The sequence below is a fragment of the Pagrus major genome, chromosome 11 (genome assembly GCF_040436345.1).
Source record: "Pagrus major chromosome 11, Pma_NU_1.0".
Lineage (NCBI taxonomy): Eukaryota > Metazoa > Chordata > Actinopteri > Spariformes > Sparidae > Pagrus > Pagrus major.
In genome coordinates this window covers 17,518,446-17,660,133 of record NC_133225.1, presented here as the reverse complement: position 1 = coordinate 17,660,133, position 141,688 = coordinate 17,518,446, and the positions used below count along the sequence as shown (strand labels likewise).

General features: G+C 39.5%; 11 protein-coding genes across 14 annotated transcripts in view; 4 read left to right on the top strand and 7 right to left on the bottom strand.

The window, feature by feature from the left end:
* Nucleotides 1–4,715, bottom strand: part of mcoln2 (mucolipin TRP cation channel 2) — an 18,559-nt gene extending 13,844 nt beyond the window's left edge. Inside the window, exons 1-5 of the mRNA XM_073476380.1 lie at nt 4,581–4,715; nt 3,809–3,962; nt 1,412–1,585; nt 456–612; nt 52–130 (exon numbers count right to left, since the gene is read on the bottom strand). Coding sequence (XP_073332481.1) covers nt 52–130; nt 456–612; nt 1,412–1,585; nt 3,809–3,962; nt 4,581–4,624 — 608 coding nt within the window. The 5' untranslated portion in view covers nt 4,625–4,715. The remainder of the gene's footprint in view (nt 1–51; nt 131–455; nt 613–1,411; nt 1,586–3,808; nt 3,963–4,580) is intronic.
* Nucleotides 4,716–6,090: 1,375 nt separating this feature from the next.
* Nucleotides 6,091–12,122, bottom strand: clcc1 (chloride channel CLIC-like 1). Its single transcript, XM_073476382.1, has 10 exons — nt 11,663–12,122; nt 11,435–11,536; nt 10,798–10,908; nt 10,400–10,621; nt 9,964–10,104; nt 9,773–9,872; nt 9,384–9,481; nt 9,021–9,167; nt 8,388–8,930; nt 6,091–7,612 (listed from the first exon to the last, which is right to left on the bottom strand). The coding sequence occupies exons 1-10, from the start codon at nt 11,792–11,794 to the stop codon at nt 7,526–7,528; spliced, it is 1,683 nt and encodes a 560-aa protein (XP_073332483.1). The 5' UTR covers nt 11,795–12,122; the 3' UTR covers nt 6,091–7,525.
* Nucleotides 12,123–15,126: 3,004 nt separating this feature from the next.
* Nucleotides 15,127–22,126, bottom strand: ftsj3 (FtsJ RNA 2'-O-methyltransferase 3). Its single transcript, XM_073476379.1, has 21 exons — nt 21,969–22,126; nt 21,705–21,810; nt 21,100–21,146; nt 20,786–20,865; nt 20,532–20,631; nt 20,208–20,402; nt 19,993–20,108; nt 19,782–19,886; nt 19,476–19,576; nt 19,260–19,346; nt 19,018–19,161; nt 18,523–18,658; nt 18,201–18,394; nt 17,981–18,098; nt 17,755–17,836; nt 17,462–17,603; nt 17,239–17,336; nt 16,645–16,747; nt 16,134–16,317; nt 15,913–16,007; nt 15,127–15,790 (listed from the first exon to the last, which is right to left on the bottom strand). Exons 1-21 carry the CDS (start codon nt 22,033–22,035, stop codon nt 15,535–15,537), a joined length of 2,556 nt encoding a protein of 851 aa, XP_073332480.1. The 5' UTR covers nt 22,036–22,126; the 3' UTR covers nt 15,127–15,534.
* Nucleotides 22,127–23,118: 992 nt separating this feature from the next.
* Nucleotides 23,119–26,720, bottom strand: plaat1 (phospholipase A and acyltransferase 1). The gene is made up of 4 exons (XM_073477224.1): nt 26,694–26,720; nt 26,076–26,214; nt 23,796–24,064; nt 23,119–23,220 (listed from the first exon to the last, which is right to left on the bottom strand). Exons 1-4 carry the CDS (start codon nt 26,718–26,720, stop codon nt 23,119–23,121), a joined length of 537 nt encoding a protein of 178 aa, XP_073333325.1.
* Nucleotides 26,721–29,824: 3,104 nt separating this feature from the next.
* On the top strand, nt 29,825–43,293 carry mfn1b (mitofusin 1b). Of its 2 annotated transcripts, none has more exons than XM_073476186.1 (18): nt 29,825–29,975; nt 30,449–30,606; nt 30,735–30,870; nt 31,420–31,582; nt 33,018–33,142; nt 33,320–33,428; nt 34,353–34,460; nt 34,627–34,780; nt 35,056–35,123; nt 37,107–37,228; nt 37,531–37,657; nt 38,009–38,113; nt 38,318–38,420; nt 39,413–39,639; nt 39,745–39,924; nt 40,157–40,353; nt 41,645–41,779; nt 42,144–43,293. In XM_073476186.1, the coding sequence occupies exons 2-18, from the start codon at nt 30,459–30,461 to the stop codon at nt 42,211–42,213; spliced, it is 2,277 nt and encodes a 758-aa protein (XP_073332287.1). In that variant the 5' UTR covers nt 29,825–29,975; nt 30,449–30,458; the 3' UTR covers nt 42,214–43,293. The 2 variants fall into 2 exon arrangements, with proteins under 2 accessions (XP_073332287.1, XP_073332288.1); XM_073476187.1 differs by having other exon boundaries at nt 29,841–29,868; nt 42,144–42,295.
* Nucleotides 43,294–47,561: 4,268 nt separating this feature from the next.
* On the bottom strand, nt 47,562–67,783 carry LOC141004526 (guanine nucleotide-binding protein subunit beta-4). Its single transcript, XM_073476061.1, has 10 exons — nt 67,560–67,783; nt 58,462–58,657; nt 57,982–58,020; nt 56,673–56,779; nt 54,243–54,306; nt 51,908–52,070; nt 51,292–51,358; nt 50,578–50,779; nt 50,069–50,285; nt 47,562–49,615 (listed from the first exon to the last, which is right to left on the bottom strand). Exons 2-10 carry the CDS (start codon nt 58,516–58,518, stop codon nt 49,509–49,511), a joined length of 1,023 nt encoding a protein of 340 aa, XP_073332162.1. The 5' UTR covers nt 58,519–58,657; nt 67,560–67,783; the 3' UTR covers nt 47,562–49,508.
* A 7,054-nt stretch (nt 67,784–74,837) lies between these two features.
* Nucleotides 74,838–78,309, bottom strand: aldh7a1 (aldehyde dehydrogenase 7 family, member A1). 2 transcript variants are annotated; one of them, XM_073475920.1, is made up of 2 exons: nt 78,222–78,309; nt 74,838–77,082 (listed from the first exon to the last, which is right to left on the bottom strand). In XM_073475920.1, exon 2 carries the CDS (start codon nt 77,075–77,077, stop codon nt 75,449–75,451), a length of 1,629 nt encoding a protein of 542 aa, XP_073332021.1. In that variant the 5' UTR covers nt 77,078–77,082; nt 78,222–78,309; the 3' UTR covers nt 74,838–75,448. The 2 variants fall into 2 exon arrangements, with proteins under 2 accessions (XP_073332021.1, XP_073332022.1); XM_073475921.1 differs by lacking the exon at nt 78,222–78,309 and adding an exon at nt 77,786–77,868.
* Nucleotides 78,310–78,327: 18 nt separating this feature from the next.
* Nucleotides 78,328–90,657, top strand: actl6a (actin-like 6A). Of its 2 annotated transcripts, none has more exons than XM_073475922.1 (14): nt 78,328–78,521; nt 80,700–80,776; nt 82,821–82,995; nt 85,659–85,759; nt 86,116–86,213; nt 86,504–86,598; nt 87,178–87,293; nt 87,771–87,860; nt 87,951–88,012; nt 88,270–88,384; nt 88,573–88,653; nt 89,193–89,288; nt 89,392–89,478; nt 89,967–90,657. In XM_073475922.1, exons 1-14 carry the CDS (start codon nt 78,497–78,499, stop codon nt 90,045–90,047), a joined length of 1,299 nt encoding a protein of 432 aa, XP_073332023.1. In that variant the 5' UTR covers nt 78,328–78,496; the 3' UTR covers nt 90,048–90,657. The 2 variants fall into 2 exon arrangements, with proteins under 2 accessions (XP_073332023.1, XP_073332024.1); XM_073475923.1 differs by having other exon boundaries at nt 78,335–78,521; nt 87,178–87,284.
* Nucleotides 90,658–91,008: 351 nt separating this feature from the next.
* Nucleotides 91,009–94,553, bottom strand: mrpl47 (mitochondrial ribosomal protein L47). Its single transcript, XM_073475924.1, has 7 exons — nt 94,420–94,553; nt 93,524–93,672; nt 93,356–93,416; nt 93,177–93,273; nt 92,854–92,984; nt 91,413–91,508; nt 91,009–91,310 (listed from the first exon to the last, which is right to left on the bottom strand). The coding sequence occupies exons 1-7, from the start codon at nt 94,551–94,553 to the stop codon at nt 91,199–91,201; spliced, it is 780 nt and encodes a 259-aa protein (XP_073332025.1). The 3' UTR covers nt 91,009–91,198.
* A 232-nt stretch (nt 94,554–94,785) lies between these two features.
* On the top strand, nt 94,786–98,537 carry ndufb5 (NADH:ubiquinone oxidoreductase subunit B5). Its single transcript, XM_073477203.1, has 6 exons — nt 94,786–94,922; nt 95,773–95,855; nt 96,380–96,446; nt 96,585–96,646; nt 96,975–97,081; nt 98,328–98,537. The coding sequence occupies exons 1-6, from the start codon at nt 94,805–94,807 to the stop codon at nt 98,446–98,448; spliced, it is 558 nt and encodes a 185-aa protein (XP_073333304.1). The 5' UTR covers nt 94,786–94,804; the 3' UTR covers nt 98,449–98,537.
* A 2,063-nt stretch (nt 98,538–100,600) lies between these two features.
* On the top strand, nt 100,601–131,648 carry usp13 (ubiquitin specific peptidase 13). Its single transcript, XM_073476889.1, has 21 exons — nt 100,601–100,711; nt 103,034–103,159; nt 105,682–105,742; nt 108,988–109,109; nt 109,944–110,086; nt 110,671–110,855; nt 111,289–111,386; nt 111,483–111,673; nt 112,212–112,283; nt 114,166–114,271; nt 115,846–115,971; nt 118,312–118,465; nt 118,847–119,021; nt 119,138–119,226; nt 119,932–120,054; nt 124,033–124,056; nt 124,431–124,574; nt 127,917–128,086; nt 129,841–130,030; nt 131,101–131,185; nt 131,552–131,648. Exons 1-21 carry the CDS (start codon nt 100,601–100,603, stop codon nt 131,646–131,648), a joined length of 2,592 nt encoding a protein of 863 aa, XP_073332990.1.
* Nucleotides 131,649–141,688: the final 10,040 nt, after the last annotated feature.

The following is a 141,688-nucleotide window of genomic DNA, read 5'->3' as shown; positions in this document are numbered from 1 at the left end:
ATATATAAATAATGTGTGTTAGCTGCAGTCGTATTGATGGATGATCTATACCTGTAAAAGTCCAGATCAAAAAAGGATGAATTCTGTGTTTTCCACAGGTTTGCAGTCGTTGGATCATGTGACATACAAACTGAGAGAGGGGAGATGAACAGAGGAAACCTTTCAATGTGTGATGTGTCATCGGAATAATGATCTGCACTTCTGCTTTACAGCAAAATACAGGCGCAAGCATTTCCACAGCGATGCATTGAGAAACAGAATAGCTGGTTGCTGCTGTTACATACAAGTGTTTGTTTAAAACACAGGAAATTAAGTTTGTGGCAGAATCTGAAACTACTGAAGTGTTTTAAAGCAGAGAGACATTTTAAGAACAGAACAACAGTAAGGTGAGATTGAGATGCTGATGGCCTAAATAAGCAGCAAAAATAACACAAAATATAATCGTTTCCCCTCACCTTCCTCCAGCTGAGCGTCTATGTCATAAGCCTCATCTGACGGCTCCACACTGCCCTTCTTGTAGTACTCTTTACAGATGGCGAGAGGCAGCAGCTGGCCATCTTCATCCTCAGCGTAGCTGATGGGACCGACAGTGAGCCGGCCTAACTGGCTGTACTGTAAACATCAGAAGCCTCCAGTAAAACAAACTGACCCAGGGCGATTTACAGAACGTTGAAGAGAAGCTGCAATTTCCGTATTACACACACACGAAGAGAGTCAGGTAAACTGGTAACTGAAGAAAATGTATCATGTTGTTTTACATAATAACCACATAAAGACTAGCATCCCAGTTTTGATCACATTTAGGGTATGTGGTATTTCATATCCCTGTTTACTTGAACAAAATGACCATTGTGTTCATGTTTCTGAGCAGGTCTGTGCAGCCATGTCTTGATTAGGGCTGTAACTCACGATTATTTTCATTGTCCTTTATTCTGGAGATTATTTTCTCAATCAATCAATGAGTTGTTCGGTCTATAAAATGATAGAAAATGGTGAAAAATGTCAATCAATGTTTCCCAAAGCCCAACATGAGGTCCTCAAACGTCTTGAATTTGTCCACAATCCAAAGATATTCAATTTGCTGTCACATGAGCACAGAAACCAGAAAATATTCATATCTAAGAAGCTGGAATCAAAAAATGTTGACATTAATGAATCTGAAATCTGCCCATAACCAGGATACTAGTGTGCATGTAGAGGCACTCCATGAATTAAAAGTAAATAATATATATTATATATTATTATAGCAAGAGTTTGTTGTTATAAGTAATCACATCCAAATTTTAATGCAAATACTTCCCATCATCATAAACGCTACATCACTGCCATCACTCTTCATTTTCTGACAGTCTCGTTTAAAGCAGGAGCAGGTGGTGTTCAGTGTCTGTAAGCTGAGGGAGTTTGAACTTGCCTGATCCAGGACATAAAACAGACTCTCCTTGACGCCCTGCTGCGTGTAGACAGCAACACTGTAGTCGTCCTCGTCCACGCCACTGTAGTCCTTCAGGAAGAGGTTTTTAAGGGCTATCGTGTTCTCCTCCTTATAGGACACCACCAGCTGGTTGTTGAGGCCAAAGAGGATGAGCTACAGAAGAAACAAAAGGGAAAATTGAAATTTTATAATTTGTTTAGATCCTTGCAGTTTTTAAAAAGTCATTTTTTTTCCAGTGCAGTTACTCAAGTTTCCATTTTATACAACTGTCTACTTCTTCTGTTTACATTTGTTTTTAACATCTGTTCTGAGTGATCCAATCACATGTGGACAGCTCAAAGTACAGAAAACCCCAAACAAGCATTGAGGACACATTTGAGGTCCAAAATGCAAAACATTAAGTTGTTTCTTTCCTTGTAAAAGTGTCAGTTTGTCTGATTCTGTGTTTAAGTGCATCTTACCTGCCAACATTTAGCGGCTGTCTGAACACACTATTTCAACTGATTCCATCATTTACACTAAATTTACAAAAGAAGACAACATTTCATTGATGGTAAACTGTCAATTTTTACAAATACAGTAGAGGGTAACCAATACAGGCAACTTCTTTGTCGCCCGAGGAGAAAGTCCACAGACTCCCTTCAAAAAAACACATAATTTTGAGACTTCTTGCATTTAGAGATGCTTTATAAACTTTGTGAAAAGCTGTCTACCACACATTCTTAACTATTTGGGCCTTCTTGTTAATTCTGCAGACCTTACACCTAAGGATACGTATCCGTTATGTGTTAATGTGCATATAGAGCGGGTACAAGAGATCCAATCACATGTGCTCACTGAAGACACATGTTAATGCCAGCTGTGAACTGACAGGCGTAAAGCTGTCGCCTTGTGATCGGATCAAACATGTCAAATTTTTACAAATACGGCAAACAGTAACCAATATGGGTAACTTCTTTGACGCCTGTGGAGAAGTCCCCAGACTCCCTTTAAAAAACACTCAATTTTGAGGGTGGTTGCGTTAGGAGAAACTTTATAAACTTTGTGATAAGCCATCTACCACACGCTCTTAACTACTTAGGCCTTCTTGTTAATTCGGCAAACATTATACATGAAGATATTTCTTTCTCTGTGTAAAAACATCTGTTTGTTCCAGTGACGTGTGTGTCAATTTGCATAGGATGAGGAAGTGAGATCCAATCACAAGTGGCCACTCAAAACGCAAGTTAATGCCAGCTGTGAACTGCCAGGTGTAAAGCTGTCCACTTGTGATCGGATCAAACATGTCAAATTTTACAAATACAGTACACAGTAACCAATAGGTAACTTCTTTGACGACTGTGGATAAAGTCCCCAGACTCCCTTACAAAAACGCTCAATTTTGAGTGTTGTTGCGTTATGAGAAACTTTATAAATTTTGTGAAACACCGTCTACAGCAAATCTTTAACTATTTCAGCCTTCCTGTTAATTCAGCAAACGTTATACATGAAGAAATTTCTTTCTTTGTTTAAAAACACATCTGTTTGTTCCAGTGATGCGTGTGTTTATTTGCATATAGAGCAGGGAAGTGAGATCCAATCAGAAGTGGTCACTCGAGATGCATGTTAAAACTGATGCGCATGAAGCCTCAGAACATTCAGGACGAATGTTGATGCCAAATGTGAAGAAAGACTGTGCTTTCTTTTCACTACATTTGACAGATTTAGTGACCTCTTACTGTCAGATTATAATTTTTCTCCCGTTCCTGTCAAGTGAAAAACAAACATCTCCAGATGTGTTGATTTTGATTATTTTCTGATCTAAACTGAAGGATTACATGTTACATTTGACTACACAATGACTACTTTTACTTGAGATACTTGAAGTACATTTTGCTGATAATAACTTTGTTTGAGTGTGGTTCTTTTATTTGTGGTGGAGAATTTTCACAGTGCTTGTACGGAAGTAAAAGGATCATAATACTTTGTACACCACTGGTTTCAACTTATGTAATGAGAGAGCTGAAATCATGATGGACTGCAATATCTGTCATTTCGATTTACAACACTGATATGAACTTTGTCCTCTCAGCATTTTAAAGAGCACATACAACGACAGACTTCATGCCCTAGGTGACTTTAATGTTTAATGTCTTTTTCTGTTTGATTTTTGCAATCTAGAGAAACAACTACATACTTCTTTTCTTCAGAATAACAAGCAGCCAGAGGAGCAATGTTCAGATACATGGGTGGAGTTCACTGATTTCATCATCTCCCATTTGACAAAAACAGACCGTCTCAGATGTTATGTAGGACCCCTCCCCATGTGAAACTCCACACAAACATCACCACCAACTCGTTCACTGATTCCTGGAAAACATGTTTCAGGGGACATACTTGTGTAGTGATCATGACAATTTTGAGAATCTGCACCCCAAGTTTCCAGGGAAGGTGTCGCCTGGCCCGGTACTTCTCACACGGGCTCATGAAGTAAAACTTGAGGTCATCTCTCAGGTTCTCCTCTTTGATGACATCTTGAGTTGTGACAGAGCTGAAACAACACAAACAGTGAAATGAGAAACTGTTTCACTGTTATTTTCCACTCATTTTTGACAAGAGAAAAAGGCCTGAGTATAGCACCTCAAAAACAGAAGTGAAAGCAGTTATTTCATTAATTCTTTTTCTTCTGCTTGAGCAATAGTTGTGTCTGCAGCAGCATGGCCGTTTTTTTTTTTTTAACTTACAGGAAGGACTCCATGTACTCAATACACTGCCTGCATTCATGGTGCTACCTGGGTTCAAGTCCAAGGTTAGCTCAGTGAATGCACTTTCAATATTTTCCCAGCAGCCTGCCCACAGCCTCTACTTTCCAAATCCACCCCTTCTTTTTTTTTTTTTACGTTGGGACTTAATCTGTAGTTAAATGACACATTTCACAGTTACTTGCAGCTGTAGGCTATGTGTTGAGGTAAATACCTGCCTGCTGCTGTCAGATGTGTTGAATAGCTGGTGCTGATGTTTCGATGAAAGACAACATCTATGTTGTGTAGCTGTTTCAGTTCAGCCCACACATTAGATTTTATATTCTTTGTAACATTTAACACTTAAGCAGGTGTTAAAATGTCGAAAATAAGTTTTAAACGCCACCCATTAAAAAAATATAACTCACCTAATGGAGTTGCTCCTGTCCAGATATCGACCCAATAATTCCATGACTGACTGATTGATTAATTGATTGATTGGGCACGTGGACAGGCCAGTTAATCGCGTGTGTGGTTGTCAAGAGGCTGACAGAAAGTTACCAGCAGAGAGAAGTCCTTTCAGCTAGGCTTTTTGTGACAGCACGCAGCTTCCAGTCAGCCAATCAGGAAATGAGTCTCAGGCGGCGCAGAGGTTCCCAATCTACGGCTCGGGGGACACCCGGCGGTCGCCAAGAGGACAGAAATGGGTCCAAGGTACAAAAAAAAAAAACTAATATTAAAAAAAAAGGAAAATAATTATGCTACTTTATCTCTGCTGTACTGCGTATGGAGGGTTTCAGGGGCCAAAGCTAATATATAAATAAATATAAACATACAGATAGTGACTCTTTGAGATTATTACTTTAAATAAATAAATGAATGAATAATTACACAACTAAATGCTTAAAGAAGAATTTAATTTAATGCTTAACCGTCGCCATAAATCACAAATTAATGACACATCAAATATATTAATGTTAAATTTATTGGAGTAATTATTTATTTATTGAGGGGTTTAAGTGCCAACCCTTTTTTAATAACTGCAAAAGATTAAGGAAGGAGGAGGGTTGAGAAGGGCAGCAAAACCTTTTTTTCCACTATCGCATTAGTCATAAAAGCAGAGGAGGCAATTTAAATAAGACTTAGAAAATGGATCAGCAGATTGTTTTTCTCACTTGCCTCTCATGGCCTCCGTAATTTAGGATGTACACTTTCATAACCTTGGCAAAAAAAGTAGTAATGTTTTAATAGTCTCAGAAATACTGGAATCAGCCTGTGATATGTCCACCAAGAGTTTGTTTTTAATTGTGGAATGTAAACTCCCCCGTGTTAGCGAAAACTCCCACATACACAAAATACCAAAGGAAATGACCTCAGTGTCTTCAGTGGTAGCTACAGCCCTGTCTGCAATATGAAGTGCTCTGTTTGTAACACCACTGACACAGTCCAGTTGCATATTTAACAAACAAAAACCCTGATGATTCAACAAAAAACAAGAGATCGTTTTAGAGCGAGCAACCTCAAACCTACAAATCATTCACTTCTGTCATTAATAATACAGGTTATGGCTTTCATTCAATCTCCTTATCCTTTTCTCAAACAGTTTTCATCCTGGTCACGGACAACACTTCCTGAAGACTCTGTTGGTTATATAAATACGTTTTGCCTTAGTGTGCATGCACGTGGCTGTGAAATGTAATGCCAAAACATTGAACGTTGTCACTGAGAGTCTTGGTGGTACACTTCATACAGTTATAATTCTGGATTACGATACATGGATATTCTTCAGGTTGTGCCTGTTAAAACATGCAGTCTCATTAGACATCAATGCTTCTTTTAAATCATGGTGTCTGTCTTCCTCCTGGTGTTCAGAGAAAGCAGGGCATTCAGAGCAAAGTTGCTGAGAAGCTTCATGCTGGTCAGGGAACAACAAATTCATTATGACAAAATTTTATTTCCCATTAAGAATTACACAGAATTACTTTGACAAAATATAATTCGCTCCCAGAGGTCACTTAATGTTTAGTTCCCAGCAAACCTGTCAGAACGTTTGCATTAAAACTGTAATAAACACATATTTTGCCATTTGGAGGCAGTGAAAATAAGATTTACACAAAAATACACAACACGGATACACTGTAAAGCCGTGTTTCCAATGCTGGAACTTTGCTGAGACCAGGGTCTAGATTACATTCAGGGGACATTATTTTACCCCAGCCCCCTTTCGATTTGGTTCAGTACTCACAAAATTTCATTTTAGCCATTTTTAAGAATCTGCAGCTGCAAACCAGTTTTTTTTTTTTTTCTTCACTGTGCTTCAACACATCATCATTGTGTTACAGGAGAAAGTACACAGTAGGTGGACTAACATCAAAAGTCAATGTTGTTGTACGGATGTGTGCAAAAAAATAAAGTAAAATGGACTGAAGGAGCCCTGAAAAGTAGTCCCTGGGACTAAGAGGTACTTTGGTTGAAGAGGTTGCTTATGACCACCATATAAAGTTGATATAGCAAACACTTTTAGCAAACCGTGTCCTATTTACACATCCAGCAGGCATGAAGCAACATTATATTAATTTGAAGTCATGTTTCTGGCCACCGGATGAAGAAAAACTCCAATGAAAGTCCATTATCTTCATATGTGTCTGCACTTCTGTGATAGAATATTCTTACTTCACTTTTTTATTGATTCAGGACTTCAAATCAATGATTTTGTAATGTAAAGATTGGTTTGTGAATTTTATGAAATTCACTTATTACTCTCTCTTTCCACTGTGCCAAAACAATACTGTCAGCAATCCTGTCAAGCTTTGTACAAGAGGTTTTCTCCTTCCAAAAAACAAAGAAAAGAAGTGACACTGCCATTCAAGAATACTGACTTTAGCGTCAATACATCCAGGCCTCTACATACCAACCACTAATAGCTACAAAAATATTTTATTGTGAAAAAACAGAATAAAGAAAATGTTTTTTATCCCTTGTAAATTACAAAATCCAAATGTATATTTCATTTAAAATTGAAACAAGTCATTATTAGCCCATTATGATAAAACATTCACATAGTGTTATTAGATTAAAACTAGGCAAACCTAGTTTATAAGCCCATGATTAGGACACACCAGATCAGGTAAACAATGCCGTTTTTAACATATACGTTTCAAGTTTCACTGACACCTGTTTCAGTATGGCCGCTGTGCAGCTGACTGAGCTGAAATCAGCATGAAAACAAAACAGTACCGGCTGACCGTGCAGCAGCAAGATAGTTGGAAACACTTTTAACTACTTTAGCATCATTGTCTCCATAGTCCAACAAAAAGCCTAACCCTAACAAAGATGAGGCTTTTCTTCCTGCTTTGACAGATGTAGAAGTCATCTACTCCACCGACACTGCAGATGATTCCTGAACGGGAACTCCGATAGTTTCCACTTCTGTCTCGTCTTCTGCTGAGGCTGGCAGGTCCTGCAGTGAGGAGGTGTACATCAGAAGCAATAAAACATTACCAACTACATGTCATCTGAATAACTGACATAATAAAAATGGATTTAGGAATTAAGATAATGTCTGTGTTATATCCCAAAACTGTGACATTAAATCCCTGACGCATTACATTATAAAAAGAGAGAGCTGCTACAAACCTTCAAATGGCAATAAAATACATGACCTAAATCCACTCATATGCTGTGGAATTAAACTTCCTTATTGTTGTGACACAACTTGATTTTGAGGGAAATCTAAGTATCAGTTGTTCACAAATGTCACATTAATAACCATGACCAGACACCACTGGAAAAAAGACAATTATTTGTGGTTAGAGACAGGATAAATATGGTAGCTAAAATGTATTTCAAATCAAAGATCAATTTCATCATTAAACTTGAAATTCACTGCACTTTAGTTAATTAGTGTGATTCATATATAGGGCTAAAACTAACACTTTTTCTCATCATTGAGATATATACGCATGCATACATGAAATACATACAGTTTCAAAATGTATCCACAGGTAAGTGGCTTTACACACTCACAAGCAAGTAAAAACACTGGACAAATCAAACTAATTATTTAATACTTATTTACCAATTTATGTGAATATCCATCATCCCATTATTGCTTGTGGCAAGCTGAAGCATTAAAACATAAACAGGATACTTTAAAGGGTTAATCACAGTTAAGAAGCACTATTTTAAGTATTTTTAAGTAGTTTTAGTGTTCATGTTTTTTAAAAAGAACTCACCTGAACGTCTGTTTGTGAAGGCTGCCTTTCTGCTGGCTGAGATTTGGATTCTGCACAGTCTCTGCTGAGTTCATCTTTAGAAAGGTTTTCCTTTTCTTTTGGAGGTTTAGTCTCTGATGGAGATGAATCTGATGCAGGGGGTTTAGTTTGTGACTGGGCTGAGTTAGCATCAACACTGCTAGCACTTGCTTCTGCTGACTCGGCAGAGAGATTCTGCTCTGCCTCACGCTGCCGAGCATCCGTCTCATCCCCACTGTAAGGAGCCTCCGCAGTGTGCAGTGTCTCTACAACCACCTTGGCTTGCTGCTCCCTGGGTTTCTTGGGCCGCCTCTGACGAACCTGGTTCCTGTATAATCGGTCTGCAATGACTCTGGGCCTTGGCGACTGCTGCGGTGCGTCCCCTGCTGCCAGGTGGTTAAAGTCCTCGATCGCCTGAAGGTTCGGAGGCTGCAGCTGTGGAGGAGGTGGATCCCTTTGAGGGCGGCGGAAAGGAGCCATGATGCCATGTTGGAAGACCGCCTGCACACCTCCGTACATGGTTACCTGTAGAGGAGTCAAATAAATATATTAGTATAGAGAAACTGTCTGATTTTATTTATTTGCATGTGTGGAATTTTTATCAAGGCTCCTTACCACAAGCATGAGCATTATTGTGAGGAAAACTGGGATCTGCCAGGTAACTGGTAGATCTTTGAGGAGGGCTCGAAGAAAATCACTGATTCCCTCACCGATGTGCTTCAGCGGCTCTGTGAGGAAGGTTACGATGGTAACCGAGAGAGCCTAAACAGAGAAGGTCGATTAAAATGTAACTTTGTTTGTGCAAAGTCCAATCCCACAGACATTCAAGACTAATACCACTTTCAACACAGGAAGAGTGTTGACGGTGAACAGGAAAAAATTAACATGATAGAGTGAAATGCTTCATTCTATATGCTCAACACAAAAAAACAAAGCAGTACAGTCATAGTCATAGTCGCAGTCCTAGTAATAACCTACCTTGGTTGGAGGTACCAACAGGACCGGGTTGACAAAGATGGCTTCATAGTATTTCTTACAAGGATCATCTTGAAGACTAACGGTGCTTCTAAAAAACTCTGCGAGAAAAGAACCAAACACTGTAGATGTAGCCAAGAAAGCAACTGAATCAAAAAATTAAGCCAATGCCAAAGTACCAAAAATGTTAGTTTCTCGAATGGCCACTTGAGGCTGGCTCCAAAAGCAGGTCAATCCTCACAGACCCCTATATCAAAATGCTAAACACTACAACAGAAATAACCATGTTTACAGCTTGGTACAAAAACTGTTTTGGTCTCTAGAGCCAATTTTCCTGTTCATGCCAAGTGTACGAATTTGATGATATGTTTTATACATTCAAACTGTCTCACCCTTCAAGCTATCAGTCCAATCATATTGTTTCAGTCCACTGCATTTTTCACCAATGCCATCCATCTTCGCCATTTTGTTTTGGTGATCGGCAAAGGCAGTCTGAAAAAAAAAAAAGTAATAGTATTACAAACTTATCTAAGACAAAAAAACTGAACAGCAAAACATGAGCAACAGATCTACTTTTCTTTACCTTGTACAGGTAGACCCAGTTCCAGATAATACTGACAAAGAAGCATGCACCAAACAGTCTACCAAACTGCAAGAACCAGGACGCCTTTGACCACAGCTCAGTGCATATGATGGCCACGATGATCAGAACACACATCCCAACCTGGAACACAAACAGAGAGAACAGAGTACAACTTGACCGGTTGCTTGAGATGGAAAACAGACTGTAACACAAAATAAACACCAAATGCATTTTTTTTTAAAAACTTGGTTAGAAGTGGATAGCCAGTTAGATTGTAAATGTATTGTTTAAAACCTAAACAGTCACACATAAAACAGGTTTCTTTTGTAGACATTTTTGTTTCTGTTGATGCACCGACAAGCTAGTTTTCAGCTGAATCTTTAAGTAATTTTAGGCACATGACTGAAGTATCTTTAAGTATGCGTTTTCAGCTTACTTTCAACACGACGTCAAGCTCCACGCCAAAGGTGTCTTCAAAACGCCACTTCCATGCCTCATAATCATGTGGTCTGAGATCCACCAGTATCTGACTGATGGCATTGTCCACAGCTCCTGTTCTACAGCTCTCTTCACCCTCCAGAATCATCTCAATCTCAGTCATGGATTGTCTGGACACCTTGATTTTGGCATCATAGAGGACGTCTGTGGAGTCAGTGGGCTGGGGAGAAAAGGGGACGTGTTTAAATGGTAATACCTTCTTTTCTACTGTATTGTGCTAAGTGCACCTGAGAACTGGCTTGATACTGAACCAGAATTATGTTTGAATAAGTTTAAATAGAGCTTGAAAACTTGACATATTCAAAGCCACATAACACATGTGAAATGACAACATACCACACCAACTCTCTGTATTTCCTTCAGGAGTCTGCTCAGGAATCGCCTGAACACTGGAGTGCATGTAGGCTGCTGTGAAGCGAGCTTGATTTTCTTCTCTAGTTCTTCAATCTGAATGAAAGAAAAGCACAATACTTTAATATTGTTTCATGGAAGCAGGTTTTCTCATTGCATTTACTTATTTTGAGGTGTCTTACAGTTTCTGATCAAGTTAGGCTCCAGACCAAACGAGATTGGGACGGAGATGTGAGCATGTAGTGACCGGTAGCATTTTGTTTGTGTCGTCATAGATGTTGAATTTTTAAAACAGTTCTAATGGATTTTATGTTTACTAAAGGTTGTGCATTTCGTTCCCTTAGTCTTTTCGAGTGTGGCCCACTGTTCTTATTTGATGCTATGCTTCTCTGATGTTTGAACAGAAAAATGTCCTAAATAGAGTGTTAAATGTCTGCAGCAAAATGACTAACACAGAAAAAACTGTCAATATAACAACAGTTGTTAAAGACAGGACAGTCAATTCAGTGTGACATCTCTCCCAAAAAATACTGTGGTATAGCTCCACATACACTGCATTCCTGTGATTGCTCTCCACAGAAAGACTTAAAATAAAGGGTTCATAAACCCTTTGACTGCTGACCTGCTTCAGTAGAGACACCACTTTCTGGTCACACAGTGTCTGCTGGTTGGAGTCCTCAGCATACTCTCTTCTTTTGGTTGGCACATTTTTATAGTTTGTTGGCTGCAAGGAAACCACAAACACATATTAACTGTCACAACAGAAGCAGCAACATGGCTTCAGGGAAGTCAAGGCAATAGCAATGTTAGCAAAAGCAACAACAAAAAAAGACATTGAACATCACCCAACCTCTGCAGGTTTCCTCATCGTTTTGGTGCTTTGGTCGTAGTTGAGCATATCATAAGGGTCTATCCAGTCGTCTTCTACCTGCTGCCCCATGGCTGCCACTGACAGACTGCATACCAAGACAATGAGGAGCATCCTGACACAGAGAGGAGGGTACTTCACCGTCCAGTGTTCAAGCTAGCTGTAGCTAGCAGGAGTGGTAGATTCCCAACAGGAAAGCGAAAGCAGGTTCAGGTGGCTAACGATAGTTTTAGCGAAGTTGACCAAGTTAACTAAATAATGTTAAATAAACAGCTAATGGTAACTTCTATGATCATCTCAGGCACGCTGACTCAGAGCTGGTCCTGTAGATATCTCAATACGTTAATGCTACAACAAATACGACGAATAAAACAAACTCTATACTCAAAATACACGGAATAGCTCTGCAGTACATCAAGTTAGCACAAAAGCGAGCCACTTCCGATACTCTTTGACGCAACCATTTTACGTACGTCGCAAAGGCTCACGGGAAATGTCGTTATTTAGAGAAAGTACTCAACGCTGCAAATTCAGTTTAGATTGAACTTTTACCTATTTTAAGAATGATTTATTGTAGAAGAGCTACTATCTTATTATAAATTGATAAAATAAATAATAAATATAAAAGTAAAATTGTGACAAGCAAGTCTAAGCATTCAAAATGAGTTAAAGTACAGAGGTACAAAATTTAATTAAAAAGTATTTAAAGTGAATTTGTATGGAAGCCCTAAAGGGCCATGCATTCATACATTTTATTTCCTCCGTTTTCCCGTGATAACGAGTTAATTTCATTTGTTTTCTCGAGATCTCGAGTTATTATCTCAAAATAACAACTGCCGTTTTCCCGAGATAACGAGATAATTTTCTCGAGATCTCGAGATAACGAAACTTTGTTTTCCCAAGATAACGATATAATTAATTTGAGATCTTGTGAAAACAAAACAATAGTGTAGTATATTAAATCATTGCAGGAAACATCATTCAGTGTAGCAATGTCAGAGGAGCAGGAGCATATCGATCACCGCGTCACGTATCTTTTCAATCAAGGCCTGACACAGGCTGAAATAGCATTATGCCTTGCTATTACAGATAATATACACATTAGTGTGCGTAATCTAAAAAGACAGTTAGCAAGGCCTCAGCTATATCGGCGGCGCAATCTAAGTGAGCCTGATGTCGTCGTTAACTACGTAGCTGACCAGCTACGTAGTTAACGATGAGATCTCGAATTAATTATGTCGTTATCTCGGGAAAACAAAGTTTCGTTATCTCGAGATCTCGAGAAAATTATCCCGTTATCTCGGGAAAACGGAGGAAATAAAATGTATGAATGCATGGCCCTTTAGGGCTTCCGTAAAAATGAGTTAAAGTACAGAGGTACAAAATTCAATTAAAAAGTATTTAAAGTGAATTTGTTACCTACGGAAGCCCTAAAGGGCCATGCATTCAAACATTTTATTTCCTCCGTTTTCCCGTGATAACGAGTTAATTTCATTTGTTTTCTCGAGATCTCGAGTTATTATCTCGAAATAACAACTGCTGTTTTCCCGAGATAACGGGATAATTTTCTCGAGATCTTGAGAAAACAAAATGATAGTGTAGTACATTAAATCATTGCAGGAAACATCATTCAGTGTAGCAATGTCAGAGGAGCAGGAGCATATCAATCACTGCGTCACATATCTTTTCAATCAAGGCCTGACACAGGCTGAAATAGCATTAGGCCTTGCTATCACAGATAATATACACATTAGTGTGCGTAATCTAAAAAGACAGTTAGCAAGGCCTCAGCTATATCGGCGGCGCAATCTAAGTGAGCCTGATGTCGTCGTTAACTACATAGCTGACCAGCTACGAGGTCCCAGGCGTCTCCATAATCTCAGGCCTATCATATCCTAGTCATTATCTCGAGATCTCGAATTAATTATATCGTTATCTCGGGAAAACAAAGTTTCGTTATTTCGAGATCTCAAGAAAATTATCCCGTTATCTCAGGAAAACGGCAGCTGTTATTTCGAGATAATGACTCGAGATCTCGAGAAAACAAATGAAATTAACTCATTATCAAGGGAAAACGGAGGAAATAAAATGTATGAATGCATGGCCCTTTAGGGCTTCCGTAGTACCAACGTAATGAAGTAAGTATTTAGATGGCAAAGAAGAATCACTTCTGTCAGTGTTTTTATTATATTATTTCAGCTGATTTGTTACAGTGTAACTAACATTTTAATGTTGAATAAGGCCAATCTAATATTTACAATTATTATGTGTTTTGTGGGCTATGTTAAATTTTTAAAGGTGCATTAAGTAGTTTTGGAATGGAAATTCAATCTCAGAATAATTTTTTGCAATTATCTCTCAAACGTGGTTGTCAAACGTAGCACAGAGGCATGCTTTTTTACAGTTAAACTACAAACAATTGTTGTTTTTTGTTTTGTTTTCAAAAAAGAAGAATACCGGTGCATATCGGACCACAAACACAATATTAATAAGGTAAAAATACAAACTCAGTTATATTTATTTTAAATATTTCCTTGACTGAATAAACACGTCGTCCTCACAGGGGAATATGGTCCACAGAATGCTGTTTGAAACCAGAAAGGTGGCTGCTTAGAAGAGTCCTGCAAATATAAACCAAGTAAACACCATCAATAATGAAGATTTTTCTCTTCTGATGAATTCTTCTCTAAAACTACATTGTGGACATTTAATCTGTAAATAAGTACTAACTATAGCTGTCAAATAATTGTAGTAAAATAATGCAAGAGTAACAAATAGCACACAATGAAAATATACAAATAAAGTACAAAGTAGAATGCCACCACTGGTATTAAGTTTGCATACCACAGTAAAGTGAACTGATGGTACAAAATGACTGACTACAGTACTTATTAGACAAGGACATTGAAGTGACAGACAGTTAAACTATGAGGTTATGCTCATTGATTCATAAACTGTCACATAATTTAGACATAAGCCTATTGATGCACCTCAAATAACAAGATGAGAAAATCATGTAATATATCATGTGAAGGCTGCTTTACATTTACGGTGCATGGATCAGGGATGTCCCTTTCTCCTTCAGTTAGTTGGTTTTCTTTTCTTTACCTAAATTTAAATTCAACAAAGACACAATCCCATTTTTGTATTCCAAGATCATCATAAACAACCATGGCCCTCATACTGGTACGAGTTTACAAAATTGAAATAGTTTTTAGACCCGATGCAATTGAATTCATGATACAAATTATTCTGCAACCTGACAAGGTGAAAGGACAGTCTGCATCTGGACACTGAAGGCGGTTCATACGTAGTTCAGTGATGTCCTTTGACTCATACTGACCAGCTACTACCAGCACAGACCAAATTAAAAAGTCAAAGTCAAAATCATCTGTCAGGAAATTAAGCATCAGAAAAACTAAAAACAGAATTGATAATTCAACAACTCGTTTAAACAAAACATTTATTGCAAAGATGTGTATATAATATTTACAATATCAATACCAACAATTCCGAAGAATACATTTTTTGTTATTATGTTTAACTTGCTTTACTGCGATTCACAGTTCAGTGAGGTTGCTCCTTTCATCGATTCTCAAGGCAAATAATCTACATCTTCAGAAAGACGTGCACTGAACACCAGCATTTAAATACCCCTATATCTCAAGTGTCCAGGAGCTGAAGGAACCTCAGCAAAGGTTGCAAAAAAGAGGGCATCCATTTGAAAGTTCATTCCGGCCTCTGTACATGATTAAGGAGCCCAAATTGTGGCAGGAAACTGAGCTCACAAAGCTCCATAACTGGAAAAAGAGACCAGGCAATGTTAGAAAGGCGGGGCTGGTTCAAATTTGTCTTCATTTCCGTCCTTTACCACTCTTCATCCCTCCTTTGCCACCCCTTGACTTTCCTCCCTTTCCTTTGCCACCTTTTCCTTTAGTGCGTTGTTCTTTCCTCTGCATTCCCCGCATGTCTTTCTTCATGCGACCGTCCACCACTTTGAAGGTTCCCTTGACGCCGGCGGGACGTCTCACCTTCTTGCCGGCTCCCTTTTTGCTCACAACGTATGTTACTTCTCTCTTCTCCTTCCCAATGCCTGCTTTCTTGTAGATACTGACAAGACAGAGGAAAAAAGACAAGACGAAATGATTGAAATGAAAAAAACAAATGCCAGAATGATGCAATGGCTTTAGTTTTCATGGAGTCATAATCTGATGTGGGGTGTGATGTCATACTTCTTCAACTGGGCCATCTTCTCTCTCTCAGAGATGTCCACTGTATTGACAACAGCTTCTGCTTTCTTCTTAGCCTGCTCCATCTTTTTCAGCATCTGGAGAAGTCACAGAGAAACTAACAGATTAAGATCTACAGAAATCGAACAGATCTAATGATTTCAATCGCATCTCCAACTTTCTTCCATCAACAGTTGCACCAGTGCACTCTCCCCTGATCTTACCCTCCTCTTCTTCCTGGCCTTGGCCTCAGCGACTCGTTTAATGGGTCGGGCGTCGATCTCCTTCCATTTTTGTTTGTACTCCTCCACCATCTCCTTGGTGACCGGCACCGGCTTCTTCCTGTGTTTCCGTTCGTCGTCCAGGAACCACTCCGGTACCTCCCACGCCTCCTCTGAGCTAGCAAACCTGCAGAGGCGTAAATAATATAGTTACTAAATAATGTGGGGTTTACAAAACTAATTCTGTACCTGACAGAGATCACATTGACTAAATACTTTGTCACTGACCATCTGCTGTTTTGAAATTTAGAACACTGAGGGCGATCTAGTGCAACTTAAACTAATTCACATGAAACACTAAAAAAAAGAAAAAACACATGCATCACTCGATTTGTTGACAGTAAAAAAAAAAGAAAAAAAAAAAAGATTATCACCGACCTTATACTCCAATTACTTTAAGCTTTGTGAAACTTTTAAACAAGTTAGAAATTGGGACACACAGACAAACACACACCTGTGGAAGGAGCCGTCCATCAGGTCCCTGGCTCTCTTCTTAGACGTGGCGATCTCACAGCCCAGGGCCAGGCCTTCTGCATCCAGGATCCTGGCTTTCTTACCTGAGGAGCACAGAACCAACAAACATCCACAAAGTCACACAAAAACATAAAGCTGAAGCACTTTAACTGGCTGCAACAGTTTATTCTCATCTTGGTTACTTATGTAACCTAGTTTGCACTGATAAATTCGCCCAGATAAGTTTATTTTCCAATTACAAATGCATTTGAGATGCTTGGTTCCTCAGACACAAGTTATAAATACTGTACAAAGACTGATCACCTTTCAACCACAATACTTTTTTTTAAATTTATTTTTTTATCTTTACTCATCCCAAATACTATGCTTCCTTAAGTACAACTTTTATTTATCCATGTTTGTGTTTACTCTTCTCTGCTACAGTGAGAAGAAGCTATAAAACATCACTGCATAATCATAATACAATTCATTCATTCTCTTGTGTTTTATGTTTAGCAGCTTTCAACAGTTAGGATTTGTGCAGGTTGGAGATCACCAGCTTAACACCTGAAATATAACTGTTTCTCATACTCACTTGTGCTTTCTACAGGAACAACTTGGAGGTTTTCATCGTCATTGGTAGCTCCTGACATCCCACCAATCCCCTTGGCCTGCTTCATCCTGGTGATCTCCCTGAAACAAGCAGCAAAATATTGATTATTTATAGTTTAGCTGTCAATAGTATGAATACAACTGGATGCATTATATAATATTTTGATCAAAAACAGCAAAGAAAGCCACAGTAAATTAGGTTTTACTTCTCATCATCGCTGCTGTCGTCAGAGTCGCTGTCACCCTCCTCTATAGCTTCCTGGGAAGGTCTCGCCTTTTCTTCCTCTGGTGGAGCAGCCTCCTCCTCCTCCTGCGCCTCCTCTTCAGCTTTCCTCTTTTTACCTTTTCCTATAAAAACATCCACATTTGTCATTATTTTGTCAGATTCACAAGAGCTACTATGCCATTTTAAAAGTGATCTTTTACACTTGTTCATCATAGTGAATCAAGGAAATCTATTTTGTGTGAATAAATGGATGAGAAACAGAAGAATATTTACCTGTTTGTTTGGTCTGAAGCCACTCTGTCTGTTGGAGCTCGCACTCTGCGTCTCCTTCCAGGTCGATCTCAGAGAAGATGCCCTGCAGAGCCGAAGGACAGCGGGGTTAAAGGTCAGAGGTTGCACAGATATCAACTCATCTGCAGGTTCGACCCATGAGGGAGGATCAGTGATGACGTGAATGAAACGTGTAGATATTACATAAAGGGAGCACAAGTGGACAAACCTTGCTGAACCACAGGTTCGTCTCTCGTTCCTTCTTCACATCCTTTCCCTCTAGTTCCACCAGCAGGCCACTTCCCTGCCCTTCATCCTCCTCCTCCTCTTCTTCAGCAAACTTTACTCTGGAAAACAAATCATTAGACAAATTAAAACCTGAATAAGTGAACAGTAAATTATTGAGGGTATGAAATGCAGGGATGTATTTGGTCTTAACAGCCACTTACTTCTTCTTTGGTGCTTTCTTCTCCAGCTCTTTCTGCCTTTGCTCCACCTCCTCCATGTCATCGTCATCCAAATCAGAAGCAAGGGACATTTTATCCGCCTCATCATCCTCTTCCTCGGACAGGTGGAGGTCATCGTCTCCTTCAACCAGGTCGTCCGCTAATTGCATGTCACCCTTGGATATATCAGCCAGCGCCTGATGGAGAGAGGAACAGTAAATTGAGACTGGTAAAAGGTTCAGCTGACAATATCTGCACAAAAACAGAGATATGTCTATATATAAAGATTTTATCAAACCAGCCCAAGTGTTTCTACGATTTTCACCTTTTGCTTATTGATGGTGCTGAGGGAGAACATGGATGAGTCGTTGGTATCTGCAATGGAGACCCCAGGCAGGTCCATCTTCAGCTCCACCCTCTCTCTCTGCTTCCTCCGTTCCTTCAGCAGCTTCCTCTTCTTCCTGATGGAGCACAACAGTTAAACAAACTTTGGTTACTTAAGAAATGTCAAAAGGACAGTTCCAAGTTCATATTTTTCCACAAAAGCCACATCAAAGGCAACAAGTTGACAAGAGGCTCCTTCAATCAGCAACAATACTTAACCTCGTCTGTTGATAAGAAACTACACTGATATTCTTCAACATGCCCATGCAGAAGTGTTCAAGGAAATTCAGGATGAAGTAGGAAAAAAAATAGGCAAATCTGTAATCTTTGGAATTTAGTAGGCATTATAACGAAAGCAACAAATAGCGGCAGCACGTTACTTCAAAAAATTTTATAAAATCCTGAGTAGAAAGAAAACAGTAATCCTGTGTCGTACCGTTTGAGCTCAGCCACCTCCTCAGCTTTCAGCTCGGCCAGTTTCTTCTCCATCTCTGCCTCCTCGTCCTCCTCTTCCTCCTCCGCCTTTTTCTTCTTGTCCGGATCTTCCTCTACATCACCTGCTTCTTCATCAGAACTTAAACTAAAAAACAAAAACAACATCTATAATCCACTGCCTGGCAAAAAAACTAAAAAGAACATTTCAGTTGCTTTTTTTATATAAATGTATTTAGAGCTTACTTGATGTCATTGTCAAGCTGTTTGGCCTCCGTCTTTAATTTTTTGGCAAGATACTTCCTCAGCTTGGATCTCCAGCTCAGCAGCAGGCTGCAAATGTGATGGAGGAAAGAAGAACACACATTCCTGAGTCACTAATACTGTACACTATTTATTACCAGTGCTAACATTTATTTACTGATGTACAAACCTTGGCAGTGAGCAATAGAAAACACTTACCGGAGCTCTTTGCGGCCCAATACTTTGATGTCACGACAGCACTCCTTAATCTCATCACTGGTGGCCGGGTGAGACTCCAGATCATCGTTGTCAAAGGTGATCTAAATGAAGAAAAGAGAGTGAGAGCAATACAGGACAGCTTTTCCACAGCTTGATATTTGTACACTGTACAGTGGACTGTGACCCTGTAATTCCTCAGCATCCTTCTCCTGCAGCTGCAATTTCTATCTAACTTTATGAAATGGTAAAAAATGTGCAAACTTCCAGCATCCATCTTAGACAAGTTAAATATCACAGAGATCTCACCGCGCTGGCTTTGCCCAGGAAGTCAACAGCGTTGTCGGCTTTCAGAAAGGTCGTCACTGTGAAGCTGTGGTAAAGCGTCAGGTCACCATCCGTGTATCCCTCCGCCTGTGACAAGATAGCAGCAGCTCGGTCAATGACGCATAATATATCTGGAGTCAAATGTTAACTCCATACAGCTCAACTAATATTTAAAATCATACAGTGTACGTGCCTTTGCTTTCTTGACAGGCATCAGGTCCCTCACAGTTTTCGCCTGCACCTCCACCTCTTTGAACGCATGTTTAGGGTCAAAGAACTTATTGTCGATTTTGTCGGGGGCAAGGAAGCCTAATTAAAAAAACAAAAAAAAAACAAATCTGGTTCAGAGGTATGAAGATTTAACGTTTTTCTTCTCATCACACACAGCAGTCTGTCGCTACCACTGACCCTGACAGACGACGAAGATCTCGGCAGACTCATTCCTGGATGCCTGCGGCTTGGTGGCCTGCACCTTCTTGAAGAACTGCTGGAAGATCCAGAGCAGTGGCTGGTAGTCTTTGGAGCGGAAGACCTTGGTGACAAAAGTGCCACCTTTGTTCAGAAAGTCACAGGCCAACTTCAGGGCCATGAGGGTCAAATGAGCTGGAGGTGAAGCAGGAAACAAAGTGAGACGGTGGGACATCATGACAGGTGGTTGTTCCTCTAATAAACTACACAGGGACGTGTGTGCTTTAAATTTTGTTTAGAAACTTTTACTTCAGTGGCACCCACCTTGTGAGAAGGCATCATGTTGCCAGTTGGCTCCCACATTTGGGGCTCCGTCATTTAACACAACGTCGACCTTCCAAGTCTGCAGTTCCTTTCGCAAAGCCTGCATATGAGACAGAAAGTAAGTAACAAATCCTTGATAAGCTCCATCTTACTATCTGTCATTTTAGAGACCATCATATCAGTTATTCTGCAGCAAGGACACTGAGGTCTGTTTTCTTTCAGCGTGGCGCTGAACTCTCCAGCAGGTGCCTCACCGTTTTGCATTTGTCAGTGGTGATGTCTTCTTGCAGCGTCACCACGTTGGGGATGGGCTTGATGGGCACCAGGTCAACACCTGACAGGACAGTAGTAAGCACTCCTTTAAAAACTTTTCTCACAGTACTTCAGCCATCAAGAGTAGATGCATTTGAAAATTGTGCGACCAGTGAAAAAGTTTAGTCACACTTTGACAGACTTTGACAGATTTTTGGTTGAATGTGCAACCAAAATAGTTGCACCCTGGAAGCCCTGAAAAGCCTATTTAATTAAATTTATTATCAAATAATCATATTGATGACATTAAACTCACCAATAATGAGACTTGATACCGGCATAAACTTGGACGCCACCTGCAACCTGAAAGGAGATCTTGAATCATGAGTGTTTTCATTCCACAACACATATTTCAATCATCCATCTCTATAGGAAGAGCATACCAAGTCTGGTTTGTGACCTCCACACTCTGTACATTCCTAAGTTTTTGTATTTTTTAACCAGTTAATAGGCAGAAAGTTGCATCTTCAAAGGTAATTTCGTGATGTATGCTGTGTGTCCAAGATGATAAAAGGTTTGTCGTGCAAAACCAACATTTATTTATTTTTATCAGTCCAGGCAGAAAGAAGAAGACATCACAAAAAAGATCCAGCCTGCTGCTGAAGGTTTATATAGAAGCAGCTATGTAACCAAATTATTCATGAGGTGCAGAGTCACAAATACATACTCCAGTATCCCATGAGGTACAAGTGTATAAACAATTGTTTAGATTAAAAGAGGTGCTGAGGGCCATTTTGGTCTAATACCAGGTTTACAAATCAGGGTTACTGTGTGTCCCTCTATGGTTTACAGTTTGGGCACCCCTGCTTTCAACCCTTGACATGTAATCATCATCTGATGGGGTGTTGACAGGCAGCTCACCATCCACCAGGAGCAGCACACAGGTCGACCACAGCTCTGGCTTTCTGTAGAAACTGAAATTTACGATTGAGCTGGATGAGTTTGAAGGATGAACGAGACCGATAACCTGAAAAGACAAGATGTTATTAGACATCTGACATTATAAAATCCCCATCCAGTACGCTCCTTTTGGTGTTAGCGAGTTAGCTAGCAGTCCTGCTAATGCTAACATCTTCCTCAATGCAAACAGTCTCACAGTTGTCTTTTCTAAGGTTGGTACGCTACCTGTTTCTTTGGCCAGATGGTAGAATTTGTCTTTTCTGGTCTTTCCAACTTTGAGTTTCTTCCCCATGTTTGTCGCTGCGGGTTTACACTTTACTCTAACACAGAAATATCACACACTCTCTCAACTTAAAGCACTCAAACGTCCATGGAAACAACACGTGTGGCTGTACCGGCGCACATATTCAACGTCACTCAGCAAGTGTTTCTTCTTCTGCTGATTTATTTCCGGTGTTTGTGGAACACTTCCGCCACCTGCTGCAATCAATGGAAACACCACTTTAATTTGGCAACATTTTAAAAGTATGTAATATGAAATGTACTGCAAATGTAACATTTTCTGGAAATTAATGTACTTAAACTGACACTGTGTAGTTTTGGAGAAGAAATTCAAACTCAGAATTTTGATATTTACAGTATTAATGAGGTAATTTAAAAAAAACAACCTCAGAAATATTTATTTTTTCCATAACTGAATAAACAAGCTGTTCACAGAGGAAAAAAAGGGCCCCAGCACACTGTTTGAAGCTAGAAAGGTGCCAGGGTCCGCCACATATAAACAAAGTAAAACAGTATGAGATTGTGTTGTCCTTTAAGGTCAGTTTGTTTATTTTGATTATTTAGTCATGAAAATGAAGAAAGTTAGTTTATCTAGTTAGTTGTTTTTTTTGTTTTTCTGAAGATATTTATTTGATCCTATTACCATAACTGAATAAACACTTCTCGGAGAAATATTCCTTCCACCAAAACTTCATATAGTGCACCTTTGAATACAGTACTTGAGTAAACCACTTAGTTACATCACAGCTGACGGTACTAAATGATACATGATGGTGCAGTTAAGGGCTGCTTCATCCGAAATCACAAAAACACAAGCCGACTCTCTCTTACCCAGTTGTAGCCATGCAGATATTTTAATTTTTTACTCCTGCAGGTTTTAAGACATCTATCAATAAGTTCACACTTTAACAGGGACCAAACATCAAAATGATTATTATTACTTTATTTGTTTAGTATGTGATATTCTTGTGAGGCTAGTTAATAAACAAGGAACAGATTCATTTGCATTTTCATTAATAGTTTATTTAATTCTTTTGAAATCACAGCTGCATGAATGTCGGGAGACAACACCCTTCAGTGAAGAACACAGCTGTCAGAAAGGCCTGTTTCTGGATCGTGTGTTGATCAGTCCCAGGACAGAGAAGGCACTGGCTGCAGCCGTCACCAAACTGATGGCCCCAATGGCCCGTGTGGCCTGTGGAGACAAGGAGGATTCATTTTATTTCTTGAGGTAAAAATGATCTTAAAATAGGGTACCTAGTTATTAATTGTTTTTTCATAATCTGGGCACCAGAAGTCAGTCAAGGAAGGGAACTTGGTATCTTAGTGCCAGGTGGCAAATTCTTCCTCAACAGTACTTTACAATACAACAGGTGTTTGCCTTTGGCCCGGGGCCCACTTTTAAGCCTCAGTTTTGAACCTGCAAGGGAAAAGTTCTGGCGACACTCATTTAAAGGGTTAGTACACTATTTTTCCATCAAACCACTGCAGACCAACAGAGGTCAGTCATGTTGACCTGAGAACAACGCAGAGAGAGCTGAAATTTCCACAGAGAAGCAGTCCAGAAAGTAACACAGTGCATTACAAAGTAAATGTTAGATTTATTTTAAGGTAAGGTTTACTTTAATCTGCCGCTGTGTCAAACAAAGTCTCTTCTAAAGTAATATGACGGTAGTTTGGGACTCATCGTTCGCTGTGGTACGCTGAGTGAAAGGTTAGTATTTTGCCTTGGTGACACAAGAGACAGAAACAAAATAAACAGTGAGAGACCTGCTCGGACACCCCCTCCCCGTAGCGCAGGAGGGTAACAAAGTGCTCGCAGTTGTTCCCCAGCAGGTCATAGGACACCTCCTGGCCAATGAGGAGTTGCGATCGCTGGATGATTTCACAGATGGGCAGGGGCGTGTGGTTGTGGTCGTACTTGTTGTTGACACGGTACGAGTCGCTTCCCACCACCTCCTTCAGCAGCTGCATGCGCACCACTGCCTTCCGGCTGAAGACGGACTTCACGCTGGACATGGCGGCTGCCGCACTCTCATCTGGAGAAGAGGAGAGACTAAGTGTGATGAGAGTCACAAGATTATCTTGGATGAAGTGTTTCCCAAAAGAATCTTGCAGGTTAAGGAAAATATAGCCAAGATGAGATACTGTGTAAGGAATGTGATGAGGAGACAACTAACAGATCCCAAAGTCATTTTTGGATCCTTGCCACTTGGACAGTTGTTTTTGCAACTCAGATATTATATAATCCAAATTGACAGAAAGGACAAGAGTTGATTGATTATCCTTTGTCCTCTGCAGACAGCTTAATCATCATTTTATCAAAAATGGATCAGTGTTTTTACCTAAATCTGTAATACACTGAGGGCTTTAGGACAATTCAGAATTGGAAATATTCAGAAAATGAAGACAGTTGACAGAAGACATGTTGAGTTTTTTTTAGCGTAAAACTAAAAAAACTATAAACTATATATCTAAGAATGCTTAGCTTTGCTATTTTAGTCACAAATTGTTCATGTTATAGAATAATACCCAAGTTTTCAGGAGATTCAAACCAAACCACATTGGTGGAATAAGTGTTGAGGTCCTTTTCATCAGTAAATGTATATACAACAATCTAAAATTAAAGTTAAACTAAAGTAAAGGTCCTTCATTCAAGATACTGCATTTTTCCTCCAAAAATAATATTATTAACATGTTGCATTAGAGATAGTAGAGATACAGACAGGAAACACAAGGAGAAAGGGAGGTGATGACAAAGGTTCCCAACTGAAGCCTGAGTAAATGTACTTAGTTACTTTTCGCCACTGCCAAGCCATAATCCTGTTTAAAGGGGTGTTTTTCCTGCGATGGGGTTGTGACTTTAAATATCTTTAAACAGGCTGCAGGAGGAAAGTGCTTCAAATCAATCTACATCTGACTGCTGGTGTCTAAACTACCGTAGATCCCCTCCACACGTGTACAACAGCATTGGTCATGTTTTTTCTAGAAAAGAAAGAATAATAACTACATTGAAATCTTTAAAATGGCAGCTATTGCTTCTTCCTTATTAACTGCTGGACACAAATGTCTCGTACTTAGATATGGGACGATATGAAAATTTCATGCCACGATTATCCTGTTCAACATGAGCGCAATTCACGATAGTATCCGCTAGTCTTCAAAATATTCTTAAAAACTTTAAAATAAAAACTAAAATTGCACTCAAAACATACTGGAATCACTTTAACCTTACATTTTGTTCGGGAGCAAATATTTGTATGGCATTACAGAAAAACAAACAATCTTAAAAAATCTTAAGAATCTTAAAGTCATCATAAATCACAAGGTCTTCATGCACGAATAAAGATAAATAAATGGTGGTAACTTCACCTCCATGTCATTCTTTAGTTTGGAATCTGTAGTAATTAACTTGTTTTTGTGGGAGATGCAATGTGCAAAATAAAATAATTAATCAGGGGACCAATAAAGCACTGGACGTCAGCGAGATGGACAGCTTTTTCAAGCTATTTGGATTATCCCCATATTAAAAATCAGCATGATCAACTAATTGTATGTTTTGTTTGTCATGGTCCACCATAAAATGTTTCCCGTCCCTACTCCTACTTCACTGTAAAGTTCATTCTCAGTCTGTGTGGCATCAAGTTTCCACATCAACGCTTGTGTTTGCTGAATACTGGATCAGGATTGGCTTCCAAACTATTTGTGATGTCACAGATCATGCTCATAGGCCCGCCTCTTAAAATCAGGCTTTCAATGAACACAGAGAAAATGTGCACTTTAAGCAATGAATGTGAAAATCTGCACATAAGACACATTTTTTGGGTGGAGTGGGACTTTAAGCATGTGACCTGTCGGGGATAGGAAGGTAAAAACAGCTGGATGAGAGCAGCTAGTTTCTTGTTTACTGAGTTTTAATTTGCAGACTCATTAATTGCACCATTCGAGTCGAAGTGTGTCAGAATCAGCCCGTGTTGTCAGAGGTACGGCTTTGTTTTCGTTTAACTTAGCTCTGCCGGTTTAACTCGTCTCTTGGAGGCTCCTACTGACCGACAGGAGTCAAGTTGATGATGTAACCATCTCCCAGGTAGAGAGCCCAGTGCTGATAGGCCGGTCTGAAGATCTCAATGAGGTCACCAGGCTGGGGGTCAGCATAGGGGTCAGGAAGCTCAGGGTCATTAGAGGCCATCTGCACACAAACACACACAGATATGGTAGATAAAAGTACATTTCTCACACATGAATTGCTGTCATGAAAAACATGCACACCTTGAATGTGCCTGTTATAAAAAAAAAGACATTTGGTTCTAAGATGAGGATGTTTACACGATGGCATGATTGTAATTAAAAGTTACACCAAATTATTTCCTACTGTTGTCATGAAACATCTGATGCAATGTGATTACAAACTTGAATACATTTATAAAAAATGAAAATCTTACTTTTCTATAAAGCCTTTTAAAACCAGCTACAAATGCTGGATTACTTACTAAATTATGGAAACATAGCTTTAGTTAGACTCTTGAAACGACCGCTGTCTTACACACATTCCTCTTTTCAAAGGGGAGATCAACAGGGTCATTCATTTTCCATCATTAGATATCCACGTTAGCCCGTCATAAAAACACACACCGTTAAATCATACTAACAGCCGTTCTGCCAACTTACAGTAGAGTTTTGTTGTTGTTTATCCATCCCACATCATGCTTCCACAAATTCTAAAAAGAAAAGAAAACACAGACGGGAAAAACAAACAACAAAACTGCTTTGAACCCACTGACAGATCACTGAATGTCTATCTAAGAACTCTGAAATATATATATATATATTTTGTACATTTTTCCAACTTACTTTGTGGTAAGACAAGAGTCAAAACTAAATTCCCAGAGAGAGAGAGAATGCTAGATGGGATGGTTCAATGTAAAGGGTGCCCATACATACGCACACAGACAAAACACCAGCTCACACACAGACAATACACACACAAGCTCTTGTGTCACCTGTGCTGCCACAATGGCATCGACACAATGGGGAAGCTGACAGAAAAATAGTTTGTGCCCAGGTGATTTCACATAGAAACGATCAGCCCCCAAAACGTGAACTTGTATCGCTTCCACAACATCTTTGGATCGCCTCAGATAATGATTCAAAAGGTTAAAATGGCAAGATTTTGCGTTTATTCCACCGAGACAGGGGTTTAGTTTGGATCACACATGTATGGGATGAAATCTATATCTGCCCAGGAGAGCAATGAGTATATCCATCTCATCATTAATGTATGACACTGAAGCCACGCTGAGAAAAGAAAGCCACATATTATTTTACCAATCCAAAACTCCATCAGCACTATAACATAAAAACGTACTCTAATATATCTATATTATGTATTTTGTCTACATTGTGTAGACTTGTTACTGTGAATACAAAACATTCTCTAGGAATACCACATAAAACTTCAATATTAGGTGTCATAAACACCTTTAAAGTCTCTCGCTAGAGCATTATTAATGTGATTTTATTGAAGCGGTGAGAAGCCTTCATGTCAGAGGCTCAAACAGTCAACACAAATGCATACAAGTGTGATACTTACTCAAACACCAGCAGCTTTTTCTTCCTCACCATTTTAATTCTCCATCATAAATCCGCACATAACCATTAAAAAAAAAAATCCAGCAAGAATAGAGAAACAGAAAGAGATCGATTCTGAGTTTTCTGAGATGACAAAAGGTTGCCAAATATCCCAAACCAGACGCTGGAGGTCCCAGTGGAGGTATTTCAGTGTCCGCTGCTCTGACTGATGATGACAGTTTGCAAGAGTTGCTAAGGTCACACACGCACATACACACAGAGAGGCGTTTCCTCTCTGGTATTGTCCCATTCACAGGCTGCTATCCTGAATAAGAGTTATTGTGGGGTTTGTAAAGGCAGCACGTACATGACTGGTTTCATTTGAATGGTGTGTGGTCTCTTTGCTTGGAGAGGTGACTTTAGTGTAGCAGCCCATGTGCACGTTCATTTATTCATTAAAACAGCCTGTAATGTGTCTGTTATTTCTTCAAAATTGAATGTATGAAAGAAATGTTTTTTAAAAGAGAGCTAGAGAAAGTAAAGCTCTCCCATCAAGCCTGATGGAAAATGTCTAAAGTAACTGTCCATGTGATAGACTCCAGTCCCTTGCAAACCCTGAAAAAAAACACGTCTAGATAAATTGATGGATAGGTGGACAGTACTCTTGTATGGTAGGGACAGTTATGGAAGATTTTAATGGAGAGGAAACAGACTTTTCTTCTTTTTCTATTCTGCATAATAATTATATGTAATATTTAGTGATATGAAAAGTTCCCAAATGTCATACTTGAGTAAAAGTAAAAATACCATGTTATAATATCACTTTGGTAAAAAGGGAAAGTCAAGCATAAGAGTAGTACTTGGGTAAAAGCCTTAAAGCATATGATATTAAATGCACTTAAAGTCATTTTCTGGCAATAAATGTACTTAAGTATCATAAGTGTAAATAAAAGTAAATCATCCATATATTTTCATGTATGTACTGTATATACTGCATAACGTGGGTTGACTTATAATCGGCCTGGTCGATGATCAGAGCCAGTATTCTGCATTTTTCAGTGTTGCATCAGTGTTGTTTTGTTTTTAAATCTCATTGACTATAAAACAAATTAATCTAAAAATGCCCTATGTTGGCTCTGAAGAAGTTGGTAGCAGAAAATAGAAATACTCAAAAGTACCTCAAAATTGTACTGTACTATTTTGTATTGTACTTGTACAGTGCTGAGTAAATGTACTTAGTTGCATAATATGAGAGTATTATTATCTGTTATGCTTACCAGGCAGTAAATCTGTCCTGTATGTAATTAAATACGCCCTTGGTGTTATAAACTGGACTTGAGCGCCAGCTGCATTAAAGGAGATCTCAGGGGTTGGATGCATTCTTTGCACAATGATTGGCTGCTGCCAGCCACGCTGACGTCACTTGTCTCCGCCCCCACTTCGTAAAGGGCAGCTGGAAGCAGCAGCGTCAAGCTGACGTCAGGGAATCTGAACAGAGCAGGAAGTAAGATGCTTTTAGTTGCAAAATCAAATAGACCGGGAAAATAAAAACAATGATAGTACAGTGTGTCAGAGGGACAGGGATGAAAATGATCTTGTGTAGCAGGCTTTGTAAGTATAAAAACACTGTTTAATAATATTAAATGAACAACTATTGTGTGTATGTTGTGTATGTGTGTAAAATAATTCTTTGATTGTACTACTGACATTCAATAAACTGTGTATTTATATAAAAATCAGCAATAAGCTGTAACTTCAGCCTGACACTTTTTTGGTCTATGTATTATTTTCTATTGTACTGCCTTGTTGGTAGAAAATACCTTTTTTGATGTTTGTTGTTGTTTATGTTGTTTCCTTTCATTCCAAAGTGTTCGCATAATCATTTATAGACTAAATATAAAAGCCTGTTGTAACTCGAAATTGCAAAACACATTCAAAAAACAATCAATAGAAACAATGAAATATACCAATATCCCTCACAGATTTTGAGTAGTGGTACCTTACAAATTATAGATACAGGGACAAATCAAAACTACAAGCAAGGGTGAATCAGTTGAGTTTTACAGATAACCTCCACGGCTATTTAAAACATATGCAAGTCAGCAGAAACTACGATAGAATCTCATCCAGCCACATTCAAATCCTCGCCTTCGTGGCACAATGTCAAACGCAGCAACTCAGGGCAATCGGACCTTTATTTTGAAATGTATCCCGGAAGCCTTTTGGCTGCTATCGCTAACTTGACAGCGGTGCCATTACGGGATACAAACAGAAGGTTAGCCAGACTGACAGCAAGTAATCTATCAGCGAGGGAAGGGATTTGAGTGTAGCGATCAATATTGTTTATGTTATGAGAAGAGGACACTGTCTGTCGAAAGACTGGTGAGAAAAAACCCCGCTAGTTAGCTGTGCTAATGCTAATTTGCCGCCGCTAGTAACGTTAGCTAACATAGCTCAGTTAATCTGTTAGCTTGTTTGGCAGCCGCATGTGTCCGCTCGTTTAACATAAGATTTTCAAACGTTAATAATAAGTAGTCAGGGAACAGGTTAACACATGTATACACCGTTATCTGTATAGACAAAGTACGTCACTCTCATGTGTCATGTTGTTTAAGTTGACTTAATGAAGTTGCACGATGTCACTGCTAACTTGTGTCTTCACTTGCAGTTCCATAACTGAATGTTAGCTAACGTGTTTCAGCTGCTTGCATGCAGGTTATTACTTAACCTAACCTGCCTGAAAATAAGAACAGTGTATGGTTAAAATAAGTCATCTAGCTTGATCCAAACAGAATGATTTATGACCAACTGTCTTATTTATGTGTTTGCCCTTTTTGACCCCTCTGTGTGTTTAGATTGAACACCATGGCTGCTGCCCCTCCACTCACACGGACGGATTCAGCTCGGGGGGAGTTTTCCCCTCTCAAGCACTTTGTTGTTGCCAAGAAGACCATAAGCGATGTGTTTGAACAACTCCTCAACTATGTGAAAGAGACGTCAGACTTTGTAGAAGGTGAGGTGTTTTGGTTGGCTCTGTTCACCTCTGGTAAGGCAATGCTCCTTTTCACGTGAGCATCTTGTTTATTTACCATCTGTCAGTCATCTCTCTCTGGCTCATGGTGTCTGTGTTGTTTGGGACAGAAACCTGTGGGAATAAAGCTTTGGAGAACATCTCTAGCCAGGATCAGAAGCTGGAGATTCAGTCCTATGCTGATAAACTTGCTGTCATTAAGGAGGTGCTGGCACGCAGACACATGAAAGTGGCCTTTTTTGGCAGGTAAATTTATCATCATTTATAAAAGCACCAGACTTCTACGTAATCCTCTAAAGAACATCGTTATCAACACTTTACTGACATAATTGTAGTGATGTGTGAGTTACATGAGTCCTTCCCCTCATTATTCATGTGGCAGCTTTGCTTTCACTTTTGTTTTCTGTCATCAATTTGACCTGTGTCATTGAAGTGACGTTGTTCAGTCAACCCAGTCATCCTGTGTAATTGATTTCAAACTAGTTGAATCAGGTTGTCCTCTGTGCTGACGCTAATTATAGGTTTAAAATCCAAAACGCAATAGAAGGACGTGTCGGAGAAAACTGCCCGATTCAGCAGCAAGCTAGAGTTTCACATAAGTCTCTTGAACCTTTCACACTGATAACGTTTCCTGTCGCAGGCAACTAGGAAGTGACTCAGTTTGACCCACGTGCAAGCGATATTTGTGGATGCATCATCTTAGGTCTTGACATGTGTCCGTTTTGAGAGTAATTTGAATTATGAGCAAATGATTTGGTTCCACATTCAGCCAGTGTCTGTTTTGTCCGGTTCTAGGACCAGTAATGGTAAAAGCACAGTGGTCAACGCCATGCTGAGGGACCGTGTGCTGCCCAGCGGGATTGGTCACACAACTAACTGCTTCCTGAGTGTGGAGGGCACTGATGAGGACAAGGCCTACCTCAAGACGGAGGGCTCTGATGAGGAGAAGAGCATCAAGGTAAATTTTATTTGAATAACCACTTTACAAGAAGGGTTTGGTTCACACTGTTTGTTTTTGTATGAGCATTCGTCTGTCTTCCGTTCATATATTTACACATTTTGATGTCTGGGATCTGCTCTGGGCAGCTTGTTCTCAACTATTGAAGAATACTTTGTACTTCTGCTAGAGCAAAGGATGATAAGGTTGAACAAACACACACACACACCAGAATCTGCCATTGTTCACTAATCAGACCATCTGTTGCCTTTAATCAGTTGTCACTCAATACACTGATAATGACTGTTTTGAAATCTAGGAAGTCAAGTTGCATTTCTCACATTTCTCTGTTTGCTGGTGTTGGACTGAGTGCAGCCAGAATGATGAGATCTTTTGTTGTTGTTGTTGTGGAAGTGTTGTTTTACTCAAATGGGTCACGCTGTTGAGTGTACAAGCTGATAAGGTTAATTCCTCACCCTAATAACAGAGCCAAGCTTGTATCTTTATACTGACTTTTCTACAGGTTGTATTTATAGTTCTGTCAGAAGTAGTTTATTTATCTAAATCAATAATAAATACATCTTTTTCAAGTTTGTAATAGTGTTATGTCAACAGTAAAATAAAGGGATGCATGTCAGCTCTGTGTTTCCATTCGGCTGTTAGTTTGTGTTAATTTTCCAAACCTAAATCACGTAAATGCCACATGAGCCTGCGGCCGTGTTAACAGACACAGGTATGCAGGATATTAGCAGTGGTGTCAGGTGTCTGAACTGAAAGCCTGATGTGAGAGACTTCACTCTCTCTGAACTTTAACCAACTGAACTGAATGAAGCTGTTCCTGTGCCTTTCCATTGTCGTGTCTGGCAATTAACACGGAATTTCGAATTTGGAAATTCAAGTGTTTTATGTAATCTCCTTGTAAAGCACTTAATCAATGTTTGTTGTTTTTAAATGTGTTCTTGACTTGACTGTCTGGAGTGTCAGATGTGCATGTAGGTTTTCTTGTGGAAAGAACTCTAATAGCTGTTAATGTTTGGACGACAAGGTTAATTTTAGCTGATAGTATACAAATCCTGGTAGTGTAATACATTTCTAATAGAAAATACCTAATAACATTTCACCGTTAAACATTATTACCTTATTGGTTGATACTGTAAGCTATACTTTCCAGTACTGAAGTCTTCCTTTCAGCGTAGTAAAAATACTTCTCACTAAAAAGTAATAAAATATTTTCTCCTGGGCTCAATCACATACAACCTGAGGACTTAAGAAAAGTCATGATTATTACAATTAAAGGGAAAATCTTATCAAAATATATCGGTAGGTAATATTTACTTTATTGTAAATTCATAAAGTTAACAGGACGATAACTCTTATAGCTGCAAGGTGGTTTTACATTGAAGACAAGTTATTACGTGGACAACATAACGTCAGTCTGTTTATGTCTCTTCTGCAGACTGTAAACCAGCTGGCTCATGCTCTCCACATGGATGAGAGTCTGGACGCCGGCTGTCTCGTCCGTGTGTTTTGGCCAAAGACCAAGTGCGCTCTCCTTCGAGACGACCTGGTGCTTGTAGACAGGTAACAGGATCCTCTAAACACATGTAAACAATCTGGACAAGTTTGTAAATATCAATGTCGCAGTTTTTCTAGTGGGGTTAACACAGATAAAGCCAGTGATTTCCAAAGAATCAGCTCAAATGGACATTTTCTTATTATGTTTAATATGTTTTTCTTGACTCCTCTACTCCGCTGTAGCCCAGGAACAGACGTCACATCACAACTGGACAGCTGGATTGACAAGTTTTGTCTGGATGCCGACGTCTTTGTGCTGGTGGCCAACTCTGAATCCACACTGATGAACACGGTAATGCCTCTGATCCACATGAATCTCACGTCAGGCCAATATCCTGTGGAATTTATTATATGTTGGTAGTTAGGTTTGACAAATTTTGTATTTTACATCAGGGATTAATTGGCGATGCTGAAATTTCCCCTGCAGGGTGAGCCAGGAATCATAACTTGAAAAAAAGCTTTGCATCACTCATTGATATTGTCTAAACTAGTAATAACACACCACAATAACAAACAACGTAAGTTTTCTGTTGTGTCAGCCACTTAAGTGTACTCAAAGGGTCAGTGTTGATGTTTTCTCTGCAGAGCTGATTACAGAGTGGAGGATGTGGCTGCCTGTGTTTGTATCTAGCCACAGAGGCCCCACTTTTGTTTCTCTCAGCTCAGGCATTCATGCAATGTGAAGCTGGACACAGTCAATCACAGAGCTCCTTAACCCGGCAGCAGCTCTTAAAGGGAAAGCAAACACAAATTCCCCTCTCTGGGCTATTCAATGGAAATGAACCCAGGCTTTATGTAAATATTATAAGATTATCAAGTAGGAAAAATGTGTCCTGCCAAATCTGGTTGTGCAAACCCTGAACATTTGTATCCATGTTACAACACCGACTCTGCTGTCTTGCTGAAAATGAAGTGGACAAAAACAAAATTAAAGTCTGTGTTCATGGATAGAGCCAGCCACGGGATGTACAGTAAATACATTTGATATAGGCACTGAATATGAATCAACAAGAAGTTAAGAGTCCTTTCATTTGTATTGTGTCAAAACTAACATTACAAATAACATGGTGTTTTTTTGGCAGCTTTCTAGAAAATAAGAAGTCTTTTCAGTTATTTGAGAGAAAAAGAGAACATATTAAATGTATATTTTGTTTATTTCATAAGATTTGAGAGAACTTAAACATCACTCGATCACTCTCCACCCGTCATCATCTAGGAAAAGCACTTCTTCCACAAAGTGAACGAACGTCTGTCAAAGCCCAACATCTTCATCCTCAACAACCGCTGGGACGCCTCAGCAAACGAACCAGAATACATGGAGGATGTGAGTAAACTGTCTTTATTGCTTCTGATCTCATAACCTTTTAAGATGGTATTTTATGAACTGATTATAGCCAATTATCCATATTATATATATTTTTCACTATTATTTTGTTAATATAAAATCACAAAAAACAGCGCATCATATAATGCGACACGTCTTCCTCCAGGTGAGAAAGCAGCACACAGACCGCTGTGTGAACTTCCTGGTAGAGGAGCTGAAGGTTGTGGACCGCGATCAGGCACCCAACCGCATTTTCTTTGTGTCCGCCAAAGAGGTGCTAAACTCCCGCATGCAGCGTGCACAGGGCATGCCTGAAACAGGTGAGGCTTCACATTACCGCTGATAAGGCTGTATTTATGGAGGATGGAGAAACAGTGTTCACTTGTTTTTAATCATTCACAACCAGCGTATATGCTGTTTATCAAACCATATTGCAATCAACTTGAATCTTGAATGTTTACATTACATTTGGATACTGGGGATCAACACATTTTTAGGGTCATTGTCAGAACTTAAGTGTGTCTTAAGTCTGTGCTGATGCAAGTCGTTAAAGAATTTTTCATTTTACTCGCAATGTGATTATTTCATCCAACAGGTGGAGCTCTGGCTGAGGGCTTCCAGGAGAGACTGAAGGAGTTCCAGAGCTTTGAGAGGAGGTTTGAGGTCGGTTTGTGTGTGCTTGTGTCAGAGTACTCTCCATATCTTCAAATGTTTTTATTCCCACTTCTCAAGGCAAAATCTATCTTGTGTCTGAAACCAGAGGGACACATTTTCAAAAGAATCAAGCCGTTTTCATATATTTTGGCACACATGTGATTAGACTGATATATTTGCTGCCAAAAGACATCTCAACAGTCATATTGTAACTCTGAGGTGAAATCAGTGTCAAGGCAAAAACTACAGGAGGCTGATAAAGCTGATAAACACTGCTGCGGTTGGAAGAGCTAAGCAAATCTTGTTGACGTTGCCTGGCTGCCACTGGTTACAGCTGGAGAGAGAATCACTGTTGTGGGCAGGGTTCCTCCACAACATGGAAAAGATTTTGCGATTGAAAATGTGAAGGAACCCTGTATGAGAAGTGAGGAAATCGTTTTCAGTTATCGTTTTCAGAAATACAGACAGCGGCTGCTTTATCAGGCTGTGAACCAGAGCTAACTTGATTGTTCCAGCTTTTGAGAAATACTACTCTGAGAAATTAAATTGCCTGCGTGTGTGTGCATGTTTGTGAAAGAGTCTGTTTGAGATTATTGCATGGTAAAAGAAACTGAATAAAAGGAGAAGCAACCAAAGTCCCTCTGCTAACAGTAACGGTTAACATGAGCAGCCACCTTGTCAAGCCTGACTTAGTGAACAGGTTTCGCCACCAACCATGCACGTGAAGCTGGCGGCCCCTCAGGGCATTCTAGACCAATCACTGTGCCTTTCCCATCAACCTGCGTCTTCATTGCTGAAGTCTAGATTCACTTAGGCGAGGGCATCCATTTGTTTTCATTCTGCGTTGGTTTTGTTTTGTCCTAACAATTTTGATTGTTGAGTTTTCTATGTGTTTGTGTGTTTTGTTGCATCCTGTTAACTAGCAGGAAGTGAATTGTGTTCATCCTGGGAGGAAATTATTATTTTAATCCTCAAGATTTCAATCCTGGTTGATTTTGCAACACCTGTGATTACCGTGGTAACAGAAAGTTTGGTCTAATACTACACGTCCCATAATTCTTAGAGCAGCGAGCAGTTGTTGAGCAGCTACTTTATCAGACTTACAACAGAAGAGCAACAGGTGTATCTGTTTACAGTGCAAGTAAAACAAACTCTTATTTTTAAAAGGAGAATTTACCTTTTCCATCATGTCATTAGCAACCTGATTTCAGGCTGCATACAGCTCAAGTACTTTTCCTCATTACAGCAGCACACAGTAAAGTAGGTTAACTTGCTGATAAGTTGAAGGTGTGAAGTCGGTCACAGCTTGTTCCTTAAGTGCCTTTGAAACATCCAAACTTTTTTGCTGACAAAAAACGCTTAAAGTGACCACTGTCATGTTTTGTAGATGCATTTTTGATTTAAATATTGTGGATAGTGATATCATGTTTCCTGCTGCTGCTGCTGCTGCTGCTGCTTTAATGTGAAGCAGCAGCAGCAGTAGGGAACGTTCAGTTTGCGTTAGCAGTAACTTAAAACACCTCTGATACGCTGTCATGAGAGGGTAGTCATGAGTTTGTCTCTGAAATCATGACGCCACTGTTTAAATTCAAAGAACAGCATCTATCAGATAAAAACGTTAAGTCATCGAACACGCGATAATATAATTTATCCCAAAATGACACACAATTCCTTCTTTTACATGTTACAGCATTGTTTTGTTTCTTTCACTGCATTCTTGATTGTACAAACTTGATATGTTTTTTATAATTTTGCTGAGGCTTCATCAACACATTGCTGTGACTTTCAAATATGAAGGCTGTGGGACACAAGATACACACTCTGCTGCTGTCATTCTCACACCTGTGTTTCCATTTCTTTCCTTCTCCTAAGTTAAAGTAGCAGGTGTGTATCTTGTCCTCTGTTCGTCCCTGGTAGCGTGCGAATTCACGCACCCTATCCAGCAGCAGCCCCTGTAGCTGTCACAGTAACTTGTGTGTTATGGCCTCGCAGGAGTGTATCTCGCAGTCAGCAGTGAAAACAAAGTTTGAGCAGCACACTATCAGGGCCAAGCAGATCACAGAAAAAGTCAAGAGCATCATGGACGCCATCAACATCGAGGCGGCGGAGAAGAGGTGAGTATCTTGCTCCGTACTTTTTGTTCCCCAGACTACTCCGTTAGCGGAAGTGTATTGATAGAGATTAAAGTTTGATATTGTCAGAGTGATGTCATCTCCTTTTGTCAGCACCATGAAGGGCTTATCGAGGTAATATATGAAACCTCTGAGAAAGTAATATCAATGGCACTTTGTGTAATAATGGAGAGATAAATGAAGTAGTAAATGCTGTAAATATTAGTGGATTTCTCAGAAGTTCTCCTTTCCATAGTGCGTCTATACTTTGCATTAGTGACTTTATTTCCTGTTGGCTGCTTCAGAGTGGCGGCCCTAGAGGACAGAGAGTATCAGATGGACCGGCTGGAGTTTGTCAAGAATCAGCTCAACTTGCTGATTGATGATATCAAGAAAAAGATCAAGTCCATCAGTGAAGATGTAGCGACAAAGGTAATGTAGTCGACAACCGGTGGAAGGACTATTTCATGTCCTGTTTAAGATCTCCTTTGGATAGAATGCAACCAGCTCATTTTAGGCATTTTGCTTTTTTTAAACTATTAATCAATTTTCTTAGTTTTTTTATTAATGGACAAATCAGTTAATCAGCTTTTCGTCTGAGCTCGATTCTGAAAGAGCTTCACCTTAATGTCTACCATATAACTACCTCTGATACTACAGCTGGGTGCAGTGGTTTTCCATCAGAAAAAAACAAAAGACGCTCTTCTAATGACACAGCAATCCTGCCTACTCCTGTTCTGCTGTACTATAGCTGACTGAAAACTCTGGTTGTGTTTTGTCCAGGTATCCAGCGCCATGGAAGAGGAGATCTGCCGCCTCCACGTCATCGTCGACGAGTTCCACACTGACTTCCACCCCTCGCCACACGTCCTCAAGATCTACAAAGCTGTAAGTCGAGGCGCAGAATATTTCCTCATCATCAAAACTTTCCAGGGCAAAACCTTCCAGGGCAGCAATCTGAGGTGCTTTGGTGATTACCAAACAGTCTTACCAGCTTAATGCTCTTAAACTAGAAGCCAGAGTGACACATCTGGTCCCTCTTTTTTTATAACTGCATTCTGTATGACCTCTTACTCCTGTTGTTGTTGGCAGGAGCTGCTGACTCACGTGGAGGAGGGGATGGGCAAGAACCTGGCCTACCGCTGCTCTGACGCTGTCTTCGCTTCTGTCCAGTCTTCTCAGAAATACATGATAGGTACCTAAACTGCAGACATAATGTGTACAACATAAGTAGATCACCTTAGCACTGAATTGAATCGTTGCTTCAAGAGTTGGCAAGAACAAATCTGTTCAGTGAATGCTTTGATCTGGCTCGAAAATGGTGCATTTAAAATAATGAATTTGAAGGCTGTCGCACCTTGTCACATGGGAACATCGGGAGCATCACCAAAGGTGACCCACGAGTGGGTCGTGCTGGGGCCGGATAAATAAACGCTTGGAACTCCGGTAACCGACCTCCAGGGTCAATTTTTTGCTAGAATTGACATTAAAATGTCTCAAATTGCATTTATAAGGCTCTTAAAAAGGTCTTAAAAGCTAAATATGAGTGGTTGGTTGTCAAAAATTATAACTTCCTTACAACCTTTACATGCTCTAAAGGCCAAGAAAGAAATCCTGTTTTCATAAAAAATGACCTCAGCTCACATTTTCAGTCCTCAAAATTGTTTTGCTCATTTAGAGAGCGTTGCTAAACTTAGTCAAGTCCTATTGTGTACACTGGCAACAGTCTGCACCACCCAGCGCTATATTTAGCCTCCCCACTGAATGCCATCATCCCGTGCCCCATTATGCTACAAAATACGTCACTGTGTCTTGCAAGCTGAGCTCAGTGACTGATGTTGGAAAGGTGTTAATGTGCCCTTAAGTGCTGTTATGAAATTTTGGTGTTTCATAAAGCAGGAATATTCAAATTAAATTACCTTTTTTTTCTTCACAAACCACAATGATAATGTGTTGATTTTGTTTCTGTATTCTTGTGTTATTTTCTGCCCTCTAGTGCCCAAAAAAGATTAACAGCTGTTAAATACACATAAGTAATAGGTGCTTATTTTGACAAATGGTCCCTTAAAGTGTTCAACAACATTGTTTACAAGACAAACTTGGCTACAGATGATCCCATGACTTATGTTGACTGCTGTCCATCCCTCTTGTAATTCTCTCACTCCATGTTTTTTTCTCGCTCTCCAGAGAGTATGCTCCCTCTGCTTCCCTCCACGCTCCAGAGCCAAGTCCACATGCTGGTGCCCAGCAGGAAGTTTGACCTGAGTTACGACCTGAACTGCGCCACACTTTGCAACGACTTCCAGGAGAACATCGAGTTTCAGTTTACTTTGGGCTGGACATCGTTAGTCCATCGCTTCCTGGGATCTGTCAACGCACAGAGAGCGCTCAAACTGGTGGACCAGAACTTCCAGGTGCAATATCGTCCTTAATGTCCATAATTATGATAATCATTTTCATATAAACAAACAATATAGTCAAGTAGGTCAGTTTTTTAATACTCTGCTGTTTTCACTCAGACCTCTCGACCAGCGTTGCCCGTCGCCCGTACACCATCCTCTGGACCCCCCTCTACGATAGCCCCGCCCAACAACGAGACAGCTCTCATGACCCAGGAGGACCTGATGGTAGCCATGGCAACCAACGTGGCATCCCTCACCTCCCGCACTTCAATGAGCGTTGTCATCGTTGGAGGAGTGGTATGTTGTTTTCCGAAATTGAGTGTCTCTTCAAAATATTGTTTTTTTCAGGGATGATTTTCCTTAACAATATGAGTTTTCCCTCATTTCCGTGTCACGTTCTGCTTCAAATTCCAAACCCAAAAGAAACTGTTCATGTCACTGCAGACTGTCCCTGTTACTGAAAGTATTTCTCTCTCAGGCTCTGGTCAGGGTGCTTACTCAGCTTCTGTTTATATATTTATTTTTTAAGGTGTACCGAGCAGTCGGCTGGAGGTTGATCGCCCTGTCAGCCTCACTGTACGGCCTGCTGTACCTGTACGAGAGACTCACCTGGACCACGAAGGCAAAGGAGCGGAGTCTGAAGCGGCAGTTTGTGGACTACGCCACAGAGAAGCTGCAGCTTATCATCAGCTTTACGAGTGCAAACTGTAGCCACCAGGTCCAACAGTGAGTTTGCTCCTGAAACAGTAGAATTTCTCTCATTTGATAGTAGAACAAACTAGACAGTAGAGCTACAACGATTAATTGAGTAGTCGATCGATAGAAAAATAATTGCAGAATATTTCGAAAATTGATTGTTGTAATTTTGAAGGCAAAAATGTCAAACATGCTGGTTCTAGCTTCTTAAATGTAAATCTGCTTTTATTTGTCTTTTTTTATAGTAAACAAAGAGTCTTTGGACTGTTGGGTGGAAAAAAGGAGGCAATTAGATGACATCACTTTGGGCTCTGGGATGAATGATCAATCAGTTAATCATGAAAACGATCAAAAGATTAATCAACAATAAAAATAATATTTAGTTGCAGCCCAACTAAAAAGAGCAGTCATGAAATGTGCTCATGGTAACCTTGGTCCAATTTAACATGGCTTTCTGGTAGTTTGTTCAGTCTGTGTTGAAGTGAACAGGACTTATAGTCATTTTCATCAATACAGCTAGTCCAGGAAAGTGATTTAATTATTGCTCTATATGTCATTTGATGCTATAAAGTATTAAACTATTGAAAAGTTTGTTTTCTGCCAAATTTGTCTTTGATGTGTTAAAGGTGAAATTCACCCTGAAATACTCCACTTTAAGCCAGTTGTGATATATTTTGTTATATATAAGGGCCGCAACTAATGATTATTTCATTATCAGTTAATGTCATAATTACTTTTAAGAGTAATATGTCAGAAAATAGTGAAAAAGTCCATCCCAGTTTCTCAGAGTCCGAGTTGATGTCTTGTTTTGACAGTCCAAAAACCAAATTTATACACATTACATATACATCACAATTTAATATGATGTATAACAGAGAAAAGCAGGAAATCTCCATATTTGAGAGGCTGAAAAAACAGCATTTTCTGCCATTATTGAATAAAAAATTACTGTAACAATTTTTTAGAATAGTTAATTTTCTGCCATTCGACTGCAGTTCTACTTTGTATTCCTTGTTCAGTTTTGTTGTTGTTTACCATGAAATACAGATAAAAAGTATAAAATGTGACATTACTAGATTCATCATTAAAATATTACTAATGGATTGAATATCAGAAATTGATAACTTCCAGTGTATTACAGGGTAGCATATTCAGTCTGACATCAAAGTGTTCATCACCATTTCCTCAATTTCTGTCAGAGGTATTTAACCTACTGACAAAGACTCCTCGTAATGTTTCTCATTCACACACACCCTGCCTTCCCCTCTGTAACGGGGCTAAATAAATAAGCACTGAGACGCTGTGCCCTCTGTGTTGCCAGGGAGATGGCGACGACCTTTGCTCGGCTCTGTCAGCAGGTGGACCAGACGCAGAAAGAGCTGGAGGCTGAAATCTGCCAACTGACAGCCAAGATAGATCAGCTGGAGACTGTCCAGAGCCAATCCAAGACCCTGCGGTCAGTTCGGCGTCTTCTCTCTTTGGGGGCAGCATGAAGGGTAGAGATGTGGAGTAGATGAATGTTTTGGAATTTAGGGAAAATGATCCTAGATGATTTGAATGATGCGACAGGAACAGCAGAAATGTCAATCCTAGCTGTTTTGTTTTTTTTCTTGTTCCTGAAAGATTTGTAACCTTACATGTTTGCCAAAAAATGACTCATCTGTTCTGGTCATTATATCCATTTGACTGCCCTTTCTACAGAATTTAAATGTTACAGAAAATCTCTGAAAATGTGATATAACAAATAAATTACATTCCAAGAAGTGTTTTTAGATGAAGTTGGTCCAAATCTGACTCAAATCTGTTTGTTACCTCCGCAGACATAAAGCGACAGCGCTGGAGAAACAGTTGGAGGCTTTCACAAACCAGTACCTGCAGCTTCAGCAGTGAGCCCACAGTTTGGTTCTTGTGGAGCCAGTCATTCCTCAGCCAGGAGCCGCCTCAGAGCGCCCGATCCCCTTCACCTAAACTACTGCTCAGTTTCTCTGTGGACAGTCGAGCTGCAAAGATACGTGGATTTGGTCTATAAGCCGAAAAGAAATCTATAGATATTTTGATAATCAATGAAATGTTTGTCATTTATCGGGCAAGAATACCAAACTTCTGCAGCCTCTCAAATAGGAAGATTTGGTCCTTTTGTGTCATTTGTAAAAAAAAAAAAAAAACTTTTTTCCTTTTGTCACACCAAATAGTCTATTTGACAGTTTTCGGTAAGCCTTAATTTTTTGACATTCTGCATTAATCGGTTTCTTAAAGAAAAAGATAATCAGTAATTAATTATGACAAAAAAAAAATCTGTAGTTTCGCTCTTAGTGGACAGAGGAGTGTGAAGGCCCAGACAGTATTTCCCCCTCTTCTCCTCCTCAGCCCTCAGGTGCTTCAGGTGCCTGAGACACTGCAGTAAAACTGTAAAACAAAACTGCCTGTACAACAAACAAATGGACTCACGATGTGCAGAGATGCTCCGTAGGGTGGCGATCTGATCTCGGTCGGGTGCTATGTTCTGACACTAACTTGACACTAACTGTGAATATGCCTTTTTTGACTAACTTTTGTGGAGCAAATGAAGTTTTATGTGTATGTATCTGTCCAGGCACTTGATCTGCTGTATGTTAGCACCAAACCATGGATATATTTAAGAATAAAAGAGATCTGTTTTTCTGAATTATAAGGACCTAATTAGCGTTAATTCACTGGGAGGAATTACTGAGTAGAAAGGGAAAGCATGTCTTTAAATCAATGTAGGTTCATGTTCTATTTTCTACAAATCCTGTAACTGTATAGAGTAAAGGCTTTGGAAATCCTCATATATTTTATAATATCCTGTTTTATTTATACCCGTTAGACTTGTAATGACAATTACACCAGTCTACACTTGTAAAAAAAAACAAAAAAAAAACGCTTTTTTTTTCTTGAATGTGAAATACCTCCAGATTTGCCCAATTGTATTAAATCTGCCACAATTTAAAACTGACTCTTTGTGTTACTTGAAAGTCACTGAGTGTCAACATGAGTTCAGACTGTTGTTTACAGATAACCTCCACAGGGCCACTTTTTAGTGTTTACTGATGAAAATTCAGTCATTATCTACTCATCATCAGGTTGCTGTTGCAGCACTCCCCTAAACAACTGAAGAAGATGGGAGACTTGTTGTAAAATGAAAAAAATGTTACCATGTCCGCTGAGTTATTTATTTTTTACCCGATCTCTTTACTGATGAGCTAAAAGCGTATGAAGTGGGTGCTTCGAGGGTGTAAATAACATCTTTGGCTTCAGTTTGTCTCCATCTACTTCAGTTGAGGAGAACGCTGCAACACTGTTTTGCTGTGAAGCTCCAGAAATGTGTTTTGTGGACTTCTGCATGGGGGTGAGAAGATAATGAATTTTCATTTTTGGGTGAACTTATCTTTTGACTTTTGAACCATCTTAAATGCTGCATCAGAAAACTGGAAAACAATGTCAAGTGTACAGATCATTTCATTAATAAAAAAAAAAAAGTGTGCGTCAGTCTCACAATGTAAATGTTTCTTGAATAGATGAATGGCACCTCATCTGCTTGCTGAACAACTCAAGCTCATAATTTAAATGACTGCAGATTGTCTACAAGGACGTGTTTTTTCCAGTTCTTGTATCTTTCAGGCTGGCCTGCCTATGGGAAAGTAGCTCAATAGTACAGCCATGATGTACAAGCAAAGTAAATGCTGCTGCAATCCTAACATTTAACATCTACTTGTTTTCCTTTTCTCTATTTCCATTTCCACATGATTTGTTCTACCAGTTAAAATCATACATAAAATGGAACATCAGTAGATATTAAATACTCAAATATAAATTCAGTTCAGCTTTTGATTTAAAGACAAACACCAGATGTTCATGTTTTATTGTTTGTTTTTAATTTTGTCCCTTTACGAACATGTATGACAAAGACACTTTGCTGTCAAAGTGTGTGTCAATTAACTGTAAAAATAGTTTCTGTCCAGAGCTGACTACTCTGCCAAGAAGCAACAAATAGGTACATCTGTTTGCCAGGTTTACAGTTAAAGTTTAAAGAGCTAACTAAACCGTTTCAGTGCTTTCCATTAATGAAAAGTGGGTCCGTTTTCTTCTCAAATGCTCGTTTTTGAATGACTCATTTAACAGTGAAATGCAAGACCAAAAAAAAAAAACACAAAACTTGGACTTCTGTCCAGTCTGATGTTTTCCAAAGGAAGTGAGCCAGGATGTGTATTCTTGGTTAGAAGCTTTTTATTGGTTACAATAACTCATGGCAACATATCAGTATCACCAAGCCACTGTACAAATACAAAAAAAAGGTCTGGTGTGAAAAAGACTATAAAAATTATTCAATAACAAGTGATTATAATTTCACACAATAGCACTGTAAGAGAATTATCATGGCACCAAGTCCCTGGTCTTTACTGGCTTAAAACATAAAACAATAAATAAAATCAAAACAAAAACAAATTGTCAGAACAGTAGGTTGTAGAGTCACAGGGCAGTGCATTTATTCTGTGATGGTGCTGTGGTGGTGATCATGTGACCAATTCAAGTGGTGGGGTGTCATTGATTTTTTTTTTTAATCCTCCTCTGTTGAAACTTAAAACTCGTCATATTCACATATACTAAACTGGACAGTCGTGCAAATACAGTCCTCAAATACTGCCTGAACTTGTGCATCAGACATTTTCACATCTGCTCTTTGAAGTTAAGACGTTGGCACAGTATGTGAGAATGGCAACTTTCACTGCCAAAAAAACAAACCACTCCAACTATTCAAAGATTCAGTTTCTGCGAGTTTGGTACCTCAGACAACACTGTAAATGCATCATGTTGACATTTCTGTAACGTGAAATCAGCTGATTCAACAGCTCCATATCAGTTGTGTAGTTAAGAGAATACACTGGAGGAGACTTCAGGTAAATACAACAATAATGTGAAAGTAAATGTAGTCAAGCACCTTTTTGATTAATGAGTCTACTGCACTACATAGATGAATGAACTGCACAGGCACGTAGAAGTGTTACTAGTCCAGGTTCCAGCTGCTAATACTGCTGATTTACACACAGAGTGAGGAAATGGATACCTGTCGCCGTTAGTAATACACACAACCCTCTATTCACCTGTTAAGGGCTATGGTGTTTGTTTTTTTCAGATTTCACACAGCTCGTTGCTGAATGAAAGAACAGGGAGAGTTTAAGGGAAGAGTTTGGCATTTTGGGAAACACTTATTCGCTTTCTGCAGGAGGGTTAGAGAAGATACCACTCATGTTTGTCCGATACATAGACCTGTCACAATGATTACATTATCGACTTCTTATTGACTTATCTATCCATGTACATGACCTCAATAGTTGTTGTTGACCTTGATATGGTTTACATGAGAATGTCACCAACATGATGCCAAAATAACCGGCAGGGTTTTTCTGACAGTTCCGAAAGGTTTTCACAGTTTTTCACATTTTATATATTGTTTTGGTTGTGTGGTTTTATTTAATTTATGCTTCTTTTAGGCTTGTCATTTTTTCCACATTCCAATTCCAGTGTCTAAATATGATATCATTACATCAGTGGCAAAAATGGTTCCTAAAAGACAAAAATATTTTTAATTACATTTATTTCTGGGGTAATAAATTGGTTAACAAAACATAGCTATCGTGACAGGCCTATATGCAAATACCTTAGAGGGCTACCGCTAGCTGCCAGCTAGCTTAGCTAAGTACAGAGACAGGACATGGCAAGCCATGAAGTGTAAATATGATGAGAGACTATGTCGCTCAAGGAAGTTACTGCTACTAGCCAAGAAATAGTCCGACGAATGTTGATTTTATACATTCATTTTTGCTAAACAAATAAGATATGTGTTAATGAGCAGATTTTTAAAACCTTTCAACGGAACCTGGCTATCTGTCTCCTTGTTTTCAGCTGTGTGCTAAGCTAAGCCAAGCTAACAGGCTGCTAGTTTTAAAATAAATGGTTAAGAAAAAGTAGCTGTTGTGACAGGCCTGTTAACAAGTACAGCCACCTGCCAGCTAGCTAAGCTTAGCACAATGTCAGGAAACGGCAAGCCTGGCTCTGTCAAACGGTAAAAATGATGGCCCATCATCATCTGTAGAGCTTCCAATTAACATATATCTTATTTAATGTGCAAATACTGAAGTGTACTCAGCTAACCGCCAGGAAACGAACCTTTCCCAAAATATCAAACTTTTTCTAAAAATAAATTTTGTCATCTTTATCTGGGGACATGAATGTCTGAAACAGAAAATTTAGCCTGATAAGTGCCGTCAACTTGATAACACTTTGGGATACAAAAGCCCATCATCAGATACAAGTCCACCTGTCTGATCAGACAACAGATTGGGTATAAAAATCAGATACTGACATGACTAACTGATGGATATGGAGAAGGCTGGCACTTGAGTAAAGTGAGCAAACATGTTTTTTTTTTGTCACATTGAGTAGTTTTCAGTTCACAGCTCAGGGTCTGTGGATAACATTGGCACAAATGAGGAAGTAACACTTAGATCTATATGTTATCCACATACATCAGCAAGCCACCCACCCTCCCTTCCCGTTCCTTCCCATCCCAGCCCTCCCCTCCCATACACACCTCAACACTGATATGCAATACATATCACATCCTACACACCTCAAAGTTATTCTCAGGCTAAAAACTATAACTGTTATTTTTAACATTCTCTCAAAATGGACTCATTAATGCAAAGCCAGGTAGAAGCAGCTAAAACGTGAAGAAAAAAAGGTCACTAGAATCACGATATGCCAAAGAGGGGTCTCATTGATAGCTGACTGAACCTAAATAAATACTACAAACTGTACGGTAGTAGTAGTAGTAGAAGTAGAAGAAAGCAGAGTTGTATAAAAAGTGGTGTAAAACACTCGCTTTAAGAAGCAGTATGGAGCTGCATGTGGTGGGTTTTTCTGTAAGCATGCTTTTTAGTGTTCACTAGTATCAGAATGTGCTTCTAATCAGGAAAAGAAAAATAATCAGCAATCTTTCTTATTGATCAGAGTGTAAAAAGAGGAAAACATTACTGTAGTCGATGCTAGCATTACCGTCTATCATGAATGGCATCGTAAGGCAGAATGGAGAGACAGAAGTGCCACATCTCACAGGAGCACAAACCCTCCTTTATCCAGCCCGTGCGGGTCAAATGTTTATATTCAGAGATAGGCACCTGAGACAGCTGATGGATAGGTCCAACTCACATACATAATGTGTATTAATTCTTTTTTTTTATTAAGTCTTTAGAGGAACCAAAATCATGTAAGATGGGTGATGAGAAAATACTCAAAATCAGAGATACCACTTCTTCTATGGGTAAATAAGTCACATGTGCTCGATGGTTTACATTTGTACTATAGCTTGTGAGTGCGTTTCTAGCTCTCTACTAAGTGTACATTTCTGTCTACCAAGTGTACTTTCTTCACTAGCAATATTTAACAGTTCATAACATGTTTTTTGGTGAGGAAAAGAAAAATCGTTGAAAGTGTTAAACCCTTAAAAAAAAAAAATCTTTTTTTCCTCTCTCTTTTTTTTTTTTTTTTTTTTTTTTTACAGGCTTGTGGTGGCACCGGTGTGATTTTGGAGTGGCTAACATGATTTCAGTTCCATGCAGTCGCTCAGTTTGCACCTTGCCGACGACAAAAAGGACTCATTGATCCTTCATTTCGAAAAAAAAAAAAAAAGGGATAAAAATGACATGGCGAGCTCTGACAGACATATTTCTCTCTTTCTCTTCATGTCTAGTCCTCAGAGGTCGCTGACAGAGTCACTGCTCTCCTTTATGGTCCTTTTATATCCTCACATAACGACTGGCCGCTCTACCATTTGTCCATGCAGGCATCACAAGGTAGAGAACGGCTTCTGCTCAGGGATGTGATGCCCTTCTCTCCATCATTTTACGAGCAACTGGAGATGCTCGTTTTGACTTTAAGGAAAAGAGTAGATTCTATAGGCCACAGGAGACAGGGATATGATGGGGCAAACCTCTGTTTAGGACCATTATTAGGCCATTGATCGTATCACACAGCTGTTAATTTGCATGAAATGGATGTGACATTCAGATATTCAGCATCCGATGATTTGAAACCACAATCCATGCGGGTAGAGGCAAAGGCACAGCCTCAAGTAAAATAAGGTTGCTTTTTTGAAAGTAGCCTAAAATTCACTGGTTCACTTTGGAGCTGAAGCTGAATCCAGACTAAAAACTTAAAACACTGCGTGAGGAATGCCAGGGGTCGTGTTCTTAAAAGAAAAAATACCATCACAGCTATCATTCACCTGAACGTTTGCAGATATAGGATGTATGAGTTATGCCCACTGCCTGTAACCATAATACACACACACACAAATGGGGAATGTGAGTTTCGTTGGGTCAAATTGTAATTCTGCAAACTGTCTTGTTTACTTGCTCCTCTTTTGGCTCGACTAAACCAGCAAGTACCAGAAATTTTAGACATTAAAATTTGAATTTTGATCTAAAATTATGATGCACTGCTGTATCTAAATTGTCTGACGTTCAATCTGGTACTCACACAAGACAAAATAAGTGTTTCTGGCATTATGTCGTGTAGTAATGTGAATATGTACATTTGAAATAAAACATAAAAAACCCCAAAAATCATAAAAAACAAAAACAACGCAAGGGTGGGAAATTAACTACAAAAATATATACATACACATTATATATGCATATATGATGCATATATACACACATAATGCTATACATATATACTGTCTTTATATATACATTTACATATTACACACTGACGCTCATCTTGCTTGTTGTTAGTCATGGTGACAGACGCTCTTTATCGCCTTCTAGAGAATTGGTTTAAGGGCGAAATCTTCTATTTTTTCCTTCAGTTTTTCATAGCTCATCTCTGTTTAAATTTTTGATTAGACAACTACACTGAAAGGTTCTTATTTTTGTGTAATAGCTGGGTGAAAAAACGTCAAAAGGTAGAAAGAGTGGGTACGTTCTCACAGGTGGGCAGGTCACCAGCAGAGAGGAGAACCGGGGATGACTTAAAGAAGGTTTTGGCTGACACAGTGTGCACCCCGCAGGTTCCAGCCCAGCAGATGAGTTGGGATATGTAAGGTGGGGTTTCAGGGAGGTGGAAGTTGGTGGGCAGTGATTGAGTACAGCAGGGACAAGGTTTGTTTAGTTCCAGATCCGGAGGAAACTGTCCCAGGAGCCAGTGGCCACAGCCATGCCGTCTTCCGTCACCCCTAAGCAGCTCACTCTGTTGTCGTGGCCCGCTAGCACACCTGGAGGTCAAATAAGTTAAACCAGAGTCAAAGATGACTAAAATCCAAACATTAAAGCCTTAATTAGTCAGAAATCACTGAAAAGTCTTACTTTCTTATTTACTATACTGTAGGCCTTTGTGTTAAATTTCAGCTTGCTGCTTACTTCTAATTTCTTATGATGATCGTTCATATCTATCCTAGGGTGTAATTTATGTTTTGATATTATAGCTGAATCAATTAGTTGACTGATCGAGTCAATCAACAGAAAAATAACTGGCAACTATTTTGATAATTGGTTAATCGTAAAAAAATTTTTAAAAAACTGTCCAAAACGCAAAAATATTCAATTTACTTTAATGCAATACATAGAAAAGTAAATAAAAACATTTTTTTAGGACGGTCTTCTCAACTGACACAGAAAGAACAAACACACAAAAAAATGAAAATGACTTGACTTCATAAGTCTCTTACCTGCACGCTCGCCTTTCAGAGTGTCCCAGACGTTGCAGTTGAAGTCATCGTAGCCGGCCAGGAGCAGTCGGCCACTCTTGGAGAAAGCCACGGAGGTGATGCCGCAGATGATGTTGTCGTGGCTGTACACCATCAGCTCCTGGTCAGCACGCAGGTCAAACAACCTGCAGGTGGCGTCATCTGAGCCTGTGCCAAAGGCATTCCCGTTGGGGAAAAACTGCAGGAGTAAAAAAACAAGCAGAAGTAAGTAAAGTGTTTTTAAATTATCACATCATGTTTTTTCAAGTACAGGGTTGAGAGGACATCTTGTTTTACTCAGAACCTCACAGACCATCCAGGACAATAAACTTACATGGTGACCTGCTTTTAAAAAGGTGCTCTATGACACATGTGATACTATGTAAAAACTACAGGGTATGATCTTTTTAAAAATACAAAAATCCATATTGTGCATCCCTACTTTACACTCTTCCTTCCTGCAGTGTCTGTGTGTGTTTGTGTAAACTCACGGTGACAGCGTTGATGTCGGACACATGGCCGGTGAAGGATTGCCTGCACATGCCATCGCGGATGTCCCACAGCTTGGAGGTGGCGTCACAAGCTCCTGACACGAAGGTCTTGTAGTCTGGGCTTAGAGACAAACTCATCACATCCCCTGTGTGGCCAGAGAAGCTGGTGGCCTGCTGACCTGTCTCTATGTCCCACAATGCACTGCAAGAAAGGAGGCAGCAGTTAAGGATAAGTAACCAAAGTGACCCCCAAGTTAGTATCAAGGCACAGGTGGGAAAGTATGCAGCACAGGAAGGTTGTGTGTCACTTTACAGAATTAATAGAAGAGTTTTCTTATCCAGGGGGATTATTACAACTTTAGTGCCATTAATAAAGTTGTTTTTTTTCCGCATGTATCTTTTTCACCTTTTCATCTGACCCTGTTAACGGACAATGGCTAGTCTGCCATGAGCATCTACTCTAACTTATTAGAGCTATAGATGAAGAGCACAGACCAAAGTGCTTTTGTCAAATACACATAAAGGGCTTTCAAAAGTAAGAGCAAGATAACGAGAGACAGAGGATGGATATTGGAGAGAAACTTTTTATATAATGTGGAGAAGCATCTTCAGTCTACTACATAATATGCAAACAATTATATCAAGACAATATTTTTGTCATGTAACAAGCTTGATTCTTAAAACTGTGCAGTTGCAAGCAGGGTTGTCTCTCACCAGGTGGTGTCTCCGGAGCTGGTCAGTATCTGGTTGTCATCCAGGAAACGACAGCAGGACAAATAACCTGAAGATAAAGAGAGGTTCAGCATCAGATAACTAGAGCTATGCCCTGCCTGATTTTTTTACTGCTACGCTAATAGTTCTCCACAATGTTGCTGTGTGTCAGGGAGACACAAATGCGCAATCCCACTCATTTTGGTTGTGCCTAGGTAGCTGAGCCCACCTTTAATCCATATCCTGTCCTTTGAAAATAAACAAGCTGAAAATTTGGCATTTTGGACATAGTATTGGTTAAAGTTAAAGCATGTTCATCCAGCACTGTAGCCCTGGGGTAGAAAACACTATTTCGTGCTTACATTGTTGACAAAACCAACACACATATCTAGGTCATTAAAATCAACTCTTCAAGTAGATGTTTTGCAGAAAACATACTGTAAATAAGCCAGTCAACAAAATGTAATATCTGAAAAGGATGGTGAGACAAAACAGGGTGACTTGATTGCTGCACTCAGATCAGGATATGATAAAAAACGTTACAACATCAAAGTCAGTGTAGAAATAACAAGCAATATTGTTGTTATGTAATTATTTCTTTGTTTGGCCCTGTGCCTACCTGTGTGTCCAGGCAGCTCTCTGGTGACGCGCACGTTGCCCTCGCGGGTCTTCAGGCTGTATATGGAGCAGATGTTGTCCAGGCCTCCACAGGCCACATAGTTCCCAGAGGGGGCGTAGGCGCACGTCATCACCCAGGAAGAGCGCAGCGGGATGGCATGCATCTGAGGACGAAGAGAAGCATTTCTTTATAAAATGTGATAAAAGGAAGGGTTGTTGAGCTTTAAGGTTAAGGTCAATGTGTACATCGGTATGAGCAGCATCTCCATACCGAATAGGTGTGGAAGTTCAAATGGTATTATTGATGAATGAAAAATAAGAGGTGAACTGTCGCTTGTGTTGCTAATGGCAACAGATTTTGTTTTCAGTGAAAAATTCCATTGTTTTTGGATGATATGAAAAATTTCTTAGCAATGAGGCTGAGTGATTCTCTTTGGGCGCTACTGAATACAGAGTTATTTTCACTCTTTCACCACACAGATTCATTTTTTAATAAATAAACAACCTTCAGGCAACCACATAGAGTAGCTGCCATTTGGAAAGTGGTTTGTCGCAGTTCCCAATGTTGGGACCAACAGATGAAGTCGTTCACTGTGGATTTCAAAATGGGCTCTGAACTGAACTCAGTTTCCCAGAATTCCCCAGTCTTCACACCTAGGTGCAAATTCAGCTTTGAGCTACTATTAGTCAGGGTGACAGACCCCCCTCTGACCAGATGGTCAAAACTCCAGCTCCTTCCTTTGTTCGCTCTCTTCTCTCTTCTTCTCTTCACTCTTCTCCAAGTGCTTTTCCACTTCTCTCCCCATGGGGCTGCCTGCCCTCAAGTTCTCTTCTTCTGGATTCTTCTGGGTCTAACAGCTGCTGAGAGCTGCAAGCTACATTCCCAGCAGGCCCAAAGAACTTCTCCTCACTGCAGCGACATGAGGTCCTGCTAGTATTCCAGATCAGTTAGCACCAGCAGCTGCGACATAAAGCTTGCCAGCTAACTCCACAATCTGAGGAACACCAAGCCAGCAGAACAGCATTGTTCAACATTGGAATCCCAACCTTCTCCTGCATGGCTCATCAGCCAAGGAACCACCAGCACCTTTTCTTCAAAGACTGGTAACGTTGAACTGGGCCTAGATAGCATAGCATAGCAAGGCTAAGCACAGGACTTTTAACTCTGGTTGATGTAATGCACATCTGTTCAATCTGTGTGTTTGTTCACTGTTTGGTGTTATTGTGATGTCAGGTCAGGTTATTGATAGTTTGCTTTGCTACACGGTTAATTTGACGTTAGTTGAATTATGCTTCACACAGACTCAGGGCCTTTGCATGCAACTACGGTAACCATCTTCTATAACCTGGCCCACACACACCATCCCTGATAATCATTAATTATTATTGATAGCCAAATTTAACCCAAAACCCCCTATTACTGTTGCATGAAGCACTACATAATGGTGCCTCGTGTGATGTGAGCACAACACCAACATACAGTATTTACAACACAATAGTGTTTAGCGGATCCATAGATTATAGCCTATACTTTGAAGTCCTTTTCGCACGGGACTAGTATTACCCAGAGACCTCAGGTGATTTAGAAATTACCTCCCCACGTTTGTGTTTCATGCGGCGCATTCACACAGGATAAGCAAAGTCTGTATTTTACTCATATTTACCGACATTATCTTCAAGATACAGTATGATGTCACGGCTCTGTTCAACATCAATGTTCAGTACGCATCTGTTCTTCAGCAACCACATTATAAAAATACTTTTGAGTAGTTTTGCTCGCTTTCAGCAAGGGTTACAAACCGAAACACATTTGCAGCTCATTTGGATCAAGTAAAATATGCTTTGTGGCTGTACTTGAACATGATAACCTTGTGTTGCTCAGTAACCTCGTTTGTCATCACTGTAAAACATCAAGTTAAACATTATGAGCCACGTTCAAATTTCTTACTTGTTAAGTTGTCTGACAACAGATGACAAACAGGTGTTTAAAAAGAAATATGAGCCCAAATCACTAATATTATCACATGACCTCTGTGTTTGGCGACATATGATGGGTGATATATGGTGGAATTTTTACTTTTACAAATTACGGACAGATCCACACGGGATTAAGATCACAAACATCCACCGCAATTAATACAAATTACTAGAGGACCTCAGGCAATACTTGTCCTGTGCGGATAGGGCTTAAAAGGTTCATCTGTCAAACAATCTCTCTAATCCAAGTGTCAAAGGAGATAAACTATAACTTGTCATATAACTTGAGTGGATTTTAATACAACTGTTATTTTACATATTATGCACTACATTCCATCATTGATTATCAATAATCTCACCTTATTTGTTGTGTAGCTGTCCCAGATGATTAGCTTTCCATCTTGCGAGGCACTAACAAGTAACCTAGAAACAAGTTAAAAACACCAGCATGAGACTAAGCTCACAAAAGAAACCCACATAATCTAAGGTACATGCATCATTAAAAGCAATGAGAGCCAGCCGCCTTGCAGTCTACTGTGCTAAGATAAGGTTTTCTGTCAAACAGCATTCAGTGTGAGCTCCCTACTCCTCTCTCAACATCCCCATTTCCCTCCCTCTTCGTGAAAGTCTCCTCATCCAGGGAAGCCACTTTTAATGTCCCACCCCATCTAATATTCATTATGCCAGTTATGTAAAAGTCCCTACTGTCAGGTGGGAGGTAGAAGCCTGAGGGGTTGGGAAAGAACTAGAAAGAAGCCGGGGTGGGGCAGCAAGACGGGACAGCAAAAAGATGGAGACTGGGAGGAAGATGAAGTAGAAACAGTCAGTAAAGACTGAGAGTTATAGGTGGTGCAGATCTACAAACAGCTGGAATCCCTCCCCTCCCATCCTGACCGGGGGTTTCCATCTCTCCGGGGACAGGAAGTAGTTTGACGGTGCTATGCTACAATCAAGAGGAGAGTCATCACACTGAAATGTCAGTGGCTGTATACAAAATAAACACTGGCCTCCTGCAGGGTCGGTCGGTCAGAGGGTGCTAGACGCACACGCGCACACACACACACAAATCACCACTGAACAGCCTAAGCATCATCAGCTGGAGGTAATTCCAGTATTTCGATTTTGAACACAGGTTTTAGTAATAAAAACAAAAAAGAGACTCATTTGCTCAAACAGAACAGAAGTGAGTAATCCATGTTTTATAAAATATACAAAATTCTACTAGACATACAGAACTACTACTTGGCTACATCTTTTCCCAGTTCATTTCCTATGGATAAAGATCAGTGAAATGCATGCATACATACATACTATTCTTGACTGATAATTTCTTGGTGCTCATGTTCACAGCAAACAGTTAAAAAAGCAGTTTGGAAGTTTTAATTTAGGGACAAATCAATGCGTGCATCCACAGTTTTAGTCCAATCTGGACACAGAGGAACGTTCCTCACTGAAAATTTTAATTATTTCAGAAACTATCAAAAGGTTTAGATCTTACAAACTGCATCTTTAAGGAAATATCAAATAAGCTGTCTGTCTCTGTGCTCAGTGAATAGCATTACTGTGCTCATAGTGAGGGTGTAAAACAGCACTAGCACTTAAATGTACAGTAGTAGTGGAGGTGGCAGCAGTGACAGTCTACTATGGTGGTATTAGTCATATTAGTAGAATAGTAGTAGAAGTAGTAAAAATAATAGTAGTGGTACTGGTAGTAGTATAGCCCCACACCTGGGACTGCCGTCACTGCCCCAGTGCATTGCATTGGGAGACAGATGGACAGAGAAAAAGATAAACAGTGACACAGACATATTAAACACAGAAAGATTTGTTTCATAGCAGTGACTCAAGCCGCTGATAACTACTCTTTTAGTTGACTGTACCAGTTTATATTATATAATATATGCTACAATGCATAGCCTACATATTGACAGTCACACTGGTGGTATTATTTAGGTATTGCTATTAATATGAGAATTTAAGAGTTAACATCAAGTTTCCAAGACAGAGACTAAGCCAATTGCAGAGTGGTGATTTTATTGGGAAATTCCTGCACTGTGGCTGAACATGTGTCCATGTTTGGTTGAAATAGACACCTGCAGACTGTTAGCCCTTGGAGGCACTTTATTGCCCATCCCTGGCATACTGTAGATCTTGACAGTTATAAGTTTAGTCTTGTAGATGCAAAAGTCACCATGGTCACAGTCGCTGACAGTCTAGAAGTTTAACAGCAGCAACTCCGGGGAAAAATGACCTTCAAAGTTCAAACCATTCTGATAAAATGAGAAAAGATAATGGGCTAAACTTGATGCTTTTCAAGCTGTTGCATTTTTTTTGTCACTTTTGCCCCCTGCGGGCCACCATAGATAATTCATGTTAATTACAGAGAACGAATAGTTTTGCTCCAGTGTGACCAGTGATTAAAAAAATGTCTCTTTTAAATTGAAATAACCAAGTAAACAACTTAAAGCAGCAATAGAAGAAAACACCAAACCTGCACCAACCACTACTGCAAAACTATAACGCTTAGAAATCTTTAAAATAAGTTGACAATGAACTTAGAGTGTAAAACTGCAGCACTCTTTTCTGTAAAGTCTGACAAAACTGTTAAATGGTATCTTAAAGAACAGATTCTCTGTCTGCCAAGTAACAGAAATGCCCCTAAAAAATAAAACGCAAGACAAATCAGACAAAGACAAAAAACAAACATATTTGAATAAAAAGGTTAATTCCCTCTCCAGCTCTTAACTAATAATTGCATAATTATGTTGCCTGTAGCACATATACACTACCTGGAGTCGCTGCCCCAGTGCATTGCATAGATCTTGGCCAGGTGGCCCCTGAGAGTGCGCCGCGTCCGCATCTGTATCCGGCCCACTGAGTCCAGACCAGCTGTGATCTGCCAAAACACAGGAAGAAGTGTTAGCAGTGACACTTGAGGCGCTCGCCCACACACATACACATACACACACACACACACACACCACTGGTCAGTGGACTCTAGCTGAGACGGCAAAAACAGCCCAGCATCACTCAACAATGGACGATGCTGAATAATAGTGGGGCTTATATTGGTTCTGTTGAATATTTGTGTGTGTAAATTGACAGGCTGAGGGCTGGCCAAGCAAAATTTCCACCATCAAGTTATGACACTTTGATTAGCTGACCTACACTGAAGGCATTTAGTAGATTGTTGTTATCTGTATCTTTTGCAGGTGTTCTTTAATCTTAATTGAATTCCCATTAGCTTCCACAAAGTGATTGCTAGTTTCCTTGGGGTTCTTATAAACATAACCACAAAAACCATAAAACAACACGCATAATTGCATAGACAAATTCGGCGAGTGATTTGTGTGTTACGCCATCTAGGGTCGGCATCATTACTGCGGTGGCAATTCAGGGTCTGCTGCTGCCTGCTGACAGTAACAGCAGCACGGGTAGTTGGATTAAAGATGTTAGACAGTGACCCCTATACATCCATATAGGGGTCACTGTCTAACTAGATGTTGTATATTAGACATTGGTTAAAGCGACAGCCACAATATACAATCGAGAAATAGAGAAAAATACTCGCTACTATGATACTTTTCAAGTGATGAGTGAAATAATGTGTAATATAGTAATGTTTTACTGTACCAGCTCGCATAATTAATCAAAAACTGCATTTAATTATTACAGACCAGTTACATTAATAAAAAAATAATAGAAAAAAAATTGAATATGTATTTTTTTGTTTTTATATATATTTATATTCATATTCAAGATTATTTCATAATGCACCTGGCAACAAAATGTCAACTGATGTTACAGGTCAGTCGAAATTGCTCCACCGGATCCGTGTATACCTATGCACAAACAACAGTAACCCATAATGGAAACCGAAAAGAAATTGTCAAAAACAGTTACTTTTTTTTTTAGAAAAACAAACAAAAAAGGTGTTAGAATTGAGAACAGACTATATTACTAATTAATTGGTATATTTAGTAAGCTCACCAAAATGCTTTGCCTTGTGAAAATCTCCAACCTCAATGTGTTATAAAGACAGGAAAATAAAACACTAATTGTTCACACTGTATTCTATATGTGGAGAGGAAGTCTTACCTGTGACAGAGTGGAGTCACTGCAGGCTTTTCTGGCATCCTGCAACACAACAAAAACCGCGATAATAATGTTGACCAACAACAGTTTTCATCTTTTTCAGCTGCTGCATCACTAAATGTAACAAGTGATTTCTGCATAAACAAACACGATTAATGTAAGAACAAATCATGAAAAATACATAAATTGCTTCTAAATAAGTGTTAGAACATGTGCCAGAAGTTATTGCCAATCACAGACACTTAATATCTCAGTGGTCACAGAGTCGTCACACAGCAGTAAGTGACATTTACAGATCAATTTCCAATTTCTGCACGAGAATGGAAGCAGCTGATTGATAAGTTTGGCGTCACTGTCTCATCTGAAACCGTGTGAGTCACAGTTTGCAGTAAACAGACAGTGGCACACGTGTGAGGTACAAACACAAGCACAACTCACACACGTCAACATAAACAAACACGTGCACACAAAACGTTGCCGTACCCGGATCTGATTGCGTAGTTGCTCGGCTTCCTGCCGCAACTGTTCCAGCTCGCTCATTGTCCCTCTGATTCGTTCAGGCCACACTCTGCTTCAAATACTGACCAGGGCTGGGAAAACACACGTGCCTGCACGCACACACACACACACACACGCTCTCACACACCCACACACTCACACACACTTCACCAGCTGACACCTGCAAGACAGAGAGACAGAAATACTATGAGTGTAACAGGCAGACGGAGAGCAAGGATGGGAACTTCCATCAGACAAACATGGGCATCCTGTATGGGTTCAGACTAGGGATGCACAATATACATCGGGCCGATGAATTATCAGTTATGATAATGGAAAATTTACATTATTGGTTATTGGCAGATAATGAAATTATAGCCGATGAATAGAACCGATAATACAAAGCCAAAGTTGACTTAACAAGTGCAGCATTTACACACAGTATGTGGCGGTATGTACCTTTGGTTTGCAAGCCGCCAATTAAAACGGAGAAGAAGAAGAAGAAGAAGAAGAACAACAACAACAACAACAACAACAACGCTGCTGTCGCGTTCATGACATAGAGCTGCTGCACCTGTGTAGAGCCACGCAATGAAGACAAGAGCCACAGATGTTGTCACTGGAGTGGGCTTTGTTTTTCAGGTTCAGACGAAGACAACATAATTGTAACTTGCAATACGTGTTCCGCAAGTGTTCAGAGGAGGAAAAAAAGTCTATAAGTTGAACACAATAAATCTTATTAGAGCTATGAATAAGAAATCATCCATCTTTGTCTGCTACAGCTTAGCCATTTTACCCTCAGGGCTGCATAAACTACAGGTTATGAACTTATTTTTTAAATACAAAAATGCGAAATTATTATTGGTTCTCGGTATTGGCTGAAAAAATCCATATCGTGCATCCCTAGTTCAGACCAAAGGAGGCTGCTGCAAAGGGTGGGGCTGGGTGGAGGCCTAGAGGGTGGCCTGGCTCTTCAAACACCCCCAGTCTGGTTCAAAAGGCCATCTGAGCCAGGCTCTGACCTTTCCTGACTCAATCAGTCTTTTGTGTTGTTGCATTGCGCTGTTTGTTTGGCCCGCCCCAAAGAGCCCCAAACGTGTGTGTGTGTGTGAAAATTGTGTAGCGTGGGCAGATCTGGATGGTTTATCAGACAATGTCCAAATGAGAACATTTGTGCATACATTTATCTGTGTGTATACATTATGTGATTATTTATTTAAATGTGTGTCTGTATTAAGTGTGTCAGACTGAGCATCTGTTTGTACATGCATTTGTGTGCGTGCATGTGCGTGTGTGTGTGCGTGTGTGAGTTGCCACTTCCTTTACCTTGGGGAGCGTGAATGTGGGTCACAAAGCACTTAAACACTCCTCAGAAATGTTTGGACCACGGCTCACAACAACCCCGCCCCCCATTTTCCGGGCTGTTTTACAGTCTGCTGTCCAGAAGTCAAACCCTCCGAGATTAAATTTTCAGTTCCATTTTCTATAATTCAACAATTAGACTGAGTCCAGCCCTTCCTCTCCACAGGAAAGGTTGTTGGTGCTTTAGCTTTGCAGAAGCTTTAAAACCAGTGGGGCCACAAAATAAAACCACATCATTACACAAATGGCATATACGTAACTAAGACAATTTGATGTCCATGCTGCTAAGATCTCCTTACAATATACTGCAAGTGTGAGAAAAGCTATTCGTTTACACTCTGGGTTCATTAAGTTTTGGCCATTGTACATCCGCTCTGCTAACACAGGAGAGGATGCCTTGGACTGCTCATCGTGGACCCTTGTCTCAGCCAAAGAGGCCTTTGACAGTAACGAGGCATCAGGGACAGTGAGCGTTGCAATGCTTTCAGCTGCCCAGGAGTGACGTCACTCTCTCCTTCAGCTGACGCAATCCCACTGAAGAGAGGCTCTCAGCGTCAGCTCGTCTGTGATGTGGTACTGCTCTGACTGCCATGGATCCATTCTGCTTATGCCTCTGAAATATGCCACGTCACACAGAGCGTTGTAGACTACCAAAACACCCAATCTGACATTCTACACCTTGATAAATATTTTCAATCGATGTTTTCAGCCTGAGGCTTGTGACGCATAAGGCAACTGAGCGTGCAAAGAGAGGTGAGTTGGAAAATAATGCAGGTATGATGGAGGATGACGCTGAGGAAGGTGACGTGTCGAGGTACTTTCTCTACAGTTGGCTCTGATTTTAGGCACGTCATGGCAGTGATTTGCAAAATGAACTCTTGTTCACGCGTGGATGCTTAATATTAGTCATTTAGAAACCAAAAACAGGCCACTCATTAACACTGTAGTAAGTTACCACATATCAACCGCAACCAAAAGAAGCTGTCACACAGATAGTGTACTGCAGTCCCTACAAAGTTTACCTTTAACAATTTAAAGTCGTAAACCTCACTGAGCACTCGTGTGCCTTTTCTCCACTTGTGTGACTGGAGGCATGCAGCCAGCCGGGCCAACGCAGGCCCAGAGGATGGCACAATATCAGGGGCGACAAAGGGAGAGCTGTGTTAGAGCTGCCTATTGTTTGGTATGTGGCTGCCAGCTACAGTAGATAGTGCTGCTTGGCACCAACACAGTTGGGTCTCTGAGACTGGCTATGGGAGGCCATTACTGCCATTGCCCTTCTGACACCAACCAACCAAACACCCATCCAACGTGGTTCATGCTGAAGCTCCCAGCAGCCAGCAGGAGACCACTTGGTCTCAAGTAGGACCAAATAGCTGCCATCTGCATAAAACTGGATAGGTTCGAGACAAAGACGCACAAAGGCAGAAATAGGCATATCGCTACTACACGTACTTGAGTATTTGCATCACACTCATGAGGCTGTGCACACACATCCCACCTTTCTATAAATCTGAGTCACTACTAGTTAGACAAGTACAAATACTTTGTTACTTTGTTGTGTTAGTGTCTCGTATTTTCCTGTATCTTCCTCTGCCTGTATTTTCTTACAGTCTCAATATTTTGCAGTGCTCGGAATGGTTTACCAACCCAAAATGTCAGTATTTGACATCCTGGCAGTGGCAACGAGACTCAAGAATCAACTATCTTTCTGGTGAGTTTACAAACCACTCAGACAAATCAGACTGATTCTACATTTAAGATTCATACTCTTTGAATTATATTAATATGACGTGAGCTTCAGTTAGCTTTGCACAGAATTGGCCGGTAGAAATGTCCTTCAGAGGGATACGTTTTCCTAAGTACTGAGTATATTTCAGAGCCTGTACTGTTACTTGAGTAAAGAAGTTGAGTCAGTACTTCTACTTGAGGAGAGAATGTGTGTACATTTGCCACCTTAAGACCGAAACGGACATGAATACATCTCCAATGAGTTAATAAGGAGAGAAACTATTTCACTTCATGATTGCCAACAATGCCAGAGGAGCATTTACATGACAATTAAACATGGCTCTGCTTATCTATAGTACCTATAGTATATCTAAAAAAAGAAAACAATAACAATTAATGGAATCTTATGCATCATCATTAAACCTGAAATGTAATCAGTAATGACTAAAGCACTCAAAAAACAGTTTACAAAAGTGATGCACAATTTAGGATAAATAAACAGAACTGAGAAATGAAAATTTGACACAACAGAAAATATTGTTTTATATGTCCATAATGGAAATAATCATACATAGGTATTCAGTGGAAATAGAGCTCAAATTACTAGCCGATTAATCCATTAGTCAGGTGACAGTAAATTATTTGTCAATTATAAACATACTTTTTTGAGCAAAATGCCCCCCAAAACATCATGGCTTCCAGTTTCTTAAATTTTTTAATTCGCTGGCTATCTTAACCTTTACTTGAAAGTAAAATGAATATTTTTGTTTTTTTCTGAAAAAAACAAGTGAAGGGATTTTTCATATGATTGTTTATACATCTGGTTCAGCTGTCAACATGTTGTTGGCTGCTGCTTATAATTGATCCATTAATCCAGGTTAATGATTTGGTCTATGAGAAGCTGGCATGCAAACTTTCACTTTCATTTTTATCTCACTCACAGACAAGGAGGAGGAGAGCTGCACAGAGAGATCTCCCTAACTCCTCCATGGTGAGGTCATTGTCAGTCACTATGGTCTCTGGTTTACAATAATGAAGCTTGGTCACAATATATTTGTTACAGGAGACAGTGTCCCTTCAGTGTACGACCCTGCTAACTCAGTGATAGTTCATATACAACCACAGGACAGTAACTGCTGGAAGAGTCAGGCCCAGAAGCGAGTCAAAGTGAAACCTGGAGATGGTTTACAACAGATTGAGACATGATGGTGTCATAACGCTCATTCGCATATTTTGTATTCAACTTAAATATGCCAATGAGACATTCTGCTCCTTGTGGGTCACGTAAAGTAGGAAGTCAGTCACACCTGCCTCATTCATGAACAAATACTGGTGAACAGATCGGCGGGAGGTGCAGGCAGTGCAGCTGTACCCAAAGCCACAGGGGCCCAACAACATGAGATGGTCAGGAAGTAAAGGAATTAACATTATGAAGAGCCAGATCTGAACATCTGAGCACCAGTGTTTACAGAAAAAACATCTATATTGAAGAGATACTTCATTGTCTTAATCACACTGTGAAAGTTGGACAGATGTATTCTAATTTCCAATGCAAAAGTATAAGACTTTCTGCACATATATTGATATTATGCTCCTTTATACCACATTTTGTCTAGGCCAAAACTCATGTCAAATGTTATGCTGTGTTTAACTTTCAGTAAATGTACATTTTAAAAGGCTTTAGTCCAACCAATACTAAGCTCTTTTCTTTTTCCTGAAAAATAAATAAATAAATAAAAACATACACCTCTGGCTGATGTTGCCCTGACAATTTCTGAGAGCCAATTTCAGGAGCCTTGAGTGTACTAAATGGGCCCCACTGAAAAAGAGCAGCAGGGTACCTCCATCCAGAGAATGGAGGAAATAGCTGGTGAGGTTTAAGTAAGGTGAAAAACCACGTCTTCCTTCTAGTCATCTTATACATGTTCATATTATCTCATTAGGATTATTGTTTAAGGATAAATTCTCCCAAAAATGAAAATGAATTCCCTCTCTGTCAATGGAAGGTCAGGTGAAGTTGTGTAGTCCACAAAACATTTCTGGAGCTTCATAGCAAAACAGCGAAGCAACAGTCTCCTAAATAATTTGAAAATACGTTATTTACACGCTCAATGCATGTTTGAGCTTTTTTTTGTGTAGTTCTTAACATTTTAAAAACATTATACTTCAGTTGTTTAGGAGAATGATGCAAGATTGTTTTGCTGTGATCTTCACCTGACTCCATCCGCATGGGGGTGAGTACATAATGAACACATTTTTATTTTTGGGTAAACTTATCTTTGAGATGTTAGAATTCCTGGTTTTTAAATCAAGGTAGCATGGGTTCGACTCCTGCAGCAGTAACTACAGTTTGGTAGTAGGAGAGGTGCTGAAGTGCCCTTGAGCATGGCGCCACATCCCTAACTGCATGGAGGGCCGACTAAGTGGCAGCCCAGTCACTCTGACATCTCTTTACTAATGCATGTCTATAGGTTGTGTGTGCATTTCAGGCCTATGTGTGTAATGAAAACACTAACAACACAGTGCAATAATTTCCCCAAGCAGGATTTAATAAAGGCCTAAATTTAATTTAATTTAATCCGAAAATCTGAAAGGGAAAATAAATCACAGAACGCACTATTAGTCACTCAGGACCACCATGGAGGTGTTTTGGTTGGTCCCCAGTAAAATTAGAGCAAGTTAGATTTTGCTTGTTGTTACACAGAGCTGACGGGAACACAGTGAATGAATGTGTGATGAGTGTATGACCTACTTTGATTGTAGGTTTCAACTCCACCTACACCAGGCAGTTACAGAATTACACATAATACAGTCACACATGATTCCTGATCAAAACTACAAGAATCCAACTGGATGCGTCATGTTTGGACAAGACTGTTTCATAGGCATATTCATAAACCATGAAGTGAACCATGATCCTTTTACATGAGGGTACAAGATTTCCTGTCAATGGGTCCATTTATAAATACAAGTGTTTTGTTGCTGTTACCATAGCTAGCTTCTCTGAGGTGTAGTGAAAGTTTGTTAAAGCCCAAGATACAGTACACTTGGGAGGTATAGTCGAAAATCAGTATTATAATAATGTATTTATATAATTTATGTAACTCTTTATTATTTTCACTTAAAATGTGTTTATATATATATATATATATATATATATATATATATATATATATATATATATATATATATATAGATATATATATATATATAGATATATAGATATATATAGATATATATAGATATATATATATATATAAAAAATATAAAAATGTAAGATTAATGTTGATCAACCTAATATTGATATGCTGAATATTTTATCAGCCCAGCCCTATGAGCTCTACACACATCAGTATTATTGTAAGATTACTGTATAATCTATTGTCTTTTATTTTCCACATTACTGTAAAATGGTTCCAATGTTGACCTTTCCTGGCTGCAGGGATACAACTAACAACTGTTTTCATTATGAATTCATCTGTTGATGATGAGCGACAGAAAATAATTGAACAAGCCTGTTACAATTTTATAGAACCTAAGATGACATCATTAAATTGCTTGTTCTGTCTAAGCAACAATGCAAAAAAAACAAAAACCCAAAAAATGCACATATATTCAATTTATAAATCACATAAGAATGGAGCCAGACTGATACTGGATTATTAGGGCCAAAGCTGAAACTGATATATAAGGGAGTAAAAAATTCTTGGCTTATTCTTTTATACACAGAGTATATACAAACATAAACACACATTGTTTTGTAATGATCCCTTAAATGTGTTTCTCCAACACTTGTAAAAAAGGTTACAAAGGTAATAAAAGGCAGGATATTTTACAATTTAATAATAAACTTTATTGTCCTAAATTAAATTGCAGCACTGAAACAGTAAACTTCACTGGGAATTCAACAAATATTATACTCCAAACATCATTTCTGTGTAATAGTGTGAGCTCAACCGGTATATCAGTTGGCCGGCACTATCAGCCGATATTGGCTTATCAAAGATATATCGTACTGCTGATACGGAAACTTTTAGAACACAGGGCAGAAAAATGATGCTTTGGGTGATTTAATATTATTAGATTTCGAGGTAAGTTCACTGATGTCATTTCAGACCAAAACATTTATTGTTAAACTGTAAAATACCCTGCCTCCGTTACATATTTTTGTCACAAGAGTTTGAGGGATCACTGCAAAAAAGTTGTGTATAAAATTGCGTATCAGTCCAGCTCCAAAAAACAAAAGAAAAGCAAAAGAGAGCCGAAGTCATGCTCCTTCCAGTGGACCTCAGGGGTTGATAATGGGAAAGATAATTCTCAAGTCAGGAAAGTCTCAGTTTGTCATAAATAAGTAAATACCATCTAGTTTTGTGTTAAACCGCTCAGTGACATACATAGTTTTTCTCAAGACACGTCACCAACACGGCACAGAAAAGGTACTAAAAAAAGAGATGAAAATCACAGTAAATCTGGCCATATTGTCAACTGCAGTTACGTGTGAGGGCATTTCGTCAGTTCTGTGAGCTGCTAATATACAAAACCAGCTCTACAAGGTTTAAGTTATGGGTTCTGGTGACCGTTCAACGAGACGACGTCGCTGTTGGCTGCGTAGTCTTTCTTATTACGCATTTTCACAGTCTTTGTTTTATTAGTTTTTTGACAAACTGCGACTTTATTTACTTGAAAAATTATCTTTTAAATTGACAAACAACATATGTGTAATTCATGGCACAAGTCAAAGTGGGATCGAAAGATCATTTGTCCCTTTTCATTCACTTCCATACAAAGTTCTTCTGGAATAAGGTCCCATGAGGGAAACCTTAAGGGTTTCTGCTCTCTATAGGACATTATCGGCCGATCAATCTATCGATCGGAGTCTGCATAAGACTGAGAAAAGTAAAAAAAAAAAAAAAAAAAAATCAAAATATAATTGAGAGGCTGAAATCAGAGAGTTTTTGGCATTTCCCCTTGATAATTGACTTAGACAATCAACCAATTAATTACTCAACTCATCAATTTGATTCAGCTTTACCTAGTTTTAAAAGGTTGTATTAGAGTTAAGTGATGTAACTATTCTAAATGAAAAGTGTATGTTTGTCTGCTCTCTCACATATATATCTTCTTATATATATATATATATATATATATATATATATATATATATATATATATATATATATCTTCTTATACATATACATATATATATATAGTTATGTTTCTTATTTATCACCATACTCAACGTATAAATGTTATTAAATGTGCAGTTATATGAGCAACAGGCTAATCAGGCCTGAGAAAGCTGCAAATTGATAATACACACGATCAACCTTGACAAACTGTAAAAACTGTACAGTATATTGTACATCAACAGTTTCCCACTGTCCTGACTTATACACTGACCGTGTATACGTCAGGTCAGCCGATACATGAAACCTTCAACTCCATCATATGGAGAATTTAACATGTATTAACCATCTTTATCAGCTGATCTGAGTCCAGATTCATTTCTGACACAAGCAACAAACTGCCTGAGTCGTCACGCTACCAGTTGCCGCTCGGATGAAGGCGGACTGCCATGTATATTTAATAGAGGAGGAAAAAAAAGGGCTACGCAGGGAGTCGTGCAACCGCAAATGAGAAAACTGATGTATGAAATGGGAACAGATGAATATGTGCCTTCTGTTGAATGGTTTTGCCCCTCGAGTTCCGCCTGGGAATCATTTGACAGCCTGTAAAAAGGCCGCGTTTGGATATCAGTGAATTTCCAACAGCTTGGCTTCAGAGGGGAAAAAAATAGCATTGAGGCATTATTAGCCTGGGAACAGTCATGTTAAGAGTTACAGAGCTGCTCACAGCACAGGCAATACTTCATTCTCACGGGCAACCTTGCTTCTCACCCGCAATGTAAAACAAAATACAACCGCCGCGAGCAAAGCAGGAAATAGCCGAAAAGCCACCAAAATACCAAGAGGAGACTAACACGTCCTTACCTGAAACAGGCTTTTTGGCTCTGTCCGTGCTTCCAATCCGAGTCACACCGATCCGTTTTCACACGACAACCATGGTCCCAGCTGTGAGAGAAATCGTGAAGGCAGACGTGTTAATTTTAAGACAATTTAATCGGTTTAAAGGGGTAGAAGCCAGCGCAGGGGCGAGCGGATTAGACTAAAAATTTTCACCAAGCAAGCTAATCACCACACCCATGAAAGTGGGAACATGGCAACAGCCTACGCTGAGGGGTGCTCGGTACGGCATATATTGATATTTTGTGTAATGAAACAAATGAAACACGTTATAAAATATCAAAACCTTACCAAATCTATTTATATCGAAGCCAACACTCCTAAACCATCAGTAATAACATTTTCGTTAAGCTTGGTAAAATGTTTGAAATGGGTAGTGTAACCTACGAGCGAAATGGTACCGTCTGTCAGCCCCCTCAACAAAAAGGAACCGAATGGGATACAGGAAACAAATATCAGACCTACAGAGCCTGTAGTAGTAGTAGTGGCTGTAGTAGTAGTGATTCAAATGGACTTCACCTCAGGTTTGCAAAGCCAAAACTTCAAAAACTCCTTGATTTGCTCACATACAAATACACCAAATAAACCAGGAGAGTCGTGCATCTACAGTATTAGTGTTGATGCTTGAGGTGAGAAAAGTGTAGATGTTGTTAGTTTTTTCTATGAATGTAATCTATTAGTGAGTGTGACTTTAGCTTGTGTCCTGTGAGCATTATTGTAAAGTTATTTATTTCCTTTCTCTGTTTATTTTGCACATGAAAACAGAGTGTAAGTACAAAATACGTATGTCAAACGACAGTATATGTGCATGATCATAAAAATCTGGAAATATTGCAGTTACTCAAAGATATCTGTCAATTGAGGAGCCTATTATGAGAATTAAGTAAAGGAACAGTAATGTCCTCGGTCCTTTAAAAGTTTGATTAATTTATCTATCTAAAATGCCAGACATTTTCTGATTCCAGCTTCTCAGATTTGAAGATTTTCATGTTTTTTTTGCTTTGGACTGTGGGCAAATATACCACCTTTGGCTCTGTGAAATTGTGATGGGCATTTTCACTATTCTATAAAGAAATGCTGTTAGCCAAACCATTAATCAACACATTAATCAATAAAGAAAATATATTTATTGTCAGTGTCAGCCCTTAAATGCTTTGGGAAATTACATATCTGCATATTTGATAGTTAATTAGCAATAATGTCATTTTGTAAGCAAAAATTCACTTTTCTTTGTCTTGTGATATAGTAATCTTAATATCTTTGGTTTGTCAGACAAAATAAACATTTGAAAATGTAGTATTTCCACATTTTCTGGCATTTCAGGCCAAATGATTGTTCCATAAATCAAAAAAATAGTCATCAGATTAATAAATGACTTACTTGGTGCAAGCATGATCTGCTTATAATCAGTAATCTTATTTATACCAAGTGACATGAAGACAATGAAATTTACTAGAGAAATATGTTTGTTTTTTTTTTCTGTTGCTAGACTATTAAAGCTTAAAATACAGAACAGTGAAGATAAAATCAGTTTTCTCACCCCCAAAAAAGCACCCAAAATTTAAAGCTGTAAGGTTTGGATTGTGCCAGGAGACAGCTGTGCCAAGTCTCACCCCGGCACACCACAGTTGGCCTGCAGTGGGCTCATTGAAAAGGATCTCTCTCCATTAGGACAGGATGAATTTTTAATGGGGCCAATGAAAGGGAGCAGTGGGATAGGCTTTTCCATATCTCTGCACGAGCCACAATCAATGGAGGGAAGATGAAAGTTGCCCAGCCCTTGGTTTCCTTTCGGAGTGGCATGGGGTCAGATTAAGTCTAATTGAATTCACTCACACAGCAGTCGTTTAGGTGTGTCAGACCAATTTCCCCCTAAACACATTATGAGGATTAGGATTAATATGATCGCAGAAACATATGTTGTTGTTGGTTTGTCATTAATACAGCATGGAAATAAGATATTATCAAATGTAAAACATTAATAAATCCTGAAATTTTCAAAATGCAATACTCATATGTTTCTGGACAATTGAAAATGAGAAACGTACTAGTTTATCAATTCCTCTACACTAGCATATAATTAGAGAAAAATAGTCTTTCCATCCTCACAAAAATCATGACACCTTGACATTTTTATTGTTAAATGCATAGCATGATGGTAAACAATGCAGGTTTTTGGTCATACCTTGCATGATGACAAATGGTTGCTCAAATGTAGATATAAATCATGCAACTAGTCATAAAAAGTCAGTTCATCACTGTAATATGAACTCTTCAGCTCCCTGCCTCTATAGTGAGCATAAAGACAGAATTTATTAACCAGTTGAGAATCAGAGTCAAGGTGTCCAAAAGCACATCCTTGGCCAATCAGGTCCTTTGGCCCATTGCTTGGCAACCAAAAGGAGAGGGAGGGAGCGAATTGACACTGTAAAAATAGCACATCAATAGCCTGGTGTCTGAAAAAAAAAAAGAAAGACATACATGTTGGTGTGGCTATAAATAGCCTCCTGGAGCCTGGAATGGGTGTCGTATACAGTAACTCAACTGTATTGTTGCCTACGAATGTGACATTTTTGCATCAATGCAAATTCAGTGTGCGTTTTGCACATGTAACGGAGCTCAAAGTACAGTATCAGTCAGGAAGATGAATTAAATCATTTGAATGTGAGGGTGGTTTTAGGCGTCTGCTGCAATTCTAAATAAGAATCTACTGTTACAATCGATAATGTACAGGGACATGTTTGCATGCCAGGGGGGATTTAGGGTTTTATGACTTACAAGGATAACTTGGATGATATTTGATCTTTTCATATTATCCCATTATCACATTGTTCAAAGGCATCACAATGGGCTGCGTGCTGCTTCTAGCCTTTACATATTATCTCATCACTACAACAATGGCACATTGTTAAAATAGGTCGTACACATGTGTCTTTTGCATAACGGAAGAGGAGAGCACAACGTGGCCAAATAGATCCATCATGTCCAAGTCAGTTTCACAGGATGGCTCAAAAACGAGCCCAATACATGGGTGATTGAATCAAGTGGAGATAATGGGACGTCAATCTGAAGCAGCTCCTCAATGCCTATTTTTATCTGCATGTTCACATTTTTTTTTCTGCCCACATGTGGCGACGCGGCCCGACGACCTCCATGTTATACTTCCACTGTATCAAAGGCAATTAAAAGGTGCAGCAACAGTAGAACCTTAAAAGGCTTTATCAGGGCCGTCTTATCCACCAGACATCTCCCGGGGAGGCTGGCCGTTGCCAGGGTAACCCTCACAAATGGCAACTGACGTCAAGAAGGTAGGAGAAATACCAGGGAGAGCCAGAGCTGCTATGCATAATGGATTATTGAAAAAAGGGCCCTCTTGAAGAGTGCAAAGTGACTTAAAATATGCGTGCCTCGCTGGGCTCACCACCACTTCTCTCCCCCTCTCTCTCTGATGAGGAAAATAGATGTTGACAGTTTCAGGGTTTTACTTGCTGACTGGAACAGCTTGGGCTTGACTGGCTCAATTTAAATTATCCATCTCCAGTCAAACACTGCTGACGAACTATCTCTTTAAAGGACACATTATGTTCCTTTGCCCCATACTGGATCATTTTAATGCCATTTGTAAATATTGATTATGCTGCTGTGCCTATATGTGAACACAGTGCAGATGTTCAAAAAGAAAACCCTTCTTCTACGGTACTTAAATCAGAATGTATGGCTACCTGCACTGCATCCTACCCAATCAAAACCACGAAAGGGAGATCTGGTACATCAGATATTACTATACCAATAAAGATCCTTTGTTGGTCACAGCTACATTCATGCATTTGTTCTCAGAAGTGATCACTTCATTTCACGTGTAAGTCCAGAGTGTACCTAGCAGCAGTTTGCTCTGTCCCAGTGTCAGGTTCTTGTCTTATCTCAGTGCTGTTGTTGGCCCATGAGAGACAGTCACAGCAGCAGCTTGGTGAAGTGCCCTCATCATTTCTGTGATAATGCCTCTCGTGGTGTGTTCGAGTCACACCCTTGACAGCCAAATGACTCCACCAAATGTGGAGTCAGGTTTTACTGATGGCAAAAGACAAGTACTGTTGCTATCCAAATGAATACAGCAGGGGGACAGAAACATGCATATGCAATGAAGAACTGACATGGTGTCCGTTTTGGGAAGAGGTGATACATATTTAGCTACACTCTATGTAACAATTTGTAGCAATTTACGTGCATTAATCACTTTTTATTGGCCATATGTGAGCAGAGTGCAAGTTAATGTGCTGGGAAAAATGAGACCTTCCCCGTTTCTCTTGGCTGTTTTGTTAGAAGGTGCTATTTCTAAGGTTGATTTTTGAGTCTCATTCCCAACTTGTCAAAAACTGACGCTTTGGGATTGTAGGTCGGGTCGGCTGCCATCCCAAAGCGTCATTATTTGACAAGTTGGGCATGAGACTCAAAAATCTTTTCTTACAAAGAGCACCTTTAAGTTGTAAATGCTTTATTGTCTATATGCTATCACATTAAGTATTCATATCATGTGATTAAAAACTTAAAATTCCTATTTGTCTCAATTAAAAAATAGAGTAAAATAGAACTTTTTTGTGGAATGGTCGTTCACTCATGCACATAAAATCAGTAAAAACATACATGTAACAGAACAAATAATAGGAATAGAGGATAAGTGATAACAATAAAACAATAAAACATAAAAAAAAAAATATCTGTGGCTGCTCTTATAAGTAAGAATTAATTTGTTAAAAATAATATTAAAGGGGCTCCATGGAACAATTTGTAGAATTTCATGTATTAATCACTTTTTTATTGGCCATATGTAAGTGGATTGTAGTTTGACCTGAAAAATAAGAAGATGTTGAATGCTGCTAGACTGTGGATTTCTTTGTGAAGGACTCAGGTCGGATTTTCTGTGACAGTCCAACAGATGTGATTTCCTGCACCTTCTCGAGTGCCTCGCCTCAGTGCCTCTATCTGCTCCGCTTACAGAGAGCAACAGTAGCTAATGTTAGTTTAGAAAATGGAGCCTGCAAACATAATGCAACGCCAGCTTTCAGCATGACACAGAAGTCCCACAGAGCCCGTTTATCATACATGCATTTGAAAATATTGAAAATATGAAAAATATCCCAAAAGACTATTTTGAGACTGAAATTTCATGTCCTAAAAATGCAACATCATAAGTGTCTCCTGTCATACATCTGTATTAAAAGCTGTTTCAAAAAAAGCACCTGTGTCATGTGTAAAATGAACAGAAAAGGAGTCAATGAACACCAGAGTGAGTGGGCCTGAAGTGTGTAGCTTTTGTTTCAGGGAGAAGCTGCAGAGGAAATGTGCAAAGAGAAGAAGTGAGAGCATTTTAAGTCCAGGGGAATCCCAGACACTTCCGTAAATCAGGGGTGCAACTACTAACACAAAGCATGAACTAACATGCTCTGAGTTTCCAAAGAAGTGAATCACACAAGTCGGGTGTTTGGGGGGGAAAAATTAAAGGAAGTGAGGAACAACCCTGATGTGCTAATGCCAAATTTCAAATGGCTCCTGTTACAGCTGCAACGCTTTGATACCAGATGATCATTAATTTATTACCACCAGCCCTCAGTTATTTTGAGTTGACATTTTGGTGCACCACAGGTCCATAACAAGAGATAAGACTTGAAAAACCAAACACTACCCTTGATGCCTGAACTACAGATCGGTTTGATGAGCCCACAACCAGAACACCACAGTCACCAGTGTTTCCTCTGTTAATTCTGCAGTGGTGAAGTAACTGTTAGTGGTGGCTCCACACCCATCTCTCGTTTAATTCAAATTAGGCTTCGAGTGCAGATTTCAGATCTTCTCCTGGTGCTTTGTTAGAATAAAAATATGATTCCAAACTGTGTCAAAGTGCATCTTGTGCTTTACATTTTGCCAAAATCTACAATTTCAGATGCACCCTGCTGGCAGTGATTGTAGTGATTTTGCTGTGAATCACAGATGAATGAATCTAGAGGAAACGCTGGACAATGTGCACACTAACGCGCAGCACAAACTCTAAATTTAGACAAAACAATTAAAGCTTTTCTACCTTTTTCCAGTGCAGAGGAGTAGCAGAGGAAGTGGGTGTTTTCTGCATACGTCCTAAATGGCATGGATTATGAGTCGCTGTTGTTTCGGTTCCTTTCAGCTGCGAGTGTAGATGCTGCTGGGAGGAGCAGTAAATGGAGAGAGAGAAACGGTGCCGGAGTATGAGGTGGAGAGCTGCTGAGTGGGAGGGTGAGCATATGGGGGGCATGGAGGATGGGAGATGGAGTAGTATTTCTATTAAAGGGACAGAGTTGATTTCTTCAATACTGTACTTAAAGACACTACATGATAAGTTATAGTAATTGTGTTATTTGTGGCAAACATGTTGTATTACTGACTTCCAGGATCGGTTCATGGTGATGGTAACATCTAACAAAGTGGGAAGAGCTCTGCTGTTAGGTAGGGTTTGGTAGAAGAATTTCTGATATTGAGGAAGATTCATTGTGCTGGACCATTCCCAGCATGCACTGGGTGGAATTCAAGAAACAGGGTGGATCCAAGATGACATTAACTGCAGGTCTTTTACAAGAAATGCTTAGAAATGCAAAATAAGTAAGTCAGTCTAGAATTTTCCAAACACGCTTTAAAGAGGAATTTAAAAAGTACCTCTCGTTGAAGACATTTTGACATTATAACAATTACGCCTTAGATAAAGTACAGGTGTAAATAATAAAACTAATGATGGCCGAATTCCATTTAGCTGCACACTTACTGTGACACTTCAATAGAACAGATTTGTTTGTTATAAAACATGTGCATTTCCCACTATAACAAACATGTCTGCTGTGAAAAAGCCTACAAGCATGTTTTCCCACCTGTTAATCAAATATTAACCATTATCTAAAACTACAACGTTACACTTGTTTTGGAAGACAAATATGGTTCCTACGATAATGTATAACTCAATCTTTGCACCAGAAACAGTACAAACCTAAGGACTGTGCCTGCCTACCAGACCATCAAGTTGTAGTCACTCTGCACTGGACATTTACTCTTAATGCCAATCATTTTGGAATATTCTTTTCTTCTTCTCCTCAAATACACCAAACACTACATTATACTTAATAATTTTAATAAGGTAATAATAAAAACTCAGAAATATATTTATTTGATTAGTGCTGCTCCTTCTAACATTCTCTTTAATATTTTACAAAGAAAAGTCCAGCCAAGTCCACATGGAGTCTTTTATTATTTGTTGTTTTATTGCCAGGAAATCACAGTGTGTCTCTTACGTGTGCTGGATGCAAAGCACAGTATATTAATGCTGACTTTTAATAGCTATTTCAAAGCCTCTATGAACCTTGAAAAACTTGATGACAAGATTGTCTGTGGTGAAATCCTGATTGTATTACAATGATTTAATCTGCACTGTAATAATGTCCACTCCAGTTTTTCTTCCAAAATAAATTTAAGATTTATTTTCTCATACAGTATAAAGTATCTGGTACAGTTATCTAGCACTCAAACCAACTTTCTAAGTGCTTATAGAAAAGTGCACACCACCCATTTAAAAGAACAGAACTTGACCTTGACCCCTCACACAAAACCATTTTCAAACTGTTAGTTCAAATCCAGGATTAATATCTAATGCAACTACCATAGACATAGATCTGATACAGGACACCGAAACTGATCCAAAATTACACCAGATTTCAAAATTCAAACTGACCTTTCTGAATGCAAAGATAAATGTTAAGCATTTGCTCGGCATAACTCTGCCACTAAACCATTTAGTGTTGTCCTTTTGGGCTCATCGAACGTGAACAAACCACCTGAAGGCTTCACTCGAACTTGATTCCCTGTGCCAGAGGGAGATCCTTGCTGTAGTTTATCGTGCAGGTTGAACGCCTCATGTACTGCTTCCACGAGTCACTGCCGGACTCTCTTCCACCTCCGGTGTGTTTCTCTCCACCAAAGGCTCCTCCGATTTCAGCTCCGCTTGTAGGAATGTTGACATTCACGATGCCGCAGTCGGATCCTTTGGGCCCAAGCCAGCGGAAAACCCGACCCATATCTTTGGTGAATATGCTGCTGGAGAGGCCCTGCTGGACCTCGTTGTTCCAAGTGAATGCCTCCTCTTCTGTCTTGAACTTGAGCACGTACAGTATAGGGACGAAGGTTTCGGTATGGACAATGGGAGCGTCGTGAGCCAGCCCTGTGATGATGGTGGGCTCCACGTAGTTTCCAGGACGGTCCATCACCTTTCCTCCGCAGATCACAGTGCCACCCTGCTGCTTGGCCTGCTCAATAGCTGCCAGATACTGATCCACAGCTTGTTTGGTGTGCAGAGGCCCATACAAGGTGCTGGGATCCCAGGGGTCCCCGATGCGGACTTGTTTGTAGGCCTTGGCTATCCTCTCGACAACTGCGTCGTGAAGGCTCTCGTGCAACATCAGCCGTCTGGTTGTGGTGCAGCGTTGGCCAGCGGTTCCCACAGATGCAAAGACAGCAGAGGGCACCACCAGATTGAGGTCAGCATCCTCAAATACAATGATTGCATTGTTTCCACCCAGCTCCAACAGCTTACGGCCGAACCTTTCCTGCACCATCATGGCCACCATCTTGCCGACGTGGGTGCTGCCAGTGAAGGACACCAGATCCACACGCTCATCCTTCGCCATGGCTGTGCCGATATCAGCGCCTCCGCAGGTCATGGAGCAGATAGCACCAGGCAAGTTGTTCTGCTCTAGCACCTCAGCCACAATCCTGGTAACTGCAACACTTGTGAGAGGTGTGGTTGGAGCTCCTTTCCAGAGGCAGACGTTGCCGCAGGTCAGAGCGATGGCGTTGTTCCAGCCGTAGACAGCCACAGGGAAGTTAAAGGCAGTGATGATGCCGACAAGACCAACTGGGTTCCACTGCTCAATCAGAGCGTGGCCTGGTCTTTCTGAAGGCAGGATGGGCCCTCCAATCATTCTGGACAGACCGACAGCATAATCACAGACATCAACGTACTCCTGAACTTCTCCAACTCCCTCAACGTAGATCTTGCCCATTTCTAGAGACACCAGACTCCCAAGGACTTTGATCTTCTTCCTAAGCGCATCTCCAATCTGCCTCACAATCTCCCCTCTTTTGGGAGCTGGAATATCTGCCCACATCTTCCAAGCTTCCCTCGTCTTCTGGACAGTTTCCTCATACTCTGCCAGAGTTGCCTGGGTCACCCTGGCAATCGGCTCATTGTTGGCGGGGCAGTAAGATGTGATGACTTCCCCACTGCCTCCCCAGCTCCCATTGTAAACACCAGGGTTGTCCTCTGACAGGCCCAGCTCTTTCAGCCAGGAGTATTTGGGCTGGTTGATGAGGAGACCTGACATGGCGGCTGACTGCTGGCAGCGGACAGATGGTAGTTTATTTCTCAAGAGGAGCCGGCTGTGCTGGGCAAGGGTCAGAGTCAGGCAGCGCTGCATGGATGCTGGAAGCAAACCAAGTCAAAATTAATTTTACTTGTTAAAATATGTTTGAGGAACATTTGTTGACAGAACTATCTCACCACAAGGTTAATATGAGCTTGTTCTGTCTTGGGCTGCAGATTTTTATCTAGGGAATAACTGTTTATTTGATATAATTGCAGAAAATGGTAAAAAATGCTTATCACAATCTCCTTGGCCTCTCTTGGAAGAGAGGTGAAATGTCTTCAAGAAGCTGAAACAAGTCCAGTTGCCTACAATACAGCACTTAAAATCAGCTGTGTTGTATTCCAGTGCAGGATACAGTGAACTTGAGCTACAGGGAATGTGAGCAAACAGTGTCAACAGGTGTTGACCAGGGGAAGCTGGTATAAAAATAGGAGCCGTTTGTCATAAAAAAAATCCATTCTCTATGAATGCATAACGTAAATACAGTGCAAGACATTTTACTCTAAGATGAAATGAAGTTGAATACTCAATTAATTGATTGACACAAGATTCATCAGAAACAAGTTTGCTAATCTATTAATTGCTTATCATTTTATTTAGGGCTCCCTATTGCTTATTTTCTGATATTTAATAGACCATGTGCAAAAATGCCTTATATTCTGGTATTAACTCAGTATAAAAAGAAAACTGCAGAAAGAAAGTCAAATGAAGTCGAACCAACAAGTTAAACAATAACATGTGACACTGTTAATAACTCACTGGTTGCAACAGTTGTTACGTGGGTTATATAACCATAACCAAAAAGTTAGTCAAGCATGTCCACCCTCTGCGCCTGCGCCAATAATCCAACTTTGGACACCCACGAGGCTGTGGAAAACTGAACTAATTTATGACACGGAAATAGACAACGAGAATGCCGCCGAATGTAGAACAAAAGGATAGTTACAAGTTTGCATTTTGAAATGATAAATTCTGCATGTCCGCATGTCACTGTTGCTACTTTTGCAGCTGACGTGACATGGACGCCGAGATCAGCGTCAATCTTGTTGTGTCTAAACGACCGTGACTCAAGGTCCTGCACCTAACACTCAAAAACACGACCCTGGTGTTATAAAGCTTGCACGTACAGTGTCGCAATGTCAGTTTTTAACGATTAAAAGTAAGTTTATGCTACTTATAGTCAGTTTTCACTCACGTTGATGTCAGGTTCAGTGGGCCACGTCCACTCCAGAGCATGGAAGAAGTGCTTGCGGTCCCTTGATATTTCCGTCACACACAAGAAGAAGAAGAAGCGGAAGTACCGATGCTGTGCTGCATTCTGATTGGTCAATGTCGCTACGCAGACTGGCGCCTGCTTTGTTAGATGGATCCATGCTAACACATTTCCTTTGTTGTGATTAACCGTTTAGCGGTTGTGATTCTGCTGTAATAACTTATATCAGGAAAGTTGCTGTTGAGATAACTTAGACGATGAGTGGCGGAGTGTATGGAGGCGGTGAGTGGGATTTTATGACTATAATATCAAAACTGCTGTCCACGTTTTCCCGTGCTGTAGCTTTAGCCAGCTTTAGAGTTAGCTAGCTATGCTAGCTGTGCTAACGTTTAACTAGCTCCTTGGTAGATGAATGCTGCATTCTTGCTAGCATTTTTAATCGGCACGAATTTAAGAATATATAAACTTGTTAACTCTTTAAGTGCGGCGTTTAGCGGCTTTAGTTTGTTTCCGTACACAACAATCATGTAAATAAAGCCCGGTACCGCGTAGCTAGCGAGCAAGGAAATGAATGAAAGGGGGCTTGCCGAGCTCATGAACACATCCCGTCTGTTTGTGTAACTTTAACGTTAAATATATCTTTCTCAGAATAGTGACTGAGCTCACAGGGTACCTTAAATATAAAATGAGGTTAGGCTGCTAAGTTGTTGCCCCTCTGTTGACATTATATCCAAGAGAGAACTTTACATCTATAACCGACATAACTTCTTTAATAAGTGGATCTGGATTAATCGTCGTTAAGAATTTAACTGATTAACAATGTATTAATTGACAATAAGAGATGGCCACAAATACATCAAAGAGTATCTTACAATAACAGATTACAGATGCATGTTTTTGTTATCCAAATATAATACAAAATCCTGGTGTGAGAAAAGGTATTTAATTAAAATACAAGAAAACAAAAAGACATTTGACACAAATTATTATCACATTGTAGCCATTTAGTTGCTTCAGTATTGGAATACAATAACAAACAAAAACATAACAACAATATACTTTATATTTTATGTTTGATCATGACATTGTAACATTAATTTTTGTTAACAGTTCTGACAAAAATCCAGTAGGAAAAGCATGTGTAGTGAGTTGATGAGAAGTTAATTTTGATATGCATTTTATTTTAAGATGTATATTGCACAAAGAGCATGACAGTTTAAGTCAGGAATAAATAAATGTGTAGGTAGCTTTGTGATCTGCACCAGTACTGAGCAGCATATTGGTAGTTCTACTAGGGGTAAAAATTTAGCATATTCAGCATGTTCTGATTATCGATATCAGTATTTTTTTCTGTCAGACTGCAGATAAAATAAACTAATTCAAAAATGTCCTACTTTGGCTCTGATGCAACAACCTCTCACACAATGTCTTGTCCACAACAATATCTGATTGGTAACATATCACAAATAATAGCCTATAAACATTGAATAATCTGAATCTGCAAAGTAACTAGTAACAGACCTAATTTCTACAGGAATCATTTAAGTCACAACTTTCTGTGTCTAATCTACTTTTACTAATTACATTAGATTACATTTAGGGCATTTAGCAGACGCTTTTGTCCAAAGCGACTTACAGTAATTCATACATACATTCATACACTGATGGCGGTGGCTGCCATGCAAGGTGCCGACCAGCACATCAGGAGTTGTTTGGGATTCAGTATCTTGCCCAAGGACACTTTGACATGCAGACCAGGGGAATCGAACCAACGATCCAACCAACCTTGCGATAACAAGACGCTAGCTCTACCCCCTCTACCGCCAGGGGTTTATTCAGCTCTACAAGTTATCCTTTTTTTTTTTTTTTGCTAAGTTTTAATTGGTGAAGCATTGAACAAGTACAAATTGTGTAAAACATATGTAACTTATTCTATACCTAGCTCGTCATTTATGGTAAGCAGTGTACTCTCAGGAAAGATTTGAAAAAAAGTAACGACACATGGTTTTAAGAACGATACTGAAAAACTACCAGAACAGCAATCTCAAGCTGACATTAGCAGATAAAGTGGCAGAGAGGGGATTTTTAAAGTGTGTAAACAGCTGATGCGTTCAGTTTTCATCTTGTGTGGTGGTGTATGGTGTGGGTATGGTTTTAAGGAACTACTCTTTATGTACTCAATTCAGTGAAAAGATATATTGCACAAAGTAAAATGCCTTTTGTCATTTGAGAGACCTGAGTCCGAGTCTTTGTGGAGGATTTAAACCGCACTGACATTCCTCTGAGGTGGATCATATTTTCACATAAAAGCATGTAAAAGCAAACACAAATATAACTGAAAGTGGCTGATATCAGTAGTTTGTTCATATAGTGTATCATTGAATCCCTAGCTGTAGTTGTTGTGTAAGGTGTTCTTGAATTTACATTTTAAATTCACAGCCCTTTTTCTCATTTCTGCAGATGAGGTGGGAGCTCTGGTGTTCGACATTGGCTCATACTCTGTGAGGGCTGGCTACGCAGGAGAAGACTGTCCCAAGGTAAGTGGATCACTCATGACCTGATTAACTATCTGTCTTTTCTTCCTCTGTCATCTTCATCTTCCCTCTGAGGGTACGTCAATGTCATGAAATGAGGGCTGTCACCCTGGAGACTGAAGCATTAATTGACTTCAGATCGTTCTGGAGTACTCACTTGGTTTGATTTATCTGTGCTTCAGGTGGGGATCTTGGTTTTGTAAATATTAGTTTGTTAAGAGAAGTGTCAGGGATGGCCACTGATTAGCCATACTCTCATGAAAGGTACTGTGAAGCAATTTACATGTATTGATTGCTTTTTATTGCAAATGTTTACAAGAATTGTAACTTGAAAAATTAGACCTTTCTTGCCCTGACTTTCTCGGTTGCTTATAACAGCTGGACTGATTTCCAAGGTGACGTTAAAGAACCCTCCCGAGTGCTTCAGCTTCCCTGCAGCGCTAACAGTGTGCAACACTAGTTAACGTTAGCTTAGAAATAGATTCTGCTCACGTCGACAAACGACCAGCAGTAGGGTTAGTCATAATCTATCAACATGATGCCAAGTCAATCACGTTCACTCTTTTGTATGTCATGTTATTGTTTTGGCTTATGGCACAATGCAAGCTTGAGCAACAGGATGCTTATGGCAGTTCATTTAACATACGAAGGTGTCGTTAATAACATTGATTTTCTGAAATTTCCACATAGTGCCTTTAATCAGTGTAACAGTGGTCTCATAGAAATGCCAGTGTTGTTTGCCCTGTTCACCACCTGTAGTGAAAATCCATTCTCTTTTACAATTTGTGCCATGTAATGTAAAATCTTTTGAAAATAAAATGTCACCCATTGTGCATCAATGTGTAGTTAAACTTTATGAAAATCAATTACCTGGATAGTTGCTAATTCAGATCTGATTGTTATATCATATGTTCCTCTCTGATTTGATCGCTTCTGAATTTTTAAAACTGCTTCAGTACTTTTTTTTTTTTCAGTATCGATACACCAGTACCAGCTGCATATTTTTGCTCTGCTCTCCGACAGCAAGTTGACACATGCATGTTGCACTACCTACATAGCTTCACCTCCTCCAGAAGTGAATTAATTTAGATGCTTTTGTTCTTAACACAAAAGCCTTGTTATGAGCCTAAAATGCTCTCAATGTTGTGTTTTCTCTGTGGTATTGAACATGGTTTCAAATATTGTTAGAATGATTTAGAAACAAACGCACTAGTCACAGTAGGATCAGAATCAGAATCAGAATTCCTTTATTTGTCCCGCAAATGGGGAAATTCCTTAGTCACAGCAGCCAAAGGACAGTATCACACTTAAACAATAATAAAAAGTAAAAAATAAACTAAATATAATAAGAGATAAGAAATAGAATTACCTCGTACATACATAGTATTTACAATATGAACTTGGTATTTACAATATGACATAGTATTTATAATATGAACAGTTTGGTATTGTTATTTACAAACAATAAATAATAAATATGGGTATTAAAAATTGTCCAATTAGTGCAAACCAGAAAGTGTGTGGATAATGATGATGAATAATAATGATCACTGAATCCCATTTAGTGACATCAGTTTCAGAGTCCAGCTATTGTGCATGCACGCTCACTGTCACACTGTCATGACTTACTGGGACACTTGAATTAAACATTGATGTTATGTGTAACACCTATTTCTTTTCCTACTATGGCAAGTCAAAATACTGATGGGAACAAAACGCCAGTTGGACAACTTCAGTTTTTCTGTGCAGACATTGTTTATGCAAGATGAATTAGTCAGTGTGAGCCAAATCATTACACAATGAGATCAGGTACTTTTGAGTATTTCAAAACAATTGTAATCTTTGTCTTTTTAAGACAGACGAGCATTACCTCACCTTCACAGTTTCACAAAAATGGAAGTTTTGTAATTCATTGTTTGGGGTGCGGTTGATCTTCAGATAACAGTTTTATTGAATTTGTTTCATTCTTATCAGATATTATTAAAATTATTATTATTGTCAGAGGTTGTGAGAATATCTTCTTGACCTGTTTTTTGTTTTGTCTAAGGCGGACTTCCCTACGGTGATCGGCGTGACCCTTGACCGAGAGGATGGCAGCACGCCCATGGAGACAGATGGTGACAAGGGCAAGCAGAGTGGTACCACCTACTATATTGATACCAACCAGCTGAGGGTACCCAGGGAGAACATGGAGGTCATGTCTCCGCTCAAGAATGGCATGAGTGAGTGTTAACTCGTGACGTATGACTTATTAATTTTTTCTTTTTCATGGAAATAAAATAAGAATTCTGATTTTTAACAGCCACCTCTTGCTTGTGGACATGTATATCACTTACAACCCACACGAATACATATGTGTTGTGTGTTTGTATATGTGTTATATGTGTTTTTCTGTCGTTGTCTGTGACGTAAATTCACTAATGAATATTTATATTCCTGTCTGCTTGATCCATATCCATAATTAGGCCGTTTTGGTCTGACGACCGACTTTGTAGACGAACTCGTCACAACGCTGACTGACGTATAGATGACTGCTGTTCATCATGAATATTAATGAGATTATTTGAAGACCGTCTAGCGGCCTTTTGATGGAAGGCCCGTCTTTGGTATAGCGCCACCTCTGCCTGACGTATTTTCCCATCCTGATTGGTTCTTGTCAAATTGTGGTCGTGTTGAACATCCAAAGCCAGATGTGGGTTGCATTTCCAGAGCTGTCCTTGGTGCTGATGTAGAGTTGAACTCAAAATAAATCACTGTTTGATTTTGGATTATTTTCCAAAGCTTTGTCCTGAAGCTCAGTTTCAGTCTCAGATTTCCTGATTTTTTTTTACCCCATTATCTGTTAATGTTGCCGTGCTTTTCTCACATCTGTTCAGTGTTATTTAGCTGAAACTATATTGTTTCTCAGTTTGACAACTTTCATCCAAAACAGTGTTGAAGCTGATGATTATTATAACTATTAACTAATCTTTTCCTTGTTCTTTTGATTGATCAATTTTTTGTTAAGTTTATAAAAAGTCAAAGAAAATATATTATAATCATAATCATTGTAATTTCCCAGAGCCCACAGTGAGGTTATCAAATAACTTAACTTAATAATAACTTAATTAATAACTTAATAATTGATGACAATGAATTTCTTTTGATTGATATTATATTGACCAATTAGGTTAGTCATCAGTCTAAGACATTTAAAGCCAAGCTGAAAATGTACATACACATCTACAGGTGGGTCTGATTTCTGTCTGGAGAATCAGCAACAGCAGATATGAAAGGAGCGCTCTGGTGCACTGACCTAGCTGATGATGCTCATCAGAATGTGGTCCAGTGGAGTTTGGTTGTGAGGCTATTTAGGGACAAGTGTGACACCAATCTTAATTGCAGCAGAACAGCACCGTGAGACCACAGGCTCCCTCAGAGGGCTGACCTGGAACATTGGCGCATGGCGCTCAAATTATTATCCAAAAAAGCTCATCATTGCTCTATTTTCTCCACCACCTGACCCAGCAGTGATGATGATGATGAAAGATACATGTTTTTTGTGACGTTGATTTTTATGTAGGCCTGTAGCCAAGAATAAAGTACAGACATACACTGAGAACACTGGTGCTATGTGCTCAAGATATGTCTTTGTGTACAGGACTTACAGTCGTGGTCACAAGTTTACATTCACTTGTAAAGAACATGTATATCATGGCAGTCTTCAGTTCCAGTGATTTCAACCCCACAGCATAATACTACCACCACCAAGCTTGACAGTAGGTCTGGTGTTGTTGGGGTGAAAGGCCTCACCTTCTCGACTCCAAACATACTGCTCATCGTGACTAAACAACTTCATTTTGGTTTCATCCGACCGCAGAACGTTCCTCCAGAAGGTTTTTCCTAAAGTTTTTCAAACTTCAGTCGAGCTTTAAGGTGCCGCGTCTGGAGCAAGGGCTTCTTTCTTGCACGGCAGCCTCTCAGCTCACGGCAATGCAAAACACACTTGACCATGGGCACTGACACCTGTCTTCCAGCAGCTTCTAATTCATTGCAGACTTGCCTTTGGTGCTTTTTGGTTGACTCTTGACCATCCTGACCAATTTTCTCTCAGCAGCAGGTGATAGTTTGTGTTTTCTTCCTGATTGTGGCAGTGACATAACTGTGCCATGCATTTTATACTCACAAACAGTTGTTTGTACAGTTGATCTTGGGACCTGTAACTGCTTTGAAATGGCTCCATGGGACTTTCCTGACAAATCAATAATGTGCTCTTTCAGATCAATGCTGAGCTCTGTAGTGTTTGTGGCTGAGTCTAATGGGTGTATCAAACAAGCCCTATTAAAATGGGTCCAGTCACCAGCTGTTATTAATCGTAATCACTCAGAATTTGATTGACACAACTTTTTTTAAATCAAAATTGATTGTTTAAGTTGCTGTATGTATATTTTTGAAACGGCAGATTCTGTCACATTTTCAGAAGACCTTTAATAAATTAATTATAGACCCAAACTTCATGAATGTTTTTTTTCTGACAAAGTAGTACATTTTCCACTCATTACATCACAGAAAAATGAGAGCTGAAGAAATCACTGGGACTGAAGACTGCCATGATATACATATGCTTTACAAGTGCATGTAAATGTTTGACCACAACTGTAGATGTTTGTTTATGAAATATTTGGATTGTTCTCTGTATAAAACACATATTTAATATAAGTTCCCACCAATAACTGCACACCATTTCCTAAAACTAAACAAGGAATTTAAACTACTTTGTTTCTTCTTTGTTCTCACCTGTACAATAGCCAAAAATATTAAATGATCAGTAATTTGAAAGTGATTTGACTTTTAACAAGCTCTGTCCTTGTTAATGTCCTTGTTTTCTTTTATTCGATGTTTACAGTTGAGGACTGGGACAGTTTCCAGGCCATTTTGGATCACACCTACAAGATGCATTTCAAGTCTGAACCCAGCCTGCATCCAGTGCTCATGTCAGAGGCATCGGTGAGTTCGCATTTTTACAAGTTGGAATCTGAACAACACAGGCTGGGATACTTGATCTGTGAATGTCTTCATGTATTCTGAATTTATCATCCAACAGCAAAATGCTGGCACTTTCCAGTCCTCTAAAAAATGTTTTAAAAGTCTTTTTATTTCTTAAAATATAAACTTGTTAGTTGTATCTCATAGTAAGTAGCTGTAGACGGAGACACGTTGGAGATGCTGTTTTGTTTTGTTGTGAGGCAAGGAGAGTTTGTTTCCTGTGCCAGTCCTCATCACCTCTTGAGGGAACTTAGTAGTTTGTGTTCTGCTGACTATAATCAGTAGTAAACATCCTGTTTTCTGTTTTGTGTCTGCAGTGGAACACGCGAGCGAAACGGGAGAAACTAACGGAGCTGATGTTTGAACATTACAACATTCCCGCCTTCTTCCTCTGCAAATCTGCTGTGCTATCTGCGTATCCTTTACTGTTTACCTTCATCCAGAAAAAGTGCTGCAACAAACAATTATTTTCATTATCATTATCTTAATATTAATCGGCTGATTGATTCCACAATTAATCGTTTAGGCTAGAAAATTGTGAAAAAGGCTCATCACAATTTCCCTGAGCCCAAAGTGACATCTTTAAATTGCTGCTGTTGTCCAACCAAGAGTTCAAATTCCAAATCTCCGTCAAATCTCCCCTGTGCGTAAAGTATCTGTCGTATGTTGAACTGCATCACATTTCCTTTACTCTGAGTACCTCAGCTTTGCCAATGGGCGGTCCACAGGCTTGGTCCTGGACAGCGGCGCCACACACACCACAGCCATTCCAGTGCATGATGGCTATGTCCTGCAGCAAGGTGAGCATTTGTCCGAAATCATCAGGAGGTGACTATCTATCTGCAGATTTGACTCTGCCTAGTGAGGAAATTCAACACCTCAGAGGATTCATGTAAATTTTATAGTCCTAAATCCTCCATTGATGAATGTGTTTATCCTCTTTGATTTTGTGGTGCCATCTGCTGGTAGGAGCTTGCATCTCCGCCTCATCAATTAAGCCAGCTGTTTCTACAAATGTTCAGTTATTACAAGCTTCTGCTACTATAATGAACTATTGTTGGACAAGAGTGATTTTCATTTAGCCATCAGGTTTGTTAGTCCCTCTCTGTAAATGGTACCTGATTTAAATCACTTCTCAGAATGAAACTAATGTTGTAGAACAGTATTATAATGCTCACACATACAAAGCTATTTGGTGGTGAGTGAATCAGCGGATTGCTGATCTGAAGAACTTGTAGTCAATAAGGGCACAGTAAGGTCATAGTGATGTATCAAGTTGAGCAAGTTTAAACAGAGCGTGTAGTTGCTGTGTTATATGCAAACATGGTTGAGATTTACTGCACTCCTTTGACTCATTTGTCATGTGATCTCTCTTACAGGAATCGTCAAATCTCCCCTGGCTGGAGACTTCATGAGCATGCAGTGTAGGGAGCTTTTTCAGGAATTGAGTTGTGAAATAATTCCCCCGTACATGATTGCATCAAAGGTGAGGAAGGTGAAGATCTTGTCTTACAAATACACCTTTTTTACTAATGCAGTTTGCACAGAAGTTGTGTTTTGAGTGTTAAAAATACCCATGCAGTGATTTAGAAATGCTTTGCTCTGTTAACACTGTTTTTACTGATCTGTCTTTTTCCTGTCAATTTGATTAATGGGCTGTTGATGGATGGGTGGATGGATGGATAAATAAATGAATGCATATTAACATCCATTTTTTTAAACAGGATGATGACAATGTTAGCTGTGTTAGCGCTTTGGTTCGCATATGTAAAACAGAATAGACCGCTTGATAATGACCAGCCTGAAGCAGACAGGTCCAAATATGACCTGAATATGTACAAATATGACCAGGAGGATCCAACTTAACTCTTTACTGTGGGGCTGTATTTATTGCGTGCTTACACCTGTATTGGTACTGGCTGTCATCTATTTCCATACCAGACAGCATTGACTACTGTGTTTGTCTTTACAGGATTCAGTGCGAGAGGGATCCCCAGCCAGCTGGAAGAAAAAGGAAAAACTACCTCAAGTCACCCGCTCATGGCACAACTACATGTGTAATGTAAGCAGCAAACTCTTAACTCCTGGTATGATTTGGTTGATATATATTATGTTTTATTGAATGTGGACTAACCTGTTTTTCTGTTGACAGTGTGTGATCCAGGACTTCCAGGCATCTGTGCTGCAGGTGTCAGACTCGCCATATGATGAACAGTAAGAGCATTATTAGCAGTATACTATGAATCTGTCCATTATGTAGAGACATGCCTCACTCCAGTTCAACAGATGCCCACTATCTTGCCTCTGTATGCACCAGGAATACAGTAGTATAATGCATACATGGTTTATTTTGCAATAATTACCAGCTTGATGTACATTATGTTTTACTTATTTACCTCAACATCAACTGAAAAGTAAAAATGTCCTCCCTAAATAACAAACTAACAGATAACCCCCTTCACTTTCATCAGGGTCGCTGCACAAATGCCCACTGTGCACTACGAGCTGCCCAATGGCTTCAACTGTGACTTCGGTGCTGAGAGGCTGAAGATCCCAGAGGGGCTATTTGACCCCTCGAACGCCAAGGTGTGTGCACTCACACTCAGAATGCTTTGTTAGTTTAATTACGGAGGTAACGGGGAAGCAAAAATAGCAAAACATACTCCACTGAGTATTGCCCTAAATAAGGAAAGCTCTGTAATAAAAACTTTCCCAATGTGTTCCTTAATATGTCTTACAAGTTTATTATTTTTTGTCTGTTGTGATCACTTCAGGGCCTGTCTGGAAACACCATGTTAGGAGTTGGCCATGTGGTGACGACCAGCGTGGGAATGTGTGACATCGACATCCGGCCGGTGATTATCCAGTATTTTTAAACAATTTGAATATTATTCAAATTACTGAATAAAGTAAAGATGTCTTGCTCAAACTCTTCGTTGAAAATACATTTTTCAAGGAATGTGGATGAATCCTGAAAGGGGAATTTTAGGCCAACATGCAGCTTCAATTGAAATGCTGCTTAAAACACTTAAACACTAATCAGCACTACCTTGCATTTTCATGTATTCGTTCTGTCTTGATATTCAGCCAATAGTAGCTGAATGTAAACACATACATATAAATATTATCTGAACTAGACGTAGATGAAGCAAGTTGAGGCAGATAGGGATAACCAAAAAAAATGTACATTACAATTTGTGAGTAATAACACTTGAAAGTCAACTGTCTGATATCCAACAATGTGAGGTTATCAGAGAATTTGTTCAGCATCTGATAAGAAGCAGTGCGTTGCTAAGGGTGCCTGCTTGTCGCACTTAAGTTTTTGCTGCTGAATCTTCAGTGTTGTTAAAACCAGAAACTCTGAGTTACTGACCTTTTTTGACTTGTGTCTCAGGGTCTGTACGGCAGTGTGGTGGTGACTGGAGGAAACACACTCATTCAGGGCTTCACAGACCGACTGAACAGAGAACTCTCCCAGAAAACCCCTCCGGTAAGTTAATGCCGCTACTTCCTCACATATTTACATTAACATTATTTTTACACAACACTCCTATTTCCCACCAGAGTTTGACATGTGTGTCTGTGCTTTGCAGAGCATGAGGCTGAAGCTGATAGCCAACAACACTACAGTGGAGCGTCGGTTCAGTGCCTGGATAGGAGGCTCCATCCTCGCTTCACTTGTAAGGACACAAAGCGGTTCAAACTTTGATTGAAGAATATATCAAGATTTGTTTTTATGGCAGTCTCTCATGGGATGGGAGACTGCTGATGGGATTTAAAGCAACAACTCCAGACTGGTGACTTGACTCTTGGACCATCAGGTTACCCCTGGTTGATGTTTTTGAGAACAGGAAATAGGGTTCTGCACAGGAGTCCCATGGCATTCATACCCATAGATTTAAAGGAGAATTTTGTATTTTATCTCTGTGGTCATATTACATGGATGAATTCTTCTTTCGTTTTTAGAAGGGCAACATTTTTGGAGTGTGCACGTTATTTATTTTTAAACTTTAAAACCCATTATTAGCTGTAATTTGATAAAAGTGGTGGCAAAATGAGTGAGAACTGTTTAACATTTTGCTCGACAGCTTTGTCTTTAGTTATGTGTGTGTTCCTGCCTATCATGTTCTTGTGCAAATGTAACCAAACTAAATGTTTTGTCTGCCAGGGAACCTTCCAGCAGATGTGGATCTCCAAGCAAGAGTATGAAGAGGGAGGAAAGCAGTGTGTGGACAGGAAGTGCCCTTGAATTTTACATCTGGCCAAAATCACCCTCCTCGTCACTGTCTTCGCCACAAGCTCAACATCGTGAGTCGTTCACCTCTGACCCTGGACTCAGGAACACCTGCGGATGATCACTTCTTTTGTATTTGTTTTAAAAAAAAAAATTGTTTGTCCATATACTGCCAGTCTAGGATTTATTGTGAAAATCAGAAAAACATCTACAAAGTAAACTGTGTCGCTATGATGAACTGAGGTTTAAGTTCCTTTGTTTATATCATAACTGTTGCCTTATCTTTAGGATTGTTGGGGATTTATTGAAACATTACATCCACAAAAGAAATCTGACAAAACCTGATCTTGCTACCTGTTATCCATGCCTTTTATTCTGACATGGTCCAAGGTTAGTTTATTATCACACTGGATAAAAACCAAGTCCAAGGTTTCTGCAGAAAACTGACTAGTTCAAATTTAGGTGATTTGTATTTGGAGGAATGACCTCACAGTTTGGGGTCAATGTCTTTTGTTCATAAGCCTTTCTGTTTTGTGTAGTAAGTAAGCTCATCAAAGGCTGGTCAGATCTTGCCTGTGCTTATTGCTGTGAGTGTCAACTCAAATAAACCTGTATTTAATTTTCACTTTGTCATTGGCTACATTTGGTCTTTTAAAAATAAAGTCCTCTTTTCTTAAATTATTTCTTTAAATGAGTTTGAGATAAAACCTACTTTCACATACACAAGGTTATTTTAATTCTGAGGGTTTTTGGAATTAACAGCTTGTTATGTCTACCGACATGGTGTCTTGACCAAGAACGAAGCAGGTTTATATTTAAGTAACAGTATCAAGTAACTGTATAGTGCATAAACACATTCTTAAGTTCTCCAGAGTCACATGATTTCCAAACTTAAATATTCATGTTAGGGACTAGAAAACTTGACAACTCAATACATGGCGTGTATTAATTAAGTATGAAAACAGTGACCAAAACATTTCAAGTTGATGTATCATAATTTATAGGATCAAATAACAGCTGGACAAATACACTTATAACCTACATAGAACAAGAGATTCAGACTTCAGTTATTTGACATGAGCTGATTCAGACTACTTAACTCTGCAGATGAGATGTTGACATCTCTCCAAACCCAAAATGTAACTGTAAAATTTGAGCATGACATTTCACGGTGCTGAAACTTTCATTTTAGGAAACTTTTCCTGAAGTTTGGCCAGAGTTTCCTTCTTTAAGCTGGCTTCCCTGGCCTTCTGTCGAAGATGCTTCTCTATGCGTAGCCTTCAAGACAAAAAAAGAAGAAATCAACAGTTTCATAAGAACACACATCCATCTTATACATCAACTAAAACAGCACAATATTGCATGTCTGACATATCTTACCTGATGTATGGTTCGACAAACTTGGGTGTGTAGAACTTCTTTCGCTTGTATCTCTTATTCATGTACCATGGAATGGCATACTCCTTGAATCGATACCTGAGCAGAAAGAGAACGAATGTATGTGAGTAATGCCATTTCCCACATTTTCCTTCCAAAGCCCTTTAAGAGGTGCAACATCCAGATCACAGACCAACTGCAGAAAGTCTAAAATCAGCTTTGCCTACACTAAAGCAATTATTCAATTCATCTATGAAATGTCAACTATTAAATTAATCAACTATTTTGATAATCGATTGAGCAATTTCTTAAGAATAAACAGTCAAATGATCTGATTCTAGCCTCTTAAATATGAATATTTTCTGGTTTCTTTTTAACAGTAAACTGAATATCTTTAGGTTCTGGACAAAACAAGACATTTGAGGACGACATCTTGGGCTTTGGGAAACACTTAATAACATTTTTCATTTTAGTCATTTCACAAACTACACAAGTAATCTATTAATTGACAAAATAATCAACAGAATAATTGACAATGAAAATAATGGTTAGTTGCAACCGTATCCTACAATTAAACCTGCAGTGCAGAATGTTTGTCTCACCCTTCTTGTGTAATCACACAAACACTTGGAAAATGTGATATAATAAAACCTTACAGCTGATCACTTTCTGATTTCTGACTATAATTCTCCCTCTGAATGGCATTTTTTTAATCTCGAGCCTGAGAAACTTTTCTTGGATGCTTCTTAGGTTATTTGGCCATAGGCTCCACCATACCCCTAGTTGCTGTAGTCCATTTGGTTGCTGAGGCAAATTCATTGCTGGTTGATGTAAACTGCTTCACTACCAGTGTAGGAAAGTCGCCGCATTTACATTTACTCCAGTATACTGCATAATACAGAGCGATTTATCTGTTTGGCAAGGGCTTGAATGTAATGCACATTCATTTATACATTCATTTATGGGTCCCTGCACTCCAGCTTTAAGAAATTCTGTTAAAGTCCAGACCAGGTGTGAATAGAAACCGATCTTTGTGACTGTAAACCTAATATGGATCCATAAAATTGCTAAAATTATATTTTGGTTTAATTTTTTAACATTAATTTGAATTAAATCTGTCAAAACAACATCTGGACAAAGGGTGTTTGTGGTGATCTGAACTCTGAAGATGTACACGTGTCAGATTCACTGAAACCTTCATAACGACCTGGTATAGTATAGGTATAGTGTGAAAACATTGACAGGAAAGTGTATCATGTCACCTGCAGTCTTATGCAGGCATCAAGCGCATCCTTGTGTGTGCACAAGATAAGCCGAGACCCACACATAGAAAAACAGCTGCACAACTCTACCAAAGGGTCAAAACCTTTAAAGTGATAATTAAGAGTACTACATTTCTGTGTGTGTATTTGTGAAATAATGTATGCAGAGTCTCTGCCCTCACCAGTAGGCGTATCCAAATGTGTTCTTCCTCCAGTCTCCTGGTCTGCCTTTCTCCTGTCCTGTTTGCAGGAGACGCAGTGCAGTCTCTCTCTCATTCACCACCGTCTCTAATCTGATTATCGACCGCTCAACCTGTGAGGAAAAAGACAGCAAAATTGACCTTCGCATGGGCTTCTACTTTAACAGAAATGACAGCAACAATACCGCAAGTCGACCCTGCATCCAATTCAGCTCTGTCAATGGCTGAGCCAAGTTGATCTGTCAAATGTAATTCACAATTTTTACAGTAATGGAAGAAGATGTCATCTAAAGCATCATACAAACCTTCCTTATTCTTTCTGGACTCGGCATCTGAACCCTTTGCCTTCTTGCTTCCTGCTCGAGTGTGAGCAACATGTTCTTTTCTTTCAGGAGCACATACCTGAGATGGAATTAGAGCATTACACACAGCTGATAAATGTTTACACTCTGTGAGGCAACAGTGACATTTCAACAGTGCTTACCAGAGTTTGTGTAAATCTTCATTGCTCTTTGTTCTCAGTTGTTTGGCAGTCCATGGTGCACCTACAAAATTATTACAAACCAAATAAGTGTGAAAAGCTGGTGTGGATACATTTGCACTACAATGGTGCCACAGTAAACATAATACACATAATACTTCAGTGTTTTACCTGACTTCACAGAGGTTTCTCCCCAGGTCTCAGGGAGGTCAAAGAACTCTTCCAGCCCTCTTCTGCTGATGGTTGTGTGCAGGGCTCGACACTGACCCAAAGAGCGGGTGGGAGTTGACCAGGACAGGGCAGCAAGTGGATACTTTTCCCTGGTGGGTGCAAAATAAATTCACATACCAAAACTTAAAAGGGATAATCCACCTTAATTGACTTTGCATGCAATTTCACCTCGTTTTGGGCAAATCCTAAAACAAGTGCATTACGCTTCCCTTAAAATGTCCTTGGCTACCTTTCCTTTCTCACCCAGGAACTGATTTAAGTGCTTGTTGGTTTATTTGTTTATTTTTTTGCAGAAAAAAACAGTCGACAAGACAAGAGGCCTGTTGTGTTGCTATTTATAGGAGCAAAATAACTACAGACATCAACCATGCAATGCACTGTGCTAACCCAAAACTACAATAAATTGATGATTGTAAAATAACCTGACTTGGCCAATTGAAGTTCTTAACATAAGGCTGAAGATACAGTCGATACTGGGGGAAATACAGCAACTTCGAGGTCTTCTTTTACAAAAAGGTGTCCATAATAAGCTGTACATATTTTAAGTACACTGTCAGATTGGTTTTCTAGTTGTACCCTGTGATGACTTCCTGTCTTTAAATACAATACATAAATAAAGCCTTCTACAACGTAATTTACTGGAAACATGATAAAGACCAACCTGTAACTGAAAACATAATAATTTAAACCTAACACTGTCATTAATGTGTCATTATAAATGTAATCGTTGATGCTGCTGGTCAATGAGGAGCAGGGCCAGCGCTAGGTACCAACACGTTGATGTTAACATCGGCCTTAAGTTATGTTTTAGTTTTACACACCGCAAAACTGCTTACCTGTAAATATGAGGCTGGTATTTGGTCAAATTGGCAGCACAGTTCGGAGTATTTATCGCTGAAGATATCCTCAAGACATTTTGAAACTGCTTGCAAAGAGTCAAGACGCGTCCTGCTGATGAGGACGCCGCCATCTTTGCCGTAGTCCCTCCCACATTACCCATCATGCATTTGTCGAAACCAAATATATATTTTTCTTTTTTGACTTTTAAGAGTTTTTATCATATATTTATGTTGTAAGTTTATGTACTGCACGTACACAAAAATGCCACTTAACTAGAGTAAAAAGCAACAAATTTACCCTTATCAAATATGGCGGTTTCCGCTTCTCTCTTTCATCAACCAATCACAGATCGTGTTGTTGAACCGTCGTCCCACAGTAACGATGGTGGGGATGAGTGTTCTCAGGTCTGCTGCTGCTTTTGCAGCCAGACTGAGTCCTCTGAAATCTGGAAATAATGCGGTTAATTTACTCACCCGAACAATCCCACGGACAGATAAAGGTAAGAGACACCCTGGTCGTTTGAGAAGTGAGACGTTTGACCCTAAAGTTGGCCGTCTCTTCTTATGACCTTGCGCCGGGGATTGTTAGCTTATGCTAACATTAGCTAGCGGACAGGTAGCGTTTGTCCTGCTGTCAACAAAAAGTAAAGAAGTTGGTTACTTTAATAGTTACAGGTAGCTGATCACTCTTCTTTGTCAGCAAATGACATTCATAAACGGCCCTTATTGTTTAATAGAATAAAAGGTGTTTGGTAGCTGTTGCAATTGTTGTTTTATTAGCTATAGCATTTGAATGACAATACTTCTCCACATAATTAAATGTTTCCTATGGCGCTTATCACTGTCAAAATGTACGTACACATACAGTACACTGATATGAGTATCTGTAAGATTTAAGAGTATATTTACAAAAGAGATATAAAAGCAAACAAACAGTTGACTAGGTGGGATGCACAGTAGACATTATGACCCTTTGTAAACCTTATTAAATATCATAACATATTGATGCCAAGGTATAGCTGTGACAATAATCATAATAGTGTTTTTTATATATATATATACATATATTGCCCATCCCTGATTTATGTAAGACACATTTAAGTAATGATCATCAATAACGTGGCTATAATGTGGCACTGTTTGTTCAGTTTACTCATACTAAAGTCAAATAGGTTCAGAACAGTGACTTTAACTTTTAAAATCAAGAAATATTGAATTTACATTACAACACAGCAACCATAAACCAAGTCTGTCCAGTCCTATATCATGATCTTGATACCATGTCAGTAAAGCACCAACTTAAATTGGGAAGTACATGGTCATGACAGTATCCAATGCTTTTTTTTGCAGTGGCCATTCGTTGGGGTCATGGCAAGAAAATGTTTGTCATCAAACCCACTGACTTCTATGACAGGAGATTTCTGCGCTTATTGGTGAGTACTGTAATACCATCTCATTGCCTGTTATCATGAGAAATTAAGGGGTTATCTGAGCCAAAATTTGGGAGCGTCATTGAGTAGATAATATGGTCAGTACCAGCAGCAGGACAGTCATTGTAAACAGTTGTGTGTTGATAACCAAGACACTAAAGCCGAGCCCTGCTGTACCTGCTCATTTGAAGTTAGAACAAGGATACTTAAAGCCTGCAATGTTACGTTAGTATAATCTAGCTACAAAAGTGGATGCTCATGTCATATTAATATTTAGTTGATATACTAACATTATATTGAGCCAGTAACACGTGTCAAACCCACAGTGGACCAAAGGGCAAAATGTCTTGTAGGTTCTCTGATATAGAGATACATCCTGATGAAAAAAGTCATGCAATAAATGTCAGCTTGCATAGAAGTAACAATTATTCCTTTTGGCTTGGTTAGGCCTCCAGTTGTAATAACTCCTCATGCGGAACAATATTAGATATTCAGTATTTCATTTTATCTTCTCATTTTCTTCCCAGCAATATTACATCCTGCTGACGGGCATTCCTGTGGCTATCATTGTCGGAAGTGTAAATCTCTTCATTGGTAAGTAGGCAAATGTCTCAAAGTTATTTTGTGTGTTTTAGTGCTTTTATCTGATCAGTTTAATGTGTAATTAATTGAGTAAATGTGAGTGAGTAGATGTTAGTTTGAGTTGAACTTGAGTGTGATTGTGTTGTGAAGGTGAGGCAGAGCTGGCTGAAACCCCAGAGGGCTACGAACCAGAGTACTGGGAGTACTACAAGGTATGTAGCTAGCATCTTATTTCATCAGTTCTTTCAGGAGTGTTTTTTGTGTCACTAATCTGAACATTGATTCAGAGAAGGATGGGCTGCATGCATTAAATTATGGAATTGGGCATCAAAGTATGGACATGCCATAACTGTCCTTGCCAACCTTCAAAACAGCTGTGTTTGCCTGGGTACAGTTATGTTAAGTATTTAGAGAAATGTAAAATGATCATATCTAATGTAGTCACAATAGTGGTTCTACTAATTGATCCCTTAATTCAACTGAAAAAAAATGTTTATCTGGTTTATCATTAAGATAGTTCTGTCTTGTGTGTCATTGCAGCACCCCATCACCAGGTGGATCTCGCGGAACATATGCGATTCCCCAGTGAAGGACTATGAAAAGATGATGGCTGCAATCCAAATAGAAAAAGAAAAGGCAGACTGGAGGTGAGTGTTAGAACTGGTGTGTTATGTTGACTTCTGTCACCTTAATCCTGCCATTAGTGATGGCCAGAAAGCAGTTGTGATACAGTGGTAGAGAAAACATTTCTAACTATCTTAAACTTCTACATTCTTCTGTATTTCATTTTTAGCATCTAGAAAAAAGATCTTATATCCTTGTATTAAAGTTAGCAGTGAAAACATGATGTTTTTTAACAGCCAACCAAGTGCTGGTGTTGCATATCTTGCAACACAATTTGCACTACAGTTAGTAGTTTGGTACTTCATGTATCACAGTCAGTGGTGTATTTGCTTTGAGCCTGAATCCATTGTAAAAGATCAGTTTAATAATTCAGTGAAATTTCTTTTGAAAACATTAAATTGATTCTTTTGAAGGTGTAAATGAACAGATTCCAATTGGATAAACATACTGCTTCTAAGCTAGATTCCTGTGCATGTTTGATTGAATTTCATTCAGTCAGCTAATATCTGACTCAACACAACAGATTTCTTGTTGTCGAAAGGATTGTTGTTTGTCAGGGAATCTACTTTGCACTTAACTGAAGGTGTTGAGGAGGAAGTTTTATCTGTGGCTGTCTGCCAAAGCCATTTGTTCAGTCATAACACTGATTTTATTATTGCAGTATTAATAAAGAACCACACAAAACATGCATATTTATTGTTATTAGGACTGAACATAGATATGTGATAAAAAGGAATCCTATCAAGCACCTATGTAACTCTAGATGTAAGCTGTCTTTGGTCAAAGGGAACTTTAATGAGATTGGCACAGGGTTGGATTTGATGTTTGACCATGTAGAACCATAAACGTGTTGGGACCAACTCAAGTTTTATCGTACTGGAAAATGTAACTCATTCGTGATTCTTTATGTTGGGTTCAAGTGGGACCATGACGATGTATTTAACATAATGCCTCAAATCCTGTGTATAGACACTTCAACACAAAGCAAGATTGACATAACTATGCGCATCAGTGGCATACAATACACAACACAGTCACACATATATGGTTTCAAGCCAGGTTTCTGTTTGGGGCTAAGAAATCACACAATGATGTTGATGAGAACCATTGAACAAGCTATAAAGGATGGTGGATTTTTCTGAGGACAGACACGTCATGTTTTTTCTTTCTCCTGGCTTTGTGAAAAGTGAGTGAAAGGTGTTGTAGCACTTCTCTTGTTTTCCATTTACTGTGTGATTTATTAATTCTCTGACCGTTTGCCATCGACAGACTGATGGAGCTGGAGGTGCGTCGACAGATGAGGGAGAAGGGAGACGGCCCCTGGTTCCAGGTGACCACCCTCAACAAGGAGCTCATTGACAACAGCCCTAAGGCAACACCGGACAATTAATGTCTGCTGTCAGGACATCATGCCGATCAATCTCACTGTTTGTACATTTTTTCCCTGCCTGCGTAAATAAAATATCTATATGTACTCTGTTTTTGTCCTCCAGTGTCTTTATTGGCTTTATTCTGCAAAAATGTTTTTACTATGAGTGGGAACATTTATTTAAAATCTTTGTAGATAAAGTTACATTGCAGAGCAGCAGTGGGTCTCTGTAGAGCATGCTAACTATATAAATGGTTCAAGGTTTAAATCCACGAGCTAGCTAAGAGTCTGCATGGGTTTCCTCTGAGTGCTTGTGTGTCCTCTGACAGTCCAACTATATACAGTACACAATGGGTGAACTAGAGATTGCCTAATTGCTAGTGTATCTAGATGTGTCAGCCCTGTGATAGAAAGGTTACCTGCCTCTCATCTAGTATGTGAAGGGCAGTCTCCACCCTGTGAGAGTTAACAAGGTGCAGATAATAGGTGGGTTCCACTGCTCTCCAAGCACTGAATCAACACTTTGAGTTTGAAAGGGATCAGATGGTTGTACACACGTATATGCACATAGACTATCATCATGCACAATTCATACACAGGTATATGCTATGGGTGCAGTATGTTATTATTTGTTCTGTTTTTTTTGTTTTTTCATCTAAATTTAACAACCAAAGCAGGACTGGATACTACAAATGATGAATAGACTGCATTTATACAGACTGAAAAAAAGTTAAAGGATAAGTTCGCCCAAAAAATGCAAATTTAGTCATTATCTACTCACCCACATGTTGATGGTGTTTTTTTGTTTTATAGTCCACAAAACATTTCTTGAGCTTCACAACAAAACAGTGCTTTTTAGTTGTTTCTTCTAGTTGTTTCTTTTTTTACGTTTTAAAACAAGAGAATGCTGCAATGCTCTTTTTCTGCGAAGCTCCACAAATGTTTTTGGGACCACGAAGTTCACCTGACCTTCCATCAACATGGGAGTGAGTAGATAATATTAAACAAACTCTTTGTTTTCATGACTGAATAAACAAACTGACCTTAAAGGACAACACAGTTTCATACGGTTTGACTTTGTATATATTTGGCGGACCCTGCCACCTTTCCGGCTTCAAACAGTGTTCTGGGGATCTTATTTTCCTCTGAGAACGGCTTGTTTATTCAGGTATGGAAAAAATAAATATTTCTGAGTTTGTGTTATTACAAAATTGCTTCTCCAAAACTATGTATCCCTTTAAAATGGGATTACAAATTGAGATGTGCCTTTAAGAGTATTTGCAACATGGAAGTTAGCAGGAGACACATTAGTTAAACAACAAGGACACACTTCATGGGAGAATTATTATTATTATTAATTTTTGTTGTGGCTACGATTCTGGCAAATTAACTGCATGCATTTTACATTTTTTGCAATTACCATGTGTGTCCAGCTGGTGGCAGAGCTGTGCAGACAGGATGATTGTTGTCTGATGAACAAAAGGCCTTCTCATGGGTGTAGAAACAACATATTGCTCCTTTATTGTAAGGTGCACGGAATTAGCCTGTCTTGCTGTGCTTCTATGTTACTCTACATTCTGATAGATGCAAACATGCCACTGAGAGATTTTTATGTGGATTACTTAGTATTTGAACAGCACAAGCTCCTGTAAATGAACCCAGAGTGATGTGATTCATTTATCTGGCTTGCAGGATAATAAAATCAGCAGCTATTCAACCTCACAATCTTGCTTTTCCTGGTTCCTGGAGGGAGGTGGGGGGAGCATGTTGTAGTAAGTGTGGGTGGCTTTATGAATCACCCTCAGAGGTGGGAGGGGCCCTTCTGGTAAAATATCTCTGTACGTGTGCACACAGCGTCACCACAGTCCACAGCAGCCGTGTAACATCTGCGCAGGTCAAACCGTGTGTGTGTTTTTATTTACAAGAAGAAACAACAAAAAAAAGAGCGACACTCGTGGCCTTACAGCTTTGCAGCCCGTGCAGCAGCAGCAGCAGCAGCAGCAGCCAGCCTTGCCTCCACCCGTCTGTCATTTTATTTTTATGTTTTTCAGCGTCACATCCCGCTGGCTGCAGGAATGTAGAGACGGGGAGCTTTAAAAATAGCATCCTCTCCTCTGACAGCGCTGCTCCGCTGGCTCCGCAGCACTGTGGTGCGAGAAGCAGGAATGCGAAGATGGCTACAGACCTCGGAGAGCTGCTGGTCCCGTACATGCCCACCATCAGGGTGCCCAGGACTGGAGACAGGGTTTTCAAGAGCGAGTGCGCCTTTTCCTTCGACTCGCCCGTAAGTGTGTCTCTCTCTCGCACACACACACACGCACGCAAACACAGCGAGACACGAGCGTGTTGTTTGCGGGGAGGGGATGTGCGTCGCGGGCGGGCTTGACAGTTCGATATGGACGCACGTGAATCTGCTCTGCGTGTCTCCATGGCCGCCTTCCCCCGTGAACTTGACAGAAAATAAATAATTAAATGTTGTTTACATCTCACAGGAGAGGGAGAGAGACGGGGGTGGAGGGGTGGAGGGGTTTCCCTTCAGGCCACAGTAGCGCTCAAAGCGAGAATTGGTGCGTCAGCTAGCACACCTGCCCCCGAGATTTGAATGGATGTGAGGGGCGTCAGCAGCCATGTCAGGTTGTGGCTGTGCGGGAGACAGCTGCCGTGTGCTGCGCGTCGTCTAAAAATGGACCTGAAAGTGTGTCTGTGGTGCTCAGACAATGTTTCCATCATAAAAAAGCATACCAAAGTGCATTTATAGGGCCTTTAGTGGTGTTGTCGTCAGCTTCTGATAGCCTCTAACAATCATTTCATGGTAAAATTCACTGCTGTGTTCAGGAATCAGTTTACAATGACCAAGCAAAAAAATCATGCTATGCATGGTAGTGATACTCATTTATTGACTTAAAGAGACACTATGTAGTTTGTAATACAAACTCAGGAATATTTATTTTTTCCATAAGTGAATAAACAAGCTGTTCTCAGAGGAAAATAAGGTCCCCAGAACACTGTTTGGTGCTCTAAAGGTGGCAGGGTCCGCCACCTACAAACATTAAAACAGTATGAAATTGTGTTGTCCTTTAAGGTCAGTTTTTTTTTATTCAGTTTATTCAGTCATGAAAACAAAGAGAGTTTTGTTATTAGTTTGTTTAGGCATAACAAATAAAAATAGTCAGTGAAGATTTTTCTCTTCTGATTGAAATTTCTTCCCCAAAACTACACAGTGCATCTTTAAAAGTATGCTTTTGTTCTTTTTAGTGAGTTTATAGAGGTCTTTATGGTATGTTTATGTTATATTATTATGTCACTAGAGTTGAAAACCTCCTGGCATATATTTTGATGCATGTTTTAATTTATTTTGCCGTTATTTTGCCATGATAAAGTCTAGATGATAAAGTCCAAGTCTAAGCTTTATGTAAAGATTTGTGACAAAAATAAATGAGAGTTTTTGTCTCTTAACTCATTCTACATAGAACAAAAAACCTACTTTCTCGACGGAAACCGTTTTTAAAGGTGACTCAGCTGTCTGGAGTTCATCATGTTGGTCCGAGGACTGGTTTATTTTTATCCTTGCACTGTTGAAGCTCATATGTCACTCTGGGCCACTTAAAGGTTTATCACAGGGGTTTATAAGGCCTCCACTGATTGCAGATTTAGGTTAGTTTTGAAGGGGTGTTTAGTCCCCGACAGTCCACCATGTGTAACACCACCACACCTGAAATGTGATCCACTGGTCACATGCAGATCTGTTGAATGTGAGAAAATGATCAAACCGTTGTATCCTGTAACAAGCAGGTTTAGATACAGTTGTTCAACTGGGGATGTGACGTGTGTGCGGCTTTAATTCACAGACACTCATCAGCAGTTTTATAAGGAGTGAAGTTACCATGTTTTTAAACTGGAGCAAAGAGGGATTACTTTATCAATTAAGTGAATTTCTGTGTCGCTGCATGTAACAGGATGCTCATATTTTTAGTTGAGACAACAGTTGCATAACTGATTTTTCAAATTGCTTGTGTGAAACACAGTTTTTAAGATTGATTGACACTTTTTGGCTATCATAGTGTGAATTAGGTGAAAGTGTTTTTTGTGGCGTTGCAGTATAAACCAGGCTTTTCAGCAGCAGGCTTTTTCTCGATCAAAGCGATATTTTTTTTTCTGTGCAAAAGTGCTGGAACAGATTTTTGGCAGTTTGACAGGATGCAAGACGGCCTCTTTGAAAATGTGCTTGCAGAATCACTGGCACACATATCTAACTTGCGTTGTGTTAAATTGTTGTAACTAGTGCCAGGTAGTGTGTAACACTATGAACGGAACTGATTATTATCTTCCTATTTGTGCTGTGAAACACTTTTAATGAAGCTAGAATGCTCCCATACATTGTGTATTATATAAGAAAAGACAATGTAAGAAAAGACAATGTTAGAGGGAATACTTGTGTGAGGATATAATACACAGTAAGTAGTGCAACCCTGCCTTCTAGCTACTCTGAAATCAGGCAAAATAAAGATTTTCTGTGTAAAATGCACAATGTGTTAAATGTGCTGTTGTGTTGGTGGTTGTTCACCTCGTGCTGCTGTTCATTGTTACCGTTTGTTTTGGTCTGCAGGAGTCAGAGGGAGGCCTGTATGTGTGCATGAACACATTCCTGGGCTTTGGACGAGAACATGTGGAGAGACATTATCGCAAAACAGGACAGAGTGTTTACATGCACCTCAAACGACATGTGAAAGAGGTACGTTATACTCCTGCACTGTATTTTTTGTATTTCTTTTTAATGGCACCACAGTTTATATAGTACATTTGTAATCAATAAGAAAATACTACACAAAAGACAACAATAGAGACATTAACATGGGATCATATTAAACAATACTAGTATAGAAAAGTTGAATACAATAAGGGCAAAGTGTTTACAACCAATGATATCTGAGCTCCGTAATTGTCATTGTCAGCTTCAATGATGACATTGACGTTTGTCAGCTTCAGGCAGATCTCAATTGTATATCCAAATGATATATATAATCAATCATCTGTTGTAATTCATGCTTACATAGTTGTGTACCAAATATAAATACACTTTGTGAGTCTCACAACATTTAATGTAGGAAATTAGCCAAGTGGAGTTGAAAAATCTGTTTATTTTAACCACTTGTGGAACATTTCTAAGCACTATATAAACATTTAATTAATGGAGATATGGCATAATATGATGTAGCTTTGATGCAGATAAAAGTATTGATTAATGTATTTATCAAAAAATGTTGCTCTTCCTTTGGGCACCCATAGGCAGAAAGTGAATGATAATACAGGAGAACACCTTTGCAGTGATGTAAAATATATCTTAATAGGAGAAGTTAAAAATAGCTGACAGATAAAAATGCTCTTATATCTGCATGTAATTGCATTATAGTGTGTTATAAACCGTTAATTAAAAATATGTATACTGCTTATAGATGATAGATAGAGGGATGTAAAGTAAAGCAACACTTGTCTTGTGTGTATTTCAGTTGGTAAATTATGTGATTAACACTGTCAGGATTACAGGATTACAGGTTAAATGCTGCAGAAGGATGCAATAAAGTAAGGTGTTTCAGATAAAAGATACACTGTGGTCTGTGCTGCTGACATCATGATGCCATTATTTTGAATATGAGTGATTAAATTACAGTGTCTGCCCTGCATTAACTTGGAAACTGAACGCTTGGTCATCGACATTTAATTTGAAAAAAGAAACATGAGAGAGTGAGAGAATACACTTTACAACAATAAATGATAATATAAATGAATAATGAAATAAATGATAATAATAGAATATTTAGATTATTTATTTGGATTGAAATGGAGCGATTCTTTTAAGAAAATTCTTATTTGCCCTATAATTAGTACCAATATACGTAGTTCTTTCCAAGAAACGTCCTTGGAGATTATCAAGCAAATAATCTTAAAATACTGACCCATAAAATTAAGTGTTACAGCTATATTAAAGGTCTAATTTGTAAGAAAGTTGATATTTGAGTCTCATTCTGACCTCGTCATATACTGATGTTTTGAGATTGTAGGTCGGGTCGGCCGCCATCCCAAAGCACCAGTATTTGACGAGTTGGGAATGAGACTCAAAAATCAACTCTTAAAGATACTGAAATGCTACTTCTGAAATTCAGATAATAACATTTTGCTGTGTACAATGAAACCACACAAGATTTTATTTATTAATAGCGATAAATATATTATCAAGTTTATGTTAAGCGATAAATATAAAAGGAACATCAAACAAAAATACATAAAAAACATAAAATGCAATCCAAAACAACAACCCTGCAACAAACCTTTTCAAAGATTGTCAAGTTGTTGTTGAGACTGCAGCAGGCAGCTATTGATTTAACTCTGCGCTAAGCATGTTGTTGCTTTGGATTGCATTATATTGTAAGGCGTTTCTGTTATTTTGCCCATCCTTGTATGAATAAAAAATTAACTCAACGAACAAGTCATTGACCCAAAACAAGCCCCCCTAAAAAGTTGACGGTAAACAACAAAGGCCTGAGCTGCTGCCATGTTTTCTTTGTGGCTCTAATTGCCCTCAGATAAGCTTTGCTTTGTAAAGAGCTGCTATTTCCATGCCTGGATCTGGCAGCTGCTCACATTCTGCAGGCTCCCGTGTCTGCTGTTTTTTTCCCATGAGTCCACTTGGTCGCTAGTGTGTCAGCATTCTCTGCTTTTCTGTCTGTCTGTGTCCTGCCGAGTGAACGGGAGTCAGTCACCTGAACCACAGAGGATACGTGGGAAACCAGTCACTGGGGTTGTTTTTCACACTTTAGTGGATACAAGTGTTTTTTGTAGGTTGATGTTAAAGATTGATGACTGTATTTGAGTTTTGTACCACTCTGGACAGTATGAAGAGGAAGATGATCACTCTCTGCAGGCTCAGACAGGCCACATGAACACACTGTAAATGAGATCCGTCCAAGTCCACAAATCAAACTGTGCAACTGAAACAGTTTCATTTATCATTCTTTAATGTTGACCATGACACAGACAGGGGTTTTCCCCCTGCCTCGTAACCTGACCTAGCAACTGGAACATTCAGCATCTATTTCTAACAAAATGACAACCATCTGGACCTTCTGTCGCAGTGAAGCATAACAGCATTTTACAGGATTTTACAAAGAGAATCATTAAAGGTATTAAAGGGTGTTTTTTTTAATGTGAGGAGGTTCTTTGATCCAGTTTAATCCCTTTTCTTCCTGTTTCCCACAGAAAGCCACAGGAGCTGCAGGAGGCGCCATCCCCAGAAGGAGAAATGGAAAAGTGTTTCTAGGTAAGTTAGAGGCAGTGGTGGAAGAAGTACTCCTTTCCACTATGTAAAAATTCTCAGAAAACCCAGATGTTTCTTCTTAAATATGTAATATGTAGGAATTTTGCATCAAAATGTTTAAAAACGTTACATTATCCCAAATGTTTCCAGCAATGCTCACACCCAGAGAAATCCACAAGTTTGCTCAAAGTAACGGTGCGTCTCATGTGGTTGCCTGTCGCTACTTACGGGATACGAAAGTGGAAATGAGACTGAACTAAACACGAATAAAACTTTAAAACATTACCAGTAGTTTGACCGCAAGACCATTTGTGAGCTCACATTAGAGCGACGGCACACACTGAGGGTGTGTCTGTCTGTGTGTTTAAATTCAGGATGACTCTCACTAAATTTGGCACTCACCAGAGAATCTGGTTCTCTCTTCTTTTCCCCTCTCATTTGTGTAACGTTATGTCCTTAAAGTAAGGTACATTTCCCCCCAGCTTCAAACGTCCAACAATGGAGGTTGCCTCAGGCATCGCTGCCGTAGTCAGGTTGATAAACAGGAGTGAGGATAAGTACACTTTTTAATCCCAAAAGGCTGATGTTAAATATGTATGTTTAAGAGAAACACAGACATATTATTAGTAAAATGCACCTAAATAATCAAAAGTAAAAGTAGTAGTTATCTAGAAAAATGGTCCCTGTGATGGATATATTATCATAAATTAACATAATTAGATTAACACTGATGCATTGATATCTAAGTAGCATAGTGATGTTGTAGCTGTTGAGGTGGAGGTAGTTTTATCTACTTTTATATACAGTAACATGGTTGAGTCCAGTTGTTTCAGATCTCCAATCTCTACAAGATAAATCTGAGGGGGTGATAAATAAAGGTTGTAGCACAAACACAAATGAAAGCTTTGCTTTTTGTTGGGAAAATATTGGAGAATTTTACCTTTTTGGACCTTATAAAGTTATTTAAATGAAACCATCCATACTAAAGAAATACCTTGAGACTGGACTCTGGTATTTCCATCATAACTGAAATCAAATGAAGCTTGTTGCTGACATGGTTACATGTCTTGCATTGAGTTGATGTTTTAATATAATGAAGTAAACATGATTTCTGTAGTCAGAAACACCTCTCCATGAAGACAACCCCCTCCATTAGAAGCTGGTGTTATTGTTTGTTACACTGTGGTGACCCACCAGCTGCCCCTCCAACCAGCCCTCACCCAAAGTGTCAGATATTTCCCATGATAAGACCTCTCCTCCTCCTCCTCCCCTTCCTCCTCCTGTGCTCCAAATATAGCCCATTTATTTGTATATGTGGTTGGTAACTGTTCTAAATCAAAGCCTGGCCTCCTCCCCCTCCTCCTGGTCGCTGGCCTCTCAGCTGCCGCCACCTGTCAACTCCCCTTCTAGGCTGACACACTTCTACTGCAGCTATGACGCTGCTCAGAGAAGACCAGGTGTCGCTCTGCCTCCCTCCCTCCCTCATGGCTGGTGTGCGGGGGAGGAATTCCTTCCACTCAGACTCCATGTAATTGATGTTCCTGTTTTCTTATCGTCTGGAGCGTAATAGACTTTAATATGCACCAACTTCGATCTGACTGCTGTACATTAGGTCAACCCTCTAGCTGATGTCTGACTCTCTAAGAGAACTCTGTCAGACTCTTCCTTCTCTGAGAGGATTCTTGCTGTCATCCATTTTGGATCTTTGATATGACAGCGGGCATGTATGTTTCCGCCGTCATCTCCATACCAGACCAGTGATCTAATCAGGCCGCTGGCTGCTAACATCAGAGGTTACCATGAAACCAGTGGGCACAATAACATAGTCGAGGATAACCTATGATCCTGTTTCTCATGAGTCATCACACGACTTTAGTCTGGAGTGGAGAAGGACAACTCTATATGGAGAGAGATATAAGAGAAGAGGCTATCGCTCCATTTAAAAAAGATGGATTTAATTTATTAGCTGATTGACAGAAAGTTAACGTCACTCTTTGCCAAAAGGAATAGACACCTCTCTCTGTCTTACTTGATCATAAACTAGGGCTGAAACATTGATTAATCTGCAGATTATTTTCTTGATTAATTGGGTTAGAGTTTGGAGGTCCGAAAATTTTGAAAAATGTAAATGGACTTGCATTTATACTTCGCTTTTAAAACACTTGCCACATTCACTTATTCATATACACACCCATACACTGCTGCCATGCAAAGTGCCAACATGCTCATCAGAAGCAATACAGTGCTTCCTCACCAAACTGCCCAATGATATTGCTATTTTCAGCCATTCACACAGCCATCAGGGGGAATTTGAAGATCAGTATCTTGCAGTTTGACACTTTGAAAAGTAGCCGGGGATCGTTCCGATCACTAGACGACCAGATCTACCTCCTGATCCACAGAGAATATGTAAACTATCCATCAAAAGTTCCTATAGCCCAAAGTGATGCCTTCAAAAGCCTTATTTTGTACGACAAACAGCCCTGGAGTTATTGCTTTAAAAAATGGCCGAAACAATAAATCAGTTCTCAAAATAATTTTAAAAATATTTACAAAAATCATTCATCAGGACATTTTTGCCCAAATACATCAATATTGATAATATTGTAAGGATGACTATTGGCACACAATGAGATTTTTGATAAATAAAAATGAGTAATGCGGATATAATGACTAAGACTAAGTATTAGAACAAGTAGAACAGTCTGGTAAGTTCAGAAAATTACATCACTTCACTATAATGCAGCCTTTAAAACCTATAATGATATCCAAAATCTAAGGAGATAAATAGTCTCATATTGCGATCGTGATATACGTAATATTGATCTATTGCTAAGCCTTACTTGAGTTTCATAATGTGATTAGTAATGAATTGAGTGCGCTGTAGCTGCACAGACAAAGCCATCCTCAGTGCTCCTCAGTGCCTCTATAAGTTGCTGTTGCTAAGAGTGTGTAATAGTTGCCTAAGTATAGCTCAACATAGATTTGCTCTGAGCAAAAGAGTCATCAGCATCGTATGAAGTCATCTGTCACTGTTGTAAAAACAAGATGCCACTGATGGTTTTCTTGCTCAAGGATTCATCTGCATCCTCAGACTATTATGGTATTGACTACATGAACAATACAGGAACATAAAAAGAACAGACCTCACACTCAAACATGAAATAAAAATACCCAAGAACAAACACGATCATCAGGTAACGTCAGTCTAACAGCAGCTGATTGGATGTTCACTTCCTTCCCTGTAGATTTAGAGCTAAACCGTGATTTTAACGGTGAGGACTATGAATATGAAGACGAGGCCAAGCTCGTCATTTTTCCAGACCACTTCGAGATCCCCTTACCAAATATTGAGGAGCTGCCCGCTCTGGTCAGTGAGTCGCTGCTGTTCGTGCTCTGTGTGTTTCCATGCATGCCGATGGGAGGGTGCACTCAGTGGTTCCCCTGTCACTGAACAGCCGCAAAGCGGAAAATCCATTTTCTTGTTCAGGTTAAAGTGAGACATTTGTGGTCAGAAATTTTAACTTGGCACTCAGGAATATAATTTATGGAGGATCAGAGTTTCTCTTAACCTCTAGTAGTGTTCTTTGGTTCATTTGGACGAGGTTTTGTGAAGGATTTTGTTGTGAAAGCTGTTTCATAGAAAAGCTTCTGGGGAACCACTGGATGCACACACTGTTTAGGTGCCCTCATCACCTTTGGCTTTGTTCATCATTTGCTTGCACAGAGTGCAGAGGAGACATTTTATTATTTTTACTTTACTGTTTTGTTTGTTTTTTAGAGCTTATACTGTGAATGAGGCTTGGTTTTGTTTTGTTTTTCTAATTATTTTATGCATGTTTAATTTATTGTTGTGAATAAACAAATAATGATGTTAAGCAAAACCACCTGGCGACTACCATTCTTGTTTTAAAACGTTTTGCATGGTTTGTTTCTACATTATAGTCGCAATATAATGCCGCTCTGCCTTCCTCTGCTGGATCAATCGCTTTATGTGGCACAGCTTCACAATGTCTTGCATGTCCACTGTCGTCCTTTTGTTAAATGATGACGTTTAATGTTGCTACAGTAGTTAAATACAATCTTATATCTGTCAAATGCAGAGTTAAAAGCAGAGAGAAGTTCTTAGATTGATATATTTTCACGTCAATCAAACTCACTCCCAGAAGTTAATTCTGTCGCTGCTGTTTCATCTGACGTTCAGGTGACCATCGCCTGTGACGCGGTGCTCAATGCACCATCAGCTTACAAGAAGCAGGAGCCTGAGTCCTGGGAGGAGGAGATCCAGGTGTCCAGACATGCCAGGAGCCTCAGACAGCTGGATAATGGAGTCAGGATCCCACCCAGGTAGGAAACGCACAGTGTTACAACACTTTTATTTATTTAAATTTTTTGGAGAGCGATAGATTCTGTTACTTTCTCAGCATGTTCAGCCTACAAAACATCTTCTACATCTTTTCACACAGCAGTGGGTGTGTTAGTATTATTCCTTTAGAAACTTTAAAGCAGGAGAGTAGAGGAAGTCATTGCTAACCATTTTTCCCCGTTTTTTCTTTTTCCTTCCGCTCAAAGAATATTCAAATAAATGTCAAAGTTTTCCTTGTTTATGCAGGAGTGAAATTTTGTGAAAGTCATGCAGCACTTGTGCTTGTGAGTCTAAAAATGGAGATTGATTGGAGTAAACACAGTGGTAATCCATTACAAAATGGTGATATAATTGGATGTTGCAACAGGATGTCATGATTTTGATATCTCTCAAATTGCCAAAAGAGTTTTAAATGCAAGTCAACGAATGACTGCATTACTTTGTCTCTTGATGTTTGCCTTGTTTATCCAGTCCGTAAGCCAGCAAAATGTAAATCTTGAATTGAAAAATACATGATTTAAAAAACAGCACAATAGTAAAAACAGTCTTGTTTCTTTGTGGTCAGTGGCTGGAAGTGTCAAAAATGCGAGATGAGAGAAAACCTGTGGCTGAACCTGACGGATGGAGCAGTGCTCTGTGGGAAGTGGTTCTTCGATGGAAGTGGAGGCAACGGCCACGCTCTGGAGCACTACAGAGAGACCAACCACCCCCTGGCAGTCAAACTGGACACCATCACACCAGATGGAGCAGGTCTGAGAAACTTGACGTGCATTTAAACTGTTGAGTTATTTTGTGGTGTTAGTGATCAACGTCCTTTAACTTTTTTTTTTACTAATGCAAAGTTTCACTTGCCGTTGCAATGACATTCTCCAAGAATGCTCATGTAATAGGTGATAAAACACTCTCACCATATTGTCATAAGCATCTAGACTTTGTCTCTTCAAAGTGTAGATGCTTGACCTAAATTGGGTCTATTAAGAGCAAAACAACATACTGATTTGGATGAAGTTGTAGTCTATGATAATGTGGTCTGGACATTAAATATGACAAGGGGCGGCATCTGAGTTTTTTTTGTTTTCGTAAATTAGTGACATTAATCGTAGAGAATATTATGATTTGTTTCTTTTTTTCCCTCGTAATTTTACCAATTTATCATAGTGACTGACTGATAATTTGGTTCCAGATGTGTACTCATTTGAGGAGGAGGAAGCTGTGTTGGACCCTCACATATCAGACCACTTGTCACACTTTGGGATAGACATGCTACAGATGCAGAAAAGAGTAAGTTGTCTTAGCTGTGAACAAACCAAACAAAAAACAAAATGTGAAGCTTCCTCAGTAAAGGTTTGACACCGAGCTGTCTCTCTCTCCCTTCAGACAGAGAATGGGCACCACACAGACAATAATGCCCGGCCGCGGGTCAGCGAGTGGGAGGTGATCCAAGAGTCGGGCATGAAGCTGAAGGCGGTGTTTGGTTCTGGTTACACAGGCATCAAAAACCTGGGCAACAGCTGCTACCTCGGCACAGTGATGCAGGTCCTCTTTAGCATCCCAGACTTCCAGAGGATGTGAGTACACTGATGGGACTTTACTTAGAGGAAAACAATATTTGATTATGTTTTTATTATGCAGACTTAGCTATCATCCATTTTTTTTTTACATTATACTTGTATATATTTTAGCATTTCAGCTACTAAAGAGATTTTGCAGCTAGCATTTTGATATGTGAGTTGTACACTGGTCAAAATAACTACATTTTTTTCTATTAAAAAATGACGTATGGCAATCATTGATAAATGACATCAAAGGACAGTACATTTAAAACTACAGTAGTTCATATGGACGTGATGGAGATCTTAATATATATATATATTTTATAGTAGTTTTTAGAGGTTAAAGTCAATTTTCATTAAGTATTTTTTATCCTGTCACCTCTTTTTCTTGGTATTATTAATGGCAGTCTATATATTTTTCTATGTTTTTTTTTTTTTGTGTGAGAATAACTAATATGGCCTCCAGCAGGAGGTGTCAGTGTCTTCTCAGTACCACCTCATGTGTTTCCAGTGGTCTTGTGTCTGAGTGTGTGACATGTATTTTGATCTTTAGGTATGTGGGTAATCTTCAGAGGATATATGACTATTCACCCCTTGACCCCAGCCAGGACTTCGCCACACAAATGTAAGTGACTCTGGTGTTACATAATGCAGTTTTCAAGTACGCAAAACAAGTGAAGGTGTTTTCCACCTGCTGCTGTCTCTGTGGCTGGAAGGAGACTGAGGTCTTGTAATGAGTAACTAACTTCAAATTTGTATTGAACGACACTGCATAAGTTTTGTCTGTGAATCTTAGTCGAACTAATAGATCATACACATTTTGTGAGATTGAAAGCCTTTTTGCCCGTATGTTCTGGTAAACACGTGGGTGTATTAGGTCGTGGAAGCCAGTGTGTTGCAAGAGGTCAGACAGATGCTGAAACCATGATGAAAGATAAGTAGAGCTTCAGCCAGGCAACAGATGAATATCAGATATATGAAGCAACAAACGTTTCAAATTGCCACATAAACATGTTTATACCCATCACGCTTCTTAATTGATAGAGCCACTCAGCACAAATCACGTCACGAAGAAAGAAAATCTGTGTCTGTTAAAATGACCCCTCCTTTTAAAGCAGTGGCAGCAGAGCCTGAGTTTTAAATAAGGTAGGATTAAACTAATTAAATTAATATATTACCCTGCATCCTGTACTTAATATCGTGCAGAAGGAGATTCAGATAATTCATGTAAAAGCAATATCCATCCTGTACAAGCAATTATTAGCTGTTAGAATTGTGAAAATGATGCCAGTTTTTTTCCACAATGGTTTGATGATTATTTGGAAATATAATAATTGCTGCACCGTATTCACACCGTATTTATTACTTGGTGTATCTATTTTTTTGATATTTGATATATATTATTTTAGCTGACTGTATCTAGTCAGTCTAGTAGAGGCATAAAAAGGCCTTTCTTTGCCTAGGAAATGAGGTTTTTAGTTTCAAAGAGGCCTTCTTGATTAGATAAAATGAAAAATAAAATGGATGGATCAGGATTATCTTAAATATGATGAAAAGAGATCATCATATTAAACAGACTCTATCTATACTGTATATCTTTTTTATCGTTTCAACCAGTTAAGTCTTTTAAAGAGGATATTACAGCTAAAATAAAATAAAATCTCAGTTTGCTTGAGATATTTTGGCTTGCGTATTAACAGTACGTTTAAAACAACACAAGAATCTTGATATGAGCTTTTGAGGAAACTGATACCTGTGTAACTGATTGCACTGAAATGGGTTGAGTCACTGCCCCCTACAGTTAATAAGTGGTATGGTAAATTATAAGTCATTTTTCTCTATATAGGCTATGATGAAGGAACAAAGATTTATGTCATGAAATAAGGAGATGATTTCCTGAAACCACATTTGTGAAAATTTAGGAAAAGACGGAGGATAAAAAAGTCAGATTTTCCTGAAACGTTTGTTTCTGGAGTCATCTTTGTTGGACTATTAAGCTTTAACAAGTTACCTGCCTCCTGAAACAGCCTGCAAATGCATTTTCTGAAGGTTTTATAAATATTGGCACCAATGGAGAAAGACCAAGATGTAGGGCTGCAACTAAATATTTTTTTTATTGTTTATAAATCTGTGACATATTTTCTCAATTTATTGTTTAGTTGTTGATCTATACAGCGTCAGAAAAAGTGAGAATGTTGATCAGTGTTTCCCAAAAACTCAACAGGACGTCCTCAGTTGCCCAAAACTATTCACTGTCATATAGGAGTGAAGATGCAAGAAAATATTCATATTTTTCAAGCTTGAATCAAAATGACTCAAACTGATCAGTCTTTTATCAAAATAGTTGGTGATTAATTTAGTAGTTGATAACTATTCAATTAATCATTTTAGCTGTACACACGTGCCCTCAGGGTGGGTCTTCATAGAAATCATCTTAAGAGAACAGGAACAAAACTAAAAGACTGACGATATGCTGTTATGTTTATGCCTTTGTTTTTGTCCGACAGGGCTAAACTGGGACACGGACTGCTCTCAGGCCAGTACGCCAAACCACCCATGAAATCTGAGCTCATTGAACAGGTGATGAAAGAAGAATACAAGGTATTAAACTGGGTATGTCCAGCTCCCAAACTGGGTCCATAACCGACAGAAGCATGTTAATACTGAGTGGTAGCAAAACTGTTCGGGTGGTCAAGAAAGAGTTTCAGACAGCAGTCTGTTTTTGATGTTTTCCTGATTTAAACCTGAAACAACTTTTCATGATTCAGTAAATGTGTTTTATTTATACATGTGAGGGTTTTTGTCATTGTGACAACTGGAGGGATGATGATTGAAACAAACAGAAGATGTCAAGTTTTCTTGTGCTCTGACCTTTTTCCTTTAGTCTGAAAATAGCTTCTGGCTGCGGTCCAACATGTGCAACTCAAATTGTTTATGAACGCAGCTCCAGGCACAGCTCTAACACTGTGATTTGCTTTCTGATTCCCCACATTGCCGCATAATTTTCCTCTTAATTATTTGCTGAGCTAAATGATTGTCTTGGCTTCCTGCGCTCTCTCACGTTCTTGAACAGAGTACTTATTTTGTTTGGTTATTTATTTGCGTGTTTTGTTTTGCTAATTTAAATGCACATGTTATGAAAGCATTGCCTTTTCCAAACACGTAGTACACAGCTGTCAGGACTGTAGGGGAGGAAAACCATTAAAGCATAATGGCGCCCAGCACTAGGCTTGTTTTAAGCCTCACCAGCCTCGGTAATTGATAGGGCAGAGCTGTGATCCTGCACTTCCTACACATGTGATGGTGGAGTCAGGTTTGGATGCATGTTGACAGGTGGCGAGATATTGGGGGCTTGAGTTTACATCAGTGTGTACTAAGGAAAATATTACCCATAACAATAACATATTCTCATTAAAATGGCTTTTAAAGTCAATTCACCTGCAAACAATTGTATGGGTGACCTTTTGTGTGGCAGGATGATGTTGAGATGATATTAAATGTTATGATATTTAATTTGTTTGGTTGGTGTATACTGTTTATCTTCTGCACAAAGAGTAGTGAATAGTGAATTTAAAGGAAAAGTTACACATTTTTGTATTTTTGTATTTAAAGTTGACAAGTATTGGGCGTTGCACACTTTTCAGGCTGATAGAGTGCAGGATATAATTTCTTGTGTTTGGTGGCATATGAAGACTTCTGAATACTTTAAACGGCAGTCAGATAAGCCAAACCCAGTTTTATTTTACTGTCTAGTTAGCATGCTCAGTCCCTGAAAGCTCCAGATAGAAAATGGAGGATTTGTATCTTGCTTAAGATGTTCAATACTTGTGGAGACATCTTAGCTTGACTCGTAGCAGCCATATTCATTTGGGAACTAGTGATGACAATTATTCAGTACCATTTCTGCACACTAAAGTTTGCGTTACAGCTAATAGTGCTTCCTTAGCAACATTATGTGTGATATTATCCAAATATATATTTTAAAGCTTAAAATCAAGTCACTTTACTGGAGCTATAAAGAACTAAATGAGCCACAGTTCTTCAGATTGGATCCACTGGTGGTCTCATGTACAGAGCCTGGCACCGGCAGTCCAGTGTGTACCTGTAACATCTTATATTTCCCTCTGATGTGAGTAGAGCGTTTCTGCTCAGTCAGAGTGTGTGACACCCAAATGTTCTCTTTCCAGCACCAGCAAAAGGGCGTCTCTCCCCGGATGTTCAAGTCCCTGGTCAGCAGGGGACACCCAGAGTTTTCTTCCAACAGACAACAAGATGCCCACGAGTTCCTCCAGCACATGATCAACCTGGTGGAGGTGAGTGGAGCTTAACCTCTGTTTCATTTTTATTTACTTTTTCTACTTTTCAGTCGAGTTTTGGAGCTTTTTAACACCATCTCGCAGTCTACATTCTGTCATTTATGTAAATGTATACACATGCTGTAGTTGATTGTGGAAATGTGATGAATGTAATATATATATTGGATTGTCCTTATACACATCCACTGGTAGATAATACTACAAAGACAGAACAGAACGGGATGCTGCCTTTCACAAAACTGACCGTCCCCTATTATCTTGAATTTACCCAATGACACACATGGACCGGTAGTTGACTGAGAGGGGAGGGTCTGTTTTTGACTGTCTCCTTGGTTGGTACATACACATGTGGTGCTGCTCTGACGTGTCTCTCTAAAACAGGATATATATAGCTCAGTGCTATCTGTTACACAGGGGGACAGATAATGCTTCCTATTCTGCCTCAGACATGATACATGCCCTGACTCGGACTTGACATTTCCTCCACCTCATGTTGTGAAGATCAACAAAACACACGACCAGCGTTCTCTGAGCCTCAGTTCGTTCATATTTGCCCCGATATCTATTAGGGCTGGGTGACATATAGATATTCTATCCTTATTGTAATATTGTGAGACTTACATGGTGTTTAAATTATGATATTGCTATATTGTGATAGTGTTGTCTTTTCCTGGTTTTAACGACCGTATTACAGTAAAGTGATGCCATTTTCTGAACTTACCTTTTTGAACTTAGTCATTATATCCGCATTACTTATGATTATTTATCATAAATCTCATTGTGTTAATATTTTGTGACGGTACCAATAGTCATCCCAACGGTATTGTCGCAATATCGATATTGAGGTATTTGTTCAAATATCATGATATCTGATTTTGTCGACCAGTCCTTGCATTTATGAAGCGCTTTTGAGAGGTTTCAAATATCATGATCTAGTTTGTGTATTGCGATGTAAAATATTGAAATATTCATTTAAAGCCACATCGAGCAGCCACATTTTCTATAGAAGCTCTTGTGCTCAAACTTGGTTCTCTAGAAAACCCGTCCTTTAGTCCTCTTAGTCCTGAACTAGATACTGATTTAGTTCCAGACACGTTATTCATGTCTGGATAACGTGTCTGGAACTGACTGAAGCCACCACCATCAGCAACATTTTCCTCCATCTGTGTCAGTCTGCACACTTGGCCTGAGTAAAATTATAACTTGTGTATTTCTGTAGCAACTTAGAATAGAAGGCCTGGCTTGCAGAAAGGCTGCAGTGCAAACTGGTGTGTTAAGTCGCCATGCCATCCTTCATCACAGTCTTCAAATAAACACAGTGTAAACCTCAGTGACCCTCACCGCTCATAGAAGACACAGTCAGAGCCGCTCTGTGATGATGATTAATGTGCCTGTGATTCTGAAACGATGTAACACTCACAGTTATGAAGGGTATGGTTAATTGAAGCGTCTCCTAAATTAAAGAATTGCGTCTACATTATGACCAACTGTATTAAGAGATCTGGGTCAAACAGCAGTTGTGTCCATGTCGTGCCAGGAGACTGTAATAGACCAGCGAAGAATAGCAGATAGATAGAGTTGCATTTCAGACCTCAGGATGTTTCACAGAAGCTTGACATGTTCATGGTGAAGCTTCTGCACAGACATACAGTATTTTAATGTACTTAGTTTCAATTAATATTGTTTAGGGGTTGATTAATGATACAAATATTCAAGGCTTACACTTATTGCAGTGTATTGTGTTGTTTCGATGGTACTAGGATCTAGTTCTCTTCGTTGACCGACTTCCTGCGCTAAGTGTTACTCCAACCCCCATATTCAGATCATGAAAAATACTTAATTAGGAGGGAATATACATATTTGAAGACAATTTTTACCTCACTCCCACCTTTTGTAAAAATTTATTTTTCACGAAAACTGCGGGCCAAATCGGACCTTATGGTGGACCAACTTGGGTCTGCGGGCCCCATTTATGGCAGCCCTTCTTTAGACTACGGGACACTAAAACTCTCCAGGCTCATTAAGTTTATACGAGATTATCGGTGCATTAGCCCAGGATGCCAACCTATACCATTACAATGTGAAGGAGTCATGACACCATTTCTGCAAGTAAGATTTAATTTGACTCGTCTAAAGCAAGACTAAATTGATTAAAAAAAATGTGCAAAAAAAACACGGTTCATTGACTGTAGTCACAACAGAACGTTCATTTTATCAATGCTGGACCCTGTCACTGGTCTATATTTATTTATCAAACTGAAAAATGCTCCTGATCTCACGTCCTAATTTTGTGGTTGATATTTAACTCATCCTCCATGTACGTTCTTGTGTAAACAGAGGAACAGCACAGGCTCGGAGAATCCAAGCGACGTCTTCCGCTTCCTGGTGGAGGAGCGGACTCAGTGCTGCCAATCACGTCGGGTCCGTTACACTCAGAGAGTGGACTACTGCATCCAGCTGCCAGCCCCCATAGAAGCCGCCACCAATAGAGGTAAAGAAGCCCCTTTGCGCACACACGTACACATAAAATGTGGTGCTGCCATGAGAAGCCACAGCTGCCTCTGGTCAGAGCAGAGCAGCTGGCATGATGCTGGGCTCAGGTGGCACCAGCTGCTGGGAGAATCAGCAGGTCCTTCTCTGAAAGGGCACAGAAGGTCCTGACAATAAAACAGTGACGTTACAAATTATATGACAAATCTTATGTACTCTTTTAAAGATAACTAACATTCTTGTGACATTGCCTATATACAATGTCTGTATAATTACTGTAAACAAATGTGACCTTGATGAAGATGATAGTCATCTTGAATGTAACATGAATACCTTACATTAATCATTGGTATTAAAACACAGCTTGTTTTCATTCTACCAGAGGAGCTGCTGGCGTACGAGGCCAAGCGGAAGGATGCTGAGGAGAACATGCGGGCTCCACCTGAGCCGGTGAGGGCGCGGATCCCCTTCACGGCATGCCTGCAGGCCTTTACAGAGCCGGAGAACGTCCCAGATTTCTGGAGCTCAGCGCTGCAGGCCAAGTCAGCCGGAATCAAGTAAGTAAAGGCCCACCTGTTCCTGACTAGTCTGCACCTCACTGGTTTTGCACCACCTCACATATTTAAATTTAAACCAGTTGTATATATAAACTTGTCTTTATTTTTGTCTGCAGAACTTCCCGTTTCGCCTCCTTCCCAGAGTATCTGATTTTGCAGATCAAGAAGTTCACGTTCGGGGTTGACTGGGTACCAAAAAAACTAGGTAAGTTTCTGTCACCCTTGACTGCTTAATGGGATTTAAAATGTATTTTGAATCTCGGCCTCCAGCAGTGTTGTGACTCAATTATTAGAAGTATTTGTAGTGCTGTAAACGGCCAGCAGAGGACACCATTAAACTGCATTTCACAAGATACTGAACGGTGGTAGGTGAAACTGCTGCCCAAGTCATTTTTCATTCAACTCACGAATGTGCATAATCTGCATTTTTTGGACCCGTTGTCATAAACTAACACCATCTCTCACTCTGCACATATCTGTAAAAGACTACTAGAGGAGTTCAAATCTTATATTGCAAATTCTCAGCAACACTCAAGGCTTTTCACTAATGAGATGTTGTCATGTAATAGGAAAATTAGATTAATTACATTCATTTATAAATAATCTTTAATATTATATTTGACCCACCGTCACAGCTGTGACACAACCAGCTAGCCGAGGCTTGAGTCATACTACAACCAACTTTAAGGGCCTCACTTATTGTGTGATCAAGTTTTTCCTACATATATTTTCACTCCTCAGAACAAACAGTAAGAAGTGTTCAAAAAAATAATTGGACGGCACCACCTAACCTTAAAAATGCAGTAAAAGACAATGATTTGATTAAATCGTGCTATCTCCCCAGTGCTCTTGGAACAACAACAGCCACAGCAAAGTCTTATGCATGTTGCGTATGTCTCTTCCTGTACAGACTTGGCCATAGACGTTCCAGACTTTCTGGATCTGAGTCGGATGCGGGCCACAGGGCTGCAGGCGGGTGAAGAGGAGCTGCCTGACCTCATGCCTCCCATCGTGCTACCTGAAGACACCAGAGGTAAAGAACAGATCCATTTTATGCCAAGATTGGTTTCAGCTGGAAACCGTGCCTGTTTTTGTGTGTGTATGTACTTATACACACTGAAAGCTGTAGTATATATCTCAATAAAGTTGGGACAACACACTTTTGTGGTACTTTTTACACAACTAGGATAATTCAAAGGGCATTTTTAATCTGACATTCCAACGTATTTTTTGATCAGGCACTGCTCCATTTTTCTCACCCAGAATTTACTGAGAACAACCCCCTGGTCACCAGCTCTCATGACTCACCTACTGTGGCCTGCAGGGGTTATGGCATGCATTCATTAATGCAAATACCACTTTTAACTACTGGGAGCATTTTTGGCCCTTCATTTTCAATTTCACAGTCCTCTTATTAATTTTAAAGGTCACTGGTTTCCCTGAGCACCTGTTTTTGATTTTGTTTTTACCCAGATAGCCTGACATATTTTAGACACATTCATTATATGCATGAAGTGTGTAGAGTATTAGAAACACCATTCAGTGTATGAGACACTATATATCATATTTTAGCCAATAAAGTGGTAATACAGTGTTGCTTTGTGAACTGACTCCGATTTGTGTTGTTCCAAAGCTGCCACCTTTTCAGGAGGTGTGGGATATTTTTGTGACAGAGACAAATGATCCGTGAAATTGTCTCTAATATGATGTTCTGCTCAAGGCCACCAAAGTTTTCTCTTAAGGGCATATTGAATAGAGTCTCACGGGAAAGGCATGCTAAATCAATTACTGAAAAGTTGTTGTGTTCACAGTGTGGCTAAGCCTAATAAGTTATAATGATTTTATGAGATCCCCTTGTAATGCACTTCCCTGGGCTCTGGGAATAACCTACTTGGAGCTAGCAAGTGTGTTTTAGAGCAGAAGGAGCCTTGTTGTTACTTTTCTTGAAACTTAGTTGCATCAGACTGTTTGCTTCATTGTATTTACAGCACACCATACAGTGCACTTGTGCCATTTTGCTGGTCGCTCCTTTGGTTGATCTTTCTTTGTCTCCTCTGTGATTGTAATTTTTCTTTTCCTCCTTCCGTTGTTTGCAAAGTTCAGCCACATCAAGTTATCGCTGTCCTCCTTAATATTTTAGCAGGCGTGAAGCACAAAGTGTTCTGTGCCGTGTCAAACTCCAAACACAAAAAGGAGTCCAAGAAGCAAAGATGCAGTAACATCTGTAAGGAGCCCTTTCTGTGCTTCACACATTGGCAGACTGATGTTTTTTCTGAGAGCTTTACAGAATCGTTTAGCTGGCTGCTTCTTAGGACGGGAAACTCAAAAGGACGAAACGGAGGTCTGAACATGCTTGTCTGAGTGTGCCTTAATATTTCAGGACTGAACGTTATGTGCTGTACCTGCTATCTCAGACCTCAAAACACAAATTGTCGTGTTGGAAGAGTGCAAATCTACTTAAAACTCTTCAGAGTCTTGCACATGAAAGCGTTCTTTCTTTTAGCTGGAACTACCTACTCATATCTACGTCCGACAGCAGCAAGCCATGCAGCTATCTTGCAGGGCCGCAGTGAAATCGATGCATGAAAATATGTGTAAATGTTTTTTTGATGTAGTAAGTTTGAGGTGGCGAAGTTGTTTCGTCCTTGTCCCTTGTTGACTTCCCTCGGAGCTTCTCTGTTAAACAAGTACCAGTGTGGAAATCACGTCGTTTAAACTGTGAAATGAAAAGAGGTCAGAGCAAATGATGTGCTGTTTTCAATACATTTTGTGATTTATTTATTTCACATTTATATGATGAGTTTTGTCAGTTGGGAATGAACCACTGGCCCATTATCCCCTGGCTGGCATCAGCAGTGATTAATCATTGGTCAGCCTTCTGTCTCCAAAAGGCTTCAGTGCTTCTCATTGATTACACAGCACTGCACAAATGTGTTTTCCTGTACACTGCTTGAACCACATTATTTTTCACTGGTCTGTGTATCATTCATTCGCTCAGTCAATCCAGGGCATTAAGAAAATGGAGGGCAAACATTTTTTACCTTTTATTTTTAATTACCTTTTTCTGTTATTTTAAGGCACAAAACAAACAATTAAATACTGCTCAAACCTTATGGATATTGATTTCTTAATTTTGGGTTTTGTGCTAATTAGATTAACCTGGAAAGACTCATTCATTCTTTAATTTTAAAGCCGCGCTAGGTATTTAAAATGAACCATCATCTGTTTTATGAAACAAAAATAGGGAAAAGGCACAAGAGATTGGGTGAGCAAGACAGTGAAACTAAACAAACTGCAAATTTATTGGGTCATTATTTCATTGTAAATACTTGATGATGAAACTCTCAGGTAAAGAATTGGTGACAAAAAGGCAAAAGCAAAACATAAAAAAATGTCATGGCCACATAGAGTGATTAAAGGAACTGGGAATGAGAAAGCCGTGTACAGTTGTCGTCTTTTGTGCAGATAATTATCACCCATCATCTTTGAATAATTTATGGATGCGCCTCCTGATGAGTTTTGGCGACAGACACTACTAAGATTACGCAGCTCAGACTAATTTAAGTGGGAAAGCATCGCAAAAACAAAGCATGTTTGACAGGAGCAGGACTCGCTCATGTTGTGATTGCAGTTCTTGGGAACAGCGGGGGGGCGATCAATCTCATCGCTGCAGGTGGTGACGAGGCCCCGCCAGAAGTGCTTTCTGACAGCTTGACTTCTTCTTGCAGCTAACTTGAATTGTCTGTAAGAGGACATCCCTAGTACGATTGATGCTACACAATAAAGTGAGCCCTCGTAATTTTCAACAAACAGCAGCCCCTGTGCCCACAAGTGACAATCACAGGACAATGGTGAATGTTTGATCAAAGTGCAGCAACAGCATAAGTGGAAGAGAGTCAGCAAACTGATTCAGCATTTTAAAGAAAAATCCATCTACAGTTTGCTAAATTAGCCGATATAAGCTTCTGGTCATACCAGACCAAATAAGACAATTTTTCATCAATTTTCTTCGTGAAGAAGTTACCAGGCATGGTCTCACTTTAAGGTCAGTCAAAATCTCGTTTTAAGTCTTTCACTATTTCAGCAGATCTTGTGCTTTCAAGGAGTATGTTCCTAAATTAAAGCATAAACAGACAACTTTTTAAAATGTCCCCCCTCCTAGGATTTCCCTGTGGCTTTACTGTTGGCGTCGCTGTCGCAAAGCCAGCATTAGCGATATGGCTAGCGCTAACAGCCTGGCTACTGTCCAAAGCACAAAAAAAAAACAACTGTTAAAATAATAATTTGACCTAGAAACCCTGATCTCAGTGCTATGAAAAGGCAGAGGAAAACACACAGTTGAATGAATAAGTGAGCAGGTTTTGTTACTTTCTTAATAGTAGAAAGAATGCCCGTTTGGACTCCTCCCGAGTCCCAGCAGTAAGGGAAAACACGTAGGGGACACACTTCAACACAATATCAGAGTGCTTCTTTGACTTCTTTGCCTCCTTCATCTGTGGGATTCTTTGTCTTTTGCAGTGTTGAGTTTCTAGTTATTCGAGCTGTTCCACCGTTACCTCGGGATAGCAACCAGGGAATACAATGCCTCTTCCTGCTCTGGTTGCACAATGGCAGAGGCGCTTCCTTCGTGGCGTAAATGGGGCTTAATTTTTCAGAAAAATGGAGCCCAGTAGCTCGGTTTTCAACAGTCATTTTATTGTATGGTCAGTATTCACTTCAGAATAAGTTCAAGCAAAAAAGTTGTTAAATATTCCGTCATAGCAATGATGAAGACAATGCCGAAAAGGGTGGAGAATGGGGAGGTAATAGGAGCCCAGCTGTTAACATTTGCATATATTTTACTACCCAAAATCCTCTCTTGTTTGATATGCATGCTCTCTGTAAATTGTTGAACTTTATTAAGTGAAAGTACACAAAACAATATACGAACAAAAGAAAAATACACAAAACCAGTGAGTGTGTGATCTCATTGTGTGCCATCACCTGAAAAAAGTTTCCTCTCTTCTTTCAGATAACTCCATGAGCTCAATAGACTGTGAGTATTTCATTTCTCTTATATAAACATGCACATTTATGGCCATGGAAAATGTATTTTGGGCTTCAAGCAATAGTGACAAAAGCTGTGGAGCTAAGCTTCTCATTATGTATACCTGAGCAGGTGCAGCAGCTGTTCTCCACTTCCAAACAAACTTTACTTTTCAACTTGTTTTAGGCAGTCTCGTTTCTCTCCCTGATAAATCATCTTTCGATAAAGAAACCTCCCTGGGGCCGATTCTCTTCTGGTCTCTTTGTTTAATGAGGCCCAAAGAGAGAGCCACCACAAAATGCTGTTTGGTAGTTTAAAGCGGTAGTGTTGAATCAGCAACTGCTATGTTTTTAGTTATTGATGTCGGTTTATCGTGTTCCCAGCTCCAGAAATAGACGAGGCGGCAGTAATGCAGCTGGCAGAGATGGGCTTTCCACTGGAGGCCTGCAGGAAGGCGGTCTACTACACAGGCAACATGGGCCCCGAGATGGCCTTCAACTGGATCATAGCCCACATGGAGGAGCCTGGTGAGAGACAACACAGAAGTATGGAGAGAAATAGATTTGCCCCACCTAAACCAGTGAATTTGCAGCAAAGTTTTAGTTTTACTGAAAGCACAAAAACTTACAAGTTACTGAACTCAAATTTATTGATGTTGAGTTTATTTGCAATTCATGAAGGTTAACTTTTACCACCCGCTTTTCAGCCTGCAGGAGACTAACACTCAACTTTCACGGCTTGTACAGTGAAAACTAATGGGAACGTGCACTACACATCAGTCCACAAGGCCTTTTTTTTAATCTATTTGCACTCAGGCGAGAATAGTTGCAGCTCTGTGAGCGTGAGTGTAGAAATCAGCAGTTGGAAGAAGTTTAGGGACTTGAGGTGAATGAATTGGACAAATGCAGGACTTTCACACAGCAGTCTGGGGTTCGTGTATGGTTTCTTCCTGAAGCCAAAAGTCAACATTGACTTAAGCAAATTTACTTGCTGGGTTAAAAAGTAAAAATCTATTTTGCGATTCATTTGAATGTTTCAATATCGATTCAAAAATCCTGTGACTGATCTTTTAGTATGAACCATTTTCTGTGGATGGGAGGTCTGAAATTAACACCCTGGGTAGATTTTCTGTTTGGCAAAGGCGATGACAGATGGATGTTTGTGCCAAAGCCGTGTTTTGAAACTGATGCTGAGAGTCTCTGCTGTATTTTTGTGTGTCAGTTATGGGCACGCTGCTTCTGTCCTCTGCTGTCTGTAAGTGTCAGAGTCTGATGCTCAGCACAGGGACAGGGACTTCATTGTGCATTCGATTGCACTTAAATGCTGTACTGGAATTTTCACAAAGGTTGTTTAAAACAGGACCGTTTCTATTTTTCTTCTTTTTTTTTCCTTTGATGAAAAACATACTGAAGGTCTACCTCTGTCACTACTGTCCTGTTCCTTTACTACAGCATTTTTATAGATGCTAAAATCATAACAAGATCCCATTTATTTCTCCATAGGTAGACTTTAACCACAAATCTCTGAAAGCTCTGTTGGTTAGGTTACCTAGACCTGAGTGTAAATAGTAAAAGCCACATTGTATATTCCAGCATGGATGCAATTAGCTTTGTTGGATATGGAAACATGCGTGGCATCAGCATTTTTTGCTCTGTGTTTATTGTTTTTTAATCTGCTAAAATGAAATGAAAACAGCATTACACAGTCAGGGGAGATGTGGGGATGATGGCACAGCAGGAAGAGAGCACAATCTTCTTAATAAGAGTAAGTTAAATCATAGTGTGATGTGTGTACGGATAATGGCAACGATGATCACTATGTTTTCTGTTTAAATCGACACAGTTCAGAGCCAGGTGTTCAGAGCCATGCAGGAAATACCTGAGCTTCTCTCTCATATAGCTATTCCTGCCTGAGATCTAAAATATTGCACTTAGACTATTTATTTGAAACCTTAAAAACATAGTGCCAATGTCCAAATTCATGGTAAGGGTCTTATGATCAAAAATAGTCATGGCAAGAAATGGGGTGTGAATGGAGAGTGTTGAGTGAGAGTTGAGGGTTAAAGAGGTGACTGTAACCCAGTGAAACCAAAAATACTGGTGACAAATAATCTGAACAGCAGGTGCTCTGAAATGCCATAGTTCAGCAACAATGTCAATAAGCTGAGTCTGCAGACTTCAAGGCAATAAAGGAGGAAAGTAAACAGAGAGGCTGCTTCACAACTCAAGCAGTCACATGATGTTTTTCAGCAAGTCAGTCGGCTCACACGTAAAGCTTTGTGTTGTGCTTTTTTCTGCAAAAGACTGCGCCTATGCAAACCTGCCAAAACGTTTCTACAGCAAGCCAAGGCAAGTTTATTTGCACGAGGCCTTTTAAACACAAAGGTAATTCAAAGTGAGAGACGAGTCGCATCCCCAGTTCTTCCAGAGAGAGAAATCTGTGTCAGACTTTGCATCTCTTTGTGTACCGCAGGTGTTTATCTCAGCACGCCATCACCAGAAAGTTTGCCAGAGCTGACTTTTCTCTCTTATAGAGCCTCTCAGCAGTGGAGATGTTCCCCTGGGGCGTTGACACTTTTATTTCCCAGGTTGGCTGTAAAGGGCCTCTACAGTAGAGGGAAATTAGAGCAGCTCCCTGCCTGTTAGTTTTTAAATGGGCCTAATGTATCTGCAAAATGGGCTCCATTCAAGCTCAATAACATCAGTAAAACGGTCCGTTGCCGCCTGCCGCACAAAGGTTACTTAATCTGCCTCCTCCACATTTGTTAAGTCTCATTACTTTCCCATTAGCATCAAAACTATCTAAACTTTTCACTTCATCATTGTTAAAGGCGGTACAACAGGACATTTCTTTGAGGTGAACCTTACAAAAGTAAACTAATGGATTTAGTACAAAGTACTGTACGGGGAAGGAAAGAATTATTTATTATAATTACTTTCATTGAATCTGGTAAAAACTGAATATGAGCCTTTTTAAACAGAATCCATATTAACTTTTATAATATCATAATAAAAGCTGTGATGACATCTGTCAGAGTTTATGCTTAAAGTTAAATAATGACAACCAATTTAATGATAATTTAACTCAACCTGCAAACCTGCGCCGTTCAGTCACGTCACAGTTATTTGCCTGCAAGACAATCGCATTTAACTGTGCAATGGGCAATCTAAAGGACACGAGACAAGGAGGCCGAGATAGAAACGGTGGAGGGGGATAAGTGGTATGCATTTTCATTCAGTAATGAAGGCTCTGTTTATGGCCAACAGTGGAGTCATTACAGTAGGAGTGTCCTTGTTTGTGGGTTGAGGGTCACTTCACTTTCATTTGAATCTGTTGAAAGTGCACAAAGCATTACATACCACTTAGAAATACTTTGTTCTTAGATGTATTCTTAGTTGAGGATGCTTCCTGAATTGATTTTAAATTAATGCAGTGTTCCTCCTGAACAGCAGTAACATGAGAGATCAGTGTTTCACCTTTCTAGATGTTTTGTTTCTTCAGAAATATTTCTTAGAGTCATCCTCAAGTCAGAGGTGTTGATTTATGAACATCCCAAAGATTAAGATGTAGGCAATAAATATTTTACTTTTACTTCACAGTACTAATCCTAACAAGCTATTTGGCTGATGATGGTTTAGTACAGAAATGATGCAAATAAATGTATTTTTGCATGTTAGACAGTGTTCAGGAGTTTTCTTACAACTTTTTCGTCCACTCATCCCTCTCCTACACACCTCGTACCTTTTAATTGTCAAATGTTTTGAGCCAACAGTCATCTAGGATCTTACTTACTTCTGACAGAAATCCATTCATCGTTTGGGTTGAGAGCTACAGCCTCTCATCATTCTTGTCTCCCTCATTTTCCTCAGACTTTGCAGAACCTCTCACTCTACCCTCCATGATGGATCCTGGTCCCTCCACCAGCGACAGCCCCATGGGTGCCACCCCGCTGGGCAGCTCGCCCCCTGAGGAGAGCATCGCCATCCTCACTTCAATGGGCTTCCCCCGCAATCACAGTATCCAGGCACTCAAAGCTACAGTCAGTCTTCTGCCCACTTTGTTCATGTTTGCACTTTGCGTACTAATACGTTATTTTTCACATAAGCTGGCAACTAGACTTCTTTTCCAGGCATATTTGTTTTTCTACTAATGTGTTTTCTGCCAGCTGATGATTCGGATGAGTCTTAATCCCCAACATTTCATACAAAGATTGGTCTGTTCATTGTTTATTTATGCAAACACCTTGGGTCTTACATCTTCTCCTGAGACTAAAATCCTCTGCTGCACATAAAGTGATGTGTTGTGCTTGTGATACAAGGATTTGTTTAGAATGACCAGAGAAGGAACAGTAGATAATGCGTAGGCGATGACTGAATGGAAAAAGGAAAGAGCACCGCTTATAGAAAGTCAGACCTCTGTAGGTGAGGCTCATTTATTAGTTTGTGGCTCGCAGAGACAATAAAGAGTTATTCAGAGAAAAAAAGACAATCTGCGGACAAAGAACCACCCACACAGTTTTGATGAGTGACTGCCTGACATGGCAGAAAACGGGAGACTGTTGTCAATCGAAACAAATCGTTACAAGTTCATGACAAAACAGAAAGTTGGCATTAAGTGAGGTGGTGCCGAAAAAGAGGGCAGAGTAAGGGTGAGATGATAAAATCCAAGCTCTGTCAGTCATAAATGCGCTTGGCTGGCCTACTTGTTTGCTTTCCAAACTGCAAATTTAATAGGTCCTACATGTCAGAGTGATTAAAGATGTCTGCTCTACATGGTGTTTACAAATAGTCCCAGCAGCACATGGATGCAGTCGCTAATGCAGCCTTTCAGGTTTAGGAGCAGGATCTGCCTCAGTGACATGCCGGGCCATTTAATCAGCACATTTCATGAATACTTTAATTAAATGCACAGCAGTGTTTTTAATGTGAATCAAAGGGAATGCAGCTGCAGCGAATTCATTAGCTCCCCTGTTTTGAAATGGCCCCTGCTTCTCACGTTTCATGTTTCAGACTGCCCCCCTCAGCAAAAATAGCCCAGCAGACAGTTATTAAGACACAGAAATAGACGCTAGACTTTCTTGTTTACCAGCCCCAATGCCACCAAACTGAAGTGAAAAAAAAATGAACAAATATTCCGCATGATAGGGACGGAGGTGTGAAGCAGAGTGGGGTCTCATGACTGGTTTATTATTAGCTCTAAATTAGCAGCAGGATTTTTTTTTTTCTTCCCAACCTCAGTGGCCCGACTGGAGAGACAGAAAGAGCAGGTAGTTTTACTTGCCAACCAAGACTCACATGCTCCAGGAATCACACCTCTATTTTGGATTAAAAACAAAACATCCTCGGGGGGGAATTTAGTGCAGATGGATGCCTGCCACCTCCCAGATAAATGATTGCTCAGTTTGAACATTTTCAGCACTGCTTTTCTTTGTTGGAGGAGCTACCTAAAAGATATAACAACGAGGGAATGAGAGAGAGAAAACAAGAATATGGACATTTGTTATCCTCAGCCCTGATTTTGTCCTTTCACTCGTTGTGTCTGTAGACCACATGTTGTTTATGTGCTAACATGTCCTGTTAATACCAGACTTTTTTTAAAAGAAGTTGCTGTCATTAACATATTATGCATCAGTTCCTATGCAGCAGAGGATTTTCTCAGCAAACAGTGCACGTTTAAAACTGTTTTCTGAGCCTGAAATATGATTCCAACAATAAAAAGACGTTGTGCATTATGAATTTACATTTGCACCACTGACGTATCTATAAGTGAACTTAAGTACAAATGTTGTTTCAGAACAATAATCTCGAGCGAGCACTCGACTGGATATTCATTCACCCAGAGGAGGAGGAGACTGACGCCCTCTCTGACATGGCTGACACGGAGCCCAACGACAACGCGTTCTCCAACGCAAACTCACACAGCGACTCCACGCTGTCCCCAGACAGAGACATGACAGGCCCGCGGATCAAAGACGGACCAGGACGTGAGTGACTGGATGCCATTTCTCTCTTTCTCTTCTATCAGCCCAAGTCACAGTTTCATAATATAGTATATTACTTTTTGAAAGAAATGTAACATGACAGTAAAATAAAGGGTTTTCTGCCTCCTGGAAACACCTTTTATCCTCAGCTCTAATTAAAGTCTGATGCTGACACACAGTGTACCCCGTGCTGCTGGGCACTGACCTACACTGCCAGACCAACTTGAGGCAAAGTGGCTTCAAAAACGTGATCCAGGAGCTTTTTAACTCTTCTCACTCCACACAAGTAATACATACAATGTACAATGCATTCATATACGTGCATACCAATGGTGTTTAAATGACAACCACATAACATTGTGGGTAAAAATCAATAAATCCAGTAGCAATGCAGACATTCTGGCTTTTTCCTAATTCACTATTAGCATTTTATGAACTGTCCTTGCCACAAGAGGAACCTGTTTACTAGTCATCATAATAAACAGTGTGCTCCTGCAGCAAGTATAGCTGTATGTTTTATCTTTTAGTTAGTTTTAGTTTTATATGCCGTGCTTTATCTGTAAAATGTAGGCATTGACATCAGTGACTGCTGACTTTATCTTAATAGTTTACAACTGTGTGGGGGTTTTAAAAGAGCTTTAATCTATGCTGATGAATCCCTGTTGTTTACATGTCCGTCTACTAATGTTGTCAAAAATATCGATATATTGATTCTGAATATTTGAAACACTGTTCCAGCTGCGCTTTCTCGCTCTCTCCTCTCCCCGACAGTGAGTTGACACACACCGCTGCAGTGCCCACATACGCCCACCCCTCGCTCCTCTGACAATCGTCAGGAGTAAATTAACGTGGATAATGTTGTATCTCAAACCTTGTTATATTTATCTTTTATTAAAAACTAAAATTTTAACCCTCAGTGTCAATTTCTCCAAGTGGTATTGAACATGGTATCTAATATAAATATTTTTCAAAGTCATGACACTATTACAAAGACGGCAGTGCGCTTGGGAGTTGTGAAACATTAACGTTTGTTTTAGCATATTCTTTATGTGACTTGATGTTTCCTTTTTCAGGTTATGAGCTCTTTGCTTTCATCAGCCACATGGGAGCATCCACGATGTCTGGACATTATGTTTGCCACATCAAAAAGGAAGGAAGGTGAGTACACTGTGCAGTTTCTCTGCTATATATTTACTCAGCTCATTGTGGTACAAAACTGACAGCATATTGTTGATTACGATGAGGGACATCCTGTTAATGTTCTGCTGCTAATTTGCATATCAATTATCTCAGAAAATTGAAATTCCATTATTACTGTGTTTTTATTATGAAGCTTTTGCCACCAGAAGTCTGAAAATAAATAATTCAAAATCACAGGGACAGTTGTTGTTTTTAGACTGAATGGAAAAAATAAATTGACCCATTTCATCTGTCCTCATAGCAGTCAGTTCTGAAAGAAATGATCCTTTGCAAACATTTTGCAGTACAATAAAAATGATTAACAAATGTTCTTTCTTCCTGTAGGTGGGTGATCTACAACGACCACAAAGTGTGTTTGTCAGAAAGGCCTCCAAAAGACTTGGGCTACATCTACTTTTACCATCGACTGTCGAGCAGTTAAAGTTACCCACCCCCCTTCACCACGCAACCTTTTAAAGAACCGCAGTCGTTCACCCCGAAGACTGGGAGACAACTTTAATAACAGCCACGGCGGAAACGATGGAAATAACCTCTCAGACCAGCTGCTCGCTTTAACGTGATGTCATTCAGTGAGCAACCAGGAACTCTGGTCAGAAAGGGAAAGCAATGTGCTTTTTGTGCATTTTTGTTCTGTCATGCTTTAAATGTATATTTCAGTGTTTATGTTTAAGAAAAGACATTTGGAGGTACAGAGGGATGTGTGCAATTTCCCCTTCTGGAGTGCTCTGTACAGAAATTAATGTCACATATCAGATCTCATTGTTCCTCCTCTATGCCTTCAGCTACTGTACCAGGATTTTCACACTGGTACGTTTTTATAAATGTATATTGAAATAGGAGTGCTTCACTGCCAGCCCTCTGAAACTGCAACAACAAACAAGAAATTACTGTGCTGCTGCTGGTGGCTTTGCATTTTACATTAAAATACAAATGCATTTTTTTCATCCAGGGGAGAATGAAAGGACACCAAGAATTAAAAGAGAGGAAATTACGCATACTGTATGCAAGTTTCAGTCCGAAGGAGAGCACCAGTAAGGCCATGATTAGGTGTTAACCTGCCCCAGTTTCACCTGGATTTGTTCTTTTTAATGAGAAACTTTCTGAGGTACACTGGCTGGGTTATCAAGATAAGTATTTTCCTTCCATGAAAGCACTTTTCACTAAAACATGGTCATATTTTGCACCTGATGCAGTTGAAGTGGACTTTATATCCACAAGCCGTAAGCAATTGAATGTGATATCTTAAATTTCAGCTTGAGTACTGCTGAGCGAGTAAATCTTTAAAGTGGCCATTAGTCAATGAAGAGATGACTAATATAAGCAAAGGCGTGCTTACTCAAAGATCAAATCCCTAGTGTACATGTAAGTTATATCCTCAGTCCCTCAGTGAACCTCCTTTATTAACAATGTTGCAAAATATTTGCATTGTAGGCGAAACTCTCACCTGCAGCCGGTCCAGTTTGGTTCCTTTATCACGTTGACAGATTCAGACTTTGACCCAAAAGTTAAAATTAATGTTCTCCTCGACCTGTTGCCACTTTTTACCGGTCAGTTACATCCGTTATGCATCACGTCTAAAGCAATACATGCACCACAACCAAATCTACTCTTCGCCTACTGTTTGATAAAAGCTGTACGGTGACACAGACATGTTGCAGTGCTGAATGTATGACTTCATGGTGCTCACTGCAACCAAAACCTCCTGTTCAGCTTTAACACTCAGAAACGACAGTGAACGTAGAAACTGGCCCTTTGCTGTTTAGTCACTGTGACCTCATGCTGGATTATCCACCGACTCTGTACTCTTCTCATTTATCTACTCCATGTGGTCATCATGTGTTTGTCAAATATTCTTGTCAACAACATCTCAATATTCTGGTTCATAGACTTTATTTACTTCAGACTTGTAAGCAACACGGAACTGGACTTGAATCTGTAATATCACAAAGTGTTGGTTATTTGAGTGGCACAAACTCTTAATTCCAGTTTGGTGAAACTGTCATTCACTCAATGTTGCACCTTTGGGTGCATATTTTAAAGGGGAGTTCTGCTGAAAATAAGACTTTCAAAGTGTTACGGTATTCTGCGAATGTTGACGCCTTCTTAACATTTCCATTTTGCCAACATAATTGCCAGAATAAATGTTAGCTAAGTATGTTTCTGCAAAACCACAGATGGGCTGGATGTTTCTTTATGTTGCAACTTTACGTCTGTGCAGGCAGAATTTTCTCTCGTGTCACAGCACCGTACTTATGCTTTGGTTAGGTTTAGGCACAAATACCACCGTCGTGGCGGTCACAGATGAAAAACGCCTGACTCCAGTGAGAAATAGACGGTTTTGGTTGGCACAAAAACCACTGTCTGCAGGGCTCCTTCAAAAACACTCGCTTTTTACGTGACAAAAACTGATGGAAAGACTCCTCGGTGTCCTTCAAAATATCTACTGGTGTGACTTGAACTGCGATCAGCCGTTTGGCAGCCTTGTTGGCTTTATAACTCCACCGCTGTCCCCTCCACCTCCTGATGCTAATATACACTTTATGTGAAGGTGATGTGCCACGTTTGGTACAAAATGTCAACCTTGGACGCATCTGTGGTTTACACAAATGTTTCTTGCTAACATTATATCCTGGCAACTGGGCTGGATTTCGAAGGCCTTACCTCTCATACTCAAGGAGAGGTCAGTCCTCTGACAGTGAAATGACATTTCTTGTGAGGTTTGAAAGGAAAAGAGCAGAAATATTTTACTGCGTATATATTAAAAAACTAGACTGAAGAGAATAGAGTGAAGGAATATGATGGTCTTTCAACAATGCTTTCGATAAAGTCATTGTAATGTCTTTCCCTGAGGGCTCAGAAAATCTTGATGGAAGCTTTCACACAATATCCATTGTGCAGAATGACTCCATCTTTCAGTGGTGCCCCCCTTTAACAACACTGTGCCTAGACTTTCACTGAGTTGTATTATATCGCGACCTCTCAACTTCACCAGATACTACTTGATAAACTGCTGCAGTGTGAATTCTTAAAGGTCTCTCTATGCAAGTCTTGTGTTTCTGCCGTTCTTCCTATTAAAAGGTTTTTTATTTGTCAGAAACCAAACGTGTCCTCCTGTCAAACCCTGGTATAGGCACAGCATTTCTGCTCTTCATCACCAGTGGATGGGTGATAAACTTGTCGTCTTGCTAAATAACGTTCAGTCATAAATGTCTTCAGATGTTCTCTGCAATTAATTTTATTTCTCGGCACCTTTTGTCCCCACGACATCCTCCAGATTATCGTCTTTGTATCTTTGTCTTTCTGTTCCAGCTTTCCCTCCAGCTCGGTCTCTTCCGTTCCGTTTCTCTACGTTGTTAATGGTTCAATTTGTCACAAAGAAGCTTTTTCACTGTCCGCATGTGCACTAGACGTTGACATGTAGTCATTTGGATTGTACAATTGTACCTTTGTGAGTTTTACTCTTTTTTTTCATTTAACTAAATGTCAAAAAAGGTTCTTCACCTGTTTTTACTCTGATGCCTTTTTTTTGCAAACAAGTTTGTGCCAATTCTGTAGTTTTCATTACATAGTTTTCCTGAAGGGATTATTATAAGTTGACTTTTGTAATGTATGCATTTATCTAAATATGGCTTAGGTGTATGTGAATAGAGTAATGACAGTATACTCAATGGCACTGTTTACTTAAGAGGTTTGGATAATTTAATAAACTACACCTTTGTTGAGACTTGGCTTCTTTGAGACTGAACCTGAAAGTTCAAGTGTGACTTTTTCTTTGAGAAAAATAAAGACACAAAAGCATAGAATATATAACAACAGTTTATTTTAAAAGATTACTTTCATATTGTACGTTTCAAAGGTGCTAATGCTTTCCTTGTGATTATACAGGGAGAGTAATATGCATTATAGTAGGTGTTTCAATAAATGAATTACTGTATATAAAGTATATAATTTCTAAGTTCATTCATCAAAATATCATTTTATTCATACATGACTGATGCATCGTTAAATAAACCAAAACAAACTGCGTTTGTACACGTTGAATTAAAGGAGTGAAGAAAGAAATGTACACAACATGTACTGATAACCTTTATGAACCCCAACAAATCATGCTGTTAATAACATTTTATAAACGGTTTGAGAACTTTATATTTATGCAAGAAGAGTCAGCACACATATTAATTGTTATTACCAGATGATGGGCTGACGAGACGTGACACGCCTATAAACTAAAAGTGCGTTTGGTGCAAAAGTAGATTGTTCTACAGGAGACTGTTCAATCCTTTCATGTGGAGTTTCAGTCAGTACCATCAGACTACTGCTAGCTACAGCAGCCAGGAAGCTCATCGACTCATAATAATAGACAACTTTTATTAATTAATTGTTCTGTAATTGGTTAAATCATCCATCTGGGTCCCGGTTGCATTAATTTCATAATCTCTATCGTTAGGAATCTTTGTTAAGTACCACTGGAAAGTATTAAGAAATATAATAAATATCACCCTCACTAGTTTTCCATCGAACTGATACATTGGACTGTACAGTACTGTACTAACAGGTATTAAACTGCATTCTCTGGTATTCAATTTAACTTGGTGGACCCTGCAGAAACACTAAATTAAGATATTATGAAGTTAATAATAAGATGCATAAATACACACAAAATATATTGATATAACCATGAAACACACAGTTCCAGCTGTTTAAGAGTAATATTCAAGTATCTTTTAAGCACTTTCAAGGTACCTAAACCAACATTTCCCAGACTCTCGAGCCTTGATGGTCAAATCTAAATGACAATGAATACTATTGTGACGAGTAAAGTTTACAGAATTCCTTTATACCCAACGTGATCACTTTTTTTTAAACAGGTGTTCGCATTAAAGGTGCAACATGTAAGAATTGGCCACCTCCTGAGTTCATACTCCAAACAAATAAGGGGCAGCTGCTAACTGCTGCAAACTGTAGCTTCCACTAGTTAGCTCAGTTAGCAGTTAGCGAGCTGGACTAGGAGCTCGGAGTGGTGTTATGAGAAAGGACAGGCTGGGGCTAGCTGCTTAGCATGCTAATTTAAATATGTGTCTCTGCAACATGAGACATAGACGCCTTTGACATAACATCACAACTGTTTGTTCTTTAAACTCAAATTCTTACATACTGCACCTTTAACTTTGACTGTAAGTTTTGATCGTGAAATTAACTTCTTGCTTACTTCAAATATTAATAGATTTTTGCCGATGAAACGCCAGATCATGTTGGAAATCATACCTTTTTCAACAATCATATTCAAATTCATTTATATTCCAACCTAATGCTTAATATCAAGCATTTTCCAAGTTTTCAAGACTTTGTACGAACCCTAACCACTGAAAAGAAATCAATATATATTCTGAAAACTCACTTGTTAAGCAGATTAATAAGCAGATTTTTGGATTATTTCATACAGTATATACATACATCTGTTTACACGTGTAACCAGAGCTAATGAAGGTCAGTAAATAACATTAAATAACTAGTTTATTGTAGCTTTACGGATGTGTGCATAACAATTTATTGATATGACGTTAAACATGATCAACACTGAAAAGCAGTCCTCAAAGATGGCTTTATAGGCCGGGGTTACTGAAAGGGTTACCAGTACATTTTGTAGAAATCATAATTACAAAATTTCTACACCATTTATCTATAATTAGTCAGTTGTAGCAGTGTGTAAGCTCAAGTATCTCATTTCTCTGCTCGAGCTCTGCGCACTCGCTAGTTCTATGCAAGAAAAAGCGTCTTGTGTAGAATATATACTGAGTATGTACACCACTTTTTGTCAAGGTTACAGATTTTAAAAGTGCATTGTAGAAATATTGCAAGGAAATTTCATGATATAGTTCAGGTTTTTTTTTCTTTCATGTTTATACATTAGTGGGACAGAAAGAAAGCACTTCCATGTATTTCATGCATACAAATAAAAATAGCATTCAAAAAAATAAATGTGGAGGATCTAGCATGCGATCAACCTCGATCTGTTCCTCAGGAGCATGCGTTAAGCTAGGTCAGTTCACCTGAGAAGGTTCAGTAGTAGGTACAGTAGGTTCTACAAAAAACAAAACTCACCAGGCATCCTATGTCAATGCACTGCAGAATGATGTACACAGTAAAGTTTAGATTTTTAAGCCAGCAATTTAAGGTCTCTTTAAAAAAATAAGTTCTTCATTTTTAACACAACTACAGTATCTTGAAATGCAAAAAGCGAAGGCCTACAACCTCATAAGAAAACTAGAGTTGATTTGGAAATCACGATTTAACAGACATCATGGTTTGAGTTTCTACAGTTCACTGTTGACACAAAAGACAGCTGGGAGGACCAGGGACAGAATATGTGTTCACGTTTAAAAATGGAGGGATACTGGCCTGAAGAATAACTCCCACGTCTCTCATCGGTACCTCAGGGAACTATTACAAATAAAGTGGGTGTATAGAAAGAAATGTGATGGAAGCTTGTCTCGGATGTGCTGAGACTCTGACACAAATGAAATTCCCAGATGTGTTTCTAGCCAGCAGATTAAGCACATACACCATACTGTAAGTGACAGAGGTGGACAGAAATACTTGGCTGAAACAGATGTAGATGTAACTGCATTGTGAGGCTGAACTCAGTGGTGCTCTCCATGACAATGCTAACATGCTTATGTTTAGCAGGTATGTTAACCATCTTAGTTCAGGGTGTGAGCTAGCGGGCATTTGCTAAGTAGCCCTGAACACAGTATTGCTGAGACTGATGAAAGTGTGACTAACTTTACATGCATTCAGCTGGAAACCAAAATATTGGACAAATTTAGTTTTGGACCTGATGTGGCACAAGATGAAAAAGTCATGGGATGGTTACAGCAGTGTTGGGGCTCACGCATTACTGTAATCACATTACATTTATCTGTAATGCAGTAGTAAGACATTACTGTTCTCAAATTCAGTAATCACATTACAGTTTCTAATCAAACAATGTAAGGTCCTCAATTATCTGCATTATGGTCGGATAGAAAAAAATAATTTCCATGGAGATGTTCTTCAGCCTGGACAGTCTTGTGCTGACTCCACACAGGAACAGATAATTGGAGGGAGTCCTCCTCATGAGGTATAACCACTGCTTTAGTGATAAACATGTCAAATTAGCTGGACTAGTCTACTATAAAGTCAAGGTTTGGTGAGAGAGTGACTCGAGTGAGTTTGTTTGTGTTTGTTTGGGCCGGTACATTTAGTGCCATTTAAAGAGCACAAAAGAAAGATCTTATGTATGTCCTCCTTATTAGCACTGATATGTAAAGGTTTACATTATATTGCAGCCCAGTCGGCAGGATATAATGTTAGCAGTTAATGTTTCTGCAAACGACAGATATGTCCAAGTCTTATCGTACTGACATTTGTAGAAAATGTGCCATATCACATTTACCTTACATGTTTATTGCCAGACTAGCATACTGGGAGTTGAAGGGGATGGTAGCGGAGTTACAGGCGACAAGGCTGCTAAACGGGTGACCATAGATCTAGTCTGCATTTCAACATTTGTAAGTGTGACACCACTGGATGTTTTTCAGGAGAACTCTAGACAATTTCCAGCCATGGTTGCGGTGACAAAAACAGGTATTTTAGTCCAAACCATGATGTTTTCCCAACTCTAACCAAGTGGTTTTTGTGCCTAAACCTAACCAGACATAAACTAACGTACAGTCTGAACTTATCTATGGTTTTGCAGAAACGTACTTAGCTAACATTTATTCTGACGATTGGCTTGTGATATTCTTAACTGGAAATTATGTGACAATGCATCTCAGGCATCCTTGTGGAGTAACACATATATAATGTAAGGAGTAGTATAACAAATTCCTTTCTAGAGGGAGTAAGTAGGTAAAACAATGCATTATTTACTGCTGTAACGAGTAATGTGCAATACATTACTTCTATTGAGTAACAACTCCAACACTGCCTTACAGTATTTACTGTATATTTTATCCTGAGCCCACCTCAGGATTCCAGATTTCATGGCAATCCATCCAATGGTTGTCAGGAAATCACTGTAAAACATAACAGTGAACCACTTGGTGTCAGAGGATCATGAAAGATTGATCCTCTGGGGACCACGCATGTCCAAAGTAGTGGACCTAAGGAACAACATTTCCATCTATAAAACTGTGCTGCTAGCATGGCTGAAAATAACTGATTTAGTAATTCAGTGATAATTAAATATTCAGCAGGATAACAGATAAGCTACCGGATAGCACCCACGTTATTTTAGTTAATTATCATAATAAAATCCCTCAGAGGGTGAATATATTTGTGCATCCATCTCTGCATTGGCCTCATTGCTGTTGTCATTGTGCAGTCCACTGTCAGCCCCCCTCTGCTGCAGATTGTTAGTGGCATGCACATATGTGCTGTGTCTCACTGGGTTCCTCTGCCTCCTTGATCTATTAAACATCACCCTCGGCCACAGAGACTGTGCCAACAATTTTGAAGAATCTAACTGTGGTAGCTACTCATCTGTTTCAGCCTGAAATATCATCTTACCCGCTATGTTTAAAGCACCAGTGGATAACATATGAATGTAACTGGTTCAACAACAATTTTGTAGCTGTGCAGGTGCTATTTGTTAGAAAAGTTAATTTTTGAATCTCAGTCCCAACTTTTCTTACAAAAAGCACCTTTAAAAAAGAGTTTTCTTCTCAAAGTGCATCTGAGGTGAGTTTCAAAGTGGACAAATGCAGCGGACCGGTGAAATAAAACATGTATCTGATAGCGAAGCTTGATGTATGACGGTGACTTCGGTAAGGTCAAAGACACATCGCTCCACCACAGGGTTATAAAACATGAAGGCTGCACTTTAGGTGGATGTGGCTGTTTGTGTGTATCTGTATTTTTCAGAGTCACTGACTGACCAGAACACTTTTTGTTCTGTGCCGGTGTCCTAATGAAACACTTCTTCTTATACAGACCATGACATCAAAGCTGTACAGTTTGGAAGATGAATGACTCTCTTACTGGTCTCTGCTTCGCACTGATAGCATTCTTTCAAAGCACAGAATCACCACTTCCTTTTGGGTCCGCTGAGGCAGACAGGGACAAACTGACAATTCAGAATGGCAACATAAAACATGACCTTTTGCATAGGATCTGAGAATAAAAACCCACTTTCTACAGCACAGCCAGACTGTGGACACGCCTGTTAAACACCAAGATGCTGAGCTATACAATACTGCAGATTATCTATCATTTACTCCGTCGCACGGTGAGGAACATGGCGTTCACTTCACAGAGTGACTTTCAAACTAGCAACACCGACACAAGAGAAGCTGCTTCTGAGGTGAATTATCTGGAATAACTGGCTCCTTAAAATGATGTGTTTTGTGGACGCGTGATAGCTTAATGTTTTGTCTTATCAGGATGTGAATTGAAGTTTGCAGATGGTAGAACCGACAGCACTCTGCACTAGCTCACAGAAATATTTAAATCATGCATGATGGCCGAAGCAAACTGTTTTAATGAAATGTTTGAGCTTCGTTCTCCTGTGGAGGTGCAGCAAAGATACAAATGACTGCGTCAGGAAGGACCCCAAGCTCTCTCAGGTCTTGGCTTGCAGCTCTTCAATCTGCGATGTTTTTATACTGTACTGAAATTAATACAGTCAGACAGAAGATGCAGCGGCGGACTCAGGATATTTGCAGGGCAGGGGTGAAAAAAATAAAAAAGGGCACCAGCTGTGGGGCACCAGCACGCACAACGTTGGGACATATTTTGTATAGTGAAGAGAGGGCACTGGAGGGGCACCCTTTATCATGTTTTATCTACCATAGGGAAATCCAAGAGTGCACTTTTGCAGCAATCGCCCCCCCAAACCCCTCCGCCCCGCACATCAAATTGCGTACATGAAATGTGAGGGCTAATAAAGTCGTTCCAGAAGCTTTAAATGAAAGAGCTACTTTAGACCTGTAACAACTTTAGTCATGTGAGAAAGTTAGGAAGTTTCACACTAATGCAGGTTTGACAGACCAGTGTTGCCCAGCTTTTGTTTGTATTTCACCAACCAGTCAGCATAAAGGGAGCAGAGAGAAGCTCGGAGCCAAGACCAAATAAAAAATAAACCCAACAAAAACAAAAATTAATGGCTCAGAAAGCTTTCAAGTTCAGAAGACAGCAGTTATTTAAAGAAATCAAAACCAGTCTGAAATGGCTTAGTGTTTTTGTGTTGCCATAAAAATAGTATAAATAAATATTGTTGTTCGCATGCATTGGAGTAAGGCTTTACAACCTGGCTTGCACATTCCACTTGGATTGAGGAAGTTATCTGTTTGTCTGAAGTGCAAAGGGAAAACTTCTTAAAGTATGTTAATTTTAAACGAGGATCCATTTATGAAAATGCTTATTCATGCAGTATCATTATTCTCCGTTCAAAGAGGATGAAAACAAGCCAGGAACAGAATT

Excerpts from the sequence above, each read along its gene's own strand:
- clcc1 (XM_073476382.1), bottom strand. The coding sequence starts at position 11,794 with ATGCTCCTCATTGTCTTGGTATGCAGTCTGTCAGTGGCAGCCATGGGG. Across the intron at positions 11,537-11,662 it reads CGATGAGGAAACCTGCAGAG|CCAACAAACTATAAAAATGT; the intron begins GTTGGGTGATGT and ends GTTTCCTTGCAG. Across the intron at positions 9,482-9,772 it reads TTGGACTGATAGCTTGAAGG|AGTTTTTTAGAAGCACCGTT; the intron begins GTGAGACAGTTT and ends CTTTTCTCGCAG.
- ftsj3 (XM_073476379.1), bottom strand. The coding sequence starts at position 22,035 with ATGGGGAAGAAACTCAAAGTTGGAAAGACCAGAAAAGACAAATTCTAC. Across the intron at positions 19,162-19,259 it reads CAGCTTGACAATGACATCAA|TTTAAGTTCTGATGAAGAAG; the intron begins GTAAGCTCTAAA and ends TTTGTTTTTTAG. Across the intron at positions 18,099-18,200 it reads AAGAAAGCACCAAAGAAGAA|AGTAAAGTTTGCTGAAGAAG; the intron begins GTAAGTGGCTGT and ends TTTGTTTTCCAG.
- plaat1 (XM_073477224.1), bottom strand. The coding sequence starts at position 26,720 with ATGGATAAACAACAACAAAACTCTACT. Across the intron at positions 24,065-26,075 it reads CATCAACTTGACTCCTGTCG|ATGAGAGTGCGGCAGCCGCC; the intron begins GTCAGTAGGAGC and ends CCTCTTCTCCAG. Across the intron at positions 23,221-23,795 it reads GGGAGGGGGTGTCCGAGCAG|GCCACACGGGCCATTGGGGC; the intron begins GTCTCTCACTGT and ends TTGTCTCCACAG.
- mfn1b (XM_073476186.1), top strand. The coding sequence starts at position 30,459 with ATGGCTGCTGCCCCTCCACTCACACGGACGGATTCAGCTCGGGGGGAG. Across the intron at positions 30,871-31,419 it reads AAAGTGGCCTTTTTTGGCAG|GACCAGTAATGGTAAAAGCA; the intron begins GTAAATTTATCA and ends GTCCGGTTCTAG. Across the intron at positions 41,780-42,143 it reads AGCCAATCCAAGACCCTGCG|ACATAAAGCGACAGCGCTGG; the intron begins GTCAGTTCGGCG and ends TTACCTCCGCAG.
- LOC141004526 (XM_073476061.1), bottom strand. The coding sequence starts at position 58,518 with ATGAGCGAGCTGGAACAGTTGCGGCAGGAAGCCGAGCAACTACGCAAT. Across the intron at positions 58,021-58,461 it reads AACTACGCAATCAGATCCGG|GATGCCAGAAAAGCCTGCAG; the intron begins GTACGGCAACGT and ends GTTGTGTTGCAG. Across the intron at positions 50,286-50,577 it reads CCGACATCAACGCTGTCACC|TTTTTCCCCAACGGGAATGC; the intron begins GTGAGTTTACAC and ends TTACTCCTGCAG.
- aldh7a1 (XM_073475920.1), bottom strand. The coding sequence starts at position 77,077 with ATGCAGCGCTGCCTGACTCTGACCCTTGCCCAGCACAGCCGGCTCCTC.
- actl6a (XM_073475922.1), top strand. The coding sequence starts at position 78,497 with ATGAGTGGCGGAGTGTATGGAGGCG. Across the intron at positions 88,013-88,269 it reads GACTCGCCATATGATGAACA|GGTCGCTGCACAAATGCCCA; the intron begins GTAAGAGCATTA and ends CACTTTCATCAG. Across the intron at positions 88,385-88,572 it reads TTGACCCCTCGAACGCCAAG|GGCCTGTCTGGAAACACCAT; the intron begins GTGTGTGCACTC and ends TGATCACTTCAG.
- mrpl47 (XM_073475924.1), bottom strand. The coding sequence starts at position 94,553 with ATGGCGGCGTCCTCATCAGCAGGACGCGTCTTGACTCTTTGCAAGCAG. Across the intron at positions 93,417-93,523 it reads AGAAACCTCTGTGAAGTCAG|GTGCACCATGGACTGCCAAA; the intron begins GTAAAACACTGA and ends ATAATTTTGTAG. Across the intron at positions 91,509-92,853 it reads ACATTTGGATACGCCTACTG|GTATCGATTCAAGGAGTATG; the intron begins GTGAGGGCAGAG and ends CTTTCTGCTCAG.
- ndufb5 (XM_073477203.1), top strand. The coding sequence starts at position 94,805 with ATGGTGGGGATGAGTGTTCTCAGGTCTGCTGCTGCTTTTGCAGCCAGA. Across the intron at positions 94,923-95,772 it reads AATCCCACGGACAGATAAAG|TGGCCATTCGTTGGGGTCAT; the intron begins GTAAGAGACACC and ends TTTTTTTTGCAG. Across the intron at positions 95,856-96,379 it reads GGAGATTTCTGCGCTTATTG|CAATATTACATCCTGCTGAC; the intron begins GTGAGTACTGTA and ends TTTTCTTCCCAG.
- usp13 (XM_073476889.1), top strand. The coding sequence starts at position 100,601 with ATGGCTACAGACCTCGGAGAGCTGCTGGTCCCGTACATGCCCACCATC. Across the intron at positions 111,674-112,211 it reads ATCCCAGACTTCCAGAGGAT|GTATGTGGGTAATCTTCAGA; the intron begins GTGAGTACACTG and ends TTTGATCTTTAG. Across the intron at positions 119,022-119,137 it reads GCCAAGTCAGCCGGAATCAA|AACTTCCCGTTTCGCCTCCT; the intron begins GTAAGTAAAGGC and ends TTTTGTCTGCAG.